Raw genomic sequence first — 144179 nt, forward strand, 5'->3', positions numbered from 1 at the left:
TAGATGACTAAAATGAGTGTAAAACCTCTAGGAATTTTTATGATTATCCACAAATTTACATATTTCTGAGTGTTAACCACATCTCCATTTGCCATTCCGTCCATACCATGGGAAAATCCAAGTTTATATTCCAAAGAATATTCGAAGAAAGAAGAAACAATTCCCCAGTCATACTGTTGGGAAATTCCTCGAAACTTGGCATTGCTAATCCAGATTTGGGAATTTAGGAATTCTGATCCTAAATACAGATTTATGCAGATGGTAGTTGTGAATTAGGGCCTATGTATGTGGAAAAACTCCTGGGAAATCCTGCTTCTCCACCATTAGGTATCAATAACTAGACTTATCTAGTGTGAATGTGTTCATATCAGTTCAATAGATGTCCAAAACGTGTCTCATCAGCAGCTGAATCAAGCAGAGATCATTTGTAACTGGTCAATTGGAACTTCCACTAAGGTATTACTTCAATGGATTACTGACATTGAGAGACAGCTTGAATGTTCAGTTTCCCAGATCACAGAAAATTGATGCCTCCTTCTTTATAATTGACAAAAATACCATGCTACTGGCCACAGAGCACTGCCAGTCCCCTATAATCGTATATGGACTCTGCCCACCGTATGGATTTCTTCAATTAACTATCTACTTGGAGATCTCTTGTTGCATGCATTTTGATAGTCCCTGCTGCAGCAACCTTAAGAAGCACCAGATCCATAGAGTGCCAAAGTGCTGCACAGGAAGCTTAAAGCGCCACGTCTCAACACAGATACATTCTTCTGCAGGTTCCAACTAGCTGTCGGGCTCAAGAGGAAACTTCAAGCATTTCATCACAGGGATCAGGAGAAACCGGCAAAGATAATCGGAGTGAGACCCGCCCTGGACAGTGTTGCACTCTTGCTAAAAGACCAAGATCCTACTCTCTCGTCCACATTGAGTGTGCTTTCCTCCAGATCGACAGATCTGCTAATAATTTCCCATAATACATATATAATAAAATATACAAAGATTGTGGGGTGAACTTACCGAGCAAGCTTCAACTTCCACGGGAGATTTGGGCAGAATCAATGGGTGTTTTTAATGTACGCGTCTACAGAGGTGTATAATATACCGAGTGAGTGAGTCAGAGGAATTTCTAGGCAGCTTTGGTGGAGGGAAGTTGGGTATTCTCTCCAAGGTGTAGTAAACAATTGTAGTGAACAGTACTTATTATTTTCTTACAATGTATATGTGAAAATTAAAACATACAGAGTAAGCTTGTGGTATTCCTGAGTTAAACATTTCTAGTGGGGCTAGTATGGGGGCAAAGTGATATTTTGGAGAAAAGCTTAACAAAAAGCTGTGATCTGTGATACAGTATAAAAAAACTAGGATCAGTAATACAATACCTTTACTTTAACGTTAAAATATTTGAAGTGTTGTAGAGTTGTGCCTTTAAAAGCAAAATTTGCAACGGTATCTTGCCATAGAGATATTGGTTATCAGCGATACTTGTAATCAGGTAGAGGATGGCCTTACTCAGCACCCAGAAAATGTTTCTTCAGTCTGGAGTGCTGCATTGGTGTTTACATGTCCTCACTTCCATTTTGTGACAGGGAATTACACCCACCAACAATTGCCTTTGTTACACCCAGGTATGCCCTCCCGGCATTTTGAAGGTCACTGCAATAAACCAATTGATAGCCACTCTGCTGGTGGGATTCCTAAACAACTGTGATGCACTTCCAAGATATTCAATCTATATGTGCTTCAGTAAAGTATAGAGAACTCTGTATATAATGGAGAATGTGGGTACAATATGTGTACTGATTAGTACACAGCTTAATTGTTTCTTTCTGCACCTCTGGTGACCACCTGCAGTGCACAAATCAGTTTGAATAATCTTCCTTTCTCTGTTAACAATATACTCCAGAATTTTTCAATTGGAAACAGCTTTCCTTCTAGCTCAGCATGGGTGGCACTGTGCTAATTCAGGGCTTAAAAATTTTGCTAGAAAAACAGGTATTTGAGGTGAGCAAATTCAGGTTGTCGCTGGTATTGTGGGTGTTCTATACAGGAGCTGTTCCCCACCTAAACTTGGAAACTACCAAGAGCTCTGTGCTTCTTATTTTGCATAATTTAAGCAGCATTCGAAGTCTGAAAGGGTATTATTTTGACTTATACTGGGTGCTCCCTTGTGTCTAGACAAAGCTGGACCTCTGTGAAGAGCTATAACGATAGCGATACATGTGTCAGGCATTGCTTTTATTAATTCCCAGGGGCGGCTCCTCCGCAATATTTTACTTTTCAGCTCCTGGCTCTGAGTCAGCGCTGTAGAGAGGGGCGGGGCCAAGGCCATGGGAGGGGGGGAGGAGGACTGGTTCCTGCACTGTCAGTGCGCATGTGTGGTTGGCCAACCGTCTCAGGCCGGCCAAACACACATACGCACTTCGGTTTCTCCAACCCAGCTGTATTGAACAGCCAGGCTGGAGAAACCACACAGACTCCCGGTCCTGAGCAGAGCGTCAAAGCAGCCCGCTCAGGCCAATCCCTGCGCTGCTTTCATAGCATGAGAGTAATGCAGGGATTGCACAGGGAGACTGATGCTGCCCCAGTGCCTGCTGAGACAAGGAAGTAGGAAGAAGAACACGGAGGCATGGCGCGGGAGGCGGCCGACAGCTTCAGGTCTTTTTAAAAATGTGTAATTATTATTAACCCCGCACTCTCCCTCCAGCAGTCCCCCCTTTTAGGTCGAGCCTAGGTAGCACTTGTAATTGCTTTGTGGAGTTCCAACTCCACCCATTGATTGCTTTTGTTTTTCATTTGTCTATGTCAGTGTCCTTTAAAAATCCTTGCTTGCCAGTGGTCAGTCCTGCCTCTAGTCCCTCCTTTTTCTTTTCCTTTCCTCCCATGCAGCAGAGACTAAGTACTGACTCATCATGCTACAGTTCTTTATCTGTTCTTTGGGGACTACTTTTTTTTCGTTTTCTGTTCTGTTTCTGTTTGCCTGTGTGTAATTTCAGCACCACAGCCGATTACATTTAAATATAGCTTTCCTCCCTCGAACCGCCCCTTATTTCCACAGCTGTATTGGGGGAACTTCTTGCACAATGCCTCCTGCTTCTTTGGTTATATTTTTTTGGCATTTAGCAATTATGATGTTGACCGTCCTTTGGGCTGTTTTTAGTAGGATGTTTGTTTGGTTTTGGGCTTTGTTTTAAGGAGGATTGGGCTTGTTGTGTTTTCTTTTTTATATCGGACAGAAGGTTTTGGAACTGTTTTACTGTAATGTGAAATTTTTACTTTTAATACTTTTTTTATTTAAAAGATGAGTGCTTATTCCTCCTGTGAAAGCTGCTGCTGCAGCACACTTTGTGTGCAGGCAGCATGCATTAAAAGCGCCGCACTGGGCACCTGGGGATGAGAGCGTGCCCCGCCCCTTCGCTTCTGTGCACAGCGGCCGCAGTGCTCGGGCACCAGGGCGGTTTAGTGCTGTAGCGGCCTCACCTGCTTTGCTGTAACGAGAGTAAAGGTGGTGTTGTTGCACCTCACAGTCGCTGTGTCAGCACTCACTCTACGGTCCCCCTGGGGCACAAGCGCGCCTTGTTTGGTAAAACCCGTCTTTTCCAGGGACTCGCGCTGCACGGATGGTGCGCGCTGAGTCCTCCAAGCTGACTCCTGACATCACCGCTGCATTGGGGAAAAAGTAATTATTTGCTCTATTGAATAAAAGCAAGCTTTTTTGTATTCTACGTCCTCTCCCCTTATCTCTCCGTCCTGCAACTTTGGAGCCGTAAATCCTTTACACATGGAGGAGATGGTGTCGACCGTCATTTTTTGTGTGTGCTCCTAACGATATGATGACGAGCAAAGCTCCTTTAAAACATCACATGTTGTACACTGAAAGCGTTTCCTTACTTCCCGATTCAGTCAACACACGCGCCCCACAGGCATGAGCGTCTGTGCATTTGTATTGTTATGGCAAATAAAGAAGCTAAATTCCCGATCTGCCTTAAGACATTTTGTGCACTTACCCTGGACTTCCTGCCAGATGGCCATAACAAGATCGCATATGCATTGCAGAGAGTATTGTGCATCGCAGAAAGCTAGCTGTAAAGGTCATTGCAATATCCCATTGGCAGTCCTGACCATATTGTAGACACGGCGGGTCCTGTGGGACATTAGCATTAAGGCCATTATTTCCAGGTCATGTGACATCGCTTTGAAGGACCTGTCCTAATTGGAGAGTGACACACTGCTCCCCAGTCGTATAGTCATCGGAAGCTGCGGGTCACATGCTTGCTCTAGAACAGTACCAGCTAGCAAGTTAAGGGACAAGAACAGGGGCCGTAAAGTAATCAGGTATGTTCTATGTGAATCTCTGTACCATAAAATATGCAACAACATGCAGATGCTGTGAGCTTTGAACTAATTCAGCTGGTATTTGTTAAAGAGGGACAAGGTGCTTAAGGAGGGAGAGCCTCAGCAGGCTACTGATTGTTGACCACACAACTCAGTTTAATTCAGGGATACCAATAATCCCTCGAACTAATAGTTCCAGTACTATTGAAGAGAGCCGTTTGAACCATGGCGAAGCGCCTTTATTTACTTAACATAGTCAGCGGTTTTAGACCCCCTCCCGCCTCCCAAATGAGTATGACTAGCTTTACTGAAAAGTTCAAAACATATTGCACAAAGGCACTAGGTCTCGCATTTGCGAGTTTTAGAGCTTTTGGCATTGTAAATGACAATGACTTTTATTTATGTGTTTTGAAAACCTGCAAGCGGTGCACATAAATAAAAGGCATTGTCATTTACAAAATGCGAGACCTATTGCATTGCAAATGCTTGTTTTGTATGTGGCGGCCGCCACTGTTCATTCCAGGTTGGCTTGGATGGTATTTTACCATCCAAAGCTGTAATACTGTGCTTGGAGTGGTAAGAGACTTTTGTCATTTTACAGCTCAGCATGGATGGCACTGTGCCAATCCTATGCTTGAAGACTTTTCTATAGAAATATCAAAATACTTTGTCCCTTTCTAGCTCAGTGTGGATGGCTCTGTGCTAATCCTCTGCTTACAACTTTTCTAGAAAAACAGGCATTTGAGGTGAGCAAATATAGGTCTGTGAGTTGGTGTGTGAGTGATGGTGCTTCCGTCTCCTTTCACATCCTCTGCTCTCTTTCCAATTCTATGGTCTGGTCCTTGTTAACTGATGCTTTCCCATCCTGTCCTCCTCTCATCCTATGCTCTCCCACTGGGGTCTCTCTCGTCTAGTCCCTGACCTTATACAGAAGCAATATGAGGCTACTCATCCTGTCTTTGGGCTTTTGTCGGGTATGTGCTCCTTCCCATCCTTTATTAAGCACTATTCCCTCCTTATTTCATGTTTTCTTACATCCTGTGCCCTCTTCCAGTACAGGTCTTCTGTACTCTCATATTCTGCTCTTTCAGTGTGGTAGTCCAATTGGTAGAAATTAAGTAAACAAAGAGTACACCCACCAGAATGCACCGATTTATTAAATGAGAAGGCACTACTAAATACATGTCTAGGGTGCATGATCCATCTGGCAATCTGAGCTGCACACCGACATTTGGCTGCACAAGATTCAGTCCTGTGCCAAACATACACTTATTGTTTACTGTGTGGCTATTTCACTTGTTTCACAGGAATGATCTAGTCATGACATTTTACAACAAAGTAGATCCTAGATCTTGATTTATATCACACCAATGAAAACAGTAAATGATACATCAAGAGGATCTTGCTGGAGTTAAGCTAAATTCTAGAAGCATGGCGTTTGAATATATGTCAATAATAAAGCCAATATTTAAAATGACAATGCATTGCTCCTATTTGGCTTTGGCATTTTGAACGACACAGTTTGAAACTGGATTTCTAGAGCCCAGCTCCTGCCCATGGTCAAAAGCTCGGTCTTCCGTGACCAGTCGACATATATGGGGATGAGGGGCACGCCCGCATTAAAAATGTTAATAAAAAAAAAAACTAACCTTACTCAACAGGACCTCCTTGCTCTGGACGTCCTAGTAGCCACTGCAGCCCGGCCACCAGGAAACTCACTTGACCAATCAGAGAGCTGCTCTCACCAGCATGATTGGAGGGAGTGGCCTCACGCAGTGCTCCACAGAGCTCTGGAGGCATGCACTTGCTCCAACTCAGCTGTCTTAACACAGCTGGGTTAGAGATGTTAAAAGTGCACATGTGTGGCTGGTCGTCCCAAGACGGGCGGCCAAAAAAGACATAGACACTTTAAATAGTGCATACACAACCAGCCTCCTCCCTGCTGTTGTCACTCAGCAGCGGCCCCGCCCCCGTCCTGATGCTCTGTTCGGGACAGGGGATGAAATATAAAATGTTAATGAATTACCATGGGGCATTTAAGTGGGATAACGCTTCTTCGCTTCAACGGAGGAGCCGTCCCGGAGGACGACTGTTTGGAGAGAACCTCCACCGCCCACTGCCATATGTGCCTGCTAGTCAAGCATTACCATTCAAGAACTGCCTTGAGCACTCTTATTAGGCTGTGATGTTGCGCAATCCTCCAGGTTTTGAGGACCATTCACCAATACTGCAATGTAAATCATGTAAAGAGCTGGGGCTTAAAAGGGATGAACTAACTCATCAGACATGCTTATAGGCGCACCCCCCATTTATTAAAGGTTTCTTTTTGTGGTGCGTACAATTGGCTGTCGGTTGGTAGAATTGAGTAATGTAATAGGAATATGGTTCAGTGAAGCAACTGCTTGTATATATAGCACTGAATTAACTGTGTGTTTGTCTGGTGAACAGGCAGATTCCTTACCCTTCTGTGAAACTAAATTTACAAGAAAAGATGCGGTCATGTTAATAGTGACCACACCTTGGTGGCAGATCTTTAGAGTCAATGCCACAACTCTGTAGATCTTGGTCCTATTACTAACACAGGGGACCTCATTCCACCCACCCAATCTGAGGAACAGACATAGGAAGTCACTTCCACCACCTAGAGAGAGAAACTTAGTCTTGCCACCAAATACTTGTTACCACTTACTAAAATGCTGAAAACCCATGTCACCGGCTACAAAACCTCTAGATTAATACGTAAAACTTTCCTACACTGACGCGGTTATGGTCTACTCAAGACTCCAATTCCCACTTCTCATTGGGTGGATGAGGTCCCATCGGAGGTCGCAATATCAGCCCTCATGATATACATGAAACTTCATCCTAGGATATGGCAATCACTAGCCACAGGATTTTCCACCTGAAGCACCAGTTCCCATCATCTTTACCCAACTAAGACTCCACCTGTGGCTACAACACACCATCCTCATGATGTTCACAACACTCCATCTGGACTACAACTCATAACCCTCATAATATAAATCATAATGACCAATGGAACACCAACCAACCTTCATGATGTAGATGAGATTCCATCTTGGGAAACAGTAGTCCGCTCGCAAGGATACAGGAGTGTCCATCTGAGGCTACAACCCTCAAACAGTCATGACGTACGTGAGATTCCTTCTGAGGGAATGACTCCTAATCCTCCAAAGATGTATTTTAGTCGACAGCTGAACGTATAGCTTTTTGGACCCTGCTGATGTACACAAGACGTCTAGGCAGTTACAAGACCACAGCCTAAATATATAGAGAAGCCTTCATTCGAGACTCGAACACCGAATTCTTATGAACTACACAAGATTACCCCTACCCTGTTTGGCCTGTATAGGACACCCCTGGAGCATCAGCTGCATGGAGCCGACTTCAAATATATGGGATGGAAGTTTCTGTCTTGCTTCTATGATTACCAGTCCTGTCGCTGCCAACTAAGTGACGAATTTTATAGTTGTACTTGACATCAATTTGATGTTGGCTAACCAGAGCCCTTCTGTCTCAGAGTTGTTTTGACTATTTCAAACCGATTCATAGAATTTTCTTTTCAGAGTGTTTCTAACAACATCCTGGTGGTGAATGCATGTTTGCAGTCACGAAAGATAACCTAGTGTAGAAAAGCTCAGCTAAAGGAACCATTTATGTCAAAAGGTGTAACCTCTGTATTTTCCCAAATTTTATCTACCCCATGATCTGGTCTAGTCTTGTGCATATGATCTTCTGAAGATGTTAAGAAAAGAACCTCAGACCTGAGCATCACTGGTTTCTGAGCATTAGCAATTCGGGCTCTTTCCACCACTGCAGTAGACAAGGAATCACCAACTTCTAGCACCTAAGTAGGTTTAACAGTCACCTAGTCTAATATAGGCCTGGGAGAAATTCCGCTCCGCTGGTAGAGTTTGCAGAGTTTTTCCCACTCCGAGTAGCAAGCGGAGTTCCGGAGTGATTTCCTTGCTTGCACTCACCAACGTTAAGTTGCCGATCAAGGAAAATATTACTCCAGAGCACCTCCCGGCGAGATTTCTCAATGCAGGCTCTCGCAGATGGCAGCTACTGCTTGCACTAAGAAACCTTCCATTTGTATTCTTGCCTTGGTTAGTTGGGTTAGGGGGCCCACAGTCAGGTTTGATATATCTGTGTTGTATTTTTCTCCTTTCATTTTTGAGATCGGAAAGTTAAATGTATGTGGTAAGTTGTTTACCCAAAAAAAAAAATGGGTAATTCTGCAACCACAGAAGTTCTCCTTGAATGTGTGAAAATGTGCTACTTTTTGGAATACAAAACATTGGCAGTAGTAGGGTTGGAAAGCTGTGCTAGTCTTTGGTTTCCAGGCATGCTACTGGCAATCAAACACCCAAAAGGTGATGGGATGAATGCTGCCAAATAATCTAACCACTGGCAATTTCTCAGCGTAGCATTCAAACTCATAGTTTTTTGCCCACTATACCCCTCATGACAGCGACCCACCTAAAGCAAATACGTATGTACCCTGTTCCTCATGGAAACAGTCCATGTCGAACCTTGGTCATCTCTTCCCTCCACCCTGCTGCCCACTGCTTTTTTAGCTGGGATATTTGAGAGTCACACTCCCGAATCACACTGTCTAAGCCAAGTCCCCGTGTGCATGTTCTATCTGGTTGATTTTAGAACTGGGTCTCTAAGACAAGTGTCCATCATGGGTTAGAAATGATTTCGTTTTCTGGCTGTTCTTTATAAGCATCTAACGCTACATTACACAAATTGAGGTTATAAAACTGGACTTTTTCCTCACCTAGTGGAGTCACAGTTGGAAATAATTTGGCACTTCCCCTCACAAATCAATTTTTGGCTGCAGTTCATCTTTTATGTCTGTGGTTTATAACTTTAGGATTGTAAACCAAAATCACAATTCATGCCGTAGACTTTCTCCACTGCCTTAGTACAGCACCAACAACTCTATGCAGTGTACATATGAGTTAAATGAGTGAGTATGAGCTGTCAGATTTCAAAACACTGTAGCGGAAGGTTCATAGAGTCAGGAATGGTGGCCATCCTTCAGAAGGTTCTGTGTTTCCTAGGCAGATGAGAAAGTGGCAACAAGTGAGGTCAGTCACTGGGATTTAGAACCAAAGTCTGTGGAATGTTAGTCTTTTTCTAAATGTTCCAAAGTCGTCGTCTTCTATAGGAGGCAAAAGGAGATGGACTCTGACCTTGTAGAGTATAGGGAAGGACCTTGATCATTAAGAGTTCTAACCCTGAAACACTGGAGTCTGCTCTGAGTAACCAAACCCAAGCACTTGACTTGTTATTAAAGTATGATTAATCTGGTGAAATAGAAGAGTACTCGATTACGGAAGGGCTACAGCTTGAACCAAAGTAACTTGAAGTCAACCCTTTGGTTCAGCAGAGACCAATGGAAGGGTTTCAGCACAGTGAAAAGGTGCAGTCAACATTTCAGACCAGGGAAGCAGTGGGTTGTTTGATTTTAACTCATTGGACCTTAGTTATCACATTGGTGGGGAGTTCTAGATTTATTCGAGTGCAGGCCCAAGTGGGAGAGGTCCACAATTAAGACAGCAAACCCAAATCGGCAGGTGTAGTAGATGCGAGATCCAGTGGAGGGCACACTGATGTTAAAACATGTTCCCTGTGACAGCGTTGATTTGAGGGATTCAAGAAAATGTTGTGTCCACGATGGTTCCAAAGTCCTAGAACCTTTGGGGACCATCTGGTGAAGCAAACTTGTAGGTGGTCATAGAAAGCCCTGGCTCCTTTCATAGGTGCATTCAACAAGAGTTAGCACAGCTGGAATTATCTTATAAAGTCTGTTATGCACTTCATAATCGACCCGTAATCTTCCGGCCCGTAAGAAACTGATCTATATCGGAGTGTCATCTGCATGCATGTGAAATCTCAGGTTATTGTTGATTAGAAATAATACATAGAATATGCGATAACATCCAACTCTGCATAACCTCACATCTTCTGTTGGCAGAGACAGTGGTGGGAATACATCTCATTTTGGTGATCCAGTTGGCCAGACAGGCGAACCACTAGTGGAGGACAATTTCTCTAGTGACACAATTGATATAAACTGGTTGAGGAGATTGGCGTGGTAACCTGGAGCAAATGCTAGCACAATGCAGTGGTAGTGTTGAAGGACATAGCGTTTGTTCTGGGAGGGTTTGTTAAGCTGGGGGTGAGAGCGCAGGGAGACCAATTTTCATAGAAATGGCATGTCTAATTTCACCGGATGAAGACCAGATGTAGAAAGTGCTTATAAATCGTGAATATTTCCACCTCCAGGCACGAGAACGAACTCAGTTTGTATAAGGACAGGATGACTCAGCTGTATTAGTTTCACACAGGGTTGTTTGTGCGATGAAATACTCTGGTGGTTGGGTGTTACATGATATGGAACCATGAATTAATTCCATTACTTCACCTGGCGCTGGACACATGAATCAACTTATAATTCAGAACATACTGCTTTCCATCTGCTAGAAAACAAGGTGCTCAGTCGCAGGATTTCAGTTTTGCTTTCACCAAGACATCACTTTTCTTCATTTTACAGACAAATGCTTCCAAATCAATTCTAGAATAAGATAACAGGCTCAGGTTTGCTGACAGCAGTTAGTAGTTAATGTACAAAGACAAGGACACAAAGTTTGAAAAAAAATGTTTATCATGTTTTGACCCAGTGGTTGGCTTTTAGCATGAAATTTTCCAATACAGTACATTTCACTCTGTTGGTGATCCGCAGAACAATCATTACACAGAAGGAGCGCAAATATGATCCCGTCTTTTACTTGAGCCCCAAAATTGAGTCCTTAACCAACCTTGAATTTTGAGTTAAAGGGGCCAGCCTTTCGCAACGTGACCAATTTAAACTCTTCTGCCAAAATATCAGAATACCAGTTAACCCAAACTCATCCCACCCTGTTACTACTCACATGAAAATACATCTTCGCTACTGTAAAGAAATATGCAATTACAAAAATCCTCGCTTCTTCTCTGCTCGTCAGGATACAAGAATGGCCTTGGCGGCCAACAACTTTCATGCGTTAGACAAAAAGAGGCTATACAAAAACCCAGTGAACAGCCAGACTCCCAGAAAATAACACACTGCTGCCATGGAAACCTTGACATTCACATCAAAAGATCTGTTTTGTGTGCAGGGTGGGAAGGAGTGCAGCAGCTATTAAAGCAATTTGTTTCTTTTAAGGCAAGTGTATTTCTCCCCCTTTGATCAGACTTGGAGAGGGAAGATAACAAAACATTTGCAGCAAGCTAGTACTACTTACAAATTACGTTATCTCTGCGATTGAATGAAGCACAGCTTAGAAAAAGTCATAATACATCGATCTATGGCCAGCGATGGTAGAATGGTCCACAAAGCACATCCCCACAAGTAGTGGAGATTTCAGATGCCAAGCGATGACGAGCGGCTGAAAGCTATTAGAATCCGCATCCGCGATTACATCAGGCGCCCAGGAAGCTCATGTTCGAATCTAGGCGCAGGATGAGCTCCTTTGGACAAGGCATCACCAGAGGAAGACTTGGAAGCTGTGCATATTATGGTGTGGATGGAATTAGCAATTGCATGCAAACAATGGGATGGGTTGCATGAGCGGCTCTTCACATACACTACGATTGATGGGATGAGGCATCTTGTAAGCATACTCTGGGACCGATGGGATAGATAGCCATTTGCAGATACTGGGCATTAGTGGCTTATATATAAACGCAAGGATCAACGTGAGTGGCTATGCGCGCTTATTATGGAATTCATGGAATGATCGATTCTTTGTGTGTGTGTGCTCGGAATGATGGAATTAGTGGTTCTGTGTATATACGCTAGAATCAATGAGACGAGTAGTCCTGTGCTCTTACAATAGATTGACTGAATGAGTTACTCTGCTCATGTATGCTCGGATTGATAGGACCAGTGATTGTGTATGTGCTAGAATCCATTAAATGAGTGAATCTGTACACTTCAAATGGGACTAATGGAATGAGTGTCTGTGTACAGGCATGCTGGGAATGATAGAATTAGTGACCACTGTGCATTTGCTAAAATCAACAGGACGAGTCACTCTGTGTGCTTATGGGAGGAAGAATGGATTCTTCATGTATATGAAGCTGTTAATGGGATTAGTGGCTCTGTATGTACATGCAAGAATCAATGAGCACAGTGAGAGGAGTAGCTCTGTGCACTATGAATGGGACTTATGGAATGAATGATTTTGTGTGTGCATGGCGGTATCCATGGGATTAGTGGCTCTGTGTGTATACGCTAGTTTCAATGAGATGAATGAGACGAGTAGCTCTGTGCATTATAGTGTGATTTAGCGAATGAGTGAATCGGTGTATGCCTAGTGGAATTGATGGGATTAGTGGCTGTGTGTATACAATAGAATCAATTAGATAAATGAGATGAATAACACTGCACACTAACAATGGGAATTGGGGAATGAGTGATTCTGTATGTGCACTCTCTTATTAACGGGATTAGTGGCCCTGTGTCAATATGTTAGAATCAATGAGAATAATAAGAGAAGTAGCTGTCAGCCGAAAATAGGACTATGGGCGAGTGATTCTATGTGTGTATGCTGGTACTGATGGGATTAGTGGCTCTGCGCGTATACACTCGAATCAATGGCTCATGCAATACCTGGGATGAATGGCTTTGGGAGGATCAAGTGGATAAACGACTTTGCAAATCAACTGAGTTGAATGAGATGAATAACTGTGCCTGTCCAATGAGATGAAAGGGATGGGAGTCCCTGTGCATTTACTGGTACTCACGGAATGAGTAGAGCTTTGTTTGTGCACCAGAATAGATGATATGGGCTGATCAGAATGTATATGCAGGGTTCAATAGCCATGTGGGTCACCTTGAGCCAGTTCAGTCTGTTTACTAACGCCCTTTCCATACAAATAATGGTGAAGTGAATATACAAGGCCTCCTAATGTGAAGCCCTGTTTTCTAAAAAGCCAGCTCGAGGAGTCTCATGTAACAGGGGGTCTCTTGGCAGCTAGGCGGGCGAGCAGTTCTGCACATTCGTAAAAGGGAAAGACGGTCATTACATGGGAAGGCAAAATGAGATGTCCTTTGGTGAGAGGAGGAAGATGGGGGATGATGTGGTAACGTGATATGCAAAACAGTTGGCTGCCTCTGCTTTCCTCTCGGTTTTCCTGCTTGTCCTCGGTTTCCCCAGGGCTGCCTTATCCACAGGAAGGAGCAGGGGCCACCACTTCCCTTACTCTGTCTGCGCATCGTAGTTGGCTCCGCCCGCCTTCTTCAACTCATTCCTGATGTACTCCTCCTCCAGATCCTTGTGGTCTGTGATCACCAGCTCTTTGGCAAAGCTCTGGAAGAGACAGAATGGAGAGGTGTGAGCATCTTTAACAGCTGGACCCAGAAAACCACCTTTGTCTTACACATTCTATAGGTGTGTTTAAAATAACCACAAAACAAAGATTCTATAGAGTCTATAGCTTAACAATCTGCTGTTGGGTATGAGGCTAATATAGAAAACAATTGGTTCTGTTGGGTGATACAATTGCTGAGATAAATGTATTCAATACAAGAGAAAGGGTGTTTCAATTGAGAATACACCAGGAAAATACAGGGAGAGTTGATTTACTCATATTTCAAGAAGTATTGAATATTAACTGGTTGTCACAAATACAAGTAAATTGTGAAAATACAAAGGTGACTATTGTGAGAAGGTGATGTGGTGGCTGGTGAAGTGGACAGTACACTATATACAAAACATACATGTGACATAAATTAAAAGAGTTGTTACATTTCTGTCCTATCTCGTTATTTAACACATGTAATGCAAGACCCAATACTGATTGACTATTGGTCAAGAGAACTGTGTGGACATGTGTGATGGGAAAGTGTTGACGTTGCGACCTTGGACACAGCGCGGAATGGTGAGCGTCACTGCAGGTCTTCCTCAGGACTATGAAGGGAGGGGTGGACAGCCAAAAAGTCCAGACGTAATAGGGATCCAATATTGGTCTCCAAAATGTGAATTCAAATAGTTTGGTTCAGTCGCAATGCATCAATAGTGAGAATTCTTCCTAATTGGAAAAGCTGAATTGCTCCACCATCAGGTTGAGGCGATACATAGGTCAATATTTACACCCTGTACTAACATTTAATGCAATGGGAAAAAGCCGGTGAAACCATCCGTGCTTCATTTACAGTATTACCTTGTTGATACCACACCACTTCTTGTATTGCTGAGTTAGAGGCACCCAAGGTCTCTATTAGCTGCCTCCTACACACAAGTGTAGGTGGGCCACTAAAATGTTGGCGTGGCCCAACCCCAATTTTGGAGCCCCCACTCGTTTTCATAACTTACAACTAACACTCCTAAATACATACTAGGAAGGGCCAACAGCTCCCCTAAAATGTTGCGAAACCCTCATATTGTGCCTGGTCAATCTTTTGTTCCTTTTACGTGCCTGCTAAACCGAAATGTGAATGATTACACATCTGCGAAATCGAGGATAAACACCGCGTAGTATGTAAAAACACAGACGATAAAAACATAGTTTGCAAAACTTAGCCTAGTAACATCTCAACCTTTCATCAAGGTCTACCAACACAAGTTCGAGTGGAGTACACAATAAATTATCCCAATCCTAAAATATGTACAACTGTATGTCAGAATTAAATATAAGCTTGCATTTTTCTAGGCAGGTATAAATGCCTATGGTCTATATATTAGCAGACTAATTTAGAATGTATATTTTTGCAAAACATTTATCTTCAGTCTAGGTTTGGAACAAGAAACCAAACTAGATGGAAGATCCCAGCCGTTTGTAAGGAGATGCATATGAATCACTTTGAAACGAGGGCGAGACGATACAGAAATAAGAGGTCAGAAGACAGTGAAAAGACCGGAGGGACCAGAACATCAACAACTTCACCAAGGTCATCTATCATTTCTGTCCAACCAAAACAAACTGATAGCTGATCAAACAAACACACGCAGAGTGAAAGCCATGCTTGAGCCAGCTGTTCAAGTTGATAGGCTGTATATTCATTTAATTTCTGCCAGCCAGGTCCCTCATTACGAGTTCCTTGTTAACTCTGCCTGGAAATACCATGGTGGAAATTAACGATTCGAGACGGTATTTCCTTGCAAGTGAACAGGGATTACGAGTTATTTCCCCCAGAATGCGTGATAACACATGGACCTGGGAATACTCCCAGGTGAAATAGCGTGCGCCAATACACACATATTGACTCCCTGCTGGATGCCGGTGGTAAAGGATGCTGGGACTTTTTTTCTTGGTCCTGGAGGAACAGAGGGAGGTGGACGTGGCAATAGGGCAGAGTTTCAATTACTTCTGCAAGGGTAGTTTTTTCTGCTTCCCCAGGCTGAAGTATACAGGTGGGTAGGAGCAGGGCACAGCAGCTGGTCGCAACCCCCATAGCTCCACAAGTCTCCGGGTCTGGTGTCTATAGGCCCAGAATTATCGAGTCTGGAGTTTGAGGGCCAGAGACACCAGAAAACGTTTAGTTGCCCAAAGGGGTATCTCCCTGGAGATAATGTACTGAGGGCCGTAGAGTGCACTGGTCCCTGCTTCATGTCTTTCTTTGGATTGCTCTGTATGCTCTTCCCCATTATATTCATCATCATAAAACTGACCCTTATTTTGGCCACGTTAGCAGAGAAGCAAAGGCTAGAATTTTCAAGGGATCCAAGATACCTTCAGCCCACCTCCACAGGTCTTGACGGACTGACAGATATTTATTAAGCGCACTTATGCCGAGGCGTCTTGGCGCTGTGAGATAAAAGGAGGTATTTGAGGATCGTATCTAAGATTTAGTAAATAGCCAGGTTTTTAAGGCTTTTCTGAACAGAGTCTTGTTTGTTCCTAATCGCAGTTCTGTTGATAGGGTATTCCATAATTTTGCCGCTTGGAATGGAAAAGCCTTACCACCCCACCGGGCCCTCTTGGTTTTAGATAGGCACACTAGGCCCAAACTCCCCGATCTTAATGTCCGAGTCGGTACATAGCGAGGGAAGAGCAATTTCATATCATCTGCACCTCCTCCATGTACAGCTTTATGTACAAGGCATAAAGCCTTAAACTGTATCCTCCTCCGCACAGGGAGCCAATGAAGAAACCTCATGCTAGATGTAGGATGGTGTTTCGGGAGATCTAGCAGTACTCTTACCGCCGCGTTCTGCAAGGACTGGAGTTTAGAAAGCGGTCTTTCCCCAATTCCAGCATATAACGCATTGCAGTAGTCTATACGAGATAGAACTAAAGCCCCTACTACTGTTTTCCTTAGGAAAAGAGGAATAAACTGCAGTATCTTCCGAAGAACCTTAATCATCAAAAAGCAGGCCGAAGCGACCTGGTTGACTTGAAAAGTCAGTGTTAAATCTTTGTCAACCAGGAAGCCCAGGCTCTTCACTTTATGCGCTGGGAGTGGGCACACACCTGCTTCTGGTGGCCACCAAAGATGGTTCCAGATAGAGGGTTTTTGGCCAAATTCAATCACCTCAGTTTTCTCTGTGTTGAGCTTGAGAAAATTCGTACTCATCCAGCTCATCACACTAGAGAGGCAATTTCTGAATCTCTCCGCAGTGACTTCCACACTTTGAGTCAGAGACACCACCAGCTGAGTGTCGTCAGCATACGATACTAATTTTAACACTTGATCTTTTATTAGGTTTGCCAGTGGTGTTACGTATAGATTAAACAATGTCGGGGATAGCGCAGATCCCTGAGTGTCTTAGGAATGCTGATTGGCCATGGTCGATAACAAGTCATGGAAACACCAAGGGTAGAAAGAAGTTAAATCACTCACCCTTTGACCTGCAATGGTATATTAGGGTTGACTGCTCACTCCATCATTACTCCCTCTACAGCCTCCTGTTTGCAGTTGAACGGCTTTTAGAAGTGCAAGGATTGCAATCCGCAGACAGACCTCGACGGCCTCGTGATCTGTGAGACCAGGAATCAAGTATTCTAAAGGGCAGGCCAGGGGTAGTTGTTGCCTCTGGTTGTCTCTAATTGACATCCATGATTTTGAAGTGTTCATTCAGCTATTGAGGACGTCAAGCGCACCTGTCATCAAGTTGATACCTCATCACCAGCACAAAATCCAAACCCTAAAATCTGTCAAGAAACCGGAGACCTTATGGTCTGCATTTCTAGCTACCAATATGAAATTAACTTTGTGGATGATATCTGGAGGAGAGGAGGTTACCTAAAACAATATTTGAATTAAGACCAGAACTCTGCAAAACCCACCTATTCCTAACAATATGAACAGCGGGGGAGTTGTGTTGACACTGTTTCTGGCTTGCACATTGCCAATTAAAAAAAATGTGTCACCTTAAGTTTTTAGTTCATAACTTTCTTGGACGAAATTGAAACAATTTCATGGATCAGGTTCAAATGAAATTTGCCAATTTACCACCAGCATCTTATTAGCATTTCACATTTAGAGAATGAAGAGAGACATTTGCACTAGAAAAGCTGATAAGCAAAGTCAAGCAGCCAGGGATGAATGAATGAAGTCTACATAAGAGGAGGTTGTTGAACACAACATCCAGCCACTCTCACTTCCAATGCATTTTAAGCTGGTGAGCAAATGTCAAATAAATTCAGTCCAGTTCACTTGGGGCTCCCCATAAAGGACACCCATTTGTTAGTTCCAGTGAGTGACTGCGCCCAATCGGCTGATGGAAAAGTTCAGCCTGTAATAGTGTTGCCCTTTTGCGTCTTCACCCTAAAGGTTGTCTTCTGCCACTGCACCAAGTCAGTAAGTGAATTGCCTCTTGCTCCTCTATAATAAAAAAGGAATTCATAATAGTTGTCAATTGCCAGAAGAAAGGTTACAGCCTAATATTTATATGGTGCCATGACCACTTAATGAAGCAGTGAGCCAGCTGACAGACCAGCAAATCGTACTCCCAGGCAGGGCAAAGCAAGCTCTTGTGCTATTATATACTCCTCAATCATTTCATAAACACCGCCTAGATGCATTGTCAAAAATCCCAGTTTTGGGGCGGTTTTTGCCATTGCGGGCAAACGCAGATACACATCACATTTTTTGAAAAGCAGGTCAAGGTAAAGCCGATAGAGGGGGTGAGTCCTAGACAGTTAACATGATCACACATGGAAAGAGAAAACAAGCAAAGGCAAAGCAATTGCCTTCTGACAATGCTTTACACAGCATAAGACTCCCCCCACCCATACTAGCTGCTTGGTTTTTTTTTATTGATTTTTTTTTTTTTTTTTAAGAATGAGGCAATGATGTGACCACTGCCTGAGGTTGCATCATTCCACTGCCATGGTGCCTTTTTTTTTTAGCACGAATCACACATTTTGAAAGAAATAGACCTCGGGGTGGAGCTGTAATGAAGGAATGAATCAGCAAATCGACCTAGGGTGAGAAGGGGAAAGCAGAGCATGAGGGAGAGAGCAATACAAGGGGTGGGTAAAGAAGCGCACATGCAGAGAACACCACACAGCATGGGCGGGGAAAGAAGAGCATGAAGGAGAAGCACACAAGAGAGCAAGAAGCACACAAAAGTGACTAACACAGGAAGCAGGGAATACATGAGGAGGAGAAGGATAAAAGCCAGCTAGTCAGAGAGCTGGTAAAGAGGTAATGCTCCAGGGGAGGGACAATCAAGATGGACAAGCTGGGATAAAGAAAGCCAATGAAGCAAGTAAATGAGTGACAATAAAGCCAACCAATGGTAAGCAACATGTGGACAGTTGTAAGTCCCTGTATGTTCTTGGTAAACTCACAAAAAGTCTTTTGCAAAGCCTGGAGGGCTCGACCAAAAAAAGAACCTATTGCTTGGCTTAGTTTCTCATTGGAGTGCCATTAAGAAATGCAAGCCAAATTTTAGCCAAAGAGAAGGGGTTTGTAATGTTTAGACATTTATGGCAGGGATGCCTGGCTTCCAATTATTGGAAAATGTTTGGCATTTGGGACTGTCACTTTGTCACCACCCTTTTTTTTCTCTGTAGTTGAAATCCTTTTCTAGCCTCCCTGTTCACATGTCACCCGTTCCTTCTCTCTGCAAACAAGGAATTTTGTAGGCACCTCCTGCTTTCGTCTCCCCTATGCACTCCTCCATAAAAGCCCCATATTAGCATGCCTGTAGGTACAGGCATGAATTGATAAAACAAAACCATGCATAGAGAAACATTACAATTTGTGACAGACAATGCAGTTAAAAAAGTGACATGTCCGATATGCATCGGTCCTAGCAGTGGCGGCTCCCCCATTGGGGCGTGGCCGCACTGCTTTCTCGCAGTGCGAGAAGGCAGAGACATAAATGGTAACAACTACCATTTTATGTTTCTGCTTCTCGCACTGCGAGAAAGGAGAAGTGCCTGGTTGGGGGTGGGCGGTCCTGCTCGAGGGCAGGGGTGGGGGGGGGGGGGGGGGGAGTGGCTTGCCCACTGTTGTGGTTACTGATTGTTTGGTCGGTCGGCCCTGGGGCCGACCAAACAGTCAATACCCTCAACAGTGGGCAAGCCGCTCCCCCATGCCCTCGAGCAGAACCGCCCACTCTCCCTTTTTAGGTCTCGCCAGAGCTAGCGCATGCGCTGCTTGGAGAGACATTTAGTATACGGGTTTCCAAAGCGCTACCAGACCTCGCTGGCCTAACGCTTGATTCACGCGAGCGTGCACGGGCGCAGCCGCCCTTCACTGCTGCGCACGAATCACTCACTTGCTTACCACACAGCGTGTCCAGTCCTCACGATCGCAATCACTTTCGCTTTGATCGCGATTACTTTCACTTTCACGGCCCGTTACTTTTACGGGAATGCAGTTGGTCACTTGGCATAGTGAGGCGTGTTCAGCATAGCCTGCAGCAAAGGCAGCCTAACCAGCCAGCATGATCACTATCCCACAGCCTACGAGCCAGAGGCTCATCTGCGACCTGAAAACCCAAACGGTTCTCTTTCAGCAGCAGGGGGTCAGTCCCAGATATAGCATCGGGTGGGAAAAGTGCAACTCAAAAGACATTTGGATCGGACTTATTTTGAGTATTTATAGTGCATTAAGAGTATTGCTTAGGCGTTTCTTGTTCATCAGTTCGCTTTAGCGCAAGATGTTGTAGGGATCATGTTAGAACCAAGCACATTTTTATGCAAGACTAGAAGGGCGCCATGTTTGATGCAACAGATCCTCTTACAGCTCGCTATGCATCCTGTCAAACTGCTCTTTAATGGAGTGTGTTTTCCCTTCACCGATTCTTGCAGATGCGTGTTTAAAAAATAAAGCAACCTGTAAGCGTAAGCTAAACCAGTTGTAGCATGTCTGCTGCAGAAGTCATTATACATCCTGCATAATTCTAGAATCACCGTTTTATCCTCCCGAGGTTGAAAATGCGATCTGTTGAATTGGGTAATGCTAACACCAATAATTCAGTGTCAATAGGCGCTTTCATTCGCCTGAGCATTGTGTAAATTACTAATCCATAGTTATCTTTTGCATTAGTTATTAATGGGACCTCAATGTCGTCTTCATGACGTCCGGCCACCCGCAGGCGCAATTTAGAAGGGTATTTTCTGCCCCAAACAATAAATAAATAGAAAGATGCACAGTTGTAAACCTGAGCATTTTAATATACCTATAAGATTTCATTTTAAAACAAAGAATTACTAAATGGCCACAGGATGCCAGCATTGGATAATTTATGTTTTAATGTCCAAGCGATGGTAGCGTTTTGATGATGCATGGCCGCGAATAATCCTCACTCATATTTACTGGAGGGCTTTGAGACCCAATAAATGCATGCGTAGACATTTTTGTCACTAGAAAAGAAGCTAAAAGAGAATTCAACATAGCTGAAAATAACCCCGTCTTTGGAAAGTTGTTGTTCTTACTTGTGAGATCCCTACTGCAGGAGATGATTTATAATCAAGAAAAGGGGGTGAGGTATAATTTGTTTTATAATATGGTAAAGGTTGTGAACGTGAACAAATCAATCCAGATTTCTGTTTTTTCCCCTTTCAATTGGACTACACTTTCTGTGAAAGCAACCTAAACCCTTTTCTGACCATGAACCCTGCCGGATGCTGTACAAATGCTCTGAATTGAATTCGGTCTTTTCTAGCCACTGGCCCCTGAAGCTAACACCACATCAAATAACCGGAAGTTTGCATTGTTAACTGGGGGAATTTAGACATCGCAAGAGCCATTTGTGGGGGTAAAATTCTAATAGTGTTAATCAGAATGGATATTTATCTTAGCAGGTGTTTTTTTTAGCGCACCAAGACGGACAGGTAAACGAAATATTTGAGAAATGAGTTCGAGTATTTATTTAATTTTTTTAATAGTATTACTGTTTTGCTAATAAGAGCCTTTCGGAAAATCTCACCAGTAGTAGCTCACAAACATTTAGAAAAAAACAGCAAAATGCAGGCGCCGAATGAGTCCGGTGTGGGAGTCACTATGAATGTCTCATCAATTTAAATTGAGGGAGGGGCTTATAATAGACGGAAATCTCAGTTAAGCAATGTTAATCCCACACGTCCAGATAATGTTCTTGCCCCCTTTATTCCTGCTCTCGTCTGTTACAATGTATAGAGCGCGCATGAAGCCGCAGTCCAAACTCCTCAAGAACCGGAAACAATTGTCGGATGGAGGGCAGCACCTGGACATCCTATACATATCCATTAACTTTCACTGGCTTTACCCTCCCTTAACATGGATGGCAGGAGTCCAGCTGCACTGTCTGTTGCCCAGAAAAGGTATTTATTCCTTGCCATCATATGTCCCCTTTCATGTCACAGGCAGAAGACCCGCACATAAGCCCTTTGTTAGAAATTTCTTTTATCACATCCAGCCCTTTCCCCTTTTTAGTGGTCTTGGGTGCAAAGTGAGGAAAAAAATCATAATCACCAGACAGTTTTGAAATAAAACATACACAATATAAAAACATAGCATGTAGCATGGCGCAAGGGGTCACAGACTTTTCCCCCCACTGACTCCATTCACTTAAAGTGACTCCACAAAACTGACATCCGCCTAGAAATAATTCCTTTCTTTTCAGTGACAAAGGCGGCTCAGAAAGTGCTTTTCGATTTAAATTATTTTAATTTTAACTTTAGATACTGTGTATGTATTTTGCCTGCACTTCGGATGCCCTGTTAGCTGGTGATTAATTTTCTGTCTCTTTTTTAAATTTGCTGTTAAAAAGTGTTTGTGACATTGTACCATTGTAGATGCTTGCGATTTCAGTGCTTTGTTACTGGTGATTTATTCTTGACTGCTTCGTAAATAATAACAATAAAGATCTGTTATTTAAAAAAAACACCACTAGTATAACAGCCACATCGGTGATTTTCTTTTTTTACATCTACAAATTTGATTGAAAGCATATGCCTGTCGCTTTTAGGTGCAACATGCTTTCTTTTTCTTTTTATGCTGTATGCTACCAATTAAAAACAAGCATAGGCATAGCCAATAGGTCTCACTTTTGGGACCTTATAAGTATTTAGTTATGCAGCACAATATCCTTGGTGCAACAACATCAACTGTTGCATGGCTAAACACTTATAAGGTCCCAAAAGCAAGACCTATTGGCTATGCCAATGCTTGTTCTCTATGTAGGCTGCTGCATGCAGCAGCCTACATAGAGAAAATAGCCCGGCTGGGGCGCTCTCTGCTGCGCCTCACCAATCACAACGCTGCCATTGCAGCGTTGTGATTGGCGGAGGGGAGGGAGGGAGGCTGCCTTTCCTGATGACGAGGAGAGCTGCAGCTGGCCGGAATTTGAAAACGCGGGAGTCAGGACCGGACGGCGGGAGTCGTCGGGACCCATCCAGAAGCTGGCGCAGGACCCCTCCTGCATCCCCCCTGCGACGACCCCATTTCCACCACCCCCCCACCCGCCCGCCCATCATGCCGGCCGTGACTGAATTTCTTTCCTCTGCCGCCAATGCCATTCATCTTGCTAATATCCCTCACTAAGTGGACGCTGCTGGGGGAATCGCCCCGGTGGGAGTTAATCACACCATTCTGAAAAGCCTTCTCCCTTGGCGGGTTTTTGATTTATGCTGTGTACTGTTAACCAATAGAAAACGGGGACGGCAGCTTTCAGGTGCGTGGACAGGTGGCCATTAAGTGGATAGCGCATAAAATATTCAGACAGTCAAGCGGCCTCCGCCACAGGGTTAGGCCGGGAATGGTGCAGCTGAGAAAGCATGAGTCGGGCATTGTGTGCCTGTCACGTTCTCGTTACTGGGGCAGTGTTTGTGAGGTGTCGATGTGGGTACCATGTTTCTGCCGTGCTTGCTCTACCCTGATTATTGGGACGGGGTGTGAAGTGCGATGTACAAGTCATTCTTGTTCGTGTGCCCGCTCTATCCTTAATACAGGCACCGCCTCTTTAAGGTTGTAATGCCCAGGGGCAGTATATATTCAGTGCCCATTCTGCCCTTGTTAATGGAGCGGTATTTGTGAGGTTGTGATGTCCTAGGTTTTTGTTCAAGTGCCCGCTCTGCCCTTGTTATTGGCGCAGTGTGCAGTTGTCAAACTGCGATTCCCAGGCCCTTGTTCCTCCAGTGCCCGCTGTGCCCTTGTTATTGTCGCAGTGTTTGTAAGGTTGTAATGCCCAGATCTCGTGGTCCTTAAGATCCGCCCATGTCCTGGTTATTGGGGCAGTGTGTGTGAGGCTACGATGTGCATTCTTCAGTGCCTGTAACACGTACAAGGGTTCCTCTCAATATTTAAATGTGTTTATTCTGTGGAGTTCAAGGCTCGCGTGTGGCAGGGAAACCCGAGGTATGAATTTAAGGACCTGCCTTGACGTGGTAGCAAAGCACAGATGCCAAGGGCCTTGGTGCAAACACAGAAATGCCACTGCCCCCCATCCGCTAATTGGTTAGTGGGTTCAGTGGGTCCCTAAAGCCCAGAGATCCCGGTTCGCACATGCTAAAGGCGCGTATTCCCTTCCATACAGTAGTACTAAAAGTCTCTGTTCGAATCGCTTATAACGTACGCCAGCGCTGCTCACCCATTGCTCGGTTTACTTAATATAGATCTATAATTGAGCCTGAGATTTGAGTGGAAATTATGGACAGCCGTGTAAATTTGCAACTCTAGTGCTCACATCTTCACAAATAGTAGCTAGAGTGACAGTGTAACATATTTGTTATGATTACTGCACCCTACCTGAAATATTAATGCATAGTTCGGTTGTGATTACTGGACCTAGTTACTGTATTGTCATTGCCATTGAATGTTCTCTATTTGGACACTCTGGAACTTTCATATCACCTGCATCCTGTTTGTCCTGACCCCCTCTGCCCATCACCAACATCCCCTGTATAAAGCATCTGTCTGCCTATCCTGACAACTTGACACGTGTTCTGTCCATCACTTACCCCATGCCTGTTCGGTGAGTCCCTCTATGTACAACCCACAGTCTACGTGCCTGATACACTGTCTATTCTGACAAACACTACCTCAATCACCCATCTGTCTCTTCCTGTTCTAATATATGACACGACATCTGTACATCACTTACCTACCTGCATGGTCACACTGTTGGTCCATCACCCCTGCACCTGCCTGTGTCCATCACACTGTTTCTTCAGTCCCTATTTGTAGATCTCGGACCTGACACATTACCTATCCATCGCTTACAGGCCTCACCCTGATCCCTTCTCTTTATCTAATTTTTTGTTCCCGTTATTTTCATCACCGTCTGTTCTTCTCATTATTGCTTGAAAATGCACCATTTGCTCACTCTTTTTTCAAAATTATTGTGGGGGGAGGACCCCCCCCAAACCCCCGTAGGTGGTTCATGCTCGCTCGCTACGCTCGCTCCCCACAGTGACCTACGACAATTGTTTTATGCCTCACCACTTTCAAATGTCACCAGCCACCACTGAGTCCTAGCAAACTCTCTTCCCTTACCGTTCCACTTATGGCCAGCTTGTCTCACAAGTGGCTACTTGTATAAATGTTTCTGGGGGCAGCTAGTTCAACAGGTGCAGTGGCACCCGGGCCTATATGTATGAAGGGCCCACTGCACCCGGTAGTGTCTTGGCTTGTCTGTCAATGCATGGGCTAAGTAGACATGCTGGGGGATGGGGGATGTGGAGTGTGGATGCTGTGGGATGTGGAGTGTGGATGCTGTGGGATGTTGAGTGTGGATGCAGTGGGATGTTGAGTGGGGAGGCAGTGGGATGTTGAGTGGGGAGGCAGTGGGATGTTGAGTGGGGAGGCAGTGGGATGTTGAGTGGGGAGGCAGTGGGATGTTGAGTGGGGAGGCAGTGGGATGTTGAGTGGGGATGCAGTGGGATGTTGAGTGGGGATGCAGTGGGATGTTGAGTGGGGATGCAGTGGGATGTTGAGTGGGGATGCAGTGGGATGTTGAGTGGGGATGCAGTGGGATGTTGAGTGGGGATGCTGTGGGATGTTGAGTGGGGATGCTGTGGGATGTTGAGTGTGGATGCTGTGATACTAATCGATGCATCTTCCTACACAAAAGAGGCGGGGGCAGGAAGTCCATTTCACTTGCTTGCATTAGAGGCCAAGGCACCCTTGCAACACAACTAACAAAGAATGCTGCATTGTGCTGAGGAGAGATGTGAAAACGAAACCAATACATACAATACAGTACAACAGAGCAATGCTTTAGTAATGTGTCCATGTGTGACATGTAGGCCCATGCAGCCCTTGGAGGCAACCAGCCAAGGGTTCATCTATGAGATGAGCAACTTAAGTTAAATGTTGGGTATCCCTTGCCAAAACCTCACAGGTGTGGCATCGTGCTACATCATACTACTGGGCATGACTAAATATACAAGCATTGCCAAAGCTTGATTTTACAAAATGGTCTGTTTAAATAATTACAAGGCATCATTTATACAGTGTGGAAGAGCTTAGGCCTGATATTGTGGGGTGGATGTCCTGGGTCAACGTGCTGTGGTGCGTGCCGCGTTATGTCCGCTTGTATGCGCCTGGGAATTTTGGCGTCTCTGACTTCCTTACAATGAATAACTCATGAAGAGCAAATTCCAGGCAAAGTTCCATGGAATGTGCAAGTACAAGGGACTCTGAGCTGTGCAGATTAAAGAAGTCTCGGGGTCACCAGCAATCAGAACAGGAGGTACTCAGTCCACAAAAAAGAAAGTGGGGCTCACTTAAGCATCCTTGGCTCTCTGGGTTGAAAGGGGTGAGCAGTCCAAAGGTTCACTGAAGAGACAGTGTGTGGAGTGAGTCTAGGTACAGTACAACACGGGCAACCATTCAACAAAACTTTATAAGGGCGCAACCAAGAGGGGTATGAACACAACTGTTTAAATACTACTGTCCATCTTAAATATATGTGTAGTATAAGCAGGATCATATCAGATGGAAAGTACACCAAAACCCAATACTACACATTGCAAAACAAGACCAAGTATCACCATGTTGGACAGTGAGTCTGTGAAACAGCTAGTAGAAAGGCTATCTATAGTGAGGCCACTAGACAAAATCTGAGATGTCTAACAAAAAGAGTGTTAGAAGTAGGGACACTGGCTGAAGGGTGTGTAATGTTTGTGAACAGGTCGAATGATCACAAAGCTATTGTTTGTGAAGGTCAGGCTGTACCAGAATTGCAGTGAACACCGAACTAATGGACACATTCTGTGTGCGGTATGACAAAGTGCATGCACAGCTAATGCTTGTGAAGCCCTAGGAATAAGGGCACGGTTATCCAACACGGAGGTTTGTGTGTTTGCCACCAAACAGGATACTTTGTGCCCCTTTGATTATATTAAACAGTGTGCACAAAGCTAGATGTTCACAAACTTGTAAATAAAACAGGCGAGGAAAAAAATAACAGCATCACAATGTCAAAGCTACATGCAAAGCAAGGAGACAGTGTCTCCATGGTTGTGTATGCACATGCGGGTACAGTGGAGGCATTCCGAGCTCGGAAGTGCCACCTGACACACAGGGGCGGTAGCCCAAGAGCAAACGAGGCACAGAGTGGGCCACAAACATGCATGAATTCAGCCAGCTGGCTAGTCAACTGGGTGTTGTACAATGGTGCCAGGCAACACCAAGGGAGCAAGAAGAAATTACTTAAAAATAAATGTTGGTACAAAGGGTGTACTTCCCAGTACAGTAGCTGATTTCGCACAAGTTTCTGAAAAGGGCCGGTCATACTACTGCCATTAACAGGCACATAAATGGGAAACTAGTGACATTTTGCAAGAAACTGCCAGAGGCAAATTTTGCCTTATTTTCACATTTCCTCCAAAGAACTTATCCACGAGGCCTACGTTTTTTCAATTCTTTACACATATCGCAGCCATAAGTCATGTGTTCACACAGTCCATTTTAAATTACAAACGAGTTAACTGAAATTGCAGCCTTCAGTGTCTCTTAGACACTTATTAATACAGCAAAGTTGAAGTAGGAAGATGCAGGACAACAATGGATTCTTTTTGGCTACTGAAGGAAAGAACCAATGATGGATCAGGTTTTGTGTAACATATCAGCTATTCCTAGACGCGTCCCGGTGCTGCAAGGACCAGAATAGTCGACACCAGAGCCCAAACAGCATGAAGAAAGCAGCTAAGTTTTAAGAAGTGGTTGGAAATGCAGCTCATTTCCCGTAGGACAATGTCCGCTGGAAGATTATCCAGGCCGAGCGGCCAAAAAGGAAAAGGAGCAGCTGCCTCTCCTGGAGCACCCGAACCTATGGCTAGAAACCAGAAGATCCTAGTGGAACGTAAACGTTTGGTTGCAGTAGAATGTATAAAATGGTCAGATAGGTACTTGGGCCAAAAGTATAGATGGCTCTATAGGCCAACATGATACTTTTAAAATAATCCTCTTCTGAACAAGCCACTGAAATCCTCATTGCAAGATCAATCTAGCTTCAAGACACTGCAATAAACTCTCATATCCCTTGTCCAAAATTCCTTAGGGAGGAGCCTGTCTCCTCATATCCATATCTCATGTTCTGATCATTGCTACTTGCCCACACTATTTTAACCTCTTCCGTGCTCATGACGTCTCCCGGCCGTCATGAGTCACGATGGGCGTGTGCGGACGACAGCCGGGAGACGTCATGACCACGCCCGCGATCGGAATGCCAGCACTGCGGGAGCGCTGCGGCGGAATTTGCGCCGCAGCGAATAGGTTAAAATTTACATTTGTCATTCATGCTTCAACAATCCTTCAGAAGAGAAGTCATACCCCCGTGTCAGCATCTTAAACAGCAAATCCTTTTTTTGGTTCTAGCCCACTTTCCACGTGAATTTTAATTCCCCACATTCTTTACCTCGAAGCCCTCTTAGATCCAGACTCCTGGAGTTGGGCCGAGTTTAAAGATACCATGCATGCAAATTTACAAATTACCTGTGATTTGGAAAAGTGTCTTGTCTTGCGCACATTAGCTACAGAATGTGAAGAATTCTGTGTGCAGGGCCAACTACAAACAATGAGATTTTCTGACAGAGAAAATCTACCAGTTAATGTTTACTTTTAGAGTAAAATGTACCTTAACTATTTTTCTCTAGCTCGAAAATATTTTTTAAAGATGGAAAAGCCCTTTCTCTGAATGCCCATGAAATATGGGAGAGTTCCATACCCATTCAAGCCTTGGAAACAGAATTTGAAATTTTGTATAAGTAGATGCACATTTGTGTCTTCGGTAGAGATAGCTAAAAGAATGCGTATAAAACATACAAAGTTACAATACAATTTGGTTGTTGTTCCAAGAATTTTGCATTTCTACGCCCTAACCTCCACTTTTGCCATCCCTACAAGTATGACTGCAGAAAATTCAGCATGCTTGCAAATTTTGACCAACTGTAAGCAGGAGTTGTGGTCTAAACATTTTGTGAATCTTTATGTAGGCAAGCATGATTTTAGAATTTCGATGACAAATTTAACTTTTTTGTCTACCGAAGTTAGTCTTGAATCGAGCCCTTTAACAATACAATCAAGTAGGAGAAAATGAATTTTGCATATTTAATTTTTACAATGTTAATCAAAATCAAGAACAAAAAGGTTATTTCACAGGCAAAAGCACAAAAGTAGGTTTGATTCAGTCTAAAAACTGAAGAAATGGCTGTCTCTTCGAAAGCAACTTCATGGGGATGGCTATCACCGTTAATGCTTACAGAACCGGCATCAAATTTTTTATTTTATAATTCTGAAAACTGTTTCGCTCCATTTTGGCTTTCTTATTTTCAGATATCGTCAAAGAAAACAGAATGGGGGAAACAGTCACTATTTGTGAAAAACACATGTTCGATTCTAGACAACTTCCTATACAAGGTTACAATTTTGGAGGAAAGAGTATGAAGCATTTGCTTAAAACTAGTGGGGACCACTGATAAAAAAAATATATCTCTATATCTATCTATATATACTATGTATCTATTTCCAATTTTCTCATCCGCACCTTCCCAACCCACTGAGACAACCACCCTAAGTGTTATGGGCCAATCAAAAGATATTTCCAGGAAAGGATTTGGCGGCTCGAGACTCTTCCATGTAAATATTATTGCTGAGCACTATTTTGTTTCAAGGCTGATGCGCTGGGATTATTGCTGATCGGCAGCATGGTAATTACAGGCACAATTATCTATTCTGAGGTGTGGTGTGAATGCGGCTTCAGCGTGGCATCCGTACCATTGCAAGAGTACCCTGGCACAAATCCGCACACTGAAAAGCACCACGCCCTGCACACCCACCAACCCAATCAAATTTTGAGGATCATTGAAGATCTGATGTTTCTCTGGAATACAATGACTAAATAAAATATCACTAGTGCAGGCCACTATCTTATTTGCAATCGAGATAGCCCGCAGGGTGAGGAGCAGGCTGTACGATTTGCGTGTGTATGTTTATGCAGAAATTAATGAAGTTTCTGAGCTGTAGCAATCTTTGTTTGTGAGGAGAGCAACATCTCCATATGAGGGACCACAGCGGGCACCAAATATGTGATATCAGCAACACCACTAAACCCTGACAGTGATGGCAAACACTTGCATAAGTCATTGCAAAGCCATCTAACCTCATGTGAATAATCACTAAGACGCAAAGACTGTGTGTGGATATGCATGTAGCTGCTCCCCTAAAGTATACACCTGAAAAGTAAAGCACTCGCAGATCCCAAAAATCACTAAAGCGCTAACACAAAGTGCAGTAAGCACTAAACAAATGCATATAACACAATACGTAGGTATGCAGCATTTTGATGAACAGTATCAGCCTCATAACTAGCCGTGATGCCTGGTTCGGATCGCAGTGTGGTTGGTTTCACAGATATAATTATGGAGGGGTTGACACGGTCTCTGAAGGATTCAGAGAGCATAGAGAGAATTTACCTCAGGATTCCCACATGAAAATAGAAGGCGTAATCCTGAAATCCCCACATGCATTGAAAGTTATGACCCTTGCACACTTTTTGGCTTTCTAGCCTGCTATGTTCTTTTCATCACTGAAGGTGCTCCATAGTTTGTTTTGATCCTCCAGCAGAGCTGAAGTCCCTGCTGTACAGCAGAGGGTACATTATACTTGTACCCGGATCCATGGTAGGCGATAACTAGTATCCCCCTCACTGGGCTATGGAACGACAGAGGGTTGGTGGAAGCTTGATCCGTAGAGTAGAGACCTATGTCATCTTCAGAAAAGGTCTTCGGAAAAGCCATTCAGGTCTCTGTAACTACAGTCCTTCCCTCTGCTCATAACTGGAAGTTTGTGGAACGTGTGTAGGGTGCTTTTGTTGTGTATTCATGGTGTGCGAGTCCATGTGCTGAGTGGATGGGGTCTTTTGCAAAAACAAAACAGAGGCTTTCGCTTCAGCTCGTCTTTTGAAGCTTGCATGTAGCTTCCTTCTTAAATCCATGTACCTAATCTAATCCAAAATAAAGTACTTCCTAACACTGGTTTTGGTCTCCTTGGCAGCATGTCTGCACAACAGCTTTCCTCTCCTGGTGACTGAGCTGGGTCTCCTAAAATACTCACCCCTGTAGCCTTTCACTTTGTGCTGGGTCTGGATTGGTCTGTCAATAGGACAGCAGTGGCTCAGAAATCCACACTGTCTCTCTACGACCAAGGAGTTCTTTGAGCATTTACTGCTGCACTCCAAAAAAACAGGCGTGATTCCTCAGAGTCCACTGTGTGCGCTATTCCATTTCCTGCATCTTTGACATTCCTCATCATCGACTTTGGGGTGCTCTGTAATAGCTGCTACTGGTCCCAATAACTGTGTCCTTCCCAACCAGATCCTTTCAATCCAGTGCTTTGGAAATCCTAATGTACTTTAGGAATCGAGGCTTTTGTGGTTTGGTATTTTGAAAACACCACTGCCACCTGGCCTCAAATGTCCCTTTTTCAACCCAAGGACAGTAGGGCAGTAAAATAGAAGAAATTAATATCATACCACACTGATGGAATTGTAACGTATGGTCAGAAACCTGCAACATTTGAGACACAGAGTCTGTAGTAAAAAAAATAAGAAGAAGAAGCAAGGATTTCCGGAGACTTAAGATGCCTACAATCATCTCCTGACCATAAGATAATTTTATCCACCATAGATTTCAGTATATTTTCAGATATAGGACCTTACTGCGTAATCAGTATGCAAAGCTTTGGGGTCATATCTGCCCAAGAGAGGACCAAAATCACATGGTTTTCTTTGTTAATCATTATTCTGACTATACTTTTCTTCTTTGTAAAAATAGGCACATTATCTTAAAAAAACCTCTAACTGGATACTGAGTTTCGGTTTATGATTTCTGCTTCATACTGTATCCAACATCCAAACTTTATTCTGTCTTTTGGAGTTAGTCTCGTCTGCTCGACTTAGATACCTCGGGAGAGTCAAGTGTACATGGAAATAACTGCACTACCCAACTGATGAGCAAATTCCTACCTTAAGTGGCTAGGCTCACTTGACTGGTTGACTTTGTTGCTATCACCAGGGTCACCTCCATTTGATATGGCTCCTCTCTACTGCATATGTTTACCCCCTTTTGTTGTTTGAATTCGTCAGTTTACTGTATTATTTTCCTTTTCCCAATTGATGTTGATACCTCATTCATGTCCTCTCTTTCATACTACTGTAAAGCGCTCTGATATCTTTTGGGATCTTGTTTGCGCTATAGAAAACTTTATAAATATAAACTGGAGTGCAACAGTAACTAAGGTCTTAGGAAACTACTGTAATTGGCGAGTATCCATCGTAGTTACTTCCCGGTAACCATAACCTGCACTAGGACACAGAAACATACTCCCAGCACAGTTTAGCAATAGCAGACATCAAACGAGGAAAGGAGTGGTCTCCACTGATTGACACTCATGTGTTCTCAATCAGAGTTCAAGGAAAGGGCAATCACTTACACTTTAGGGTCCGAGGATTAAAGTCCAAAATGCTTTTGCCTTCTATGAAGAGAATCTGTTTTACACCATCCAGCTTAAGATTGCTAGTCTTCATCAATCAGTTAGTTGCCCAGCATACAGGAAAGTACAGATGAAAAAGTTAAGACGGGCTAGATGGAAGATAATGTATTGATTCTCTGAACCGGTGCTTAATTATCGACAAACACTTTTGTAAGAATAATGATGAAACCATTTTGTGAACCTAACCTTATGACGACTGACCCCCTTTCCTAGCCCTTATCATCGATTGATGTGTACAACTGGAGACAAGAGGGCACATGTGGCATCAGCATCTATGACAATAGTTTTTCGCGTGATGCCTCACTGCAATGTAAATGTTGTGTTGGCTATCATGTGTCACACCGTTTCATCATCATTGCCAATAACTATTACTTTGAGATGGGCCTCCAATATGTTCCTTTAGTTTAGTCAACATGTTTTACTAACTATTGTCTTCCACCCCATTGCTCAACAGGACATGGAGGGGCAGAAGGAGGTGCCTGTAGCCACTGTGGAGATAAAAGTTACATATTCTATACGCTGGTGCCACCAACTAGGAATACATTTATCAAAATAAACCTGGAAACCAGAGCACACTGGAGTCTGTGATTGCTAGAGGATAAGGAGTCTTAAAACTTGCAAACACAAAAGATTTGTAGCCTACAGTGAGGCACCTTGAGCGCATACAAGCAGCGTCTTCTTGGGCTTGGGCACTTCAGACATCTGTGGGGATATATGATTTTCGCGACACAGACACTTTCACAATGCAGGCCTGAATGCTGAAAATACCTGTAAAAAGAAGTACTCCTGTTGTGCCAAAGTACGTTTCACATTTAATAGGAAGGCCCTGTATGAATCCTCACTAGGCCACAGTGCGTTAAACTATTCCCAGTGAACATAAGTTGGCAGCCAATAACATTGAATGGTCTCTTCCAGTTATTTGCATGTAGTATATAATACCTACATTTCAAATAGTGCCAAAACGAGAACACTGCATCTCGCCCAGTAAGCTATACATATTATGCAGCCCGATGTCCAATTTCCATTTCAGGAGCAGAATGGCTGGTCATATAACTGGCCTGTGCAAAACACATTGATGCCCTGCCCGAAAGATCTTCTTGTCAGCTGCCACTGGCGTTTCCACATGCCAGAACTCCTGAATACTAAAGCTCTCTTTTTACACTTCCTGCTCTTCGATCCTTGCAAGTTCTTTTTCGGATCTGATTTCTCCCTTCGCCACAGTTTTCCCTTCTTTCTCTTCCTCCTATTTTCACCATTTTCTGCCTTTTTCCTTATTACTCCGAGTCAAACCCTCATGATAAAAAATAAATCCTGATCTGCACCCACTGGTAGAAACGAAGCACTGGTAGCAAAATTAGGGGAGAACTTCCTAAACGTGGGTAGATTATCAATAATTTCTCTAGACTTTTAGAGGTCCTGGTCTAGCAGAAAATCTCCTGCTTTCCCCTGCAGACCAGAGTGATCCGTGTAAAAGACTGAGTGTGCCATTGCCACCTGGCAGTAATGCAGGAGTACAACCTTACTCCTTGAACAGAGAGCAAGCTTCCATTGTTTGCCCATGTGACATCTGATTAAGTCCTATTAGGCAGCAGGAGTGGTTCAACAATCTGCATCTGTTTAATCGCATACTTGAACAAATACAGCTCACCGGAGCCCTGCGCAGTTGGTACAAATGGTCTACACTGCTGCTGCACCCATCACAAACCAACACACAATGCAGCTAGTTAGCCATTAACGCAAGCTGCTTTAAGCAATAATAACCTCGAGGAAAACGTTCGTTCTGCACTCTTACTCCTTGGTTCACACCTTCAAAATCATTCAAACCAAGAACATAGGTGGTAACAAGAGTTCAAATGTTCCATGCTGCATGGTGGACCTAGCCCTCTACGCAGGGTCACCACCGATTTTTGCCTTTTATCTCTTTCTTTGCTAAACCAGTTTATGTTCGATTTTATGACTCTATGCACTGTGCCACCTGCTAATCAGAGGTAAAGTGCTTTGCTCTCTCTTGAAAACATGGCAAAATTGGCCTACACCCGATTGGTACATTTAATTTACTTATACATCCCTAGTAGATGGTACTAAATTTAATTCAGTGCCTGCAAATTAAATGCTACTAGGTGGGTGCAGCACTCATTGTGCCACCCATGAAAGTCGCCTTGTAAAACAGGTCACAGGCCTGCCACTGAAGCCTGTAGTGCAGGTGTGAACTGCCATCTCGATCTGGCAAAGTAAACCTTTTTCCAAGCTTAAACCTTCCTTTTTCATACTTATAAGTCACTCCTAAGGTAGGCTCTAGGGGCTTATAGGGCAGGGTGTTTAGCAATTAAAAAGTAGGACATATGTGTTTACGTTTTAAATGTCCCGACAGTGCAAAACTCCTACAGACATTTTTCACTTTTGTGAGGCTATTTCTCCCACAGATGAATACTGGGTTTCCTTACTACACTTAATAAGCGATAAATTCAGTTTGGAACCAGTCAGAGAAATGCGGTTTCTAATTACATTAAATGCAATTTAAAATCTTAATTAATGTTAAAGTATGATTTTAGGTAACCATTCAGAAAATGCCACTGTTAGAAAGTTGGCATTTTTCTGCCTTAACGCAAATATGCTTTTCTACCAGAGTCCAGGGTTGCAGGATTGTGAATGGCGCTCCTGTGGTGTTTTGTTTATTGCTACCAGTCAAAAGGGCCTTAGGTGTTGGGCAGTGTATTGCTCACCTGAGCAGGATGTCCTGGAGGTTATACTCAGCCCAGCTTGGGCTTCAAAGGGTAGTGTCAGGTCTTGCCCATCCTGTCCCTGACTTCTAAGGGCTGCCTGCCCCATCAGTGACCTATGCAGCTCACACATACGCCTGCTTGCCCTATGTTACCCTAGACAGTTTGGAGCCAAACACAGGAGGGGGAAGGATAGACATAGGGTGAATCCTCCTCCCAAAGGCTAGCACTGGGGATAAAAGTGTCAGCTTCAGAACCTCTCATCAGAACACTCATGGAACTGTGGAAGGAATGCTCTGCTGTCTGAAGAAGGAAGACTGGACCTGCTTGCCTTGAACCCAGGCTCCACAGAAGTGACACCAGGGATCATTTGTCTGACTTCCTGCTTGACTACAGGTACACAAGAGGTTCCCAGCGGCACCCCCGATTCTACCCAGCTGACCAGCACCAACTGGCCCTGCCTGGATCAGTCTGAGCCCTAATACTTGCATCTGCTGGAGTGTGCCCGATCCCCAAGAGTTGCCCTCAGGTCCTCAACCTTTGGCTGGTATCGGAGTGTGTTCCGCCTGAACTCAAGGTAAAGATACAGAGGTTTCAGGCTCCCTCCTGGTGTCCGTGAAGGGACTTCGCACCGAGAAACAACTGCCCGTGAAGGCTGCCAATGCCACGCTCCAGCAGGATCCGCAGTTCTCGCTAACAGCGACCATCTGTGACAGCCGCCAACGCAAGGCTTGAGGGTGACCTTCACTTTATACCTCGTTGCAACAACTAAACTAATGGGTGAGAGGTTCCCCAGTACCAACGACAAGTGACAATATAGATATCCTCAATACCCAGGTTGAGCTAAAAATCAGGATCCCTACAAGTCTCGAAGTACACCAACAGTGGCAGCCCGCGACAACCACCAACGCGATTTTACAGCAGTTGCTGGGTCTTCGTGTGACAACAGCAACCATCCGCGATGCCCCACAAGCTCCTCGTGCCAACAACAGCCTCCTTGCAGCCCCCATCTACGTGAACAACAACTCCTCATGCAAGCTTGACAAGGTAACAGTGCAGTGGGACAAACCTGGTCCCTGCATCCAACCGACGCTCCAATGCGCTCAGCCTGACCTTCCATCTTTACCCAGGTCCACAGGGGTGTAGCTTGGTCAGTAAGACTGGGGGTTGTGAGCTTCAGATTTTCCGACAATCATACTGGTATATCATGTTAATCATTACATGAGAAGCAGCACATTAGGGGGGGGCTTAAGGGACAGTGAACAGGGAAAGGAGTGTGGATTAGGAGTTAAAACAGAGAGAGAAGTAAGAGAGCGAGTGTGTGCGTGAGTGTGTGCATGCAAGTGTGTGTGTGCAAGTGAGTGTGTGTGTGTGTGCACACACACTCCATTACAGTCAATGGCTTGGCCCTTATACTCATACGTATAGGTATGTTACATTGCAGGGGGGTTGTCGGAGTGACTATTTAAAATTCCCAGGTGAAATCCAAAAGACACCTTACCATATCTGACTGAAAGCTCCTGTACCCAACTATTTATTAAAGCATACACTTATTAGGGAGGTGTAACACCCCAAACAGCCCCCATGAAGATACGTCCCTGCCAGTCCTGCATGAGAAGATAATCGCAAGTAGTTATTTGTGCTTTTAGGCTCCATTTTCACCTAAAAATTTAAAAATGTATAACTTGTTCTACTAATTGGATTTTTGTTATTTGTGTTTCATCTTATTCAGTAATATACATTTCACCTTTCTAAACTGGTTTTTCTTGGGTAGGGTTTTCACATTATCATTGTTTGAGTGCCGCAAAAATACTTTACATAACGCCTCTAGGTTAAGCCTAGAATGTAACATGTCATGTCTAGTGCGTTTGTGCCAAGCTACCAGAGGGTTAAGCAGAGGCTTATTTAGCGACTTGTGTGGTTCACCCTGAAAACGAATGTGTTTGATTTCCGAGTGTGGCTTTCACCCTACTCAACTAATAACCCAATTTCCTTCACTACAGCCATCTGCAACCAGCCAGGTATGGCCCCAAATATTAGGACATAAATGTCCTTTGAAATACTGTGCCCTAAGAATCGTTTGCTAAAATAGCCCCTCACAGGAGTTAATAAAAGACATTCTATATCCAACTGGACAATATTTGGGTAAACATTAATTGGGGCACAATACTTATGTGGATTAGATTTCTGTACATGGTATTCTGACATACAATCCCCAAGCTGTCTTGTAGGTTGCACTGGTGCATTATAATTTCTTGCCCTTGAAAGTGAACTGGGCTCCATCATTTTCAAAATTACTCAGCTTTGGAAGCAGCCAGAACGTTAAACGTTATATGCGGAATGTATCAGTAGAGCAGGGATGTTGTAGGCTTGTCGGGGAGGGCTGAATCCATGCCTGGTTTTAAAAATATCCACTTAGAATAAATTTATAAACAATTAATCCAGGGCCGTTTAGAGTTTGGAGGACGGGTTACTCGGTTACAAAGCGGCAGATATCCTACTGGTAATGGTGGATGGGATATTCATCAAATTTGTGAAGGGGTGACCTATTTCCCAAGCTCCAAATTCGGTCCAAAGTTCAGTATAGCGAGAACCAAGGCAGATTTCCAAGATAACCACCGACTATGTAAATAAATTACAATTAGATGTATTGTACTAAATGCATCTTTCATGTCTATTTTACACAACTGGCTTGGATCCAACATATCAGGACCTATTCTGGACGTCCCAGTAAGTGGTTATTCAGACATTTTGACATGGATGTATTCTTAGTGGACCAATGTTGGACAGTCCTCCTCTAGAGGAACCACCTCTCGAATATCAAGATGCTTTTGCTACCTCGTGTCCACATGCAACACAAATGAGTAGATGTTACTTCATGGAGCACACAATGCCCTAGACACCAACCACAATCTTTTCAGTGCAAACAATATAGGTCATAGATCTCATGATAAAACCCGTCAGCTTCCAGTTCAACATCTGTAAAGCTTTATCGGACATGTTACATGCATTGGTGTCCTGGATAACGATATATGTTTGCACTGTCTAGTGCATGTTTCGTAGATCTGCATTCTGGGTAACAAGATGTGCTTGCACCATCTAATGCAGATCACAAAGATCTGTGTCCTGGAAAATAAGATATGCTTGGCATTGTCTAGTGCATTTTACTTGGGTATGAGTTAGGATAAACAGGTGTGCTTGTCAACATCTAATGCAGGTTATGTAGAAGTGAGTAAGGATAACAAGATGTACCCGTTACTGTCTAGCGTAGAATACATAGATCTGTGCTCCGGATAACAAGATGTGCTTGGCATCATCTTGTGCAGGTTAGACAGAACGGAGTGCTGGATAAAAGATAAACTTTCCACCATTTAGTGCAGATTAATTAGATCTTTATCTTGTATAACAAGATGGGCTTGTTATCACCTAGTACTGGTCACATAGAGGTGTCTTCGATAACAAGAAGCGCTTTGTACGAGCTTTAGTAGGTTATGTATCTGTGCTTCCTGGATAACAAGAAGTGTTTTGTACCAGCTACGGTAGGGTATGTATCTGTGCTTTATGGATACCAAGAAGTGTTTTGCAATGCATAGGGCAGAATATATAGGCCTGTATCCGGAATAATAAGATGTGGTTTGTGCAGGTTAACGTCCAGTGCAGATTATGCAGATCCGTGTCCTGGATCCCAACACATTATGGGAAACAGCAGCAACCAATTTAGGACATGTGCAACTGCTCCCTGCACTCCATAATGCACTCAGGCAGGACTCGCCATACGTTATTCAAGGTAAGCAGAGAAGCAACTTTCTGAAGCCCAAGATACGACTGGCACAAATCCTAAACAATCCAGGATGCGCAGAACTCCTTCCTGGATCCCACAATACACTTGGCAGCATGAAAGTACAAACAAGGATGTGTGCCAAGGCTGATCGGCTTATGCACATGCTCGTCTTTGTAACAGATATAACTTACGTTCATGATTACTCGACCTTCAGTGTCAAACCCTGTCTTTGGAAATGTACTCCTCCTTTTCGGATGCATATTTACAAACATCTGGAAAAAGAGCCTGTCACTCAGTAGTGCACTAGATTAATGACATCTCCCCTAGAAAAATGCTAGCCATTGTTGTGACCAGCTAGAGCGAAACACTGTCCTGGCCTCTCCAAAGTCTCTTTTTGATCCCGTGTAAGAGGTATTAATGCCTTGATACAGGTGGGAATTTCTGCTGGAAAGGAATGAGCAGAAATAGGCTGAGAAGGTGGGGAGTCAACATACTGATTTTTTTAACATTTACCTGCACAAATATTAACTCCACAATACTGACTTGCAATATATTGAGTTAGAATAGCAAATATAAACTTGCCCAATACAAAGTTACCTTGACAGCATAGCAATAATTATTATTTGAAGAAGGGCTGCTCAGACATGTCTAAATGTTCAGGCTAGACAGAGAACGAGAGATAATTAACCCTACCGAATGTTTTAACATCAGCCCTATATGACACCGGTCCAACATAGTCCACAAGGCTGGCCGCCTCTATGGAGCAGAGGAAAGGCGGCTATCGGTGATTAGCTTTTTATGTGGGCTAAGCACAATTTTCGAAAGCTATTGTTTACAAACCACAGGTCTTGCAAATAATTCTAAAGAACCTTTCCAGAACTTCTGGGCCTGACAAGATGCACAGGGCCATTATGTCTCTGCAGCAGCAATCTATGTATGTGTTTGTAAGGAGGTGTTGTACTGCTACCACAGAACATATTTTGGGGCTATATGATCTTATGATTCATTTGCCCATCCAGCCCTCTAAGAAGTTCTCCAAACCCCAAACTAAGAGGGCTTTTCTATATATCCCATGTGGTTGTTCTATCCATGCAGGAAGCTCAAAATGTGGAAACAAACAGGCGAGCATCTCCAGTCATGCAACTACTTGAATGCCAATTAACTGCTCTGAGGGGGCAAAATAGGAAATTCAGTCACTGGGGAGTCCAGGCCAAGGTCAACTCCAAGAGAAACATTATGAAGATCCCCCTTTAATGATTGCACCCTTAAATGACCTAAACCAGTTGGAAGTTATTACCTGCGCTTTGAAGCAGATTCATTAAGGCTCTAAACAAATAACCAATAACTTAACACTCTCTGATGCATATTCAATTTTACTATGACATCTATAAATAGGTGGCAGATGTAAAAGTTTACAGAACAAAAAAAGCAGCATTGGTAGCTGAAAGCCTGTATATTATATTGCGAGCATGGAAACAATGGGTGAAATATGATTGGTTGTCAACAAGCCATAAAAGGCCGCTGCACTTTCGTATGTGCATAGCGTGGGATGAGATGTGTGTTCCAGCAGAGATCATTGCCTGAGGCCAGGTACAAAAATGAATTAACCATTGCACACAAGTTTAATATAATATAACAATACAGGAACTTCCAGCAGGTAGATTTAATTAGAACAGGGATGTTAACCCTTGTTAGATTTAATACACATCACCAGAAAACATGATTCTTGTTAATGCAAAGAAAATGCACTATTTATTGGCCTTGAATTACTTTAACTTGAAGACATAGTTTAAAAACTCAACAAGGAGGACTAAAAATATATTTTTGAAAGGTAAATAATAGAAATTAAAAGGTATTGGCAAAGTACAATATTGGCTCTCCAGCTCTGGCACTGAATTACACCTTAGACAGCGGTGGACATAAGCACAGGAAACAATTAAGTCACTCACTTTGTAAGAGAACAAATGACTGAAATAGGCTGACCGAGTTCCACGTGCTTTATGAACTGGCAGGTGGAAGCAAAGTGTGAATGACAGTAGAATAGACCAATGGACGAAGAAGGCTGGCCCAAACCCCATCTATGCATGTATTCATATTTTATTCATGAATGTTTTTGATTACATGACACTGGTAAATCCTAAAAAAGCTGTCCCTAGGTCAAAAAAAGCACTACTACTGTAACCAAGACGAGCAGTGATTGGAATATCTGTAAATGGAAATAAGATGGCTTTTCCCAAATCTCACACACTCCACAGAAGAAACACATATGCCTTGACGTACCTGAACAACTTCTTTTACCAAGGTTTTGTCTGTGCCAATTTTTGCTCTTTGCAGTCCACCAACATCTTCTCCAATCCAAGTGATGAGAACAAACTTCACTCGCTTGCTCATGGCATCCCCCGTCATGAACCGGATGTAGGCAAATAACCGGATATCATCTAAACAAACCAGAAAAAAAAAATGTTGATACCAACAGTTCACCTTGTTTCTTAGTTGCCAGTTACAACCTAGGAGACCCTTCCCACATAAAAATTAATTTGAAGTACTTTAATCATACTAAATTAAAAGTAATTTCTCAAACTAGTCCCGAGAATGATTTGTGAATGTTTAGATATTGTATCATGAACATCATATTTGAGCTACGTTTTACCACCATTCTGTACACAATCCATATATGGTTTTGTATTTGCACATAGAATTGTAGAAACCACCAGTAGAGAAAAGCTCTAAATCCTGTTGGCTTCGAGTCAAAAGGGGAGATGATGTGCACTTCAGGATAATTTGGTGCCCCAAGGTACAAGCAATTCAATCCCTTGTAGACAAAAGACAAGGGTAAACCAAAATTGCGCACGTGATAGAAAAAGACATCAAGCATAAAAAGTGCATGATAAATCAGACATCATCAAAGGAGTTATTGTGGCCGCCATGATGGTGGACAGAGCATACTTACCTTTGCTCTCACTGCTGAGAGATCATGGAGCATCAGGTCTGCATCACCCCATAGCTTCAGAATTCCCTGAAGATAGACTTTTGCACAAAAGCCTGACTGACCTGGAAGGTCTCCTTCCCCCTTTCTCATCGCCACACTGACACAAACCCCAGCACTGTACCTACACTATATGGAAGATCATTGCATGACGAACTATGGCATTAAGCACACTTGATCACACAACATGGTATAGTGTGAGGAACATTTCTTAAAGTGATGATAACACGTGGGCTAGTATGGCTGTAGAGGAGGATGCAGACAGTGGGTCTGTGGCATAATTACTATGGTCACTGGTGAGGTATAAATTATGTGACTGGCACTGAAGGCAGATACAGGACCAAGTGGTCCATGTAGGACAAGAGGTTTGTCTTTCTTTTACTTCATACCTGGCTGATGTAATTAATGGTAAGAGAAAGTAGCGTTTGCACTACTATTATGTGGAGAAGTGTGGCTCAATGATTAGAGCGGCAGACCCTGATGCAGAGGTCTAGCCCGGGACCAGGGTTCAATTCCCCGCCTCGGCGGGTCTTGGGCTCAAAAATTCCACGGACCTGATAATTCTCGCCTCGGTGCCATTCCAATCATGGAGTCCCACTCTGCAACTCTGGGCAATAGCTTGCTTAATCTCCACAACGCTAAGGATGCCTGGGGTAGGGGTGCCCAGGAGTGGACGCCTCACAGGGAAAGCCAGGATGGGTTCCACAGCGGTATTCGTACAAGCGCCTTGAGACCCTTGCGGGTGAGTAGTGCGCTATACAAGTATCAATTTACATTTACATTTACAGCAAATCTCCACCCCTACAACGGTGAACGATAATCTGACTTGTTACGCTATGTTAATTAAATTTCTAAAGCGCACATATACCCATGGGTGTCTTGGTGCGGATAGGGTATAGCAGTTTGGCAAGAAAAGAAGTAAAGACTAGGTGTTAAACAGCCAAGTTTTGAGCATTTTCCTAAAAGTCACTAGGGAGGAAGCTGCTCTGATGTTTATAGGCAGACTGTTCCCAAGTACAGGGGCTTCTGAGGGGAAGCAACTCCCCCACCCCTCTGGAAATCAAAAACAGACCTGGCAGAAAATGCTCAAACACTGCAGATTATGGTCACTAAAATGGTGCCAAGGGAGCATGGTTGGGCCAACCAAACAGCTTGCAACTCGCCAAGAAAAAGCCAGAATGGCACAATGGCCAGTCCAGCCTTGAATAAATTACAAAGAGAACAATCTGGAAAGCAGAGGGTCTCATTCACAGAGCCGCTGCAGCTGTGGTGGAGTCTCCACACTCGCACTTGTGGTGGAAATTCTGCTACGAGTGCGGAGTCTCCCCCACGACTGAGGAGGCTCTTTGTGAATCGGGCCCTGAATTCTTTCAACCATGGCATAGATCAAGAATTTGTGCTGTGGATAAGCATGACAATCATCGAATATCGCAGCCCTTCATTCAGCCTCCTTTGGATCTCTTTAATCAGATTTTTAAGGCCTCTACGGGATATTACAGTGCAACAGAGCCTTAAACATGGGTTCTACAAAATGATAATCCTTCATGAATACTGTTGAGATCTCCAAGCAAAGAGGTCTTACGATCGGTTTCCAATTATTCTAGGGAGAGCTCAGAATTAAGGGATTTACATCAGTTAGGATATTGCACCCAGAAGGAGCGAACATGTAAATACTAAGTCACCTTTACGGCCCCCGGGGGATCTTTTACCTGCTCAACAATCAATTTCTGGAACTTGCTTACAGTAGCTGTAGCCATCATTCATTTGGTAGCACATGTAGCAATAATAATTGAAGCTGCTTCTCCCAGCTCCTATTTACAACTATTACAAAAAGGCTCTTCAACTTCAGTCCCAGTCAAGTACTCTAGTCCCTCCATCACTTAGTACGGGGAGGAAGGTGAGAGGGTCTGTGGATCAATTCTTGCCAGTGAGAGGGCAGTAGAATACTCAAATGATGGTTTCCATACGGTAACATCCCAGGAACAAGCATACACGATTCTCCATCTGATGGGAAGCCGCTGTGGGAAGCTACCATAATCACGCCCACTTAGGCCCATTTTTATGGTACGTAGATTTCAAAAGGCAATGCGCATGTGGCATGGTACAGGTGCTGCATTGCCTCCTGATTGCCTCATTCAGCTACCAGAAAGAGAGTTTGTAGGGGGACAAGTGGCAGGAGTTTAATAGTTTACCTCACATATTCTACTTGATAGTTTTGCCCTTCATATACTTTTCTTTCTCTTTTTTGCTTTGCCTCTTTTTTATTAGTCCATTTATGTATTTGTTTTTACAAAAATAAAACATAAAAAACTGTTATCCGACTCTATAAGATAACTTAAAAAAAAACATACAGGAAAATTAAGTCCATCCTTTATATTTCCAAATTGATATTGCTCTTTAATTGTAGAAAGTTTCTTGTTGTCTCTCTTTAGAGGTCTCATAACGTTATACACTGCTGCAAACAAAAAATGTCATTTCCACCATAGATAATCACATCAACATATTTGCAAGGCTAAATTAGTTGCCAAAGAATATGTTGTTTAAGCCCTCCCACATTCCCCTGCCATTTATCCAGAGCTTCTGCTAAGTTGTCCTCAAGATGGCACCTCTCCAATCTATCCAGCAGTCTTCAGCCAATGCATTCAAGAAACCCTTCGCTTCTCACAAAATTGACCCGTAACTCACTCTGCCTGGCTACTGATTTCTACACACACACACACACACACACACACACACCACACACACACACACACACACACACACACACACACACACACCGATCTAGGTCACCTTACTAGTGCTTCCCACATCTATACAACCTCCCTAATTTCCTACTACAGTTCATCAACACTACCTCACATGTAGCTGCCCACTTGCTCTCCTCTTTCCATATCTGCCTGAAACCAGTCATTATCCTCCCCACCAACTTTGTCTCCCTACAGTGAATGCTCAAAGTAATTTTATTCTGCAAAACGTTTAGCTTCCAAGACATCCACATATTTACACCCACTCATCCCTCATACTTCCCAGTGCCCAACTCAATCCTACTACAGTCCACATTATTTACCTGGGTCTTCTCGATTTGCCTTATTTCATCATTCAAATAGAATCCCCCCAAAAAAGACCTTTGCAAAGAAGCGTACTTGTGCCTCTCTACAATCCTTTGCAGATGGGACCCAAATCAAGCCAATATTGATTCCGAGGGTCCTATCACTGTTTGGTGTCTGCAATGGCTGGACGCATAAGACTTTATGGTGCAAAAACCAAGATGCTTCTGTAAAGTCTCCTTAACTTGATTTGGTTTCCTCATACACTTAACGCTAAACCAACCAAGGTCAGTCCACTAACCCTCCATGAAGTAAAACTAAGCACCGCAGGATGTCACAAAGTACACCAAGCAAACAGACCTGCAGAACAACTCAAGCCTTGATGGAAGACAATATGCTGCACGCCTGCTCATTGCAGACTAAAAGGAAGAAAACAAATCTCACTCATGCTGCAGAAATTGTATTTACTTCTAGAATAGGACAGAATCTACCAAAACACGTTGACTTGCCAACACCTAATTGCAGCTTCCTTCTTATGTCTCTGAAGCAGTGCCTTGATGGACTTTCCTAAGCATACTCTGGTCACCTAACCACATACAACAGAAACATCCAGAATTGTTAGTGCACACCTTTATGGTTTTCTTGGGGGGAACAGTCACCTATGTAGGCAATATGATAGTTTATTGACTTTCAGATTGGATTCAAGTGATAAAGGGGTACTAATGAGGTGAAGATTTGCCCAGACAATATAATGCATATATTAAAGTGATAAAATTGTGAAATAACAGTGTAATATGGTGATGGATAGTGATGTTGTACAGCGTAGGCTGCCAGCCAGATGGCTTACTGAGCTAATCGCTTTCTGCTAACAAGTATGTGTGTCTTGCAGTTCAGTAATTCGAATTTTGGAAAAGGAAAGCCAAGCCTTTCATCCTCTGAAATCTATTACTTGATTATCATGAACTGAGTAGTAGTGAGAGAATATTGACGGTGATTAGAAATAGGAATCTCTGGCAATAAGTGCTATATAATACAATGGAGCATACAATATTAATATATAAGCCCTTATCTAATTTTCCTTATTAGCGACATCTCTAATCACAGGTAATAATGAAATGCCCTAGCTGCTCGGGGTATTATTGTTGAGTTGTGACATCATAATGCCTCCGGCCAGACCCAGCAGACAAGATGAAAGTCAAGTCACAGAACATCAAGAATTGGCTTTCATTATTCTGATCTGTTTTTCTACAATAATAGTGATTAGGAGAAATATGATATTTATGGTGATGTGTGCATTGTTTTCTATTCTATCAGTTATTATAGGAAAGATAGAATCTGTGTGTTTCTGCACATTCTGAGGTACTGAATTTTGTATCTGACTTGCATTAAATTGAATCTAATATCTATTTATTTATTTTTGTATTTTTAACTGTCTGTATATGTGTGCTTTTATGATGTTTTTTAATCATCGAATAAAGAAATACTGACTGACTGAATCTAATATCTTTTTGCAACAAATTACTGACCGATTTTGGGTGTGTTCAATTTTGCACAACAGATTCTACTTTTATTCTAAAAATATAGTATCTCTTTCTAATGAAAGAGCAGTACACCAAAGATTTAAACAGTTTGTCAAACAGTGATGAACTAGAAGGAATAAAAAAAAAAAACACTGCTAAACGTTAAAAGGGAAACCATCGATTAAGTTAGTACATTTATATAGCGCGGCTTATCACCCGTGAGTGTATCCAGGCGCCATCCATGGCCACAGGGAGATTAAGGAATTGTTCCCAAATCACAGGATGTTGCACCGACGCGGAGTCTTGAATCTAAATCCCCAGCTCCCAAGTCGACAGCTCTGACCACTGCGCCACTACCCGGGGCTGTACTACATACTGCGCCCGGTGATGCAACAGGCGTGTGTCCACTTTCTGCACACTCAGGGCACTCTAGTACTACATAAGTGGCTGAGGACGCATGTGAGCCCCCTGTGTTATATAGATAGCACCTATTTAGTGCTGGAGTTATCTCAAAGGGAACATTCCCTCATTTGCATAGGGGCATGACCCAATGTAAATGAGGTAAACACTTTGCTTCTGCGCCCACCCCATATTATTGACATGGGTAGAGAAGCATGGTGGGCAGCAGGATGCTCACAACTGTTCGCAATAAAGAGGTGGCACACAGTGAGTGCACCGCCGCAAGAGCATTCCTCGGGAGGGGGTACAGGAGGTCTCCTTGACCTTCACAGACATGCTCCTGCAGGCGGGTTTAATTACTCACTGCACTCACCTGCAAGGGGATCTCGGTTCCCATAGTAAATGCAGGCCGGGTGCCACGTGCACTGTAAAAGCCGGACCGGCTGCTTCAATCTGCTGTTCGGTCTTTTGCTAATGTGCAAATGAGCAAACCCCTGGGCAGAGGGAGTTTGCGCCTGCCCTGTGTCAGTGCATTATCAGTACTATGGCACAATGTCCCGGTCTGCGCATGGTACATCTAGTTAAAAGTGAGCTGTGAAGCAAACAGGGACAGTGCACCCTTACAGTAATACAACCCCTGGCGTCTGTTGTTCATTTCCACCCATCCTGTTCATGCAGTTCTTAATCCCTTGCCAGAATATTACTACTTCTGTGAGTGCCCCCAGGTCTCAGTGTCTGCGATCTAAGTGTCTGCTTTCTGTGCCTCATTTCTGTACTCTGATATGGGATCTGTGACCAGACTTTATGCTTGTTTTTCATATCATTTCCATGTCTCTCAAGCTCTCTAGTCCAGCATTACCATTGCTGGCCGCATGCTAATATGGTAGTGATCAGTCATTTAATTGCATTTGGCAAAATCGGTCTTCCTGGTGGAAGTTAAGCCCTCCTCGTCTACCTTGTGCTGTTTATGGGCTGGCTTGACAGCACAAAAGTTGTCAGACAATTATGTCAGCATCACTAGAGAGGGGATTTGACTCCGCCCACATGTTGGGAGCCAGGAGTACATGTTTGGATTGGGCAGAAGTTGTGGGATTCCATTAAAAAAAGCTTGCCCTCTACACAGCTGTGAAAAGGTTGTCTATTTATCCAGCTGCCTGGGCTTTCAGGGGCACACAGATGACATTGCAATCCTGCAAAAGTGTCTTAGATAACCAGGTCATTTAGGGTGTTTATTTTTCTCTGGCAGCAGCACCGATGGGAGGAGCGCAGCCACGAGGAATGTATACCATTCCATATGTTGTCAAATCTGTGTGGTTTTTTTCTTGCGATTGGGTCAGAGGGTGAGTGGAAGAATGAGTCCGTGGATGGAGGACTGGATGTATACGTTCAAAGATGAGTGACAGAGTTCATGTATGACGATCTACTGAGTGCTTAAGCCCATACCCGACACAAGAGGCCCTTCCATTCAGAAGCCAGCCCTATTGGCATTCCCAATACTTGCTTGTAACATTCACCTGACCAGAGTGCAGTGCATTCCCTTAGGTGCCACACCGTACACCATCTTTTAAACCTTTCCAAACTATGCTTTAGATCCACTCTTTGACGCGTCTCTGACGCTATGAAACTAAGATGCGTTTCACCATTTGTACACAGGCAAACCTCACATACCAGCTTATCTGCTGCATCGTGTGTGGATGGAGTAAAGGACACGTCCGAGACTCAAGCCACAGTATACCCGTTTCCACCTCCTTTGCTTCCATAAGAGCTCCACTTCCCAGCACCCTCTTACGCCCGTCACTCACATATTGCTCAAGAACCGCTGCTCGTTCGTCCCCACAAAGCTAAAACACCACATAAAGCCAATTTGGAGGGAATGTGGCAATCACTGCACTGAAAGCCTCAAACTGATCCCAGAACCGAACCACGGAGTATATAGGACTAGATGAGTCTTTGCAGGAACTGGTCTTCGGGTCCGAGTTAAAAAGCTGCAAACGAAATGTGCCCATAGTGCTCATGAAGGGTTCACGAATGAGTCCCCCTGGAAAGCATCTGGAAGTTCCCTCAGGTCAGAGCCTGCAACCCTCATGTAGAGGCAGGAAACTTTCAAGTGATCCAAGAGGTGTAAAAACAAGGTTACTTCTTATTAATAATAGCATAATGGTTATTATTCTTAGAAATGATAATGCTAATACAACTTATAATAGTAATGCTACTTCTAATGGGAATATTACTAACAATATTATAATAGGAACAGAAACAGTAATATCAAAAGGAACACCACCAATAATAAGCCCATTAATAATGATAATATTACTACTGGTGTTATTCGCATTAATATAATACGTAATAACAATAATAATGCCAGCACTACTACTGTTAATAATGGTAATACAAACAATAATGACATAATGTCCATAACACAAATAATACCAATAATACTAACACCAATACTAAATATTGACTATTATGATGCGGACAGTAATAACAATAACAAAAATAAAAAGGAGAATTCATAAGCCATACAGAGTGAAATCAAAGCCGGATTGGTTTTCGAACCGGTGACGCCCACGCTAACCACTACCTCTGTAGGAGATTAACAGCTCTGCTTCCTCCGAGGTGGAAAAGAGGTGCATTTCTCTCCCTCGTACACGCCCCACCTCCCCCTACAGCTCTGTGCCTCGGGTCTTGTGTCCAGAATCTAAGCGCGGGCGTTCTCATCACCTCCCTCCTGCCTGCGATTTGATTTTGAGGTTAAATCGGTAAATTATCGACAGACGGGCATCGGCGTGACCTGTATAGTAGCCAGTCTTTACTCACTGCATGCGACGAGATGGTTTGGCTTCCACAGTGTGATAGTACGCGCTCCTCGGCGTAGGTTGGTCGTCGGTGTCCCAAACAGTAATGGCGGCAGATTAGCATTAGCGAGTCTCGAAGCAGGGTCACGTCAGGCTCAGGCTCCGTCTCCGCGCGCCAGTCCGTGTGTTACATCACAGTATTACCCTAGGATCGGCCGTAATGTGTTTAGCAGGTGCAAAAGGTCAGGGCGGCGGAGACAGGCGAGGAAAGCGCGCGCCGCAGTTCCGACGAGCTCGCAACCCAAGAAGGAACGGACCTCCCTTACTAGGCTGGTTGTCATGGCCTGTTCGAGGCTCCGGCATCAAGAATCCTACTCAGGGGTTGACTCTTTGAACCTACAAGCATCATAAATTAGTAATGGAACAGGACAAAGCCTGCGTGGGTGATGTAGTGTCCTGAGAAATGAGGCACTAGGACCCCGAGGAGGGCAGAGGGCAGGAGAGGTCACCGGACACCAGTTCCGGTCAAGGGGTGAGGGGCAGGATATACACAGGAAGCGGGGGACGAGGCAGGACGTGCAGCATGCTGGCTGCAGATACATATGCATGCAATAAATAATAGAAACCGACCTGGCTGCGTGGTGGTGATTGCTGAGACGCGACGCGACAACTGGCGACGAGGCGGGATCGAAATCCACGCGTCGCGGCGACTGTCGGAGCCCACCCGGTCGCGGAACAAAATTCGGAGCCAGGAGCCCACCCTGGTCCGAAGCGCCAGCAGAAGAAAACATCGTTGCGGGAGCCCACCCCGGCGCTGCTAACAGAAGTAAGAGCAGCGCGATAGTGAAACTGAAGGAAAGATTAAGATCCCTCCCGTGCGTGAGCTTCAACGAACTCTCGCGAGAGGAGGCGGCCATCTTAAAGTCAGGCGAATTGAGCCAATCAGCGCCCAAGATAGACGGCGGCCATTTTAAAAGGTCAGGCAAAGTCCCGAACAGCGCGAAATCGCGCGAGAGTGCGGCGGCCATCTTGGAGTCAGGCAATTTGGGCCAATAGGAGCACAGGAAGGCCGGGAGGCCATTTTAGAGTCAGGCAAAAAAGGAAAATAGACGAAAAAGGTCCAAATAAGGAGAAAACGACAAGAAAAAGGTGCCAAAGAAAGGAAATAGCACCAGAGGAACAAGAAGGAAGGAGAAAGAAGGCAAGAAGTACATAAATAAAACAAAGAAAGGAAGAATATGGGTGACGAAGAAACAAGGAGCACACAAGCTGTGTTCCGCAGGCCGCTGCCATTCAACATGTCGGAACCGCAAGCAGGCATCAGATGGGAGAGATGGCTACGACAATTTGAACGATACATGCGCGCGACGGACGTCGCAGAGAGCAAACAATTAGATCTGCTGGTCAACCTTGCCGGAGACGAAATAGAAGACTTAATGATGACACTACCAAGTGAAAAGACGGCGGATTACAAAGGCGCGAAAGCGTGCCTCACAGAGAAGTTCGACCCCCAACGCAACATCGATTTTGAAAGGTACACGTTCCACACAGCATGCCAGCAACCAGAAGAAAGCATGGATGACTTCGCGACAAGGTTGCGGAAGTTGGTGACATACTGCGAATTTGATAAATTTGACAACGAAGAAGCAATACGAACGCGCCTCATCGTAGGGTGTTTATCAGTAGAGTTCAGAGCACGCATCCTAAAAGAACCAACAACACTTGAGAAAATACTGACGATGGCCCGCACAGAAGCACGGGCCACGCAGCATGCCAAACAAATACAAATTGGAAAAGAAAAGGGAGAAGCGATGGCACATCGGATGACGGAACATTTCAAAAAGAACGACAACAGGGAGCAACAACATCACAGGAAACAAGCGGTCCCATGCTACAGATGCGGCTTTGACTTCCCACACGTTGGCACCTGCCCAGCAATGGGCCAGAAATGCAGAAAATGCAATAGGGACAATCACTTCGCAAGCACCTGCATGAGCAGGCAATTTAGGAACGAGAGGGGACGAACAGCAAGACAAGGGACAACAGGCACCAGACACGCCAGACATATGGAGACAGCAGAGAGAGGCTCGTCGGAAGAGTCGGATGAACAGACGACGGCTGGGAGAGAAGCACGGCTATACCTCATGTCCGACACACCCAAAGAAGGAAGACAGCAGGAACACATCCAGCTGGTGGAGAAACAGCAAATAAAAAAGACGGCCACAGTAGACATAGACGTCGGGCGCCACAGAACAACGTTTGTGCTAGACAGTGGTGCCACATGCAACATAATGTGCATGTCCGAGTACATGAAAATGAGAACAAGGCCAACGCTATCGCCATCAACAGTAGATGTGTTCACGTGGGGATCAAAGACACCAGTAGAAAACATGGGCAAGTTCACTGAGACGCTAACATATCAGGACGTGACGCGTCAGGAAGAAATACATGTGCTGAAAGGGGACATCCCAGCGCCCTGCCTGCTGAGTAACGTCACGGCACAAGTCATGGGGCTGTTGGCGATGACGTACCACATGACAGAAAAAGAAAACATACTGCAAGAATATCAAGAAATACTGCAGGGACTGGGGAAGCTAAAAGACAAACAGGTCACCCTACACATAAATGAAGCGGTGAGACCAGTGGCACAGCATCACAGGAGAGTGCCGATCCACCTACAACCGCAAGTGGAGGAAGAAATAAATAACTTACTGCAGCAAGACATAATTGAGCCTGCAGACGGGCCAACACCGTGGGTATCACCGATTGTGGCAGTCCCGAAGAAAAATACGTCCAAAATAAGGATCTGTGTGGACATGAGACTACCGAACACTGCAATATCGAGGGAACGTCATCCAGGACCTCATCTGAACGACATGATCAGCAGGCTGACAGGGGCGTGCCGATTCTCAAAGCTAGATCTATACAAAGGGTATCACCAACTAGAGCTGGACCCACAGTCGAGGTACATAACAACATTTTCCACACACCTAGGACTATTCAGATACAAACGGCTCAGTTTTGGTATCTCGTCAGCGGCCGAAATATTTCAGGAGACAATAAGACAGGTGATACGACCAGTACACAACAGTTTCAATTACAGTGACGACATCCTAGTGTTTGGGAAATCAGACGGAGAACATGACAGCGCCTTAAGGCAAGTGTGCAAACATCTAAAGCAGGCTGGACTAACACTAAATGGAGAGAAGTGCGAGCTAGGGAGAACAGAACTGATTTTCTTCGGACACATATTCTCGGAAAAAGGGATGAGGCCTGATCCCAGCAAAGTGGAAACGCTAAAGAAGACAAAGCCACCGTCAGATGTGGCAGAAATAAGGTCATTCCTAGGCCTGGCAAGCTACTGTGCCCGATACATACAAGACTTTGCCACAGTGAGCACGCCGCTGAGAGAGCTAACAAAACAGGGCCAGAAATTTGTCTGGTCTCAAGAGTGCAATGAGTCGTTCGAAGAGATCAGGAAGGCTGTGATGACGGCGGAGCACCTCGCATACTTCGACCCTCGGCTCTGCACCGAGCTGACGGTTGACGCCAGCCCAGTGGGGTTAGGTGCAATATTAGCACAACACCTGCCGGGAAAGGAGTCACCAAGGAAGATTGTCTCATATGCCAGCAAAAGCTTGACAGACATTGAGAAGGCGTACTCCCAGCCGGAGAAAGAAAGCTTGGCGGTGGTATGGGCATGCGAGCATTACCACATGTTTGTGTACGGAAAGCCGTTCACCATCATCACGGACCACCAAGCACTAGTAACAATTTACGGCAACCCAGCAGCAAAGATGCCGCCCCGCATTGAGCGCTGGGGCATCAGACTAATGGACTACGACTTCAAAATTGTCCACAAACCTGGGAAAGAGCATAATCCAGCCGACTACATGTCACGGCATCCGCTGCCACATGCAGAAAAAAAGGCCTCAATGGCCGAAGAATACTTAAACTTCGTGCTAAAGCAAAGCACGCCGGCACCAGTAACTCTAACAGAGATAGAGAGAGAAACGGAAAAAGATGACACACTGCGAGCGGCCCGAGAAACGACGAGACAGCAAAGATGGAGACATATAAACAACAACTGCACATGGAAGGGAGGAGTACAAAAGGAGGAGATGCTGGCTCTACAGAAAATAAGTGGGGAACTCTCGGAGACAAACAGCGGAATAGTAATGAGGGGCACCAGGATAGTCATTCCACGTTCGCTACGACGCCAAGTGGTCAGCATTGCACACGAGTCACACAGGGGCATTGTGGCGACAAAAAAACTGCTGAGAGAAAAGGTTTGGTTCCCGGGGTTAGATCGTCTAGTCGAAGATACGATAGCGGCCTGTCACCTCTGTCAAACGACGGGTCCGCCTGCAAGACAAGAACCACTGCAAATGTCGGAACTACCAAGAGCAGTATGGACAACAATGGCCGCTGATTTCTTTGGACCTCTAGACGCGGGAACTTACCTACTGGTCATAATAGATGAATACTCCAGATTCCCGATTGTGCGATCAGTCTCCTCAACGTCAGCAGCCGCAACGCTACCTGTTCTGGACGACATATTCGCAGCATGGGGCTCCCCGGAGACGTTGAAAACGGATAATGGCCCTCCGTTCTCAGGAGAGGAGTTCCGAAGGTTCATGGCTTACCTCGGAATACAGCACAGAAAGGTAACACCACTATGGCCGCAAGCAAACGGCATGGTCGAAAGATTTATGGGAAACATCAAGAAGGCAGTTCAGAGGGCGAAACTGTCGCAGATTTCCCTAGGACAAGCACTATGCCAAATGCTGAGGGATTACAGAAACACGCCTCATGGATCTACAGGGAAATGCCCGGCGGAGCTAGTACTAGGGAGGACAAGCAGAACAAGGCTGCCGCAGATAGAAGGACTGGCCGCGCCGGGGCACGAAGGCGTGGCAGCAAAAGATGAGGCAGCCAAGAAGAGAATGAAGGAATATGCTGATGGAAGACGACATGCCACCAAATCACACCTCCATGAAGGAGACACTGTCATTGTACGACAGAGACAACAACGGAAGTCGGACAGTGCATTCGCCCACGACCCATTGACGATAACACAAGTGAAAGGAACAATGATAACAGCAGAATCAGACAGCAGGCGAATCACAAGGAACAGCTCACACTTCAAAGGCTTAAAAGAAGAAAAAGAGGAAGAACACGCAACAACGAAGGAATGCAATGGAGCAGGTGTCGCAGAAGCAACAAGGCCAAAGGAGGGCCAAGGACAGGTGGAGAGGCCAAGAAGAGACATTGTGAGACCGAAGAGACTAATAGAGGAAATGTGAAATGCCGCTCTAGGCAGCATCTCACGGGTCACATCAGTCGACAGTTCACATCCTGCAACTGACTACAAAAGAGACTGTCCCATTTTACTACCAACGAATGCTACTGTCGTAATGCCTTTGTGACAAAGGGGGGAGATGTAGTGTCCTGAGAAATGAGGCACTAGGACCCCGAGGAGGGCAGAGGGCAGGAGAGGTCACCGGACACCAGTTCCGGTCAAGGGGTGAGGGGCAGGATATACACAGGAAGCGGGGGACGAGGCAGGACGTGCAGCATGCTGGCTGCAGATACATATGCATGCAATAAATAATAGAAACCGACCTGGCTGCGTGGTGGTGATTGCTGAGACGCGACGCGACAGGTTTTACAAGGGGGACCTGCAGGTGTTCCTGTCCGAGCGCCTTTTCTAAACGCTTTATACAGCTTTCTACTGGCTTTGGATTATACAGAAACCGCCCTTAAAACTCCGGTGTTTTAATGTTCACTTTTTGTTGAAGTTTTACAGTTTGCATAGTTCATTGTGGTCTTCGCTACCCATAAACCTGCTTGATTTCACATCGCACTCGGTTTGTAACCTCACCTGTCCGGAGTTGTAGTATTCCAGGCACAATACACACATGTTCTGCACTGCGACAGGATCAGGCCCCCCCCCCCCACCACCACCACCCCCCTGTGCTTTACAGAGACCCGGCTGCAGTTCAAACTCCCCAGCTCATCCATTTAGAGCAGAGACCTACTATTGGCTTTTTCAATGCTTGGTTAGAAGTGTAAGGAGTTCAAAAGATCCAGGTAATGAGCACTTTAAGGTCTACCCAATGTGCGCCCAAAGATCCATATGGTTAACACCCAAATGTTCACACAATGCACACTCAAAGATCTATATGATAATTCTCCAGGGCCTAATCAATACATACAAAGCTCTACATGAAAAGTAGCCAATGTTCTAAATGATAAGAACCCTGCTGTTGACTTCATAAATTCTCGCGTAATGAGCCCCGAAAGGTCTCCAGAAGCTGTGGAATGTGAGAGGAGTACTCCAAGGGCAACAATGCTAAGCTTCGCTTTATGCATTTCAATATACTACATTATTGTCACCTGTCCACACTGACTTTAGTCAAGACAAGTCTACGACTAAAAGCAAATATCAGAAGTTCACCCGGGGATCCACCCATTATAAAGAAACGTCTGATACTAGTGGAAATTCATAGAGGTGTATTTCTCACTCACCACCCACAACCAAACATCAACTAAAAACACCTGCTATTAAATATGAATCAAATTTATGCCCTTTACCAGAGCTTCAAAAAAAAACAAACAAAAAAAAAAAAAGATACCCAGACAGAGAATACACTAGGTATAAATCCAAATAACCTAATATAACCTCTGCCAAACCAAAACCAAATTGTCCTAGCATGAAAATAACTATGGTCATGTCATGTCAATATGCACACGGTCCACAAGATCAGCAGTATTGACATGCCCGCTGTGCTATATAAATCGTTAATTTGGAATCAATTTTAGAGCAGTATATGCCCAAATAACCAACCAGGTGTTTTATTATGATACTCTAATGACAAAACACAATAAAAATAATTAACATAGCTACATTCTTTGTTACCTTATAGACTGAAGGACCAAGAAAATACACCTATCAATGTATTTATTAATATAATGCAGAATTTGAATTAAGGATAGGACAACATGGAGGATATTTAAGGAACAGGGTGGATACTATGATGTAACTTTTGTACAAGACAGTGCACTCAAGGAGTGGTAGGGGTATGGCAACAGTTCACATGGATGGTTTCATTTAATTGCGAGAGATAGGTTTTGTGCCTCTTAGGCAAAAACGTTTGTATCTTTGAGACCGAATGACAACTGATGTGAATCCATCCGCAGAAAAACAATTTCCTGAGGTGTGGAAAGAGGATGAAACGAATGAACAAGATATTTCAAACAAAAGAACTTATGGTTCACTAAAGTTGTAATTCAGAAACACGATGCAATATTTAAAATTCTAAATAGAATTTAAAAAAGAAAGTCACTAAACAAATGCCCCTGTCAAGAAGTCTGGTTTTCTGTTAGGAGGAGTGTTTGGTGATAGCTGGGAGACTGTGCATGTTGCTCCTTGCTTTCCTAGAAATAAATACCACAGTGAAGCAACCTATTGGACTACAACAATAAAAAGCTGGTAGCAGGGTCCCTTTTTATGTCTCGACCTTGCTATCGCGTAAGCGATCGCAAAGCTAGACTATAGAGAGCGGGTTTGAAAAGTGCTCCCAAAAAGCGGATTGCATGGCTAGCACGCGCACAATCGCGCGCATCGTGCCGCCATGCAATCCGCCTTTTGGGAGCACTTCAAAGGGTCCGCTCCCCCGCCCCCAAGCGCGCGCGCGCGCGCCACGCTCCACCGGGCTGGTCTTTTTTTTTGTTTGTTTTTTTAACTTTAAGCGCGAGGCGCGCGTGCGGCCAATGCTTGTTCACCTCGTTAAGATGGCTGCTGTATTCCTGCGGTCGCCGTGAACGTTCATGTGACTTCCCTTCAGGTCTTTAGTGGAGCCCGCCAGTGTTAAGGGTTCCAAGAAGTTCCGTTACCTCCATATCTACTAGGAAAGCGTGTCCTCAAACCTTCGGTGTACCGCCAGGTTAGTGAGTTCTTAGAACTCGGGTTATTGTCCGTGGTTTCCATTATTTTTTCACGATGGTACTCAGCATACCGCTTTTGTTATTGCAGGTGGTCCGACATATTTTCACAGTACACCTTCATATTTTCTTTGTCACAGGTATGAGCATTTTCTTTTCGCTAGTGTTCACTTTCGGTTTTTTACACATACTCGCCGAGTGTGTATTTCTAACTCAGTGTATTCTGGGTTTCAGAAACTCAGGACTAGTTGCTACTCCGCAGGATATAAATATCCTTGTGTCTTTTTAAGTAAGTCCCTTGCTGGCTTGAGATCCTCTTCACTCGTTTCCAGCACCAAGATTATTGCTTGTGGGTGTTCTTCCTGCTGGGTGTCGCTCTACACATACTCACATACAATTTTCCGCCACCATTTGAACTTCAGGAGTGTTTAGATGTGTGTTCATATTCAACCACTTTGTTTGCTTCTCAGTTCGTAGTTGGCATATTTCTTCCATCCGTTGTCCATGCTCATTTGCGTACAGGGTGTATACTGCTTGTTGTCATGTATTCCACGTGGAATAGGTCTCACGTTATTAAAGTTTGAGCTATTGGTGTTGCATTATTTAGCAATGAAAATAGCTCAAACTTTAATAATGCGAGACTTATTGCATTGCAAATGCTTGTTAACAGATTGTATTAGAAGATTTAAGCTGAACCCTCAAGGAAGAGTGTTATAAAAAGGAGTCAGTAGGTGAAGTTCGCAATACAAGGGGTATATAGAAGTCATAAAACACAAAATATTACATAGCAGATATAATTGAAAATATGCCAGTATTTTGGTGCATCTGTAAAAAAAGGATATGGCCGCAAACATATTTGTTTTGTGAACAAAACAAAACAAAGAAAAAAAAATGTGTAAATCCAACAATATGTTGTCATGACAGTAAGGTAAAACAAAGGAATGCACAAGGGCAATTGGTAAGCTGACTTATCCAGTTGTAAAAGGAGACATTCAGAACTTCCTAAGAATAAAAGGCATTAACCAACAATTAGAATGTCATCATGTCAATAAAGTTAAATATCAGTGACCAAACCCGGACTCTAAATCACAAGTGTTGCTTCTATAGCCCAACAAAAAGGACTACTTGAGCCCATCACCAAGCCAATAGTAACGCACATCAAACAATGTTTACTCCAAGGAAATGCCTTGATGGCTAGAATATCTAAGCAATTTGGAAACCCTGAAAACATATGAACGCCAAGGTATGAAGTGGACAGACCCAAAGCCCACTCGCTCTGTAATACTTTACTCATTTATAAAGTTTTGTATAGCGCGAACAAGACCCAAGCAGGTATCAGAGCTAGTCACATTTAGGGTAGGTATGTTACAGTAGTAGGAGAAGAACATGTGCTACATACATGTTCATAGCATGCTAAAAATGGGATTCCCAGGCTTTCAGCAATGTAGTAGTCGAGGGTTCCTAGATAGCTAAAAAGGTCTGTAGCAAGAAATAAAAACAAGGAGGGAATACAAGGAGGACAGGGTGTGAATGAACAGAGAAAGAGGAAGGTAAGTAATGGGAAAGATTGTGGGAGGCTGAGCTTGGAAAGAGGGGAGTAAAAGAATGGGATTGTCGATGGAGGGGTCATGCTGGATATGCGCCTATGGAAAAGGACACCACTTAAAGTTCAATAGAAACAAAATTCACTTCACTGCCAACAAAAGGTTTTGATATATAAAAAGTGTGAAAACAAAACAAACCAGAACCAACTAAATACAAACAAAATAAAAGATGTGAAATGAATGTAAATGGAAAACATTAAAATGCAAGTCACACATAAAACTAAGGAAGCTCACACTTCAATGGAGACAATCCCTTTGGGTAGAGTACTGTAGAAGCTTCCTCTTTCATTACATGCACGAAAAACAGCCCTTCTGACATTTAACATTTGATACCCTCTGTGTCTCTCTTGGGCACATTAGCCTTTGTATGAAAATAAATTAATGGCCTTAACATTTCTAATGCTGCTGTCTCTACAGAAACCAACTGGAGCCATGCCATGTGTACTCAAGAATAGAGCTGTGTGTGACCGGCAGAGTGCACGACACCCAGGAGTAAAGCAGAGCGCTGGGCAGGAAGATCAAAAGACTCTACTGAGCACCAGGGTTGGGAGTGTGTGGCCTGGAGAGGAAGTGAATGAACTTCAAGTGTCCCTAGATGATCCACTCTGAGCTGTGACCTCTGCTTTCATCAGGTTCCAATGCTATTCCTCTAGACCAGGGCTGTCCTACATAGTTCTTGATATTAAGGCTAGCCATATAAACATAAATACAATGAATCTAATTGAAACTTATTTATTTAGTCAGTGGTTATTCTTAAAATATGGCATTGGTCTGGCCATCCCGCACCTACATTGGATACACAAACTATAGGCAGTATATAGTTTTGGAATAGGCTTGCAGACTTGCAATGATTACCACCCTACCTCCAAATAGTAGATACAATGTATAGATGGCATGGGAGAGAGGCAGCGGCGTTGCACGAGACTCAGCTGAATATACTGTCTCGAGTACCTATATGGGGCTGTGGACATCATTGCTAGAGAAGGGGCTGCTGTTGTTTTGCGGTCCTGGGGATTCATGCCACCAGTTGTGGGATCACGTTTCCACAGAAGCCGACAGTCCACGTACAGAGGAAGGTGGATTCTGGGAAAGCCCGTCGACTGGGTATTGTAGTCCTGGGACAATTCTCATGAACTACAATGGATCATTGCCAAAAAGGCCGAATGAATGTCAGTTCTTTACTATGCAAGATGCATTAACTGCTCACTCTCAGGGAGGGAGAATACATGGAGTATACAGTGAACATCTCCGGGCAGCATTCAGTACATATTGCAAAATCATATGATCTCTTTGCCTGGGTAAAGTTTCAGTTATGACAGACTGATCTCATGCAATTTCCAGCATTTCACATTACAATTCTTATGTGAAATGCCTGGGATTACACCATGTCATGAATTTGAGACTTCATTCGGGTAAAAAATTATATCGCGAGCACATGGGAAGAATATGAACAATCCGAATGCGGGCAGTTATCCGCATCACATGTAATTGTGTGCTTTTTTTGTGTGAAAATGTATGCTTGTGCCAAAAATGGACGCAAGGGCACATTTTACAATAAAATAAATACTGCAAATGGCAATGCTGGTATTTGGTGTAATAACGTGCAAGTGCACTTGATTTTGTTGGCCAATTCACACAATTTCCACAAAGAAAATAATGCAAATTTCGCCCAGGCCTGATAATCTCACTTGGGTGCATAAAAGCATGGGGCCAATGATGTCGATTAGCACTATTTACATACAAGAGGGCATAGTCTTTTACTACTAGTTGCAGAAGGCGTGTCATTACACTTTTCAGATACATCAGTGGTGACCTAGGAAGCTCTATGCAACTCGTAAGCAACAACTAACAGGTTTTTTTCATAGAAAGTAATTTTTGTGAAAAGGGAATATATTCATTTTATTGATTTGCAGTTTTATAAAGTGCAGTGTGTCGTGTTTTGGTGATCGCAGAGCACTGGAAGTTTCGACGTCTGCTTCAAGCATGGATAATATCCGCCGTTCTTCATATATGAACCCTGAACAGCAAGAAATTACGCTGAAAACAAGTTGGAAAAGTCCATTTTTTATGTGTCTCCTTAACCGCGTCTAGTTTGACTCGGCTCTCTAGTTTGTGTTGAAGGAATTTTACAGCTTGGGCTCAAGACTCAAAGGATCTGCCTCCGTGTTTCAGTTACTTGAAGCAGCATTGGTTGATTGACTGTGGAGTCGCTGTAAGAACATTTTTGATTGGTGTGTAGTATGGAGCCAATTCCTGCAGCTATGTTAGTGTTTTGCCTGAGTTGGCTTTCTGAACAGTACAAAGGACTTTGAACCAATTACTCACTTTGGACTGAAGTGCTTTTAGGGCTGACTGGATACTGTGGCTGTCACGCTTGAAAAGATGCAAGCATATCCTGTTTGCCAGGGTGTGTAACCTTTGCAACTTGCCAATGATTTTCTGAGGAAGAACTGTGTAGCTAGCCTAAGTATTCAACCTTTGGATGGTCAGGGTACCCTAAAAACACACTTGACCCACCTCATACGTTACTATAGGTATTAGAATACCACACTCACTCTCGGGTGGCAAAACCTTGCAAGAACACAACCCGCGATGGATCAGGACGAGTGTGCCCATGGGGGCATTGGCCGATTACAGGCTTAAGAGCAACAAGAACAAAAGCAAGGGGTTTGTTATCCTCAAATTATAGGATATGGAGCGGTGAGATGTTGCTCTCGGGGGGAGGGGGGGAAAGAGGTTGGAGGGGGGTAGAAACCATTCTGCGTACAAGCCTCGAGGGAAAACTACCATGCCTTTGCTTTGGACTGGTTTACCGGGTATTCAAGATTTATTGGGTTTGCAATCAGTCATCAGATTTATTTTATTGAGTCTTTGCACGGCTTGATCTGAAAGCCTATCAGTTCGCAGAGTGATGCCAGTTCCCTTTAAATCCGAGAACAATGATATTGGATGGGTTTGAGATTTATTGAGACAATATTCAGATCAAGGACAGCTTGCAGGTTTTACTGTTTCTTTCAGCAGGATATGTATTGATGTCTGCTGTCCTTTGCAATTATTTTCCACCATAGAGAAGTACTCCGTAGCAGAGCTGTGCTTGTGATCACTACTTTGCGTCTTCACTTTTGTTGAGTTGCCCTGACTGACGAACTCTAGGATTGATGCGGTTTTAAGTACTTAAAATATGTTTGTATTATGTTCATATACACCTATGAAGAACAAAGCGAACAATCATATATGTACGAAATATCAATGTTGCCTTCTGTGTGTTCCAGCTTCCCATAGCTTTGTATTAATCGCAAACTTTTCATGGTCTTAGAAGGCCCAAAAGACATAATGTTCGATGTTGTACAATGCACGTTTTACTGTAGCGTAACCCCATTTTCAAATCTGGTAAAGGACTTTGTAAGAATTAGAGCCAGTGTTGTGTATATGAATGATATTTCTTCCTTAAGGGGAAGATCCTGACAACTGCACACCAGACAGGTTTTCACTAAGAATGTAAAGTTTCTGTCACGTGGTCATGTTACATTTATTTGCAGTGAGAGAAACTGTGTAAATATACTAAGTGGATTTTACATGAATTTAGCTCTTAGCTTTTACTGCTCATTTTCTAACGAGAGGCCTGGTCAGCTGAAATAACAATTGTCTTTCCGTCTTTCTCTTTGATGTATGTTATTTTGTATTAAACAATAGTTGAAGGTGCTGTGTAATTTTTTAACAGCCTACAGGCTAAGGTTTCTGCAACAGACGGCTTGCTGACTGGTAGATCATGCAGTGAAGTCAGACCTTGCAATGACACACAGAAATTGGTCACTGCTCCAGCTGCTGTACTTTGGATCAGCCTGCACAGCTTGATTGAGTACAGCAATCTGATGCAAGATGAAATAAATAAGTGACACATGTCTGAGTCACAGGTCTGAGGTCATCCTTTTTAAACTATGAACTGGCCATGGGAATACTGCAAATACCCTCATGGACTGCGGGAATCTGTTGCAAGGCCTGCTAAGGAAGAAAGAAATAGCTGGATGCAATACGGGGCTGCTATAAAAATATTTTTCGGGCCTGGGCTACATTTACCTCCAAATAAAACCCTGCCTGGTCTTTGATTAATTTGACCGGGAAGTTGGATTTCTAATTGCATCTAGTCACATAGATAGCTGCAGATCTTTAGTCTCTGGTTGGCTCTTTTAAATAATTGGTAGAAGCCAAGGCCTGATAAGTTATAAAAGATTTTCAGAAGCCAATTGGATCTCTGTCTGTAAGGGTCAGATGCAGCTCACTGGAAGCCTTCAAGCACACAATGGTCTCCAAGTAGTCCTAAAGTTCTTGCAGGGCGCCTTCACGCCTATTTTTAGGATCCATGTACCAGTGACATATTACGCGTAGCAGTAATGCATATTATTGTGCTTCTGCATCGTCTGAACCAGTGATCTGGCACTGTTGAGCAGTACCAAGGAAAATACCCGACTGCAAAAGAAGCCCTGTATCTTAGTACTAACATATTTCTGATGCCTAGGGCAAAGAAGTTAAGCATCTCCAATAAGCACCATAGTTCCAAACGTGTTTCCCACCCCATAGCTGCGGAGTGCCAAAAATGACATTTTTACTCTTTCGTTAAAAAAACAAAAAACATCTGAACCCATTTTTGTTTGTGAGAGCTCAGCATTACAGAAGGGATCAAATGCATTCCATCTCTTTTTCATTGAAGGCCTACTCCACCACCAAACCACCCACACATGATGATTCTCACTGATAGCGATGCAAATGCATTTTTTACAAGCTTAACCATGCATTCAGGGGAATAAGGAACAAATTTAACTACATAAGAAATGCTCCTCCGCAGTCTATGGAAAAAAATATGCAGTGAAACAGTGTTCGGGCAGAACCATGTTCCTCTGGGCTCTTCAGAGTTTCTACATTGTATTTACTAAAACAAGTTCTAAAAATACCCTTTGTTGTCAACATAATTGTGCTTTCTCGATAGGAGGCTAGTTCTATAGAAGATGAAAAGTACTCAATAAACATGCACTCTTGTCCATCACCACTTATAAGCCAGCATCATCAGTAACTTGGCTGCAGTTGAAGGCGTTGGGGACCCGTCTGCGAAGCAATATTCACATATAATTGGAGGGAGAGGCAGTGCAGTGGAGCCCGGAGTGGAGCGTTGGCAGAGAAGTCTGAGACAGTGACTGAAAATATAGCACGTGACACTTGTCCAGGAATTCACAACATCGGATCAATGGAGTAAAATGAAAACCTTTAGGTCTTGGCTGCAATGACCATCTTCCCAGGATGCAAGGTGTTTCACTCCAAAGTGAGTGTCAAGCGACTTGGTCACACATTCCTCAAAAGGAGGAGCATCTCAGCTGACTCACTGAGGCCATCGTGCAACACCCATCTCATGAGGTCAGATCTTGCTTAGTGTCCAGAACGAAACCCAAAAACTGAGGCATGCGAGAAGAAAACCACCGACATACGGTTCAAATGTAGTCCAAACAGGCCAGAACTAAAAGTGGTAATTCATTCCTCGTCTGTGGCCTTAGCAAGTTTGGCTCGATGGCACAGAAAGAGACCATTGTCCTTCAATGCTTTCATTGATTAACAGAAATTATGGAAAAACATTGGGATTATCTCCATATTAATAATTCATGGAACAAATACTTGGTATCATCTTCATAGACACAATATATGGGAAAACCCCATATATACATAATGTATGGGAAAATTCTTGGAATCGTCTCCGTACACCGATATTATTGAAAAATCTCCTAGGATCACCTCCATAGGCCCTTTACAGGTAAACCCATGAGAACATTTCTTTATACACAGTTATTGGAAAAATCCGAAGGATCCCCGCCACATATGCGAAATTTACAGATAAACCCTTGCACTTATCTCAATCGAGAGAGTTTATGGAAAAATTCCTGATACCCGTTAAGCCCCTGTTATGGTCTTCAGTAGCATTAAGATAGGAATGTTAGATGAAAACCAAGTAACAGTCCTGTCCATGGAGACTGCTTACGGTATTAACAAACATGCGCATTTTATTGAGAATTTTCCCTTATAGGCCTACAACATTTGAAGATATTTTTTACATTCCAAAGACCCAAAAAAATTACAATCTGCAGCGCAAAGACAGCTAATCTACAGTAGTCAAATACAATACTTGCATTGATATTTCTCAGTTACTAGAAAATGAAATAACAAAACATTAAATTACACTCACTCACTCAAATTCCAAAGCGACTAGTTTAAAAGATTTAAGGACTCATTCCTCCACACATTCATTTTTTCCCTCCCCGATTGTCTATCCTGACACCTGGATCGATGTCGGCCTTGCATGTATCTTCCGTTCCGCTACCTTTGTGTCCCCAGATGCCAGGGTCTCTATCCCCTGACACTCATCTCTCATTAACACTCATCCCCCCCATGTGTGCCCATGATGTCATGGTGTCTGTCCTACTCAAAAATCTCTCTCCCTAGCCCCCGTTTGTGGGGCTGTAAAACTTGAAGCACAGAACTTCCTCCTATGCACAATTCAACCCATGTCAAGAAGGCACACGTAGTCTTTCACTCTAGGGGTAATGAAAGCGAATCTTCTTGAGCACCAGGCCTGGGAAGCTTCTCTCCACGGATTCACCATGCAGGAGCCCAAATTCCAACGCAATCACAACTCATGCGAACTCTGTCGCATAAATGGGTACTTCAGTCACTACCTGAAGACATGCCCACCTATGTTGAGATTTGTTGTAGAAGCCCTACCTACCACCTGGGTTGCGTGAACCCCCTAAATCCATCCCCCCTTTATCATGCTTCATGCTCCCTTCTTCCACAAAATTAATCTGCCTGATCTAGAAGTTGGAACAGATAAAGCAAATATCTACCCAATGGTGAAGAATGTGTGGGTCATTTACCAAAACCATTGCTCATTTAGAAATCTGTGATCCTTACAAAAAAAAAAAAAAAAATATATATATATATATATATATATATATATATATATATATATATATATATATATATATATATATATATATATATATATATATAAACAATGGTCAGAGGGATTAATTGTCTGCAGTAGACAGTAAAAATGTGCGAAATTTCCACACCCAAGTAGAGGACAAAAACTCCAAACCGACAGATATCGGACTACAAGGGAAGAAAGGTACTTGTGAAGACAGGGGACTGTGCTGTGAGAAACAGGTCACAGGGAACATTAAAGGTGGAATTTCGCTCCTCTCAAATACTTTGAATTTTAAATAAATTCAATTGAAGGGTAAAAACATCAGAGCAATCAAGAGAGAAGAAACACATCGAAACCGGCCAATGAAGCTGGTAGTGGCATAAGAGCTCTTGCATACACCACTAAGAAGCGAATAGTACGGTGTGTGTCCTTTTATTGCGGCCTGTCCCGGCTGCTGCAGCCCTCCCAGCTATACACCTCTTCCCCTTTAGAATCATTCTGGTCACAGATTCCAGGACCCCCAGGTATGGTGGCCTAACAGGAACCCTAACACAATACATATAGCAAGATGCAATGCAGCAGCAACCCCCCAGGAATATGCGGTGTTAAAATAACCCTGGCTGTGTTGTATTACAATACTTGAAGGTCACCAAAGCCAACCCACAATCTCATGATCCGCCTCCAGGCTCTGGAGATGGAGGGCACCCACAGAAACAACCCTACAAATCCATAACTGAACCATCTTCGAAGACTTTGGGAAGACATTGGGACATGACCAATCTCTCACCATCACTCCTAGACTTTAGTAGAGGGCCAGAGACCCTCCAACATCAGCAACACATGCCAGCATCGAGGCTGCTTACAGGGATACACACCATTTCGTGGAAATGAACTGTTCTATATATTGCCTGCTTTTTTATTTTTGTGGGTTTTTTTCTAATTCGATTATTTCGAAATATTTTCAACCCTACAGACAAAGGAAAAATTGTGTTCGATATACAACTGAATGTCCTAAAAAGCAGTCCAATTCTTACTACATTAAAAAGGAACCACATTCTAATTGGGAAAAAAAGAATTCTTCACATATGTGCAGGCACTTTCTTTTTGAATTTTAACACATTCTTTTCACACTTAAACAGGAGGAAACATGCTGTATGCAGCCAACTGACACCACCATCTCCTTCCCCACGGCTACTACAAGCAAAAACATCACGGCATCAGAGCTAATGAAAATGTTAGGCTTAAACCACACAGGCCCTGTGCGGGGGGGGGGGGGGGGGGCGCCCAGTGATAGGCTCACACCGCAGGATTCAGTCTTCTCAGGTGCAAACAGAACGTCCTCCGTCCGAGTTTGGCAGCTTGGAATGGGACATCCGGTATCGCATTGCATGTTTTACCCTTTCAAGTTGCGAAAATGTCGAATATTTGGGTATTTCCCGGCAGAGATGGTGTCAGGCTTTACCTGGTGATATTTGTGAGGTGAAAGGCCTCTGGATCTATGCGAAACTTGTACACAAACAACTGTTTGCACCAAGCCTGGTTGTATTGGCCCGAAGCACTATAAAAAATAATGGCGTCCAGTCACCCAGAAGGCGCTTTAGGCCTCGCAAGAGGAATGGAAAGCACTATATATAGCTGCACCGATACAATATAATACACACATAAGATCAGAATACTAACGTTCGAACAGTAAAGGGGATAGCGATCACAAACACAACAATCCCAAAGCACAGCAGTTGCCAGCTGATGCCGCGCTGTGTGATCTTGACCTTTGAATCGGGTCACCCTCGTGATGCCTCTGGAAGGTGCACATATGGGATTCATTTCCTGTCGCTTCCTCCCTCTCAGAAGAAGAGAACTCCAGCGCGACGCTGCTCCTCGAGCCAGCGCTCTGCTCTGCAATAGCCCGAGTTAGAAAGATTTGATAATAATGGATTACAAACTCTCCACAAAAAGGGTGATAGTTGGGTTATTACAGTCCATTTTAGACATCCCTTATGGGCCGTGAAGCCTTATTGGGACTCCCCTTTCAACAAGATGAGGGGTCAATGACTCAATTTGCATCAGATCAAACCTAGGGCCCCAACGTGAACATGAGCAGGCAGGTTTTGAAGAAGGGGGAGGGGCCAGGCATATTTTTGTTGGTCCTTTCTGACTCCCAATAAACAGGGCGGGACTGGGAACCAAAACCGGCCCTGGCAAAGTGCTCGGCCAGCCCCCCAGGGCTTGGGGAGCGGCCGAGCTCTTTGCCAGGGCCGGTTTTCGGCCGATTTTGTTACAGGGCCGATTTTGCAGCTATGCTGCAAAAACGGCCCTGTAACAAAAACGGCCCCCAGGGGCCCAAACCGTCCCCCACCCGTGCGGCGCACCGGGGGATTGCCCAGTGCCCGCTACGGCCAGTCCGGCCCTGCCAATAAACATAGAAATCTACCTCGGAGTTTCATCCCCATCAATGTCGGGTTCTGGTGCAGGGACCCCTTAGTCACAGGTTGGAATCACGGCCATTGTAGGTCATCCTTCTAAGGTCAAACATATAAGTCCCGTAGACTTGATAAACAACTGTTTTTATTGAGTAAAAAAACACCACATCCGTTTGTGTTTTGCACTGTGTGTGTTGTAGATCAAGCTAACTATATATCAAGAAAAAAAATCGGGGGTCACCCAAATCACCCTCCTTTACCCGGGCGAAATACTAAGCACAACATAGAAGCAAGTTGGCATAGAGAATAAAATATATCTATCTTTTAGCATCTAAGGAACTCTATATTTCCTTATGAACAGTGCACTGTCCTGTTGTCAATTCTTAAATAGGAATTAAACAGAGTCACATACCACAAGCACATCTTTTATAAAAGAATTTTTAGTTATCTTCATTTGTTTTCATTATTAGTTATACTGATTCTAGTATACCCTATACATTTGGCATCGAAAAGACTGGATTTATGGTCGCCTATTACGCTGTATTTAAGTGCTAGTGCTCTTTGTTCATTTAGGCTCCTTCCAGCCCAACAAGAAGTTTTAAAACCCCCCTAAAATACCCCTACTTGTTCCTATATTATTTGATATTTTAGTATATGTATCAATCTTTAAATTATTCTTTGAGCTTTTATTTTTTAACCCAATTCATTAAGTGTACTGTATCTTCTTTTTTGTGCGACTTGTATTTCACTTGCTGTACAATGATGTGATGCCTTATATTTCTTATTAATAAAAAATAATTTTGAAACTGAGTTATACTGATTCTTAGTCATCAATATTTTAACAATCCATTTTCTTCTTTCAAACAGCTAAACATCAATACAAATAGATACACAACACAAAAATATATTCTTACATTCCTACACCCCCTACAAAAATAGAAAACAATGGTCGCCTCTTAAATAAAGGAGATCCACTCATGAGGTAGTCAATTCAGCACACGAGAAGCTAACAGCACTCTCTGTGGTCACAGGACTCCTCAGTGACTTGCAATATCGCAATTACGGGGTACTTTAACGCACATTACTGCACACAGATATGCAAAATCCAGGGTTTTGTGGGTCTCTGCACCGGCTGTGATAACAGATTGATAAAGATGTAGGTTAGCAGTGGCCAGGCCCTTGGAAATTAAGGAGCACTTTGTCACTCAGACAGGGACTGCCACGTCATCACATGTTATTCTTTGGCTCGCGGGGTCACACACACTGAAAGGTTCAGGAAGGACAGAACTCACTGCTGGAACACAGGCCTGAAGAGGAGGCAGAGAGAATGTCCACACTGGGTGTCGGCAGGAAATAGAAAAGGGAAGGAAATTCTCTTTCCAACTATTGTTGTGTTACAAGGTTAGTAATCAGTTACTTCCTACAGGGGGCGGGCACACTGTCGGCAGCTAGCCTGCGCCTCAGTCCAGCCTGCACATATTTATTTATTTAGCAGTTTTGTATAGTGGTTACTTGAGAGCGCGGATGAGGGTCACAGAATTTAAACATAAAAAAGGTAAAAAAAGTGGTTTACGTTATGGGATGACTGGTAACTGTGTCAAGACTTCTTTGGCCCCCACCCCTGAGAGAGGCCAGCGACAGGAAGGTCTCAAAAGTTGCGTTTTCAGATGTTTCCTTATCCGCCTGTGGTTGGGTTCAGATCTTAGACTGACGTTGCTCCACATTCTGCACTCTAAAACTTTTGCCCCATGTTTTAGCCTCTTGAAGGAGTGTTATTTGATCAGAATGGCAGGTTTCTAATATATCCATTATTCTCGCCCCGGGGACCCAAGCCACCGGCCCTCAGTTTAATATAGGTGGGTGCTCTGCTGCCCATCCACCATGCATTTCGTTGGGAGCCCCAATAGGAGCCCCAGAGCACCCTTGGCTTCAGCCAGCTTTCAGCAAGCTGCGGGAGCCGGCATTGCTCCCCGTATGGAGGGAGCAGCTATTTATGCTGCTCCCTCTGGGGGAGCAATATCTTGATCTGTTTCCCTGCCCACATCAGTGCGAGCGCGAAAACAGATCATAAGTCTGCTCCCAGCTGGCGGGAGCATTTTTAAAGCTCCCGGCTGCCGAGAGCAGACTTTTCGTTTGAACCCATTTGGCAGGAGTTTTAAAAATGCTCATGCCACGCAGCAGCCAATGCAAGTTTCCCTGCCACCGCTGGTACGGGCAGGGAACCTGCAGTGTCCCAGGGACAAAGCATGTGAGCCACTCCCCAGGCCATTAATAGCGTGGGGGAGGGTGGGCGTTGTCCCTCCTCCTTTAAGGTGTAGTAGCAAGTCTCAAAAGTTCAGTTTTCAGAGGTTTCCTAATCCGCCAGTGGTTGGATTCAGATCTTAGATTGAGGTTGCTCCAAATTTTGGACTCTTGCCCCAAATTTTAGGCTCTTGAAGGAGCGTTGCTTGATCAAAATGGCAGACACTGAATGAAATGATATATGTGTGTGTGTGTGTGTGTGTGTGTGTATGCTGGTCCTCTGCCCCGGTACATGTTGTGGAACATGGAAAGGCCGTTTAATAGGATCCAGATCCTATTATCTCCTTACAACCAGTAAGGTGCCTTCAGGGCGGGCTTGACATGGTCACTCATACAGAGGTTAAGGCACATTCAGGCTGCCTGGTTCTGAAGTCTTTAGAGCCTGGCAATCAGTTTCTTAAGAAGGCCACGATAAATTGTGTTATAGTAATTCAAGTGTGGCATGGCACCAGAGGTCTCCTCTGCCTTCCAAGTTAAGGAAACAACTCAACACAACCAAAGTTTATAATAGGAGTCACCAGATGAAGATAGGTTACTGAGTGACCACCTGCCTCGAACGCCTTTTCAGGTGGGGTACAGCATGGAAGCAAGTACCCGACTGCTTTACTTTTGTCCGACTGAGTATAATGATGATTGCATTGCATATTTTTGGGGCTTTAGAGGGGTCATCCAGTGCAGAAAAAATAACAGGGCTGGACTAGCCAAACCGTGCATCGGGCGGTTCCCCAGGAGGCTGGAAGGGTGGCGGCCGGATTTGCAATGGGGAGGGCGGTCTTGTTACTAGGGACCCGTTTTGCAGCAGAGCTGCAGTATCGGCCCCCAGTAACAAAAGCAGCAAGCAAGCATTTCCAGCCTCCCGGGGATAGGCAGGGGCTGGTCCGAGAAAATGTCCAGGGCTTCCCAGTCTGGCCCTGAGAACACATTTCTCTTTAGCCAGTCCTGCATTTCTACTAATCAGCAACAATATGCACTTCAAAGTGTTCCTTTGTTGGAGGCTGTCTGCTTGAGTTTTGACAGGTTTTGCGACAGAATTTGCTGGATGACCCCTTTAAGGAGCACAGAGTCATGCTGACATTTGTATTGAGACATGAAGATGTGTTTACAAGAATACCGAGAATTAATAATCTTGCGGTAAGCGCGGGGGCATGCTAAAGTTTGCTGTTCCTCACTGTTGCACAATTATTTCTTAGAATAGGTACATTTACAGGACTACCACCACACCAAGGCGAACAAGAGGGCAGTGTACTTATGAAGAACAGGTGGTTGTACCAGCACAGGTAGCAAGAACATTGAAGGATCTCCATGACAGCAGTGCAGGGTCACACACGTCTCCAGTACAAGTAGTAATAGGAACTGAGCGCTCCCAAATCCACTATGGGATGTACGCTGGTACAGGAGCGGACTCGATGACGAAGCCTACCACATACTATGGATGAGGGATTGTCCTCCTTTTACCATATTGGAGTAAAAAATGTGGTTCTGTGTGCCGATGATAGTGCGGGTTGGCACGCGACCCAATATTGCCTGCACCAGGTCCACACTATCTTTGGGACTTGACTAACTCAACTGATGGCAATGGTTTGTAAAAGGAAAAGTGCAGCACTGACAACATGGGCCTGTGCGACCTCTAACCTATAGCTCGCCTTGGAAGTTACAGGCATACCTTTACCTCTGTTGCCTCCGACACAGTGTCCTGATGTGGAGGGGCATAGCTTGTTCAGCAAGTCTGGGGGGGGGGGGGGGGTGAGCTTTAGATTTTCTGAAAATCACACTGGTATATCACCTTTCTCATTATACGGGAAGCAGTGCATGTCTTAAGGACTAGCGGAGAGGTAAAGGAGTGCAGATAGTGAGGGACTCAACACAGTATTTTGAAAAATAACCATGTTTTAAGACCCTCAAAACAGAGATCAGAGTATGTGTGTTTTTTGTCGGAGTATTCAAAACCCCATATGAGATCCGACAGACAACTTAACATAGCTGACTGAAAGCTCCTGTACCCAACTACCTATTAAATAAAACATTTATTAGGGGAGTGTAACAGCCTAAACATCCCCTCCCCCCAAAGATATGCCCCTACTAAAGTGTAGCAGCCAGCAGACCCATTTTGCATGCATGTGCGATGCCAAAGCCATTTCTAGCCCATAGCAAGTCCATCACCTGCACAGGGAACCAGGTGCTCGTGCAACATCTGAAGAACTGGTTGGTGGAACAATCATGTCTGTAGACATTTCCTGAAAGGGGGTGTGTTCTTGATCTTTCTCATTCATTCTCATTTGAAAGGGTATTTCAAAATCTTGCATCTTCCCCTTGCAGCATCTACCTACCAGTAGTGGTCCTGTAAATCTCATCCTGAAATGTACCTTTTCATGATCTGGCCCCATAAATAACCCTACAGAAAGAAGCTAGGAGCCTAAACTGAATGTTTCCATACATATGAGCCACTGCAGTTCATGCAGCTCAGGAGAATGCAGTGGAAATACCCCATGTAAGCCTCCATGCTTTGGACCCTCCTGCAGCAGTCCTAGCATTACCCTTACAGCCCCCACAAACATACAATAGCAATAGTCCAACCGCAAGTAAATAATAGGTAGTGCTATCACTACCCTGTCCATCTCTTCTAGGAATGTCTGAGGGTTACCTAGACTGCGAGTAGAGTAAATGTAATCAGGTGAACTGGGTCACAAGTGCCTCAAAGGTCATTCACTCACAGAGCACAAAGCCAAGTGACCTCACTTTTTGAGATAACCTGACCATATATTTGAAACCTGCACCACTATAGTAGTATATCATGCAGTGGCTTCTTGGAATACGTATTAAGTATTCATGTGATTTTATCTAGTGTTTCATACTGCACTTCTGCCATTTCTAAGTGCTGTAGAGAGCAGATATTACTATTACTCACTCACAGTACTAATTTTATCAACGTTCGGAAGCATGGATGTCTGAGTTGGCCTTGCAAGGAGCTTTGCCGGATTATTACGAGAGGGATGTACAGATCATTGAGCTATCCCTCCAACACCGTCCAAAGTAGATATTCTCAAGGAACTACACGCGTATAATCCACAGGTGAGGCTGTCACTACATTACTGATCACTCAAGTACATGTGCGCCCTGAACAAAGTCAGGTCTGAACAAGGTCTAAACTAGTTAGGGCATCATAATAAGCGCCCTTCCAATTCCAAGAGGCACAGTGATGATTGGGTCTGGTCCTTCCTCCTCAAATTCCTTTCTCTTGCGACCCCTAGTGGTGACTCGGTCTCTCTTCCAGGATGAAAGCCTGGTCGGATATCTTACTATAAGCTATGAGATTCCAAGTGTGGTGACATCAGCACAATAACTATTTTTTCCAAGGTTTAGGTTAGGAATGGGATTCCAACAACTGGCTGATAATTAGACGCATCAGGTGCAAATTGTTGATGTTTTACATAGTTAGGTTACTGCCTTCTACAAAGGAGGCACTCTCAACCCGTGCAATAATGCCTTGTAATACACGGGCAGTCCAGGCACAGCGATGCGGCGAGCGCGAGGTAAGTGGTTTTATTTATAAACTTATTTCATTTTCCCTATCCCATCTAATTATATATATGACTCCCCCGCCCCACTGCTCTACCCTGTACCGGCCGCACCCGACGGGCACTGTTGTCTTCTAACAATCCCGAAACATTGGAAGCAGGTTGCATTCTGGAACTGGTGGTTTCAAATTCATCAATAAGGAAGGACTGAAAAAAGTCCAGCATGCAAAGTTCTGTTGCTCACAAACTAGGACTGGGTCAAGGTGCTACGTGACACGAGGTGCTATTTGACAGCCATGCATTACTGCACAAAACGAGGGTCCGATGGCTCGGGATAGTAAACTATTTGCTGCAGAGGTCTATGTGTGACACTACGTTTACAACCCGCTCATGCTTTCATCCTCCTGAGGTCAATCAAAGAAGTATCATTGAGTTGTACGACAATAAACATCCATCATTCAGCACCATGAGCCATTGTGTGCTTTACAAATAAACATTTTATTTTAGCACCTGTGTCACTCTCCACCATAGAAGCCTCCAGATACGCAGTAACCTAAAGTCTTAATGCCCTTTTATAATTTCTGACTCCAGATCTTCCCACTGCTCCCATCCAGTGGCGCAGCTTCGGGTGGGGGGGTGGCTGGTAGGGGTGTTACGGTCCCGAATAAATGTTGTTTCTGATGGATAGTTGTGTACAGGTGCTTTGAGTCGGGTATGGTGATGTGTGTTGAATTTCACCAGGAAATTTTACATGCACAGACAGAAACTCAGTTTTGAAAGTCCTCAAAAATTTTTATTTTACAAAATATTGTGTTTTCTCACTTAGTACTCCTACCAATCCGAATTCCTCTCCCTTTCCACTGCTCCTCTGGCCCATCTCATGCACCCCGCTTGTCGTATAATGCATTTAAACATTATATGCCAGCCTGATTGGAAAATCTGAAGATCACACCCTCCTGCTCCCATCTTGCCATCTGCATCTTCACCCAGTCATGGCTTTTTAGCTCCAGCACTTTGCAAGCTGGGACTTGAAACTTTGCTGCTCCTATATCTCTATGAGCATACAAGTCCCAGCATGCAACTTGCCGTTCGCTTACATTAAAAAGACAGCATTGGGCGAGTGTGCTCCTGGGGACCCAGGAGCGGTGCGTGGATTTTCAGAAGCCTCTAGCACAGGGCCCCAACACTCACTGGAGGGCTTGTCTGAGCACGGACAGACACGCCTTACACAGACTGGAATTCTGCAATTCTGCGTCTGTGGCGTTTTCCTCACAATTATGGATTTGCTGTGACTGTCACATAATCCATTGTCTGCTGTACAATTTGCAGATTTTGACCCCCCCAAAAAATTATTTCAATATCAAACAGATTAAAAGTTACTACATACGCGGCAACACGTGTTGCAGCACAGTGGAAGGTCCTTGGCAAAGGTTGACTGATCACCTTTCCGTTGCTTGTTGCTGTATTTAGGAGTCAGACAGGAGTCATGAGGATGGTGAAACTTTTGCCCAGACAGTGTTAACAGATGTAAAAAAAAAGTCAAAATAATGAGTATGACCACAAAATCTGCTGCATTATGCTCCACAACTGGACTTTTATTGCCACATAATTTACTCAACCCTACCGCATAGTTTGGTCTTCACATGTCTCATAATTCCAGTGGCCCTGGCCTTAGCCAACCAATAACACCTCACCCAATCACTACTCAAATGGACCTGATCGCCTGAGCTCCCTCCATTGCAATAGCTGGGGTTTGAATAGAAAGACCAGGAACTTGCAAGATTGTGACCTGGAAATGGGCGTGGCCCTCACCTCTCGGTCATCGCTAGTGGCTTGGCCTGTTGGTTATTTCTTACATCTTCTCCTAGATTACCCAAGCCCCAAACACTTCTCACTATATTGGCTGTCTCAGCTGATAGGCCACGGACTTGCCTAAGTGGCTTTAAGGTGCAAAGGCTGGTAAGTAAGGAGAGCTCGAAAGACTAGTAAAGTAGAACTCCCAAATTCGGACATTTCAACCTGAAAACCACTATATGTAAAAAAAAAAAAAAAAAAACAAGCCCTAAATTCTCCCAAGCGCCTTGAGGAGATTCCGATCACACGGTGCGCTGTACACGAAAACTCACACTCAGCTGGTTGAGGGGACAAGTTTCTCACTCCTTGCACTAAAGTTTGGCACAGTTCACTTTGTGTGCACACGCAAGTTCCCTGCTCTGTCCTTTACAATAAGTCGACAAATTTCACTGTCACAAGCAAACACTGTGATCTGCCTTGCACTAATAAGTGTGTCATGATATGCAACTTGAGTGCCACTGGGTGTATAAGCTTCGGTGGCAAGCGATATGTAAATGCAGGCATTATTAACTTTAGTTATGCACACACAGTACATAGGCTGTACAGCTCACCAATCTAGCAGTGGTCAGTATATGATGTGGTCTGTTACTTATTGAGCGCTAACAATGCCATCGAAAAGAGCCTCGAGGCGCTTAGTTTTCCAGTCAATCACAGTGTGCTCCAGCAAATCGGCTATGGGACACTCTGGAAACTTAATGGAATTAAAACATGAAGGCGTAATTTCATAAAAAGCTATTTTAAACGCAAGAAAGTGAAGGGGAAAAAAAACAGCACATGTATGTTTAGGGGACACCTTTCCAGTTATCGTGCTACTGGAAGATACCCCGAGTGCAGGTGGTGTCAGCAAAATGTAAAAGAAAATTCTAGTGAATTTACTGAACGGGCCGCCACCTTCCATGTATGTTTTGAAGAACAAATGATAACAAATATTTGTGCAACTTGTCAGAGTGGGTAAATCGATTTTTTTTCCCCCTTTATGAAAAACAGAGAACACTCTTGGGTGCATTACAGCCTCAAGGACCCAGCAGCCTCTACTCTGCTGGGGCCCCACCTCGAGGGCCCTTGCCCCTTACTGGGCCTTTGTTAGTCTGCGCGGCAGCAGGCACAGGAAGACATGTAGGGGCCAGTCCAATTTTTGTAAGTGGTGGATAATACCCCTATATCCAGGCCCAGTTAAAAGCATCCTGGATGAAATATTGGGTGTCCGGCTGTAGTGGACAAAGGGCGGCTGGGCCTATGACACACCCTTGAGCACCAGCCCAAGAGGGCATTGTGCCACACTGGCCTCGGGCCAAACCCTCTTTCATGATGATGGACTGTTTCTTTAAGGTAGGGGTGTCCAACATAGTGTAAGGAGAGCCGGGAAGTGTGTGCAGATTTTTTTAGGATATCAACATAAAATACATCTTAAGAAAAATTACTCTACATGGGAAAATTTTTACATTATCTGTGTTACCTGAAATTCTTCATGGATCTGCCCTGTTGGCCCTATGTTGAACACCCCCCGATTTAAGATCTAGTAAACGGACCCCGGATCACTCACAAGGCTTCCAGACAGATGAAACATGGAGACAGGGCCCTGGGGATGCTTGGGTCTGGGCCCTGGGGATGCTTGGGTCTGGGCCCTGGGGATGCTTGGGTCTAGGCCGAGGGGTGCTCTGGGTCCAGCTCTAAGGGCAGGAACAAGTGATTCGGGGAGAAACAGGAAACTGGCCTGTCTAGCTCGCACAGAATGACATGTTTGCCTATGGGGGTGCATGTGAAGAATATCGGGGGGTGGGGGCAGGACACCAGCTTGAATCCAACATCCCCACCCACGCAAAACACATATTCAGACGGTTAGAGCGTTTTGAAGTTACAGAGAAGTGTAGCGCTTTATACAACTATCGGAAAGCACCTTAGGCCTCGCAGGGGATGTGAAAAGTGCTATATTAGTAGCCATACAATACAATACTTAATAATAAGACAGAGAACACTCACATCCGTGTAAATCGCTCCTGAAATATATTCCAATGAACCAGTTACAATATTAACCATCCGTCCAGCCTCCTCAGCGTGGACCCCTCAAACTAATAAATCGCACCCCTCCCCCCATTCTGAGCCTCGCAATTCATTACCCGCTACATCACCTACAAGGACCGCCAGGTTCAATGCCACATACACACGTCCACATGTTTTAGGCTAAGACAGCTTGGAGAGAGCTGAGACAGCATGTATGAAGGCGCAATATGATGCATAATGTCTCAAGGCCACAACGTGGCCTTCTTCATTAGCTTTCGCACGGGCAGAAGTATAGGGTGTTTGCAAATAATGCAATTTCAAGGCCACAATGTCCTTTAGACCTCCAGTGAAATAAGGATAAAGTTTACAACATGCGCAATCTTTTGAGCATTACGGCAATAAAATAAGCGAACAGTGTGTCTGATTGATATTTTATTTCCTGGCGGGTGAAGTCCGAGCCACTAAAACGATCCTATCACCTTTTTAGTGAGACTCTGAGGGCGAACCTGCGCAATGCGTGCCATTGACTGGAAAGCGCCCACAGAACCTAAGTGTATAGCGCTAGAGTTACAAATACAAAAACTCGCCACTCAAGACGGAGGTTAGCTTAATGAGAAAAGCGTGAGGTTAATACGACAAGAATATACACACACACACACACACACACACACACACACACACACACAGAGAGCACGTCCCGCAATAACCGGACACAAAACCACGCCATGATTTCACCTTATAGTGAGTTAATCAAAAGGTGACCTCACCTGTGCAGCTGCTGACAAACTCTTCGTACTGCGAGCCCTGCTCCCCCGGCACGATCGTAGAGCCGTCGTATTTGAAAGTGACCCTTGGGAGAGAAAGAACATGTGTCCACACAAGTGCCAGTTTGGAGGGGGGTGAGAATTGTACATGGAGGGGGTTACAGCTGATGTACTTGCACATGGGGGTCACAAAGATAGGGAAAGCTACGCTATATAACACATTATATAAATATGATGGTATGTGATATAGCGCACATAGCTCCAAGAAGCAGAGACCTCTATTGTAGCAAAAGCAGGAAGCGCTGTACTTAGATTGGTGGGTGGTATAAAGCCTAAATGAGAACATATTATAGACATGCCAGTTGGAATCTGCTAAATGGTATTTAAGGCAGAGGGGGAGATACCGTAATTCGGCGATTCAAGGGGTGTGTTTTCTCAAGTTTCAATGCGGGCCTTAGGACGCGAGACAAAACCCTCGGTCCGCTCCGCTCCGCCACGCGCCCTGCCCTCAGGCGCCGTTAACCAGCTCAGTTTAGAAGGGCGCGGCTGTGCGAGGTGGTAACATCAGCGTGTACCTAAACTGTGATACTTTGTAGCGCTCGCCGTGCACAACAAGCAGTTGAGCGTGAGGTCAGGGCCTTGGGTCCCTGGTTACGATGTATTTGATCAACAAACTTCTGTAAACTCATTTGTTGCTCTTTTGTGGGTGTTCCGCAGATGAAATATTTTGTATCACCTTTGTGTCTGTGGCAGTCAAAGCAGTCAAATTGGCAATTTTGCCAGTAGGGGGGAAATCCAAGCTCCAATCCCAGCTACTCATCTGACCAGTGCGTGTGATCTGGTACAAAGAGCTTCATCAGCTTGTGCCAAATTCCCCTCTCTGCAAAAAACGTCCAGCGCTTAGAAAAACACTAGATTTCAATACCAGGCACTATATAAAAATGGAGGATGCCAGTTATAGGAAGGCACTTTTTCAGAGTCTAGTTGTTAATTCATAACCCGAGGGTGTGGCTGCGCTAAGAAGGCGACGGAAAGACCCCGAGCCAACAAGAGATCAATAAAGACGGAATCTCCGAGTTCCAGGTACTTACCAGCTCACTCCATTGGCGTCGTCTCTCACCAGGTTGTACGCCTCCCTACACGCCTCTTTGTCGATCTTCGTAGCCATTGTAGCACCGCTAGAGTCCGACAGAAGAGGTATCAGCAGGGGTTGTTATCTAACCTCGGCGAATGAATGGATAAATGAATGGTTGGATTGAACCCGCGGTGAGAGAGGATCCTACCCAGACGGGTGATGCTGAGGATCAGCAGAGGATGGTCGGGGGTCTGAGGATGGATGGGGCCGGTGGTCAGAGAGGACAGGAGCCGGTGGCTGCAGCGGGCAGTGCTGTGGATGCGGTCCGCTGTGCTGAGAGCAGCGCTAGCAGCGGGTCCCTCCCTGGCCTGGCAGAGTCTGTAACCCCTTCCCTGCCGCTCTGCTGCTGCCTGCCCGGGCCCTGCCTCTCCGCTCTTCTGCTGCAGGGGAATCACTGTGCTCGGCCGGTGACGAGCTGCGCAGAGCCAGTTGGAAACTCCCCTTTGCTGTCAAATGGCTCCTCCCAGAGTGCTTCCTGCCGCTGCCCCCGCCCCGGCAGCAAGGCATCACTGGGATCCCGTGGCTGGGGCTGCGCCCCTCGGCGGAGGGTGGCACTGGCAGGTGAGCGGCTAGGTTGAACGCAGAACGCACCAACATGGACTGGAGCGGGGGGAGGACGGGCAGGTGAGAGGCTGCCGACCCCTGGCGGGACCGCACGCCTGCCCCGTAGGGTTTGCTGGGCGAGGGGCTTCAACTTCACACACAGATTTAGGGTTACATCTTTGACCACTGCCCGCCACGGGAAGGGGCTGAAGGTAACACAATGCTGCAGGGCACAACCGTATGCAGTCAGGGGGTACCTGGGGCCGGAAAGGAGGAGACTCTGGGTGACACAGGGACGAGAGAGTTCAGGCGCACCCAGGTCCTTCCCAGGGACATGATTGGAGCAGCCTCTGATTGACCGAGGCGAGGGGGGAGCAGAGCCCACAGACAGCGGGGGCAGGAGAGCACGAGTCCCTATGTGACACAGGGGCAGGAGAGCAGGGGTACCCTGGTCTCTGTTGGTGCCAGGGGTGTAGGAGTCAGTAAGTGACACAGTGGTCAGGAGAGCAGGGGCCCCTAGGACACTCCTGAGCCCTTGGAGCAGGAGTGGAGGAGCCAGGGTGGAGGGGGGCAGGAGGGTAGGTGTCTACTGAGATACATAGACTGGGCTACATGGGAATATCAGCCTGTGTGTAACACATGGGGGCCAGATGGCAATAGAACACCTCAAGAAATTGAAACCTTTTCTTCCCCATGATGACCTCAAGACAGTAGTCCAATCCCTAGTTCTCTCTAAAATCGACTACGGGAACGCCATCCTAACAGGGACTCCAAAAGCTCACCTAGCCCCTCTAAAGGCAGTGTTGAACATGGCCGCTCGACTCGTATCTGGAGAAAAAAGATTTGATCACATCACTCCAGCTCTCAACTCCCTCAACTGGCTTTCCATGGAAGGGAGGTGTATTTACAAACTGGCCTGCATCACACACTGAACCCTTCACTCTCCGGCCCCTAACTACCTGAACAACAAACTGGTAAGAGCAGGTCAATCCAGATCGCTGAGAAGCTCCAACTCACTCCTTCTTATTCATCCGAAACTGAAAAAGAAAACCACACAATACTGATCGTTCTCTGGCAACGCTCCCAGGATGTGGAACGCTCTCCCTAGAGTCATCAGATGCAACCCCTCCTTCTCTTGTTTCAAAAGGGACCTGAAAACCCATCTCCTTAACAAATACTTTCCTGACCAACGTCAACTAACCTAGACTTTAATATCCGAGTTTACTCCTCTCTTGACATTCAAGGATAGCTGGCTACCGGACTGTGTTAACCACCTTATCTTCCATGCTGTATTTTTTTTATCCCCGGTTTTGCTTCCTTACTGCCTACTATGTAATGCAATTTCCGTCTGTTTTTCTTTACAGTATGTATGTAAAGCGCTCTGATACCTACGGGTCAAGCTAGCGCTATATAAAACTTTAAAAATAAAATAAATAAGACAGGGGGGAGAGCACGGGTGTGTACAGGGACACACAGGGGAACTTCAGAGGAGGAGCCTTTAGATGACACAGGGTGGTTGGGGTGGGAGTGGGGCATAAGAATAGAAGCCTCCAGGTGTATTTAGGGGTCAGGAGAGGAGGAGTCTCCTGGGTCGTGGTCGAAGTGGGCGGGATCTGAGCGGCATGACGTACCCCATCTTTTAAAGAACCTTTAAGCAAAACAGTTCCCCTACTTTTGGAGAAAAGAGAACCATCCCAGGACTGAAATGCTTCAGCTGAAGTGCAAGGCAGGGAGACTCCTGCGCTGTGAAGCCGAAGGAGGCGCAGACAGATAAACAAGCCTTTTCCCAGGGTTCCTGCTTGCCTGAAAGAAATGGAAATGTGTGCCACTGGTCAACCTGCACATGTAGAGGGCGCTTGGAAGCCGGTGTTTGCTTTACTTGATGGCATTACTTCAAGCTTCCTGATGAAACATATATTTTTTTTTTGAGTGGTAGTGAAAGGGAAGTTCCAGCTGAGCTGGGAAGTATGTGCTTTTAGAAGACTGTTATGAAACAACATTTCACTATTTACAGTCTGGGTATTACTAAAAGATCTATATTTTGGAAGCACTTTTTTTATCTTAAAATCTTTTTGCACATTTCGTAGAAGCCTATCTTATACTGTGAGTAATGCACGTTTCAAACAATGATTTACATATTCACAGTGCTTTCTGTTACAGACTGGGACTTCGTAGCACTAAACCTACACAAGTCACTATTCTACACTGTACCAACCAGAATTCATTTCCCACTGATAAACTGATTTGAATTTATTTTTCATTTAAGCAGTGTATTATTGTGTATGTCCGAAAAGTTTACAGAATATTTTGGTTGTTTGGGCCACGCCCATGATTCCGCCCCCACACTCAACCCGCCCCCCATTGCGCTCAGCATCACAGTTCCCAAACTTTTTTTAATGCACTTCGACAGCTGCTCCTGGGGATATACAAGGGGCCAGGGGAGGAGCGTTTATGGGCTCACAGGGTGCCATGAGTGCTTGCCCTCCGAGGTACACATGGGGGTACGAGAGCAGGAGCCTTCAGGGACAGAGACGGCATCAGGAGAGAAGGCCCCTCAGAGGTACACAGGCAGCCAGGAGTGGAGGACCGTTTAGGCGCCTTTGGAGCCAGGAGATCAATAGCTTCCTGGGGCACCTGGGGAGTCATGACAGCAGGATCCTCCGGGTGGCACTCACACACTCCAGGCAGCTGGAGCCTCAAGATAGATGCAGGGCCGGTTGGGGGGGGGCATGGGCTTGAGACGAGGAGCTTTCAGGAGAAGTCACAAGGTTACACCAGCCTAAAGGGAAATTTCCAGGCTTTCATGGAGATCCCTGTGCTGTAGACACTAGGTCCAGGCGGTGGCAAACACACATGTTGGCCTGAGCCCTGTTTATTGTATATGAATTTTACACTTTGACCTGTCTCCAGCCCCTTGGAAGCAAATAGTGTTGTGGGACCAAGGATGAGACAATGGCTCATCCCTTGTTGCCCTGGCACTTCTGTGAATCAATATTCATGATGAGGAGACCGAGTCTCCTTACACGCCTGGTGCTATAGAAACAACAATTTACATCTGGAGGGCTGATTTTGCACAATCCCTGGGGAGAGAGGTGGAGTACGGCACAGGAGAGAGTTGAGGGTGGCAGTAGTGGAAGGGGAGATGGCCTGCCACATTTTTATGCCTGCACCACCCACAAAAAGTATGACAACCTTGGAACCCCCTGGAGTGTGCCCTAGAGGAGAAGCTTGAGGTGGGGGGGGGGGGGAGGGGGTAGGAGGTCCTGGAGCAGATACGAATTCAAAAGAGCTGCATGGATCCAACTTAAGAGAGGACACACCTGTACAAGGACAGCAGAGACGCCAACAAGGAGGGTTGTATTTAGTTTTCTTACTTTTTTTTTACATTGAACCCTGGCTTCTACCCAGTGGTCAAAGTGGGCGGGATCGGAGGGGCACGGCCTGCCCATATTTTTTTAATTTAACAGTTCCCCTACATTCTGAGAAAAGATAACCATCCTCGGATGGTTAATTCCAAGAGCTGAACTGCTTCAGCTGCAGTCTAAGGCAGGGAGTCTCCTGTGCTGTGAAACTGAAGGCAGGCAGACAGCTAAACAAGCCTTCTTGCCAGGATGCCTGTTGCCTGCTGCCTGAAAGAAATGTAAATGTGCACAACGGGTCAGTCTGAAAATGTACAGGGAGCTCGGAAGCAGGTATTGATTTTAATTATTTGAATCACTTGACACTTCTCGATGACACAGATTTATTACTTTTGAATGGTATTGGAAAGGAGTTACCAGTTGAGCAGGGGCCTTTGTTACACCCCTAACTATTCTCCACTGCTCCAACCAGGATTAATTAGAGATCGCCCTCACGTCCATTAATGGACGTTGTATAAACATTAAAGAGCTTTCAGGTTGTTTTGAGAAAGAGCAGTGCAGTTCACTCACACGTGTGTTTATCCTACATCGCACTCTGATTCTTGTAGTTTTGATTTGCCCTTTACAAACCTAGGACTTCTAGCGCCAAAGGTAAAACCTAGACTGTCTAAGAGCTACTTTCCTATTGAGTGCTTTGTGTTTTCTTACATTTGCCACTAGCAACTGGCGCTTAAAGTGCTTTGTGTAAATGGTGACCCTTTATCTGCGCATGTGCCTGTTGGTTGGAGAATCAGACCTCCGAGGGGCTTTGTTTTAATACCAATGGCTGTAGGATGTATTGTGATTGGATGCTGGTGTATCTGGTTCACCACAGTGTTGCATGTCCTTCATGGCGTGCACACGATTTGTTTCGTTAAATAAACGGCCTCGTCTCTCTATCATAAGGCGAGGTTCCCATCTGCTGGCCAATCGGATAATTACAGGCGAAACCGTAATGTACCAAATCCATTCATCGCAATTATGCTTAACAGTGACAGACCAGAGCCAACTACAGCGTGAGGACTGGCCCGGTTCTGTTTCTAGTCATTCTCACGCCAGAACCAGGTTCTGGACCGTCCCTGCTGCCTGCGCACAATCAGAGTGCTTTTCAGAGAAGCTGCATGTGGGGGAAAATAGGGCAACAGTAATCTATTTTTCCTACCAGCACCCTGCTCCAAATGACTAATTTCACAGACATTCAGTTGTTTCTTTTGTCTGAGTTGTGACCGACTGCGAAAAGATGGTGTCCTACTAAGATCTTGACGGTAGTCTCAGTTTTCATCTTGCTCCTCCTTGTTTTCCCACATGCTCTGAAGTATCTCTGGCCAGAGGATGCCAATGTTAAGCGAAGACAGGTGCACACAATAACTATTGGCCTGAGTTGCAGAAAGTACCCTGTGCCCTGGTTGCTGCTTCATTGGCCCTTGCATGACATGCTCCAGATAAGAATTAACCATCTGAAGGCCAGTGCACCCCTTTCCTCCTCTTTATCACTCTGTTCACCCACCCTGGTCACAGCAGGACCTGCCCTGACTTATCCAGTCCATCTATAGGCCACCATTCTGGACCACCAGGAAGAAACTCTGACCGTATTCCGATAGTTTTCATGGCAATGCTTTGGTGCTGCCCATCATGCCTGGAATTGTTTGACCGTGCCAGCCTACGGGCCTTGTTATAGAAGTCAAAGATTTAAAGAAGCCCCCTGAAATTGGTCTCTGGGCTCCTCCAGGAACCCCACCCCAGGAAGCACCTGCAGGTCTTGGTTACTGTTCACCTTTGGCATGGAAGCAAATTGTTCAAAGTCCTTAATATCGTCGAGCCACCGTTAGATGAAAGTCGAGGTCACCTCCAAGCAGCTCTGTGATGAAGCTCTCCGAATGCATCTTCGCTGCATGGAGTTCATTTGCCGCCTTACCATCTTTACAGCTGGGCTTAATGTGTCCGTAGATGCGGATGCTGTAGGGACTTGCAGATGGAATCCATTGTGAGCCCTGGCTGGGAATGAAGTATGCCCTGGTTGGCGATGCAGCTTTGAAGTAGTCCTTGCTTGGACCCTGCTGTGGTCCTTTTGAGACCTGGCTATTGATGCTGTGATCCCTGTCAGTCGGTGCTTTAGTCTCTGGTTGGGTATGTTTTTAGCTCTTTCTGGGGGTGATTTGGGCTCTCAATCAAGCAGTATTGTACAGCGCGCCTCGTCAGCCTGGGGTGTATCCAGCTGCTGGGGTCCCTTGTGCCTTAGTCGAAGTCTTGAGTCCCTTTCTGAAGTCGACAAGTGAAGTTGAGGGTCTAAGGTGGAGTGGGAGGTGATTCCAGGACTTGGCGGTGAGGTAGGAGAAAGAACGACCTCCACTGACACTCCGACGGATGCAGGGGACATGTGCGAGGGAGTCAGAACGGAGTTGTTTGGCAGGTTGGTGGATCCCACAGGGTACTTAAAGGGCCTTTTTGCAAACATTCCTTGTGTACCTCTTCCCTTCTTTCGCTCATGGTGGATATTCCTCTTTGTCTCTAGGGATAGAATCCCTGGTTGTAATACCCACTGGAGGGTCTAAAGCCTCGCGAGAATGACGTTCTCGTGATCCCATATCCTCGGCTGGGAAGCCAAACTCGCGCCCTCCCAAAAGCCTTGTTCATATCTCTCTGCAATTTTCGTATAGAATTAAATGCATCAACATATTTGACCCTGTCCTTCACAAATTCATATCCATATAAAAAACCTTGGCCTGCACATCAGCCTCTTTATTTACCATCTCTGCAGGTTTACGATCAATCTTCATGAAGATTATCTTCCTTCTCTAAATAGACAACGCTGCATTTGCGTTGCCCAGAAGATAGAATACCCTTTGCACCCATTGCCTCAGTTCTTCTACATTCAACTTTACCCCATTAACATAAGAATCTTCATATAAGTCTAAATGTTTTGTAATGGGTCCAAAAACACAAAGGAGCCTATCCTGGCACCCTTTTAATCTCTGTCTAACCCGCTTCTTGGATCTCCACCGGACCTATTCAAGAAAGCCAACCTTCTTGCATCCAACTCAGGGGTATATGAAATTGTGTCTTCCAAAGAAGGAGTTGAACACTCTGAATGCAATCTATTGCATACATCTTTAGGTATTTCACGCCTTAACCAATATTGTGCACCATGCTCCTTGGGTGTCCCTTGAGGTGACAGGGAGTGCTGGATTAAACATGCTTTCTCCCAATGGATCAAGCAATCCCTCTTCTTTTTTAATCAGATCCATCTTTTTTTTTTTTTTTTTTTTTTTTTTTTAACATTCAGCTCCTCTACCTCCAAATCCTCAAACTCTGAGGAACAACTTATCACAACATATTCACTTGATTATGTCTCATCACAAACAACCGCTTTGTGATTCCCTTTTTTGGCTTTTAGAGCCACTCTTTTATTCAACTCCAAATGAGTTGCCCTTTTCCTCTTCACCTGAGGTGATTTACAATCCTTACACTTTTTAGCCATATCGCTACTTTCCACATGCTTCCTTTTTTGTGTGACCTTACACTGTGTATTAGAATCTGACGCTTTCAACTCTACCTCCACCACAGTCCAAAAATATTCCTCCTCTGTACAAGGCTCTCTACCCCAGATCTTAGGAAGCATCCTTTCCACACACTCCTCAATCTTTTTCCCTAACTGAGAGGATACTGCTGCAACAGCTTTGTCTGCGCACGCCTGCACTTTCTCATCTAAACTCATCTCCTCAACAGTATTCATCTCCATACTAGTAAAACTTTAATATTTTCCTAAACAATTATATCCACCTATGAAACCACAGTACCCAAAATACACCTCTACACACAGCTGACCCTCGACTCTGACTGTTAACAGGGAGCCTGACTGGGGGGAAAAAATGATAGTTATTTTCCCCAAAATATATCCGCCCTTATTCACTGCAATGTTTAGTTACAGTAGCCCATTTCAAAATGGCCGCCAAAACTCCTAACACTGCTACGGCAAGCCCAACCTGTCAAAAAACTGACAAACCTTTCCTCTGAAACGATGAGGTAAGGCTAAATATCTTCTGCTCTACTTTAAACTATTTCCCTTGCTGAATTCCTTACTTTTCCTCACTCATTTGTTTGGAGGCATGCGCCTTCCTTACTGTAACGGTATGCCCTAACCGTACGCTGACTTCTGGGCGTCATCTGAACTCTATTTGAGTTCATACGGCTCACACGGACCCAAGCGCTGTCGTTACTCATTGAAAGCTCTCTGTATGTGGCTCACACTGCTGCTCGTGCTTCAGAGAGATGAGACGTGAGGTCTTTGCTTGTGAACGCGTCGCTCACGCGGCTGGTTTTTAAAACTCAGCTCACGTCTGCTCAGCCGTTCACACCACAGCGCTACTCCGCATCGCCAAACTCACACAAATTGAAAATACGTTTTCCTTTCCTTGAAAACAAACATTACAAATACTCAGGGCTTTAAGTGGGCCGGGTTTCACCGGGTGTGAGCACCGGCAATTTTTTTAAGGGTGCCTCGAAATGGGTCTCTATCGGGCTATGTTTTGTGCGCTGGCACAGACGGTTCGGTTTTTTTCGGGACTGCAGTACAGCAGACCGGAAAAAAAGTGTTAGGGCACAAAACAGAGCCGGATAGAGACCCGTTTCGAGACAGCAGGCACATCGATGTACCCTGCTCACACTACTCACAAGTGGAGAAGTTACGGCATGACTGTCATGCCAGGTGAAGGGAAATCCTTTAAAGAGTCATTTTATCTCTGGATTTCCCTTCTCTTTTTGAAACGCAAGAGCAGCAACATTGTCGTGGTGTCACCAGGGCTTTAAGTGTAAGCTTTTTCAATATTCTATACTAGCCATAGTTGCTGCTTATTTATTTTATGCAACTAACAACCATTGATAAAGCCAATAGTCCTGACTTGTAGGTATGATGTTACTTGTTGAATCATATCTGGGTGCAATGCAGGCGGGCAACTAGAGCCAAATTGTGGGTGGGGGCTGAAAAAGATTTCGGGGGGGGGGGGGCTAAATCTTCCAGCCATAGGCAGAGTGGCTGTAAGAAGGGGTGAAAACACAACAAAAGCCTCATTAACGAGTAAATGGTCTTTTAAAGACCTGTGAAGTACTCCGGTCCGGCTGCAATTAGACGGACGCAAGACCACGAGGCTGTCTCAGCCGGGCTGACACACATGACGGGGGGCTGAAGCCCGGTGAGCCCAATGGGTGTTGCGCGCCTGGTGCAATGACAGAAACAGCAAAATACAAGTCGGGCGGCACACTATGCTAAACACAGATTTTTAACTACCGTTATAAGCCACGCCCTTAATTACATTGACCACGCCCCTTTGAGAGACCCCCCAGTTTTTTAATCCCACTTAAAGCCCTGTAAATACTACTCACAGTAAAGCCCTGTAAATTCTACTCACAGTAGCCCTGCAATTGCCCTAAATACCGCCACCCATCAATCAGTAACAGTTAAGAAATTGTGTTTCCCAACAATAAAGACATCCCACGTCCTACATGGTAACTGTAAAGCAGTAACTGGTAGGACATCACATTTTCTTAAACAATAACTGTAAAGATATCATGTTTCAATATAAACCTTTGGACACATTTGTCTCAAATAAACAATTATATTTTAAATCTTAAAGCCATAAAACGTTTCAATTCTCTACTTTCTTGCACACTATCACTCATTCATGACTTATAATTTCAAACCCATCAATTCAATCTATTGGCTTTGCCCTTGATAATCTAATAATTGTTAAAACCATCCACCATTTCACATGCGTCAAAGCTTAAGTAAACACTCGGGGCATAATTATGTTGTTGTCTAGGTGCTGGGACCGACCAACCTCTGGTCGGCAGTCCCGACCGGCTGATTAGGATGCGACCAAACACTGTTTGGTCGCCTTCCTACATTTCCCTATGGAAGCATGCATTTTGCTCCCATGTGAAATGGGTGGTGCTGTTTATCCCTGCAGCATGTGGCAGGCACCTAAAGGTGCCTACCACAGGTTGCAGGGGGGACCCATAGGGGTGCCCCCTTAGCCCCCAAACAGAGGCCGCACAAACAAAGGGGCCCTGTTGGGAATCCCCCAAACACGCTTTCCGACATGGTTTTCATGTTGGACAGACTGGAATGGAAACCATGACGGAAGCCGTGCATCGTAATCCCACGGGCGGAAACACCCGCCCTTTGGGATTAAGAGCCAGTTCCGGCTCGCCAACAGTCTCCTTGAGCTGGTTAGAAGCCAGCCGGAATGACCGGCGGGCTTACTTTCCGACTGCCAGCATTGTAATGCAGCAGTCGGAAAGTAAACAGAGGGTCCGATTAAGATGCGGCCTTTTCTGGGCCGTATCATAATCGTCCCCTTAGTGTACTTAACAGATGCATGAGTAGCAACAAAGAAGGAAGATACCTGCTTGTTTGTGACTTATAAATCTATAAGGATATTGGTTAAGTTTTAATTCTTAAAGTTATTTTTCTAGTTGTTGCTGCTGTGTGTGGGTGACAATAAAGAGGTAAATGCATAATATTGGCCCCCTTGCCTTGCCATAAAATTGGTTATAACTATGGTGGAATTGATCCTATTGCCACTCATTACTGTTGCATTACATATGGCGAGTTATGATTCCATATGTATGCTTGCGTCACCAGTTACAGCAAGGTAAAGAAGTCCAGGTTTAACCAAGGAGGTGGTAAAGGTCTGGAACTCAGAGACCCTATGACACAGTAATCATATACAATCATGGCTAATGTCCAGTCAAAGGTGCCTTTTGACTATTTCCTATTCTAGCATGGTGGGTCACAACAAAAGCCCGGTGGGTTTGAGACACTACTGCGGTATTCTCGAACACCAATAACCCCAAAACATTTCTAGGATTAGTGATGGCCCAAAAAAAGGTGCTCATGTGGATGCACAAAGATTCACAAGGCGCTTGCCATACAGTCCAGAGTCTGTTGACTTCTGGTTGCCGTTGGATGCCAAAGCTCATCTGGGGAGTCAGCTGTGAGTCCATAATTGGTCACACTCAAAGCTGTAACCATCAATGATATTGGGAGACGGTACGGCTGAAATCCAAGGCCATCTGTGAAACTTCATGGCCCAGTTTCTTAAAAATGGCTGGTCATTGTTAAAATTTTCTGGTGTCTGAATGAACCAGCGATCCCAGGCACCCCACTGACCAAATGGCACTCACTGAGAGTAGGATCACCAAGTGTTACCACTAGGGTGATCTGCATTGGAAGGGGTTCAAAATGGGCAAGGATCAGCACAAACTGGCCCTTTTGATGGAAAACACCCTCTGGGTCATGGATGCATATAGCTGAACTCTCATGTACCACTCGGACCCAGAAGTGGGCAATTCACTTGTACCAGGAATACAAGGTAGGTTGAGGCAACCTTCTCAGGCCACATTCCTGTCCACCACTGGGTCACAAGCACAGGTGTACACTACCAAGTTATTGTGCAGATGTACAGTGGGGTAAGTTGAGGGAAGCAGTGCCTGGAAGTATATGCATGTTCTGGGGAGCCTCTGCAGTCCTTAGTCCTCGTAGTGTTGATGGTCCTTTGCTCAGTTCATGTTAACTGGGCTGCAAATCGTGGCCTGCACCAGGCCTCTCCTTGAGACGTCCGTCCTAAAGGTGTCCATCAGCTGGCCCTTGGCTCCGTATCCTCTGGGTAAGGGCATTGCCTCAGGTCAGGTTTGCTCCTTGCCTTCCAATCTGGGTCATGCAGTCTTGGTGCTATCCTCCAGATGAAGGCTTTGAAGGAAACCACACAGAGACACTGTTCGAGCTGCACAGCTTCCTCTGAATTCCAAACACAACACAATCCTGGTGTCAGAAGGCCGGTAGATATCTGAAATGGAGGACCACGGCAAAGACAGGTACCCTGTCAGAAGGGGAGACCGTTTCAAAATGTAGCGAACCAGAGCAAGAAACATGGACGTTGTCCTGGACTATGTGCAGGAGGGCAACAGATAGACAGCGGAATGTGCATTAGGAGGCCAAATTTAGACAGCCCAACAATAGGTCAGCTGTTACCAGGTGCAACAAGACCTGTTCTGCACCTGGCAAGAAAACATGTCTTTCCAGATGGTGCTGCTGGATGTATCCAAGGCTGGGCGTATATTCATGGCCAGAAATCCGAGAAGAGTGAAACTGCTCAAGTGTCTCTGAGGTGCAGGCCAGGGACTGCTGGCAGGATGAGGCAGGCAGGAGTGGCCTTTACCCTCATATAGGCAACTACCATCCTGTGCCACAGTGTCCTCCCAGAAAACACCATTCTTGCAACTTTTTTACCCTTCAATATGCTATTTCTAACATGCACAATGAAGGGAATTTAAAAGACCCTTGTGGTAGGGGACTGAGACAATTTACCATGGAGAAATGGTAAATACCTCACCCAGGAGAGCAGGCAAAAGGGCTTGTACCCCTAAACTGTGAAATGGGGCAGCCAACGAACATTCTCCCCAATGCCTGGAATTGAAGTTGTAGCCACTCTCTGTTCGTGGGGACACACCTTGATTGTACCCCTATCCAGCAGAGTCTAATGAACTGCTTGGGGACCACTGAAACATCACCGAACGCCTTCTGTAGATGCTACATGATCTATATCGACTACCTATATATTCAGGTAAGTATATATTTATTATTTTTAACTCCTGCTTGATGATATAGTGGAATTTGATATAGTGGGCACAATGTTTTTTGAAGGATGGTGCATACCTTGAAGGGGGTGGAGCTGAATGTTTGCATTGTTTGGATGGGGGCTATTCATGTTGGGGAAGGTTTATGGGTGTGGGAATTGGTTGTTCAAATGTACTAGTGAGGCGAGTTTGCTGTATATTGCAGGTAATTGTGAATTTCTGCTGCATACCTGTCCTGATAAAGCGGACTTTAAGCTCGTGTCTGTTTCGTTGTGCCATTTCGCTGAGGGGCTTGGCCTGAGTGAGTGCCTGTGGTGGGGTGGGTCCCACAATGCCGCGGGTAGACACAGTTCACCCGGTTTGCCAGGAGCTATGCGAATGTGCTTGCTCGCCCGACTACCTTCTTGGCCCCAAAGCTAATTGCTTTAACTTCGGTGCTACCAGCTGTCCAGACTGAGGCACTCAGAAGACAGTCGAGCTCCGGAGGCCTTGTGTCTTTCTAATGGTGCTAAACTATGCGCGCTATGCAGCTCCCTCCTGGCGCAGGAAGAACGCGCATGGCGCAGTCCCTGCCCTCACGAGGGCCGCCGCCAGGGGCTACCGTGAAAGCAGCCCGACCCCGGTAATGTGTTAAACAGAAGCAGGTTTGGTTCTTAAAAGTGCGAGCGTAGAGGACTGGCGCGGGAGGTAAATAAAAGTACTTATTCAGCAGCAGGCGGGCACCGCTGCCGCCGCTTTTTTTCCCCCCATAAAACTCAAATTCCTGTAAAACGGCAGCTGCAAAGTCGCTCCACAAACAGTCCCAGGAGTCTGGAGGTAGGGTCAGACCGACTGGAGGGCCAGAACGCATCTCAACAAGGCACCTGCACTAAAAGGTAGCCTCTACCTTTAGTCGCACGCTTGGGCACGCACGCACCCACCCAAACAGCTTTACGCATTACTGTACCTAGGTAACTTCACGCAGATTCCAAGCACACCACTGCCTTTCTCCGAGGCGAAGCAGAAATGCCTCGGAGAAACGCAGTGGCGGTTTCGAATTCGGGAGCGTGTTTTCCTTTTCTCTCCTCTTGCCATTGGCTGGAGGAGATAATTAGAAAAGTTGGAAAAAACACGCCCCCGAATCCGAAAAGGACGGGGCCTGTTCGGAGTGACGGACCTCTTCTCCAATGGCTGGCCAGCATTCAAAAGGCCAGCCAATGGAGAACAGGGGAGAAGAGGGGCGGGTTCAAGCCCCTCTTCTCCAAGTCATTAAATCTCGGACCGAGACTGCGCAAGCGCAGCCTTCGAGCCGAGACCTAAAAAGGTGAAGTTTGTCTGTTTCAATTTCCAGTGAAAAGATCTTCCTACTCTACATTAACAGAAACTAATTCCATGTAATGCTTTTGATCTACAAGGTTAAAACTGTTTAAAAACAACAATGTTCATTTCTAAAGTTCTTGGGTATTCCTTAACTATGGCTTTTCATTACAACTTCACAGTCTGATTATCCTGTGAAATGTCTGTCTGACATATCCTGTGACTTGCTGAGCCAAGCGCATGGAATCCTATTGGCTTCCTCTATCTTCGAAATATAATGCCACCGCCTTCTAATAAAGCCAAGTAGTGCAGGTAAAGATCTTCATCTGTAATGTTTAATCAGTGTACTGAAATGAAAGATATTTGGGGAATTGTCAGCGTCTGCACTGTATTATACCTTTGCAATTATATTCTTTCTCAGAGTGACTGTCCAGTCTGTTGAACTATATAATGCAAGCGACAAAATCAACAGCCAATGATTTGTGAATTGTATTGGATAATTTTCTTTTGATTTATGATGTTAGGGATGATTAGTGTGTAAATAAGACTTCTTCAACGAGTAGCCCGTGAGCTACTGGTAGCTCTCCAGCTACCTTTAGGAGCCCTCCTGTGTGCACCCCAACCTACTAAATTAGAAGCTTTTGCTTGGCTGAATAAATATAGGTATGCCAACATTGCAAGTCGTGTTTACAAGATGAAAATGTTAGTATTTTCACAACCCATAAGCTGATGTTTGGAGAAAAATGATTGCATTTGCAAAATATATTTAAATCCGATATTTGAGCGATAAATCATGTGGCATTGGGGTGACATATTACTAATATTATTTCTTTGGTGCCAAAGGCATTGCAGCTATGGTGTTAGGTATTGTCCTTATAGAGTCATTCCACATTGACCAATCCAAGTTTACATTACTGTTGGCATCGGTGCCTGATGTACTGAGGAGACCACTGCTGGTAACCTTGCATATGGTGACAAACAAATGTAATTAAGCTGGTGTGTGCACAGTCACAACACTGATAATGTTAATAGCTTGGGATGATTTTCATTGAATGTAAGTAGCTCTTGATACAGTAAAGGTTGGAGACCCCTGGTGTAAATCATCCCTCAGATTTATGACAGCACCACCACATTTCCGAAATATGTTTGTCTAAGCTCCTTCGTGGTTTCCCTATAGGTCTCCCTGCAGGGTCCAGTGCGTCACACATGCATGTCTACTGCAGGATAGGAGCCCCGTGCTTCACCTCGGTTTCCTGCCATTTTGCTTCCACTTTGCAGACTCCTATGTTGACACTTTTGGTGTTCAAGACATAAGAAAAGGGAACTAGGGGGGCACGGCTCACCAGAACTAGAGAGGCAGCTGGATCTTAAAACTAGGGGTGTGTGAACTTTCTTATACCCTAAGAAGAGTGCAGATATTACAGTTAAAACTAAATTAAACTGAAAAGGTTTCTGGACTTTGATTGAATTATTATACTATCAGGAAGGCGCATTTCACATGCTGCCACTTTAACAGGATAAATCTCTCATCTGTGAACCTTATGATCAAAATGTATCACGAAAATGGATGTGTGTAAATGCAGAAGAAAATACCCGTCTGTGTGTAATCCTGAAAGTACCGTGCATTTAGAAGAACCCAGCAAAACATACATATGCAGAAACTTAAAAAAAAACATGAATCACATTACCATGCACATACATAATGTTTGGCAGAAGTGAATACACACAACACAAACACTACCTTTGGTTGCGCTTGCCAGGTTCTTTCTGACGCTGTTGGTACTTGTTGCACTGGGTAGTAGCAGTCCCGGATGCCTGTGTGTTGACTTTTAAGATTGTGAGTGTCTGTGTGTTGACTTTTAAGATTGTGTTTGCTACTGACTCCCCAGATCCTTCTTTTTATTAATGAGTACTTGGCCTTGTGCTTTTATGATTTGCTTGCTAAGTCGAATAAAGCTTCTTTACTCTCCAGGTCTTTTCTGCTTCTTACAGCCTTTGAGATATATATATATTTATTTATCTATATCTCCTGTGAGGGTTAGCAGTTTCTCGGAAGATGAGGATGTCCTCTTCATCCAATTATGTGTTCATATACATGCCGGGAGGGCCAGAATGGAGACGAAGCACATCCTATCTGTGATAGACCTTGGGACTATAGCAGTGAGGAAAATGGGGAGGAAGAACTGGAGCGAAATGCTCAAACTACAGGCCCTTCATCTCTATGACTATACCTTCTTCATAGAGCCAAACCTGTTGATAAGCCTCAGGTGAGGTGTGGGGCAAAACCGTTGTCCCAAAAGAACATCCCAACACAAGATGGTTGCAGTCACTAAATTGTCTTCATCCTACAAGAAAAGAGAAATGAGAATATGTAGTTCTTTTGGTGTGTTTATTTTAATTTGCTAGCTGCACTTATGTAGGAGAGACCATAATGAGTAGGTTTGATTGAAGACCTGACACATACTTCAGACAACGACACGTGTACCATTGTTGAACCAGATATGATCCCAGAAGATAATTCATTTATTTTATTTTCCTTGTGCCGAGGACTGATGTTTTTATGGATTCAAAAAATGCACATGGCATGGTGGGTATGGGCATAGCAATCACCTTTTAGTTGGTTAAGTGGATTCTTTAGGTGCTCAGAGAAGTGGACAATAGAGGTATCATGAGGGGAAAACAGTTAACAGCTTTACTTCACCTCTATATCAATATTGTTTACTCTTGTAGCACAAATGCATATGCATATTGTGATGCATAGGGTTCAGAACCACATATAGTCTTGTTTAAGACGTGACGTCAGAGTCAAAAATGTTAAAAATTAAGTTTCAAGTTCACACAACCATAAAAAGAAATGCAATGGGGCAAATGAGAAGCTGCATTCACCCTTACCTTATGGCAAGCCTTGGATCTTTGCTCCTTACTAAAAGGGGACAGTGAGAGAGCACAGAACATTATAGGCTCCAGGGTCATCTCAGGTGGTGCTGGAGCCTGAAGATCAGCATGAGTAATGGTGATTGAGAAGGAAAGAGACCATCTTCATTTAGCAATGTACATGTCAGAAGATTCTTGTCATTATCCCATGTAGGGTGATAACACAATGGCACATCAATAAAAAAAGAGGACTCCTCATGATTCTGTTGTAATCATAGTCTGAAGGCCATAGATTAGATTATAGGTAGGTTTATTGGATAATAGTTCCAAGTAAGTAAGGTGATGGGTAAGCTCCACCAGAAGCAGCATCCTGCTGCACAGCCCATAACCCACTGACACTCTGTCCCACCAGCGCTCTACATCCCAGATCACCTCACACTCTGGCTGAGCAGCAGGGGAATGGAACTCGGGTTTAAATAGGTGATCTGCAAGTGTTGAGCATAGGAGGACTTCCTTTAGAAAAGAAAAGAGAAAAACAAACAAAGAAAAGAGAAAAACAAACAAAAAAAACAAAACACATTGTTCCATTAGAAATGATGGCATGGAGTAGTTCCTATGTGCCAAACTTGAATGCATTAAACAATCTAAATGACAATACGGGAAGAACAGATTGTTTTGCACTGGTGTGGTTACAAAAAATAAATATTGGCAGTTTATACGAATTAATCTTAACCTATCTTTGGCAAGTATTATAGGCATTTAGGTTACATGGAAAACAAAGTTTTTACTACCCCTTTGATAATAATCTATCCCATCCTCGTCGCCAGTGTTGTAATCAAAGCCTGGAAGCCATAGAGTATATTATAGGTAGGTTTATTGGATAATAGTTACAAGTAAGTAATATGATTGTTGTGTTGTGTTTTGTTATAATTTGATTCTACATGTTTACAACTGTTACACCTTTAAGGCTCGTGATGTGCGAGCTTTGGAATGCGTATTCTGTCATATGGATTCTAGCTGGGCTCTGCAGTTGGAAGCTGAGCAGGAAACTGTGAGCTGTGCTGTTTGGCGCTCGTCTGTTTCTTTTCCTGTATACTTGTTATAAAATGATTAAAAGAATCCAAGTGATCCAGCGTATTGGCATCATTACAATGATGGTTATGCCCCGCCAGGAGCAGCATCCTGCTGCTCAGCCCATAACCAACTGACACTCTGTCCCACCAGCACTCTACGTTCCAGATCACCCCTCATTCTGGCTGAGCAGCAGGAGCATGGAACTCTGGGGAGGATGCATAGCAACCAAAGCATGTCACAATAGATTCTTACTGAAAATACTGTACAGAAGAACATTTCCAGTACTTAAAATACAAAAGGATAGCTGCACAAGCACTCACCACTTCACAACTACACATTTACGCATTCCCGAAAGCACCTTGATTCACTGTTTCAGTGGTTCTCTGTCTACTATTGCCCAGGTTTTCTTCTTCCTTATTCCGTCCAACAGTCTTTCTTCAGTTGCATGCTCTGAGCTTCTTCCATTTCTATAGTCCATCTTCTCTCCAACCAGCTCTATTAGTGGTTCATCAGCCAATATCAGTGGTTCTTTAGTCCGCATTACCTCAACCATCTCCTGTGTCAGCGCGTTGCCTCATACAACTGCCTCTTCTCTTTCATTTCAGTGCTGTATTCCACGTCGCACAAACAGCTGTGCCTCATTTTCTACCTTAATATGACTATGTGCCGCTCTTGCCCTAAGGTCATAGCTCCTCTCCACCCCTCTGTTACCTTTGCAGAGGGGTAGGGAGTACAACCTTCCATTCACACCGATTGGACTAGACCCTGAGATACCAACAACAGATGTAATCAGCATAAAAGTGTCCCTTTAGCTATAAGATCTGATAACATTGAAAAGTAATTATTTTCATTGCTCAATAAACCTCTTAATAAGAGGATACCCAATACTAGTCCCTTTGTGCAACTAATACAGATTTATGCAAAAAAACATTTGTTGTAACTATATGTTGTCGTTTTGACATGCTAGTTTTCCTGTTCAAAATTTGGAAAGTAAAGGAAAAGGCTGCCTTATACTATGACAGTCTTATATCAGAGTGATTTTATCAGTCTGCATATTATTTTGGCAATACTAGATTTAACAAGGCTTCACTGGGTTGTGCCTTTGAGACATCCCAAAACGTGTCTTGTGCACTCTTCGCACCTATCTTAAGACCAGCCTGTTTTCCTCTTTCTATTGTGAAACAGCATTCCACCTGCTTCCTCCCAATGCAAATTCAGCATCATGCCCCTTAGTAAGGGACTGTACATTCAACCAATTCAAGAATAACTAATCTTTGTTTTCTTTTCATAGAAAACGCTACAATGGAAGGACCTCGACACTTGCGAGTGGTGCGTCCACACAAGATCAGCGAATCATCGAAGGTGTGTGAATTACCATTGATGCTCCAGATAAGTATGCTAGATGTAGGCTGCTCCAGGGCTCGGACGTCAGAAAAATAATCACTTGGTGGTAGGGTTGAAAACTAATAACATGATACGAGCAGCAATTCAACCTATTTACTGGCTTCACATGCCACTGTTAAAATTACTTCTGGCATCAGTAGTAGGCACATCCCCCAAAACAATTCTGGTTTCTGCAAGCCAGATAACTAGAAAGGCATGGTCTTGTTCAAATGTAATATCGGAATCTGGCATGTCTCCTAAGTTTATCAGGGCCAGATGAGTGAATTAAGTCAGGGAATGCCACCTTTATGAAGGCAGACTAGCTGTTTACAAACAGCAACATGCCCCTGCAAAAGTAAAAGCTCTTTGCCACCATTATTGTTGGTCATGAATTCACCTTGGTGAGACTGTAGCGCAAGTACCCAAAATGAGCAACAATTACCTTGAGCAAAGTGGAACCCTACAAAGAGTTAAATTATGTATAGCCCTTAAGGAGTAGCGATTGAGGAAACCTTCTTTGTAGATACAGGGATCTCACCCTTACGTGCGTCAAATTGGGTCGAAACTCATATAGTAAGCAAAACAAACTCAGTAATTTGGGATTTCACAAAACCACTGTCCTAATGCAACATTCTTGAGTCGCAAAAGACCGCCATGCATTTGAACCACAGGTAGTGTTGTCATCAGATCTGCAAACTCCACAGGTTACACTCCTTATTTTCCCTCTAGTTGTCATTTCTTTTTTTATTGTTGTAGTTTGAGTCTGTCCAGAGCCAGAGGTACTAGTAAAGTATCTGGCTCCTGACTCCTCTTCAATACTAATTCATGAAGACTTTCTACTTCTCCTCACCATTTTGTTGGTCAAAGAAGTTAAATTGAAAGAGAATAGACCCTTAGAGTGACCTTGCTGACCTGGAAGCTAGGGCTTTGGTATGCATGCACCCAGTGAAACAAGTGCAGGCAATAGCAACTATTAGCAATTGGGCCAAAGAACCAGTGTTTCACTTAAATGTAAACTTTTTTTTCAGGCTTATAAGTGGATTGAACATTCTGACCTGGTTCTCCGCGGCCTAAACGAACAACGTCTGATGGGTCTGTTCTGCGACGTTGTGTTGGTAGCAGAAGATGAGAGATTTCCAGCACACCGGAACATCTTGGCAATATGCAGCGATTATTTCCACTCCATGTTCACCATTGGCATGAGGGAAACCTACCAGAAAGAAGTGGAACTGGTTGGCACGTCCTCCATCGGACTGAAAGCGGTGTTGGACTTTTTGTACAGCAACGAGCTCCTGCTGGATGGCGGCAACATTGACTACATTCTGGAGACTGCTCACCTTCTACAGATTTGGAAAGTGGTCGACTTGTGCTGTGAGTACCTGGAGAAAGAGCTCAATGAAGAGAACTACCTGTACCTGCAAGAGCTGGCCTCAATTTACAGTCTGGAGCGCCTGGATTCTTATATCGACTCCTTTATCTTGAAAAACTTTGGGACATTGTCCTTAACTCCAAACTTCCTGCATAACGTTCATGTAGCAAAGCTTTGCCTGTACCTTGACAGTGACCACGTCCAGCAGGAGTTGGAGCACGATCTCTTACAAGCTGCCTTACAGTGGCTGACCCATTGTCCAGAGCGAGCCAAAGAAGCCTGCAGTGTTTTACAAAACATTCGCTTCGCCTTGATACCCAAGAGTGATCTGCTTAATCGGGTCAAGCCTGCAGTGTGTTCCCTCCTCCCCCAACAAGAAGAGTGCCAGATGTTCATTGACGAGGCTATCCACTATCACAACAGCATCAGTGCCCAGCCTGTGCTCCAAAACAGGCGAAGCGCCCTCCGTGCACATGGAAATAGGCTGCTCTTTGTAGGAGGAGAGGTTTCAGAACGGTGTCTTGAGCTGAGCGATGCTGCCTGCTTCCTGGACCCCAGGAGGGGAACATGGGTGTCGGAAACCCAGCTGCCAGCCAGGAGGAGTCATCACTGTGTCACTGTGTTGGGCGACTTCATCTTTGTTGCAGGTGGAAGTTTTTCACGTGACAATGGTGGAGATGCTGCTTCAAATATGCTGTACCGGTATGATCCACGCTGGAACCAATGGACAAAGGTGAGATGTCCTAAAGCTCTCTGCTGTGGCGAAAGTTTAGATATCATAACAATGCCACTTAATTGTCCTATCATTGTGTGGTGGTAACAGGTGCATTTAGTAACCAACTCATGCAGTATGTTTTTAGTAAAAATAAAATACTTGTGAGAAGGGATAGCTGTGAAAGGGTAGCTGCTTTTGCATGAGTACCCCATAAAAGAAGGTCAAATGTAGGCGGGCAAATAAGGCACTGGCAGATGTGCTATGAGTGCCTAGAGGCCATAATTATTGTAGAGTCACCAAATGCATGTAATTCACCAACTCTTCTCAAAACATGATTCCACTGCATAAATTAGGGGGTAAAATTTCAGAGGGGAGGCCTTTCAACAAATAATCCATATTTGGGTTTGCCACTTTTTTTTTGTTCAACAGAACCCAGAACTGTGGGTTTGTATGTGGTTTTTTGTTCAAATGAAAAGAAAAACATGAATTCTAGAAATATGCGGTATGATATATAATATGGTACAGTCAACTTGTAGGTGTTGTAATGAAGAGGAGGTACAACTGATCATTATTTAAAGGAAGGCTTAGGATGATTGGCTACTGATGAGCTGACACCGCCCCACATCAGTTTCAAAGAATCGTGATTCCAAGACGCAATAATTTTTAATTGGGCTTGTGTATTTAGTTGGTTTAATATTCGATCCATTAGCCAAGTATAGCTGTAGTGCTACAATTCACAAATCCAACACAAGAGTCCCATACTGAAAATCATAAAAAAATAAAAATAATAATTTCAGGAGAGCGGCTCATCCCACCTAAAGGTTTGGGGTGCAGGTTACGCTCACTCGGATATTATCCCCTTTTTGTTTTTATTTCTCCAGCCAAGATGCTCTTCAAGCCCACTAAAAAACATAACAGACAACAAACCACACATTTCTTAAAACTTCGTAATGGATTTAAAGCAAACAAAGAAAAGCCACTTTCTTTAGTATAGTTCTACTTTTATGCCAAGTTTGATGTTATTCTGTTACCTCTTTTTTTTCTGTATCAAAGAGCAAAGAATGCTAACGGAGTTAAAATGGGAACTGTAACTTTTTGACACCCTCTCCTTTTTTGGATCCACTTGGTTAATCTGTACGAAACTTGCCATGCCGAACCGAACAGGCATGCTACGCCTTACCTATAGTAGTGTCAGAGAAATCAGTATGAAATTGAAGCAATGGAACAACCTGCGACTTCTAAAAGACATAGCATACATGTACTTGATGGTTGATAAGCCTGGGTTCCCATACCTCTAAACATTACCCAAAATACACAAGAAAGCACCCTTTCCACCAGGAAGGCCTATTTTGGAAATGCATGCACCAACAGAAAATCTTTCTGAATTAGTGCACATCTTTTTAAGACAATTTGTTGTAAGCTTGCCATCCTACATTTATAATACACAGCATATACTTAGCATGATTTGGGATTTGACATGGGAGGAAGGAATTACATTAGTCGCATTTGAAGTAGTAGTGCTATATACACACATTACACACCAATAGAGAGTTGGGAGATGCTTTCTTAACAAACAATCAGCAAATGTTAGCAAAGGTGCCAATATGCTTTTTAACAATCAGCAAATGTTAGCAGAGATGCCAATATGCTTTCTTAACAATCAGCAAATGTTAGCAAACATACCAACATGTTGCTAGAGATTGCCAGGGTCATCCCATAAAAAAACACATTTTTATTTAACAGAGAGTGTTTTCATCTACTTCTTGGGACTGCAGTAGGTTCCAGATTTGCCGTCTCATATGCCAACCTCTTTATGGGCGGATTCGAGGGTTAGTATATTCTTGATATTTCTCTTTAGATCTACTTAAGTTCTTTCATTGTTTCCTTGATATGATGGATCAGGTAAGACTTTACAGCCTTCCTGTTCATACTTTACACTATTGTTCTATTAGGCACAAAGGACTGTTTTCTGAAATGTCCTTTTTGTATGCTTCATGCGTAATTAAATTGATCAAAACCCCCCATGGCGGATAAGAACACCAACCTGTGACTCACTTAGCAACCTAGATATGACCTGTCCAGTCTTGAGCATTACACTTTTACTCTTGCTACCTTGCTCATTTGTACAATAATGTTATAATTAATTTACAGTGCTTCATTTACCATACCTTTTCCTTTCATTAAATCCTCTCTCACACATCATCTTGGAGTTACAGATTTACCTACTATACTCCATTACAAATGAGTGCCTCCATTCCATTGATACGAACACATCACATATTTAGTCCTCTTTTTGCTTCACTGATATTTGATTTATTAACAGCCAACATGGCGCCCATGCTCCATGCTGACACACATGATACCTCCTCACTTAGACGCAAGACTGGATACCATTCCCACTATAATTACTTGTCCCTTAGCTGTACCCCAATGTTGGCTGCAAGTTATATTCCCCTCACTTTTTTCTATTCTTAAAGTTTCCATCTTTTATTTTATATTTTGGAGCTTATGCCTTGCATACCATTGCACAGGATGACTTGTTTTACAGCCAGTTTTTAATAAGTGCTTTTTGCTGAGCAACAATCGATTTGCTGTGATAAAATGAAGCCTGAATTTCCACACAATAGTTCCCTTCATTAGAAGGTTTAGCATGATATATTACCTTAGTTAATAAGTTTCATGGTCACTGTGTGTATATTGCGTTCACCACTTGTACTGGACCAAACCATTTTGGAGTAAGTCTAGTTTAGCAATTTGCACTCTCACCACAACATTAACGTTTCTTAGACTCTCCAAATGTTTGGGTGCTTTTTATATACCTATTATTCATGGGTACCGTATCCTCTACTGATCTCATGACCCTGATAAGGGCAGATTGGCCATAAAAATGGGATGAGACTGCTGTCATTATCTTTGTTGTACGTGCTTTTTTCCAGGCTATTATCACTTTATGGCGGTCCTATGGAGTTCAGTAGATCTGGTCGGTCAGTCTCCCAGTATTATTAAAGTATCACTTGTTTCGGGCTCCTCTGCACAGTATAGACTGTTCGTATTGCTTCAAATGTTACTTTGCTTCTCTAGTGCCTATGCTACTTTGTTTGAAACAATACTGTAATTAGTTTTACATATGGGAGTCTTGCTTATTTAAAACAATCTCTGTATAAGCCTACGCTCACTACAGTTTATCACGTACACTGTCACTGTGTTTTTTAAATTTTACAAAACACTATGGATGACTCCTCCTTGGTCATATTCACTTCACGCCTTAAGATGAAGGTTCACTTATACCCATAGGATTGCTCGATCCATATGGACTTATTGCATATTTGTATACAATGTGTCTAGCCCTGGCAAAGTCATTGGGTCACTGCCCAGTGACGAGAGGTGCATTGGCTGGGTAGAACATTCTTCATGAGAGAACTTGGGAATTAAAGAAGATTTGTCTGTACGGACAATGAAGACTCTCTGGTGTTATGGTTGGGCGTGCATTCTACTGTAGTAGAAGCTTTGAAGTATTCTTTGCCCCCCCTTTACTGAGCACCCGTTTAAAGACTACTAAAGATTTTTGGGACACTTCTTTGTAATTTTTTTCAGAAGTGTGCTGACATTACTCTGGCAATCAAATTGTTCATCATGGATCAGATGAACTTTTTGTGGACTGTTTTGTGCAGGTTCATTTAACTGCATCAACATTATCATGAAAAGAAAAAGAAATGGCCTTTTCAGTGGCAAGTCAGAACCAATATAACTGCAGAGTGAATGTATATATGTGCGTGTGGATAGATAGATAGATAGATAGATAGATAGCTAGAACCATCATTAGATTTGAACTGATCTGGAGTTTTGTCAGTCTGGATTTGCAAGGCTGTGTTTCTCCAACTTGATTTTTAATCAAGTAGGTAACAACCAGGGATGTGTAATGTGGTTCACTAGGGTTCGCTCCCTGCCTCATTTTCAGGACAACCACTGACTAACTAAATGATTTTCAAATAAAGTGGTTGTATGTAGATTTATCATATGTGGATTTTCTTAATATCATAGAAGAACAACAAAGTGATGGGTGGAAGGTTTCAACTAATCTCAACTATTTAGTAATTACTCGGTCTGCTGCCAAGTCCAAGTTTTGACTGGGATTAATGCAAACATTCGACCCATTCTCACCACCTCTCCCATCTTGGACATTACCAATTCCTCAAGCAATGTTAGTCCTCATTCCTGTTCCAGGTAAAGACCATGTTTTGGGGGAAATGTACACCAAATCTGGATCCCAGAAAAGAAATCAGGGTAACTGTAAATTGCTACCTTGTGCCATTAAGTAAATAAAGGCTATCCCCTTGTACACAATTCCTCTAAAATGATTCTGAAATATCACATTAATTTTAGTGTGGGATAAAGAAAGCCTCTCCCTGCAGTTCAGGACCTTGGTAAAGTCAAACAACATACCTTACTCACCTTAAACCTATGAACCTTGATTTCATGGGGTCAAATATCAAGGGTAAACAATAAAACCAGAAACGCACATTTTTATGTTTGGAATCTTTTATTTTCGTGACACCCACCTCTTTGCTAGACAGGTAAAGTATATCTCAAAATCTCATTGTGCATTCAGAGACCCCAAGAATATGCATTACAGGTGTTTCGGACAAAGTCCATCTTTAGATGCAGGTCCATGGCAGATTATGCATCCTTGAATGTAGTGGGAGTCAATTGGGTAAACTCAGAAGGCACAAGTGGGTGTCGTTGCTGGTGGGGAGGGTGGACGTTGATGGGAGGTACTGGTGGGGAAGGGTGGAAACTGGAAAAATCCTCACAGTAGTAATTGTTCCCCTCTTGTATATTAGGAGGCTGTCAGTGATGTACTTGCAGGCAAAGCGTGCCTTTTAGTACTCTGAAACAGAGATGTAATCTGTGTTGGTGAGAATCTGGCAGTAATAACACCAAATTCATGAGTTCTATTTTCGGTGGTATTAATCGAGATTTCTTGGCAGGCAGCAAGAAAGTTGAAGGTATAAACCATTTTGAGCATTCATTTGTTAGTGTCCCAATACCATGCACCACCCCCTACTGGTGTTTAAAGAACTGTATCACAATTGTTGTTGCAGGTGGCTTCAATGAATCAGCGTCGTGTGGATTTCTATCTTGCATCCCTGGCAGATAAACTGGTTGCTGTTGGTGGAAGGAATGAAAACGGAGCACTCTCGTCAGTTGAGATCTACTGCCCTCGTGAGGACACTTGGTCCTATGTAGCAGGATTGCCAAGGTAATGTACTGATGGAAATTAGGTTTTCTGAGAGAAACGGGCAAGCCAGAGAATTTATGGAAAGAGCCAAGTCAAGGCTCCTGCTGGGCTCTAAAATCCCCACAATAAGCTAAGACATCAAACAGCAAAGACTTTCCAGGATGCATGACTGCAATTACTAGTCATGCTCTAATACTGCTCCACTTCTTCCTTTTACTTAACATCCCCACACATATGCCTATATCCTCTCTCACGCACTCGCTCTCTGTTTCATCTACACTTCTTTGACATACTCCATCTCTTATCATTTTTTTCCTTATCCCCATGTCACCTCTTTCTGATCTGCCACTCATGATCCCTATCTTGTTTTAGGTTGTGGCCTACCAGACAGCACAGCTGTGTGGTATGCTAAAGACATCTTGGGGAGTTTAAGAAGTTGACCTGGGAATGCATTCTGCCCGTTACTTGCCATTGCCTTTGTCGATTGTCACTCACTTTTTTTGCTTTTTCGTTTGCTGGCTTAGGCTCTCCAGGTTCACTTCATCCCTCCCTATCTCTAAACAGGCATGTAAATCTTGTTGTTAATTCATCACATTTACCAGGAATTCAAACACTGAGGTCAAATGTCAGGCTGTGTCTTCCGAGGGAGCCTGGTTAATATGCTTTTGGCTGACTTCATGTGAGAGCGTTTACAGGTTGGAATGCAGATTGCTCTCCCCTTGGAGTAGGGGTGTCAAGGGGTCACGGACACTGCATGCAAAAGAGCTTCAGAGACTGCTGTGCCAGGGTGCATCCGCTTTGACATTACCCTGTGCCCAACCATCCAGCCTGGACACACTAGGAACTCTTGTGGCATTGTACAGCCTGTCTGCCTGAAAGCCGCACGAGCTGCTGTGGTTTGATGGCATTTCCTGGATAGAGCAGGAACTGCTGTGGCATCATGAGCCCTAACCTCAACTCTACATGAACATTCTATACCCCACTGCTGTAGGAACGTCTTCAGCATCCTGTGCCTGATTTATTTGGCTATTGCGTGTCACGATGCTGCAGGAACCATTGTAGTAATCGTGCATTCAGCAGGAATGGAGCTGATATTTTGAATTTCATGTTCGTGTCCCAATCTGCGCATCTAAAGCGTTGCGTTACATTTATTTACAAAGTCACTCAAGGTGGTGCAAATCGCTCCTTGCAGGCTTAATAAATTATACTTGAGGACTAGTGTTGCCTTGCATTGACTTGTGTCTCTCTCCTGGCAGACTGAGCACCAGTTGACCCTTGAACATTACACTCAATCTGTGCAGTCCAACTGCTCATTGTAGAAATTTATCGCTGCACCCACCTGTGAATGGGCGAAGTACGTGGTCAAAACTCACCCTATCATCCTTAGGGAAAACACCCCTTTAATAATCCATGTCATGTGCACACTGCCAATGTTATGCACAATATTACACTTATGTGATTCACATACCTATACCACAAAGCACTTAGGGCCAGATGCACAAAGCATTTTTCCTGTTGCGTTGCGAATTAAAAAATGCTTTTTCAAATGTACACAATGCGCAAAGCATTTGCAATTCAGTAATAAGAAGGGGTATGTTTAGGGCATCCCTTCCAATACTTAATCAGTATGGTATGTATTCATGTTTTACGACTAAATTCTGGTCGCAAAACAGTAATACTTTACCACCAATTTAAAACTGATGGTAACCCATTTGCGAAGGCATCTAGAAGCGACCCCTTCCCCTTTGAGAATGTAAATTATACTTTTTTAAGAGCAGGCTGTGGTCCCACGGTCCTGCTCTTAAAAAACTTAAACTTCAAGGTTTTCATTTTTGTCTTTTGAAACGCATCGCGTTTTCCTTCAAGGTAAAAAGGTCGCTTTATTAAAAAGCTGGCTGTGATTCCTAATGGGTCACAAACTGCGACCTACCTCTTTAATATTCATGAAGTAGGTCAGTTTGCACCCCACAAGGAATCCCTAAATAAAACCCAATGAGTTTCATACATTAGGAATACCGATTTCCTAATTACGAGATAGGGCTAGATGTACAAACATTAGGAATACCTATCTCTTTATTCACTGCAGGCATTTCATTCTTGCAACTAATTTTGGTAACATTAATTTATCTCACCACAGGTCTATTTAAGTGTTATTGCCCTCTAGCCAGAACAATTGCTACAGTCTCATCAGAAGGTATTAAACTATGTTAATTGTTCGCACCACAGTTATATTTCAGTCCCCTAAATGTAAGCATTCTGATCAACAAAAAGTCAAGCTGGCTTCAAATAACACCACTTTATTAACATGTCCCATTTCTTTTTTTCCTAGGTTCACTTATGGTCATGCTGGGTCAACCTACAATGAGTGTATCTATATATCCGGCGGCCATGATTACCAAATTGGCCCTTACCGAAAAAATCTTCTTTGCTACGATTGCCGAACAGACATATGGGAAGAGAAAAGGCCCATGATCACAGCACGTGGCTGGCACAGCATGTGCACGCTTGAGGACAGCATCTATGCAATCGGCGGCAGTGATGACAGTGTTGAATCCATGGAACGCTTCGACATCCTGGCTGTGGAGTCTTACAGCCCTCACTGCGACCAATGGACAAGGGTGGCTCCCCTGTTTAACCCAAACAGCGAATCAGGAGTGGCAGTATGGGATGGGAAGATTTATGTTCTTGGAGGCTACAGCTGGGAGACGACTGTCTTTTCCAAAATTGTACAGGTGTACGACAGTGAGAAGAAAAAATGGTTAAAAGGGACAGACCTCCCTAAAACTATTGCTGGGGTGTCTGCATGTGTTTGTGTGCTGAAACCAGAAATGGATAGCAAAAACAAAAAATCCAAAATCAAAAGGCATTCAGATCATGACAGATGAGTACACGTGTGTCCTTAAAGACGCCAGCAATGTTGGCCCTGCAACCCAGGAACTGTTGGAGCGTGGATATTGAAGTCTACTGCCATGCCATTGTGGTACCTCCTAAAGGGTTTGGTGACAAGACCTTGGAGGAGCTTTGCTTGGGTGGGAGAGTGTGCTCACAGCTGTATCCCATGATGAACTAACGGAACCCTACGGTTCACAGAACTCACCGCCCTCTCCCTCCTCCCACGAAGTCAGTGAGGAACGCAAATACATTTTATTGACACAAAGTTACATTTTAACAGTGTTTTATTGTCAACCATTATCTGTGACCCAATACTGTTTTGCATGCTTGATTGGAAGCAACGCAATTTTTAATGCATGTGTGATTGTAGAGGCCTGCCAAGATGAAAGGTGCATGATGAGAAAGAGGCAGGAGGGGAGGCTTCATTGGATGTTGCTATATGACGTGTACAACTCTTTTATTGTAAATAAACCTTACTGTGAACACTGAATTTTTTAAACGTTTGTAGTACAACACCAAAGGAAATGCATTTTGTGTCCCCATTTTAGGTCTTGGACACAAACTTGTCTGTCAGAGACCCCATGTTACCAACACAGTACAACATAAATGAATATAGACAGTGGGCCTTTGATCATCCCCCTTCAGGGGGTTGGGAAGGCTGTTCCTTAAAGCAATGGCTTTTTGTGGACAGTTACATTGGATTTAAATAGGCCCCTGGATTATGCTCTCAACTGTTGTGCCCCTACCTCCTTGTTAGCTCCCCATCACTGTCACTATGCCACCCATTCCCCCTAAGATGCCAGAAGTGGATCTTGCCGTAGCGCTCCACCACCCAGTGCTGTGTGCAGTCACTGCTCATGGTTTTGGCTTTGCAAGTGCTTGTTGAATTGCACAGAAGCAGTGGCAAAGCCAAATCCTTCCAAAATCACGAGTGTGCAAGAGCACACATTCCCGGTGGCCATTTTGTAATGGGGTTTCAAATAAACACGAACTCCATTACAAGATGACCACCATATATGTGTGTCTACACATTTAGGAATGCTTTTGTGTTGCCAGTGATTGTGATGCAGTTCAATAAGGACTGGGAAAACTAAAACCATAAGTGGTGTGGGTGTGCAGCGCCCTAGAAAATCTGCAGGACAGTGGCCGCCCAGATATTGGGTGGATCAAAGATGGATTATGGACGGTGTTAACCTCAAATCTAAGAGTCAATGTGTCCCTAGAGACAAGATCCAAAATCGCTTTCCAAAATACAGTCAATAAAACAACAGACTCAGAAAGGGAGTTCGAGATTAGTAATTTGAAAACTGTGAAGGTTTATTACACATTTAAAAGGTACCATACAGAAATGATATAATGCAGATGCAGCAGTCATTGAATCACATAGAAATAATTTGCCATGAAAGCTTTCAATTACAGAATAATGGGTAAAAACCTGAGAAATGCTAAGTCTCAAGTGTGCAGCAAAATCAGTAAGAAATTGGACAACATCCCTAGTAAAGGCCAAAAGAATCTGCCTCAGACCCACATTCAAAGGCTTATATAGTGTTCTTGCTTAGAAATGATGAAGACTGCAGAGTCAGCATGGTATGATCATTTCTCCAACATATCACATTTTCACATTTAGGATGTCACATAACCATATCATCTTAGCACTAACCCACTGCATGAATATTGATTCTACCCTTCTGGCTTAATATCGTCCAGAGGTATTAAACCAGACTAGTTACGAAAACAAGAGAGAACCATTGTCAATAAATTGCAATACTGTGTGAAAGCAGGAAGAACCTTGGAGAATGTAGCAAAAGGGTTTCTTCTATCAAGCTCTTGGAGAGCAATGTCAAACAGAAATAAACAATCAACATCCTGTTGTATGTAGTGTCAGGCTAGAAATATAAATACAGAATGAACATCATGATATAGCATCCATTTTGAACAAGAGGGTGCTGAGGCCTAACTGAAGCCTGGTCAGATCTAAGCCAGAAAAACACACTTTAACACAATGCAATGGTTTTGTTTAATTGGGCTATGTCTGTATTCATGTGTGAGTTAAGGTGTAGAACGTCTGAATAATGCACATTTTAGTTTGAAGATGCAAAAGCTCTTAGAGCGGAATTAGGCAAATAAAGAAAACCTTTGTAAAGCCAATATGCCAGTCCCCTGCAGTAAAAGTAAGACCTTTTGGTTTTGCCAGTGCTTGTTATTAGAGTGCAAAACTGGGGCTTGAAAAGAGACCCATTTCAGTACAGTGGCATACCAAAGTACAAACTGGCAAGACTAGGTTTAATGCAAGGAAACTAGGGTTAGAACAAAGGAAGTGCAAAGAATACCAGTTTGTAGTTTATTAGTTCATTTGTAGAATTCAGTCCTCATCCACCTGATAAGACCGCCAAAGGATTGGGAGTTTGAGTGTAGGCAAATTATTCTCTGTGGTAATCTACACTGTGATTAATTGTTGCTTTGCTCCAAAAGAGTATGAGTATGTAAACTTTAATTCTGTTATAATTGTTGATAGATGATAGATGTTTCATGAATAAAGACACTAGGCAAAACTGTATTGATATCTTATGTGGTCTTTTTACAATATCCAAGGTTTTGCAAACACATACTAGTGTTTTTAAGGTACTCTTGTGAAACATACAGTAACCTAGCCCTAGCTTGTTAGTCTTACATTATGCCACACATGGCAGTTTAGAGGTTGGAAATGTAAGGCAAGTCCCCAAAGTATTCAGAGCATATCAATGTTTTAGCAAAGACAGTATAAGATATGTTGTCTAGTACATATCTTAAGATGCCAAGACCGAATTCTCCATCCTTCAGAAAAAGAGATTCTAACTAACACCTGTTACTGTGGAGGAATTTCTATGATCAGGGCAAACAGACTATAGATACACTCTCTCTCTCTAGTAATGCCTCTTGGATAAAGAGTGGCTTGAAGGCCGCAAATTTAATTTAAAATGGTTTGGAAGCTGCAATCTTAACGTTTGATGTTATGGACCGGCCCCCGGCTTTTACACAATATTGTTAAACATTTTTGATTGGAGCAGCTCTATATGTGTTGCTGGCAAAGACTTACACTCCAGTGAAGTATACTATACTGGTAAGTGGGCCTATTTCACACTAATGAATTTCCATTGGATTTCAGCACTACCGGCAATAGTGTAAACTGGAACAAAAAGGTATTGATTTTTGTACACTCGTACTCGAGCCCATAGAGCCTGGCAAAGCATTGATTCTAAATTAATGTTGGCCATGCTAGAGGGCTCTCGAGAGAATACCCTGTGGTCTGTGAGAACTCATGTAGCAAAAATCCAAGTTGTTACTGAAGTAAAACGGCTTTTAATAGCAAACTCTTGTTTATATAAGCTCTGACATTTGTAGACGGTTGATACATACCTAGTTTCTTTGCCTGTTGGTCGCCAGGTGGTCCAAGAGGGTGCACTAATAATAGTTGAATCCCAATAGGTAGTCTAGAGAAGTGTAATAACAGTTCATTGAATGTTGCACCCTTAGATAGTAGCAATGTATTAAGGCACGGGACAATAACACATAGGGACCCAGTTGAGGCTGCCCCATCGTTCTTATTTCATCTAAAGAGGTTACGGGTACTTCTTTGGCTAAATATGAAACTCAAACCCAGAAATTAGAAAGCTAATTTAGTGAACACTTAAACATGCATGTGTGAGTGCAGGGGAGGGGGGTTTGGGAGTTATACCCCCCAAAAAAGCTCAAAAGATAGGTAAGGAAAATTACTGTCTGTTCATGCAATCTATTCATTCAGGAAGATGTTGGGAGAACCCATATATGACTACTTGAAGGAACAAAGTCCAGCCAATCCGGATAGTCCAGAAACCAAAGTATCTAATTCTTCCTATATCCTATATTCACATTGGGGAAGGGCATTGTAGATTGAAAAAAAAGTTCCTAAGAAGAACTGTATAATAAAAGAAAACGGTTAAGGCATGTTTCAAAGTAACACCATCGAAAATTAAAAGTTCTATCCACGGAAGGAACTACTACGGCATCAGCTACTACAATAAACGCAGAGTGTCATACCGACCTCATTATTGATAAGATTGATCATGGCCCCTTGCAACTCCGCTGAAATCAAAGAACATTGAGGCAAGAGAAAATGGATATTGCTAGATCAGCTTTTAAACTGAATAACCATTCATGCAAAGTCCCACAATTGAAGTTTGTAGATGTTTTCCCAGGTGCTTTAATCCATTCCCCACTGAAAAGGGCACATATTTTTCACTATTCCCTTTTTTGCGGTTAGCGAATGCCAACAGTATTATACCTTATCCCTTATGGGAGGCTTTTAGTTGCCCCAAAGTACTGCAAATGAGACAAATCGAGTTTTGTGAACTTGAACATAAGAAGGATTATGGATTGGTCAGAGATCACAAGTAGAGTGGAATGTAAGCGGCAGCCAAAAGAAGAGTCCTCGACGTGGTTACCAGCTACCCTAAATTATACAAAAAAAAGCAATGACAATGTGAGGAACATTTATTCTTCAGCCAAAGCATAACTCTGTTAGTGTTAATTCTCTGCAGAGTGAAAATAGGAATAGTTGAACTTCAAGTTATTTACATGGCTTCTGTTAAAATGCTGTCGGATTGGGCTCTTAAATGGAGGAACATGAACATGTTTGCGGTTTTCAGGACACATGGGCGAATACAAAAATCACCTTGAAGGATTTGTAACTTACCCTGTTCAATCAATGAAACCCAAGAAGTGAAGTCCACCTGGTGGGTTTATTTGGATCGCCCCAACTCTGAGAGTAGCTGTCCAACATTTGCCAGCAGAGAACCCATCATTTTACATGACATGACAAACCGGGGATACTGTCACTGAAGAAGTGATTGGCATTTACTATCTGTATAATATGCCCTTACATAACAAAGAGTAAGTCAGTTTATTTTTTTGCATAGTTCGTTAAAACCATTGCAATACAAAAATACTTCATTTAAAATCAAAATATGCATATAAAACTCCGTACTTCATATATCTTGTGTTTATAATTCTTTCTAAAAACTGTACTATAATTAAACAAGTGAGGGGGCAAAATACTTAACCATATTATTTTCGACTTTGCACATATTGTTTAAAGTACATAAATTCCAGTCCATGCTTTTCTTCGTTGATTGTATCAGAGTTCTATACGTGCAGATAAAGTGCTTTCGACTTGAATAAAGTACATTAATGTTGAACATGAAGCATTCTCTTGTGGGCTTCATATTTAGGGTTGCCACTGTTTATAACCCACCGTAATCATTAAAACTCTTATACTGGTAGTTCTTTTTAACATAATTGCAGCAACTATACAGACCGACAGCTCGCTTATAGTTAATTAGAAGCAAACAAAACTCAATTCCAGTCCTTTATTCCTTTCCTTAGTTATACCCATACATATTCAAAGTACTTTAAATTTCAAACAGTGTTTTGATGCCAGAAAGAGAATGTATACAAAAAGGACCTCTTCTAGCCTCCTCATGATCTTGCGTTTATTCCATACAAATAGATTATTTTAGTAGCTACTTTGCTGGCATTTTCTTTTCGCATAACCTCAGGAACATTACCAAGGAGCAATTCAGTTGTGGGTCATTGGATGCAAAACATGACAGAACTGCTTGCCTCCTAGTGCGTACCCCTCGCGGATTACATTTACGTTTTAACAGTTGTTTCCGTTCTTGTAAAAGTTTTTTGCAGGAACATAGTAAATGCAGCAGATCTTGTGGTGGTGAACTGCATAAGCGGCATGTAAAACCCGCTTTCTCCTTTTGCCAGGGTGGAACGGGGTAACAAACCAAGTCTATACTTCAAGAAACTAATTTTTATATTTTTGGCATATCCCAGGTTAAAGTAGTTTTGAACTGCTTGCTCCGTGTAGGTATTCAAAGTCATCCATCCAGGAGGCCTTTCCGAAAGAGATGCCTTGTCCTCCAACCATGAGAGATGTTTGACTGTCTTCCAAACCAGTTTTTTTTAACATGGTGGTGGCTGTAGGTGTTTCCCAAAGCTGATTCAGCCCCATATTATGTAAGCTGATAATTTGCAGCGGGTGAAGCAATATGTTGTTGTAGCTCCTTCCATAGCTGTTCATTTAGGGTTCCCTGAGGGGCTTTCCGCACTTTGTCCCAGGTGATAATATATGCCCCTTGTCTTGCAAGAAATTGTTTCTGTACACCAAACTCGAGTCTAATTTGCGCAGGCGAGGTATATTTTGGCAGCCCGAATATGACCATGTATGTAGTTGTTACTGTAGTGTCAAGTATTTTAGCATCTCTACCTTTCTGCACCTCTCTGCCATAGGTAATTGTTGGCAGTAGTTTTGCACGAACCACCCATACCAAGGGCAAAATCGATGGCCCATTTAATTTGGAGTTTAGTGTTTTTAATGAGGTGGCCAGGGCAAGGCCTTTTTGCCTGATGCTGTTTTTCTGTGCCAAAAATCGGCCACCTTTATCAAGCTTCACGCCAAGATAATTGTATTCCTGTGCTTCCTCAATTCGGGTCTCCCCCCAGAACCAAACTGCTGATTTTATTTCCTTTTTTTACTAACCGTCCTGGTTCTTGTTTTGTCCACAGGTAAAGTCCTGCGTAACATTTAAAAGATGTTGTAAGCCTACTTGCGTTTGGCTAATCGGGACTATGTCGTCCGCATATAGGAGACAAGGCAATAAAATGTCGCCTAATTTTGGGGCGTGTGAGTTACAAGTAACTAATGGCGGGACCAGGTCAGCTATAAACAAGTTAAAAAGTGTAGGTGCTAAAACACATCTTTGTTTAAGCCCTTTTTCCGTTGGTATGCGTCTTGACAAATTTGATCCATCGCCCAACTTTATCTGAACCCATGGGTCAGTGTGCATATTTATTAGCAGTTTTAATAGGGGCTGTGGCAGCCCCCAACACTGCAATTTGGACCATAGTCTGTTGCAATTGACGTGGTCGAAGGCTGCCTTATAATCAATAAAACATAGATAGAGGGGCATCCTTGCAGATTCAGCCTTGTCCTTAATTATAGCCATAGTTAGTATGTTAGTGATTGTCCCAACTGATTTTGCAAATCCAGTCTGGTTTAGTGGAATTGCTGATTTCTCTTTAGCCTATGCCTGAAGCTCCTCTAGTAAAGTTCCAGCAAAGCATTTTGCTTCATTGTCTATTATGACCACTAGTCGATAATGTTGTGGTGTTGATTTTTCTCCTGACTTATAAATTGGTGAGATAATTGATCCTCTCCAAGAGCCCGGTAGAGTGTTCGACGTCCTTATTTTTCCATAGAGTGATTCCAGCTCTTCTGTCCAAAAATGTGTCTGTTGTTTATAAAGTACCGGTTGTATTCTATTTGGGCCGGGTGCCCCTTCTCTCCTTCCCTTACTTATTTGCGATTTGATGGTGCTAATTTGGCAAGTGGAAAGGTCCTCTATTAATAAGTCTCCCTCCAGTTTCCCAGGTACGATATGGTTACTGGCAGCCCAGGCCTGGGTGGTTTTTTGCCCTACTGTTGCATTTTGAGATTTCTTGTCCCCATGCCCTGAGTTCCGTATCGTGGTGGAAATGGGACCCAAGGTAATTTACCCACACTTCCTCTGAAATATTTGACAAAATCTCATCGTGGTCAGGGCTAATGAATTGGTTTATGGTGCTCCAGAAACTGGCACTGTTGTTTTGTTTAGTATCGGCATGTAATTTTGCCCAGAGGTCGTTCTCCACCTCTCTATTTGCATCCCTTTTTTATTTTTCAATAGTGCCTTTTGCTTTTGTATTAACTGTAGCTGTGTTTTATCATTTGACTTGCGCCGAAGTTGTCTCCTTAAATGATAAATTGAATTTTGGGTGAGCTTAATTTCTTGTCTAGCGGTTTGTGATATGAGCTTCATGTCACCAAATTTCTGCTGCTTTTGTGGTTTAATTTTGGTTGCATATACTGCCTTATTTGAAGTAAAGTTTTTCCCATTTCCCAACTTCACCTTGTCCCACCCTCGATTTGAAGTGTTGTTTTGTATTTTCCAGCGATCTGCTGTCTGTAGCTATCCTGAACTTGATTCTTTTAAGGTTAACGGTGTTTTCTGATCCTTGGGGAGCCTTGCACCGCTCAAACATAGGGACGATTGTTCTAAGCTCAAATTCTTGAGGTCGATGATCACGATCCCCTTTGTCACCCAGCTGGAATGAAGTAATTTGATGGAACAAATCTAGAGAGACAAAGGTGTAGTCCAGTAATGTATTTGTTTGTGTTGTTACAGGAGGGTTATCCCCAGCTGATCTGCCGTTTATTGCACTTAAACTAAGATGTTCCAATTCCTCCAGGACCAGCTGTCCTGCCCTAGTTTGTTTGCATAATTGTAATTTCCCTTGCAGTGGGATATTTCAAATTGTATTTTGTAGTAGCATTTTTTCATTCAAAGAGGAACTCATTAGATTGAAATTTAGGTCCCCAGTGAGAATGAGGTCAGTTGTGGGTCCTTCTCTTATACATGCTTCTACGAAGTTGCACATTTTCTTTGCTACCTTGGTTTTACATTTCGGTTGGATTTGATGTTAGTATCCCTTGCGTGTGTTGATGGTGAAGGGGAAACTAAGTTTACTGCTAGGGTTGCAGGTGATGTAGGACCAAATTTGCGGGCAGTAAAAGAGATTGTGCTTGCAACGTACATAACCAATCCTCCTTGCAGGTGTCCATACTTTAAGTGCTCTAGTGAAGAAACACAGAAAACCCTGCAAATGAGGAGGGTCAATTAGCCAAGTCTCTTGTAACGCCACAATGTCGAATGCCTGATATAGGTGACAAAATCTAACTCTAATAGTTTATTTGCAAGACCATTCACATTCCATGAACATATCCGCACAAGCCCTTTTATTCTGGTCCTTTGCAGTGGACATAGATGTTGTCAATCTTTTTTATTATTTAAAGTTCTGCAGTGTATTGGGATTTTGACTGATTCCAGATTCCGACAATAGCGACTCCCTATTCATTTGACGGTGGCCCACAGCTCCTTACCGCATTTTTCCCTAGTGTGCAATGACTTTAACAAATCAGGATATCCTGGCTTGATGTATGGGAGGATAGTTATTCTCCAGGTATTGAATAAGTTACTTTCTAAGAGTATTTTTTGTGCAATTGTTGATGAAATCCATGTTGCGCTTGTTCGTTCTCCAACCATGGAGTCCTTGCAATTGATGAATTCAATCGAGTCTAAATCCGTCGTTATTATCTCTGTTAAAGATGGTATGTAGGAAAGCAGACGCAGTATATTACCTCGATTCATAATATCATGCCTTCCTGTGGAGGTGTATTCTGGTATGAACCATAGGACACTTGTTTCCATCCCACTTATGCCTTGAGAGTTAGTATTTTGATTTCTTGTAGATGAAAAGGCGGCCTCATTGCGTAGTCGTCTTTTATCCAACCGGTTCCCTTCTACACTTTCCGATTGTGCATTTTGTTCTACTTCTGGCAATCGTCCTGCACTTCCTTGCCAATTAGATCCCAGGATGATCTGGTTGTGTTCTGGGGACGCCTCAAGATACTGCCCCGATGATACTCTATATTGTAGAGGAGGATGTTTGCGTGTCAATCATGCCCTTATGGAGAAATTGCCTGAACCTTGTGTTCTCCACTTCCCTATTATCCGTGTGGTTGATTTTTTGATTTTCCAATTTTCCCATGTCTATCTTACTTCCCTCGGTTGTTTGATCGCTTCTAGTCGATGTCCGAGGATTTCCAATAAGCATATGGACCTGGTTTAGAACCGGCAATTGGTTTCTCTTTATTGTTTCTACTGCAATATCATTATATCGATTTGCAGTACTGTTTCCTTTTGAAAGGGGCTGTGCTGACTCTGTGTCCGCTGCCTCCCCAATTTCCCCAATCATACTTGCTTCTTGTGTTCCAATTGGGGAAGTTTGGCTTAATCCCTTAGTTTCTGTGCTCTTTAAGTTTGTTTCTAGTTGAGATGTGTTTTGTTGATTTATTTCTTTTTGGGCTGGTGTTGCTCCAAAAAGGCGCAAAAAAACGTTCTTGTTGTAACTGAATTTTTGGTTCCGTCCTTTCCGTTTTTGTGCACGTCTTGTTATGCATTCATAGTGTTTTCCCCTTTGTCTTCTTCTAAAGGATTCGACACTTGGCTTGGTGTAAGTATTTTTTTTTGCTGTTCTCTTTTTTTGTTATTTTGTATTGGGTTGGTCACAATAGATGGGTACTCTTCCTTAGCTGTAGCAATCAATTGAGTTGCTGTAACGTTTTGGTTGCCGTTTAAGGGTTGATCCGCTCTGAGCTGAGTGGAAGCATGATTTGAAGCCTTTTTGATTTGTGAGCATAGGTCACTCAACATTGTTGGGAGAGTAACTAGTTTATCAACAATCTGGCTGCATCCACAAATTTGGTTGTTAGCTAGAGCATAGTCCTGTATGCTTTGCAGAGAGGTGTTCAGCGTGCCTAACTTGCCATCGATTGCAACCACAAAGACTGTCAAGGTATTCAATAAACTGAGTTGTGTGTCCATTTTGTTAGATTGATATGGCAGGGCCTGTACCAGGAGTTGCCCTGTTTTTAGCAGGCTTGCCCAGGCATTCCCACTGTCTGTTTGCTGCATAACTCCATGTCGATCTCCAGATGCACCACTTCTGCATCCGGATAAGTTTTGTTTCTCTTGCGTCCCCTCGGCTGCCCGATAATCCTTATTTTCCTGTCGCCCCTCTATTTTTGAGTCTGCAGGGATGTCATTCCTGCACTTATCCTGTGAGTAGGCTTCAAGGAGTCCCTCCCACTCCTCCATATCAAGATATGAGAATTGATCCAGGTCTTCACTGTCTTCCGTCTCAAAAAAATGGGGTGTCACGGGCTTAGTTTGTATTGGTGATTGTTGCGAGTGGTGTTTTGTACTCTGAGCCCTGATTTTCCTTTAAAATTGCAGATGATACCGCTATTTATTTAATTATTTGTTTTAAAAGTTTTATATAGCGCTAGCTTGACCCGTAGGTATCAGAGCGCTTTACATACATACTGTAAAGAAAAACAGACGGAAATTGCATTACATAGTAAGCAGGCAGTAAGGAAGCAAAACCAGGGATAAAAAAAAAAGACAGCATGGAAGATAAGGTGGTTAACACAGTCCGGTCACCAACTATCCTTGAATGTCAAGAGAGAGGAGTAAACTCAGATCTTGAAGTCTAGGTTAGTTGACGTTGGTCAGGAAAGTATTTGTTCAGGAGATGGATTTTCAGGTCCCTTTTGAAACAGAAGGAGGGGTTGCATCTGAGGACTCTAGGGAGAGCATTCCACATCCTGGGAGCGTTGCCAGAGAACGATCGGTATTGTGTGGTTTTCTTTTTCAGTTTCGGAGGAATAAGAAGGAGTGAGTTGGAGCTTCTCAGTGATCTGGATTGACCTGCTCTTATCAGTTTGTTGTTCAGGTAGTTAGGGGCCAGAGAGTGAAGGGTTTTGTGTGTGATGCAGGCCAGTTTGTAAATACACCTCCCTTCCATGGGAAGCCAGTTGAGGGAGTTGAGAGCTGGAGTGATGTGATCAAATCTTTTTACTCCAGATACGAGTCGAGCGGCCATGTTCAACACTGCCCTTAGAGGGGCTAGGTGAGCTTTTGGAGTCCCTGTTAGGATGGCGTTCCCGTAGTCGATTTTAGAGAAGAAAAGGGAAGTCACCATGGGGAAGAAAAGGTTTCAATTTCTTGAGGTGTTTTAGAGAGAAAAGAACACTTTTTGCAGAGTTTTTGATGTGGGCCTCCAAAGATAAGTTCTTGTCAAGGGTGATGCCTAGGGACTTAACTGAGTCAGATAGGACGATGGGGCAGTTTAGGGCGACCAGATTCTTGAGCCACTCTTGGATTGGACGATGGTTGCTTTTTGGAGAGAAAAGGATTAGTTCTGTTTTATCTGGATTGAGTTATAAGTGGTTAGCGTTGAACCAAGTTTGGATCGCGGTTAGAGTGGCATTGAGGTGTTGGATGTCGCTGGGAGACTTGATTTTGAAATAGATTTGGGTGTCATCAGCGTAAAGGTGGTAATTCACTCCAGCTTTTTTCAAAATGATTGTGAGGGGCTCCATGAAAAGATTGAAGAGGGCCGGGGAGTGGATCGAGCCTTGCCGGACCCCAAGTGTGACTTTTGTTGGCTTCGAGAGACAGGAGTTGATTTTAATTTGTTGCGAGCGGTGTTGAAGTATGGAGGTGAACCATTTTAGTACGGTGCCATTGATGCCGGAGCGCTTCGACATGGTCTCCAGAAGCGCTGGATGATTTACTGTGTCGAATGCTGCAGATAGGTCAATAAGGATGAGTAGGCAGGCATCACCTTCATCTAAAGGCTTATGAATATCGTCAGAGACGTTGAGCATAGCTGTTTCCGTGCTACAGTTTTTCCCTGAATCCTGATTGAAAGGTGTCGAGGAGGCTGAACTCATCAATGTGTTTGTTGAGTTGGTGGAGAACGCATTTCTCCAATGTTTTTGCAAGGAATGGGGGGTTGGAGATAGGTCTGAGGTTGTTGAGATCAGTAGGGTCGGCCCCTGGTTTTTTGAGAATGGGTGTGATTTGCCCAAGTTGAAGGGAGTCTGGGACACAGCCTGAGGTGAGAGAGGCGTTGATGATTTTTGTCCAGAAAGGGGAAATGGTGTGGTTAAGTTCTTTTATGATTGTGGATGGGATGGGGTCCATAGTGTGGGAGGAAGGTTTTAGGTTAGAAATTATACTGAAAACCTAATTTTCCGACATTAGCTCAAAGTCGGACCAATGCGCATTGTTTTTTAGCTGGAGGCAGACCTGATTGTCCTTGGTAAGAACTCTTTCTGAATGAAATGATCAGGGGTGGTTAGAGTGGGGCAGGTTAAGAGGGAAGGAGGGTTAGAGGTTTGGATGAAGGATTGATCAATTTTCGAGACTTTATTAGTGAAGAAGGTGGCAATTTCTTCACAACGCTCATTGGTGGCTTTGATTTCTTGAGAGGGAGTGCAGTTAGTTTGGCTTTTGACAATGTTGAAGAGTTCTCTCGGTCTGTTTTTTGCCAGATCTAGTTGGCTGCGGAAGAAAGACGCCTTTTCACTGAATGTGTTTTTTGTATACTTGCCGAGCAGATCTAAGTTGCGCTCGGTGTAAGGTCGAGGGGTTTAGTCTCCAAGACCTTTCCGTTTGTCTGAGTTGACGCCTTTCCTCATTCAGATCCACGTTAAACCAGGGTTTAGATTTGGTTCGCCTCAATTGTTTGAGTTTGAGAGGAGCTACTTGGTCTAGAACCTCTGTCATTTTTTAGTTAAAGTGTGTAGTGAGGTCATCGGCCGTCGATGATGAGGGTTGGAGTTGAAGATGGGCATGAATCCTGGATTCGAGTTCGGATAAAGGGATTGCTTTGAAATTTCTGGTCCAGTGTTTAAGTTTGTCATCACAAATAGGTTGGTGGAAGACAAGTGCATCAATCTTGAACAGAATGAGGTGGTGGTCGGACCAGTCAATGGGAGAAATCGCTCTCAGAGAGACCAGATCATTGTTGGTAATGATCGCATCTAGTGTTGCACCTTTGATGTGAGTTGGCTTATTGCAGAGTTGTTTGAGGTTATATATTTCAAGTAGGTTGGATAGGTTCTGGGCAGTGGAGTCTTCTGGGTCGTTCCAGTGGATATTGAGGTCACCCAGGAACACATCTTTAGTGTCTGTCAAGGAGAACCGTGATATTAGGTCTGTTAGTTCTTCGGGGAAAAGGGTACGCTCTCCAGGAGGATGGTAGATGGTGTGGAATTTGATGGGTGAGGTGCCCTTGGCATTGAGTTCGACACCCAGGTATTCAAACGATAGGTATTCTGCAGGTTTAAGTTTGGTAATCTGTATTCCTGCCTTGTGGATGATGGCTAGTCCTCCCCCCGTTTTGATCGGTCTGTCATGTCTGATGATGGTGTACCCTGGAGGGGTGAGAATTTCATGAATGGGTGTGGAGTGGACATTGAGCCAGGATTCAGTGAGGAAAGCGATGTCAATTTCTTCAGCGAGTAGAGCTTCAGCAATGTCTGTGGCGTGTTGTACTGCTGATCTGCAGTTGATGAGCGTGCAAGAGAGAGGACGGGGAGCCTCGATGATGGGGGGAGTAAGGTGGATAGAGGAGTATTGAGAAGGAGCTCTTGGCGAGTGGACATTTTTAGGGTTGGGTTTTATTTCTTCCATCTCATCCGCAGGTATTTCTGTTCTAGTTCTCGACTGCGAGTTTTCTTTGGGGCTATCTAGCTCACAAATAGTTAGTCCCTCTGTTAGAACACAGTTTCCTCCATTGTTTTTATTTCGGGGTATAAGCCCGGTCGTTGGAGCGTTTGGACATCTAATACATCAAAATTGCAAACACCTAGTGCTTCTATGGAGGTTTACCGTGCTTCCTTAGTCCCATTCTTTTTGTTCGTCTCTTGAGTTATCTCAGTATCTACTCCATTAGGGTTTTTTTTTCAGGGTCTCGAGAGGCCTCTTGAACTGGGCTAAATTGAAAAGGGATCCCCATGTAGAAGTGCACATCAACAGAGGGAACCAGTAGGAGCCGGTGGTTAAATCATGTTAAAAGTACCTTGGATGTAATAGGGTGTGGGGTTTTGTAAGCAAGTCCCTCTTTAATAAAATCTAGTATTGTGGGGGAAATAAAGGAAATCTATGGGTTTACAAAGCATGGGAAAATGTTCCAATTTACCAATAAAGGCATGTTAACAGCTAGCCATTAGGATAGCCATGCTAACGTCAATTAGAATGATTTGTTCAAACTGGTATTCTTTTATATGCTGTAATATGCATGGTATTGTTACAGCTTTTTAAAATATTAGGAGTATATGGAAATTGGAGACAGCTTGCCTGTCAAGAACAAGACATATAGGCTGTGAGATAAGGTGAGGGCCACCATTAAGCATGATTTGTGAAAGATGCTGCACATGGGGTTACAGAATCCTCCAAAGGTCTTGGACCTCAGAGTAGAATTCACTGACCGTGGCGTGTTCCTTTGGCTTTGCATTGTGTGAGGTGTAGAGAGGGTGCTTTTGGTACAGGTGCTCATGTGTCGTTTCTATTCACTCTGCATTGCGGTGTCAATCTCTCTGCTGTCCCTGCCGCTTCGTGATCCATGCGAAATGCAGAAGACAGGCAAGGTGTGAAGACAAGAGGAATGTCAAACATGATTTTCTTCTTTCTACACAATTCATTATTCGGTAACACCATTTATCTAGATGAGTAGGCAGACCTAACCTTATATCTAATCAAATTCATTTCACCAATGTTTGCTATATCAGAATCCAAAACCATGCATCTTCTTCTGTGATTTTATTTCCTGGCTTACCTACATTGTCTATTGCTATTCTTTTTTGTCTCAGACTTTTTTCTTTTTCAGTTAGGAATTCTGGTGGAATTGGCCTTCAGAAAACGTATGCTGTTTTAATTGTAAACCCACATTTAGGGACTTTTTGATGCCAAGACTGTCGGGAAGGTTTTTTTTGTCCTTGTGGCTTTTTCCTTCTCATTGGCATCTTCTTAAGGAGATATTTGATGACTTTCACATATTTAAAGTCCAGGGAGGCACAGTGGCTACCCTTCCTTGGGAAATCAAGACCAAAACTAAAAACACATTCTTTATGTCCAGTCCTTGACATAGTCCTTGGTCAAGCCCAGTGGTATTGGTTTCAAAGGATACTCTTTAATGGGGTACCATAAAATGTATGATTTTCGTGGGAGCCTTATATCGTCAAGACGGATCCCTTTACCTTATCTGCTTGCTAAGGGCTAGAATGTTTTTAAGTACCTTTGACTTGGTCACAGGGAACTAACAGACTGACTTGACTGATGGTGCCCTTTTAACTCTGATGGGCAAGCATTACAGCTCAGTATAGAATACTAGAATCCCTGTTTTGGCCGGTGTTTGGATTGGATCGCCTTTCAGCTTTACATTTGTTAAGTTGTAAAATTGTTCCATCTTGGAACAATAAGTGATATGTTTTTTTTCTTTGAACTTATTTGCCTTATATTTCTGTATGTGACGACTGGTGACTGGCACTTCTGAATATTTTGGTTGGTTTGGGAAGGGAAATCCGCCTCAGCTGAGTAGGTATACTTTATGTATTAACTGTAGGTTATTGAAGCTTGTAGGGAAAAAAACAAATTCTCCCACATTTTGCTAACCCTATGTCCATAAATTAATTTACTAAATTTCCTTTATCTTCACACAATGTCCGTAAATGGAGAAGTGGGTAAAGAACAAGTAGTTCTAAATATTACAGAAAATTGTGAACATGCATTTACAATGAAACTACTACAATATGGTCTCCCGGCCACAAGTGGAGACTTTACCTTCGTGGTTGAGTCACACGAAGCATTCAGAACAGAGGTATTCTACTCGTGGGTTACATTACTGGCTGTGGATGCTCGCATAACATTGTTTCACACATACCTTGAAGAGGAAACACCAGAGGAATACTTTCCATGTGTGAACATAGAAGTTCCATTAAATTACCAAGAACACATAAATTGGTTTAAAGTCACCCTCCCACACACCATAGAAAACGTGAGACTCTGTTCGCTCGGTAAAGGAGGAGTGACTTGGCTGGTCTTAACTGCTTATACACTGCATCCTGATATTGCTCATTTAGATGCAGCAGAAATTACAACACTATACAAAGATCTAGTAAAGATTTACAGAAATATCACACAGTATATTATGTGAACACTAACAGTTAACTCTGTGCGCACTGCTCAAGCTGTACAAACACAATTGGCTACTAAGGGTATCAGCTCCCAAGCGCTGATCACTGTAATAGGAAAAATTCCCACCAGTCGGGAGCAAGTTCCATTATGGATAGCCCAGAAAACAAGCCAGCTTGAAGCAATTTTTCCCCATACGCGTCCACAGGACAAACACAGAATATTAAAATGTTGCTTGCCAATGTGGGTGGCTCCCCCCCTGGAAGATTGGCCACATGGGGAACAGTCTTCACTGCAGCCACACCTAAACTCGTGGTACACCTTCAATAGCAGTTTTACCTAAGGTATTGAAACAAGTGCAGAATGAGTATGGGGCAGCACCTGCCCTGGTCAATTTTGCTGCAGTATCAGACATTATGTTAAGTAACATAAAAGGGGAAGCATCAGCATTGGCTATTCACCAACACCTGAGGGAGTTCATTCCGGCACAGCAGGAGCGGGGATTGCCTAAATTTATCGACGAAACCTATGTTACACTAGGTAGAGATAATTTGGGAGCCAGACCTGGGAAACCACAGGTTGAGTAACTCTGAAAAGGATAACTCCAAGCAAGCACCTAATTCTTCCAAGACAAAATGGGACAATAAACAAAATAAGACACAATCATGGGCTTGGTCTCCTCAACAGGAACAACTGACAAGAAATATAATTTAAGAAACATTGATAACATTAGAAAGCCTGACAGGTATCAGAATACTGATACACATTCCTCTCGTTCCTTTCAGGATTCATCCGATACACTTTCGGAGACAGGTAGACAGAGCACAGATCAACTGAGCATGTGAAGAGAAAAAGGGAAACGCATCACACTTCAGACTACATCCTCATAAAAAGGGACACACAAAAGACTCCTAAACCTCCGTTAAAAAAGAAGAAGGTAGTTGGATTTAAAATAAGACATGCCCAGGCTACTGAGGACTCTGCTTCTGAACGGGGATTGGGCAGTGATGATGCTGGACAGTGCGGTAGAAGTAACGATGGCTCACCGGAACCTGATGGATCATTTGGTGGTAGTAGCGCTGAATAAGCATATCACGGTGGAAACACCCGATACAAGGGTATGTGTCCCAAATCGTTTATACGAAATAATGCTCCAAATGGAGGGGGACATACGCAGGAACACTGCCAAAAGGTAGTTCAAAAATATTTTTCATGAAAGGAGAGAAGAAACAAAGAGAACAAACTCTGCAATACAATTGTTTGTTTTTTCTGGTTTAATGTATTTATGGTTTTGGAGTAGTTTGGCCATTAGAGGGTGAGTGCAGACCACTGTTACCTTATGGAATTAGCAGCTGTGTTTAGCCAGAACTACCCTTGCTTTGGGATTATTTGATTTTTTAATCAAAAATGATTAAAACAATTTTAAACAATAACATTTCTGCTGTGACCTTTCGCACATATTTGCGTGTGCGACAATGTTGGATTAGTTTCTCTGAAACTACTTTATTTACACAGCTAGGTTTACATAACATTATCTCAATGCCTCGAACGCCATGTACAAGGCCAAACTCCTGACCATCTCTGCTGGCATTGAGCCCTGAGGAATAAACAGATGTTACTGCTTGAAAAGAAAAATTCACTGGCCATAAATGAATCCTTCACTGTGGCGGCAACAAGTCTCTGGAACCAACTGCTTTCGGCACTAACTCAAACAAACCTACTTTCCTTAAGGAAAATCCTAAAAAATAATCTTTCTCCTCCACCTGGACTAATCATGAGCAACATAATGCAATCATCTACCTTTCCAACCTGTCCTACTCTTGCCCACAGCCCATGAAATGGCCTATATTTTACAATGTATTTTTGATTTCCTGGTAAAGGGAAGTAAGATGTTGTAGTGTATCAGCCCTCTAGAAACAGGTTACATCAATAAAGAAGGTAGAGGGTTTCACTCTGGTGTTGGGTGTCAATGGTCCCTTGGCCAATCAGTCTTTGGGTTGTCTTATCGCGTCATGCCAGGAGGGCACATGTGTCCCCTCTGAGCTTTCGTTCATAGCAATGAGATTTGTCAGCCCAGATTATTTAGATGTAAATAATAAGGATCTCAAGCCCCAGAAGGGCCTCGATATTTTGGATGTGCCTCCTCCTCTTGTCTGCCCTCTTTCTAGCTTTAAGAATAGCTCCTTTTTCCTCCGAGCACCTGTGTCACAGGGGTGCTCTTGCAGTGAAGGCCACCTAAAGATGATTGACAGGAGCACCTTACCAGGCTGCCATGAGCCCTCCCTAGGTTTGAAATTGGCTACACGGTGTCTGCCAACTCCCGGGGAAGACAGACCGCACCCACAGCACACTTGGCAGGAATCACACAACATAATAGTTAGGGCCGGAAGCAAATCAACAGGTGAAGTTAGCAAAAATGTGAGGCAAACCAGTTTAGCTAGAAATCCTAGAAGCTGACTATGCCCAACATAGGCCCACGGGCCAGAGTCTGGTCGCCCAATTGCTTTTAAGTGGCCCCCAGAGTGGAGAAGGTGTGTGTCTGCGTGGCTTTAAATGACATTAGACCTCGCTTGTGCCACTACCCCAGGAAAGAGGACAGCTCCATGCTGCAAGCAGCGCCTGCTGCAGCCTCGCTCTGTGCTATGAACAAACCCACACTCGGTCATGCCATGAGGGAGACACACGTTCAATTAGGGGAAATGCAGCTTCACACCTGCCAGAGATGACCTAGTTTCCCCACGTGCTCTTCTCTCTGCTGCCTGCATGTTTTCCTTTCCCATCCTCCTTGCTGGTGTATTCAATTCAGGATGCTATGTTGATTGGCATTTTATAATAGTACTGCACAACCCAAGGACATTTATTTTACAACCCTTGCAAGGATTCAACCTTATGTCACCCAGCATGCAGGTATTTGCAGCAGGTGCATGACTCGCTGAACTATTTCTCAGGATCGGAACTTCTCACGTGCAGGTTTGACAAGGATCTCTGCAGTAGCTGCGTGAGCCCACCGAGCTACCTCACTATGATGTGAAACTACACTGTACAGGTTGCAGCAGTTGCTGTACAGAATAATCATTAACATTGCTACTAAGCTGCACGGCTGTGATTAGCTGATGTAAACCAACACCAGTGCAGCAGCATTCAGTGAAGAGTGAACACAGGTGCCTGACAGCTCAGTGGGATGAGGCACTGACGGCAGCCTGGTAGGGGGCAACATGCCCTGGGGCGCGCAGGGGGCTGGAAATATATACATACCATACTGGTATCCCAAATCTTATTAATAACTTAGCTCATAAATCGCTTCTATTCTCAGTTGCAGGGAATAATTCCTAAATACCACCCATGACTTTATGATTGTTTCCTGACAAATCCAACTGAACAATCCACCCCCTTATCATGGGCGAGCTTGCTTGCTCATTTGGCCCATTGGCTAGCAAAAAGTGGCCACTCCACCTATGTTGCACACGTCCAGCATATGCCCTAAACTTTGGACTTTACTTAATCCAATCTCCACGACATGAATTAGTGGCAGCGTTTAATCTGAAACAAAAACAAACTTTACCACATACAGACCTCGTCCCCATTACAAAAACACATACTTGCACATTATTCTCCAAGTTTGACTAGTCCAATCTGCTGAACATCAGAATTACCCTGAGTAGCCAATACGAAGAAGCTTAGAGCCAATTACGTTTGGCAGCTTTAAACCAGATCACAGGCTTTCATTTGTTGGGGCTTATCGCTTTAGCAAGACCGACCAGCAGCTGTTTGATCGTTGGCATCCTTACTACACTGGTGCATGCAGGGGAATGTCAACCAGCCCCTTCTGTTCCTGGCCTCTGATTGGCCCGTGCCCCTGGTTCAATATGAGTTTGTTTACCCTGCTGTCCTCCTGGGTAAAGTCTTTGAATTGTTGGGTTTTGTTTTGAGCAATTCTGAGCTGCTGCATGCTTGGATAAATCTCCAATGAGCTCTTAAATGTACCGCAAGTGCTCTTCACAATTCTTGGATCTTGCCACAATTCAAATGTTGTGTACAGACCCTTGGGTGTGGTGCTTATAAGTTTGTCAAAATGTTCAGCTGAATTTCAGTTACTGTCCTGCCTCTTCCTGGGCTGTGAATTTGTACCTCCATCATCATTTGGTATTTTTTGCTAGTAATTTACAAGTCTGGCATAATTTTTCTAAAAATTGATCATCAGTTACATCTTCATTTATGAACAAACCATCGGTGTTTAATTTGAGCCGGTGGGGGCATCGGCACTTTTTATTCTTCATCAGACATTCCCTGAGAGCAAGAGAGGGAAAAACACACGAAGGGTCTAGAAGGTGGAAGAGAAAGATAAAAAATCCCTAGCCTAGGGAGAAAGCAGAAACCTGAAAAAGTGAGATAAAGGGGAGAGAGAGAGTGCCTGCTAGTGGACTAAAGAGGTATGGGGTGGATGGTGGATTCAGGACTACACAACCTTGGTATTCGGGCTCTGACATTTAACAGCACCGGGCGCGGGATTCTGAGCAGCATTTTGGGAGCCAGAGTTTTTTTATTTTTTACAAAATAAGTACTGGAATGATTTTAATCTTCAATTTGGTGGGCCGGGCCCAACAGTGAAAACTGGTGCTCAGGCATAAAACTGCAAGTCTGTGAGTGTTCACAAGCATTTGAAGGCAGTCCACACCATAGATTTGCTCATTCATTTACTCCTGTCAAGGCCACATACAATACATATTCAAGGTGGGAGTGGGTAGTGAAAACCCTCAAATTGTATGTGAGTGTGTGGGAAGATCTTTTCCCTATGGGGAAAATAATATTTCCCTCATAGGAAACAAAAAGTTGTAAAGGCCATGGGTGGTTTTCTGTGTGTTTCCATGTGTGTTACAACTACTGGGAATCTGACAGCTGCAGCTTCCCAAGAGAACTCCTAGAATTCTTTCTGAATCCCATGAAAGTTTGGAATGCATTCCAAGCACAGAAGTCCGTTGTTTACTTTTTTTGTAGGATGTGCATGACTTTGTTGCTGTATGAGCAAAATGATGCCCAAACTCTCTTTATGTTTCCCAGGTTTTGGGAAGTCCAAATCAGAAAATATGTTTTTTATTACAGAAAAGAACGGCCTTGAGAACGACAATGGTTCTTTTGCCAGGAATACCTCTTGATGCCATCAGTCTAGAAGGCGGGCTTGCGGAAACAAATTGTTGATCATTTAGGGGTTTCTGACACTGAAGTTGGCTAAGATTCACAATTAAGCCTCAGAGCCCTATCAGGAGCAACCAGGGCTGGACAATGCGTTTATGCAGAAAGTTGTATTTCTCGAGATGCTCCTTTGGAACACAGAGAGATCAGAATTAGTCTCAATCCATTATCTCCCGGGAGTGTTTGAAGGCTTGTGAAAGAAAAATCAATGTCTTCACGCCTACTTGAAGGATAAACATCTTTATTAAATTGAAAACATGCATAAGTAAGCTCTCAGCGAGACAGCACTTTACCTCCCGGGACATTGAGCAATAAGATGCTAACTCCTCCCACAGTGTAACTATATTTGTATATTTTCAGCACAATGGAAGAGACACACATGACGGAAACCGAGCTTCCAGGCAGTGTAGTTTCAGCCGGTGTCGGCTTTTCTCATGAGAAGGCTGGAGAAGACTTTGAAAAGATAAAAATAAAAAACATTTCTCAGATGCTAAGTTAGCCATTTGTCAGTCCTCGCTTCTGAGTGCCAGTATGAAAAGGAGGTACAAGTACCATGGATCCTATTATTACACAGGCATGCAAAATGGCAACCGAAAAGCTACATAGCACTTTCATCAAATGCAATATGAATCCGCACAAGCCTATAAAACAAAAATCAATTCACCTTCTAGGTGCAAAATAAAGGATCTTTTTGGCCATCCTTCAATTTATTTCAATAGCGCATTCTCCTTCGTGGTGTCTCCCAAAATCACATTCGCAAGATCTTACATCACTAGGGGCATTTTCAGCAATGTCTAATGGGTACACAGGGAAATGCCTTTATGTGCAGCAATATGATAATATTGTCTCACAAGATATTCCACTAACAGAGTAAGCAAAGTGAACAGGCAGGGCTATCAGGTATTCGTGTAGATTTCAGAAACCAGGATGTTTAACAGGTGGATGACATGCCTTTTATGCAGTGCCAGGGAAGAACAGGTGTAAACAGGTTTCCTTTTTACGGTGGGCCACAGGAAGCATCCGCATGCCCCAGCATGTCTGTGAGCCGGTGAGTGCAAATCCTGTCAAATAAAAGGTTCAAACCACGTAGGTATCCTTCTAACAGGTGTAGGTAGGTGTTTTCCTGGTGTAGTAGGTAACTTTCTAACAGGGAGGTAGGTGTTCTCCTTGTGTAGTAGGTAACCTTCCAACAGATGTAGGTAGGTGTTCTCTTGGTGTAGTAGGTAACCTTCGAACAGGTGTAGGTAGGTGTTCTCTTGGTGTAGTAGGTAATCTTCTAATAGGTGTAGGTAGGTGTTCTCCCCGTGTAGTAGGTAACCTTCTAACAGGTGTAGGTAGGTTTTTTCCTGGTGTAGTAGGTAACTTTCTAACAGGTGTAGGTAGGTGTTCTTTTGGTGTAGTAGGTAACTTTCTAACAGGTGTAGGTAGGTGTTCTCTTGGTGTAGTAGGTAACCTTCTAACAGGTGTAGGTAGGTGTTCTCCTGGTATAGTAGGTAACCTTCTAACAGGTGTAGGTAGGTGTTCTCCTGGTGTAGTAGGTAACTTTCTAACAGGTAGGTAGGTGTTCTCCTGATGTAGTAGGTAACCTTCTAACAGGTGTAGGTAGGTGTTTCCTGGTGTAGTAGGTAACCTTCTAACATGTGTAGGTAGGTGTTCTCCTGGTGTAGTAGATAACCTTCTGTCAGGTGTAGGTAGGTGTTCTTTTGGTGTAGTAGGTAACTTTCTAACAGGTGTAGGTAGGTTTTCTTTTGGTGTAGTAGGTAACCTTCTAACAGGTGTAGGTAGGTGTTCTTCTGGTGTAGTAGGTAACCTTCTAACAGGTGTAGGTAGGTTTTTTCTTGGTGTAGTAGGTCACTTTCTAACAGGTGTAGGTAGGTGTTCTCCTGGTGTAGTAGGTAACCTTCCAACAGGTGTAGGTAGGTGTTTTCCTGGTGTAGTAGGTAACCTTCTATCGGGTGTAGGTAGGTGTTCTCTTGGTGTAGTAGGTAACCTACTAACAGGTGTAGGTAGGTGTTCTCTTGGTGTAGTAGGTAACCTTCTAACAGGTGTAGGTTGGTGTTCTCCTTGTGTAGTAGGTAACCTTCTAACAGATATAGCTAGGTGTTTTTCTGGTGTAGTAGGTAACCTTCCAACATGTGTAGGTAGATGGTCTCCTGATGTAGTAGGTAACCTTCCAACAGGTGTAGGTAGGTGTTTTCCCGGTGTAGTAGCTAACCTTCTATCAGGTGTAGGTAGGTGTTCTCCTGGTGTAGTAGCTAACCTTCTAACAGGTGTAGGTAGGTGTTTTCCAGGTGTAATAGGTGACCTTCTAACAGGTGTAGGTAGGTGTTCTCCTAGTGTAGTAGGTAACCTAACAGGTGTAGGTAGGTGTTCTCCTGGTGTAGTAGGTAACCTAACTGGTGTAGGTAGGTGTTCTCCTGGTGTAGTAGGTAACCTAATAGGTGTAGGTAGGTGTTCTGGTGTATGAAACAACAGATCTGGGGTGGGCAACAGGCCCTGTGCAGACCTCTCCCACACAGAAGCCCCTGTCAGCATTTGTGGAGTTTCCACTCAGAGATCAGCAGCGTGAGGCTCACAGAAAAGATGAATGGCCAGGCTCACGAAGGGGCCCGGTAGGAGGTTGCCAGTCGACCACCTCGGATAAATGTGGTAGTGATGAGAAGAGGTGACTCCATCTTGTGGTTGAACCCGTGTAGAGGTGGAATTCTTCACTATTTCCTTCTTTATATCAACATTTGACCTCTTCATGGCTATTTGTATCTGGATTAGGGTTAACAAAAAAGCAGAGATACTGTTTACCTAGGTGGATCTCTTTCTTCTTGATCACTGCTTTCAAAACATTGCACCTTTGTTTCCCTTAAGTTAATGCAGCCTTAACAGTGCATCTTACTGCAGCTTCACTCCCTATTTCCCTGGGAGAGAGTCAATAGAATGTACCAGCTGCTGAACTGAATCTCCACATAGGTCTAGTAGATCTACCAACGCTTTGAATACCTCCTCCAGCCGTGCCTTAAAGAAGAGGACCCCCATTTCAGTCTTCACGCCCAAGCTTCATGATTCCTTCACACACGCTGCTCTTCGAAGCCTGCGTATCCTGTACTTCAGCATCCATTACTACTGTTTGGCTCTTCAGTACCGACGGTGTTTGCACACTGCCTTCTACTCCACCTTGAAGCTCTGTACCCTGTACGACAGGCCCTCTAGCTTTGCCGACACTGCGGTGTTTATGACCTCTGTCTTCTCAGAAAAGTTGGAGAGTTGTGATTTGATCAAGCACAACTGGGCTTTCTTTTTGTACGTAAATCCTGGCAATTCAGCGGGTTCCACAGATGGATTCTGTGTTCAGACTTTTTGTTCTCTGGAAATGATGGGTGGAAGGATGATTTAAAGTATTCAAAAGGATCTAGAAGCCTGTAAACAATCAATCTGGGATTTCAGACACAATATAAGCCAGCGCAGTTGCTCCATCAGGTCCCATGTACGTGAGTGAGTCATGCGCCAGCCAGTAGTTCTACTCCTGGCGGCACCTAAAAGTAGTGGCACATCTTTGCCAGCTAGGGTGATGCTGTTTCTACTCCTGCAGTGAATCTTCTCACAAGATTGTGTCTCTCTGTGCTGTTTTAAAAGTGATGTTCCCCTATTAATCAACGGCTTACCAATCAGAAAATGCCCCCCCCCTGAAACTCACTCTTATTGATATTATGCCTCTTTCTTACCCCCCCCAGACGAACCTTGGGTTTGCAACCGCTGCACTACTACTACTACTGCGCATGGTCTGTATGCCTCTGTTAAACAGGTGAGCCATATTTTATATTTGATATTATTCTTGATTGTGTATTTTGCATGATTTATATTTATAGTGAAATAAAATGTTACCATAAATATATAAGCAATGTCAGCAGGCGTGTCTTGTGTTCCAACTTCTCATTAGCTTTTGAACTCATTGCACAAAAACCTAACAGGAATTTCACCAATTATTTTTTATGGCTAGTCAACCATATTTAAATCATATCTTGAAGATTTAATGTTTTTTCCAGAAAATAGCAAATTGATATTTAGAGCAATCTATACTATTTTGACAGAATGGGACACCCTCTGTCTTCATAATATAAGGGTTGATTAACCAAAGTGCATAGATTTGAATATAGTTCAAAGGTCAATTCTGAGTTTGAGAAAAGGCGAGTAAAGTAGTTGGGAGTTCATGTTATAAAGTAGAGATTTGCAAAGTTTAAATAAATTATTTAAGGTTGTAAGAGAAACCTTTTTCATATATCACTTAAATTGTTTGCTCAATTCCTTCCCACTTAATATATGGAAACTCCTGATTGCAAATATTCACTCTTTTGTTATTAATGTGATTTGGGCTTCTAAAACTTTGAAGATGCCTTGGAAAAAATGAAGACCACCACTAAGAACAAGCATTGACAAGGCTACTAGGTTACTAGGTCTGGCTTTAATGTGCAAATGCATGCATAATGTGTTTGTGCATTCCTATGTTTCCCACTGGTACCACATCAAAGCCAGACCTAGTGACTTTAGCTATGCATGTTTTAATTTAACTGGAATATGTTCCCTTCTGTGCGTGTACAAACATATATGTGTAATTGTGTGTGTGTGTGGCATGCACACAATTCTCAAATACAATGGAGCTGATTCCGATCCGGGTCGGAAGGGCACCGAACGCGATCCGGCCGGAAAAACTACGAACCGTATGCGTGTTTTCCGCCCGACTCATACAGCTGTACGAGCGAGCCAGTACGATGCGAGCTACATGAAATTCACCGACCGAGTCCTTTCTGGGTCCGAACCGCTCCGTACGTCTCGGTCGTAAGCTAACCGTGGCGTGCAATGGATGCGATTCACGACCGAGCCAGTATGATGCACGCGTCGGACAGCCTGTGCGAGCCGGAGTGTCCGGCTCGCAAAAGCTCCCGGAGTCGGACTTTGGGGGTCCGTGTCGGACCCCCCGACACCCGCAGCCGTACGACTCGAACACGACGCGTACCCACTGTAGGGGACGCACTTTTTCGAGGCATACCCATTCAGTCAATGGGAGCGCATGTACGCGTCGTACAAATGGCTCCCATTGACTTCTATGGGAGTCCGACCAAACTGAGTCCGACAGCATACGTGCGCATCGTACTCGCTCGGTCAGACTGTAGGGGTCCGGCTCGGTCGGAAAACACTCCGGATCCGACTCGGTCAGAGTGCTTTCCGACCCGGATCGGAATCGGCCCCAATATGTTTAAAAATCTGATGCAGTAAAAAAAAGACAACAAAAAGGTCTGTTTTCTGTATATAATGTATGTTTGTAATAAATAATGTAATGATGAAATGAAAGCCCACTCTATGTATATGTTCAAGATTTGATAAAAAATAGGTAATGCACACAGCTGCGCTGTGAGGCCAGAACTGTTGCTGGGCATTTTCTGATTTTCAAATACATTACAGAGGACGTAGTTGAAGAGTATGATGCTCCTAGCATTAGAAAGTGAAGACAGAGAACCTGTTCACAGACCTTTGCTATTTCAATAAGATTACATTACAATTTTTTGAGGAAGTTGAAGCTACATACACTATCTAAACTGAGCCCACTGTGTGACCGATAGAACCTCAATAACTCATCCCTGTCCCCAGGAGCTATGGTCAAGATTATTAAAGGGGATCTTGGGACATTAAAAACTTTATAAATAAAAAAAGTCCAGAAAACAGCTCAAAGAAATCAACTCAAGAATACAAAAACTACATTTCAGATAGACCAAATAGAGGAAAGACAGCCAGACAGTGTGATTCCGCATACTACACAGATCTGCTGTAAAAAAGTAGAATTTATAAAGACAAACAGTAGGAAGCAAAATTATGTGGGAGAGAAACGTGGTCTGGCCAAGCAGTACCAGCTTAGTACTATATAAGGTTATAAGACTTTTAGAACATGCCACACACTGTGAGTAGAGTGTTCTGAATTAAAAACGGAGAACAGAATGGCAAACATCGTAATGTTAGAGCACAGGGCCTGTACAAGCCATTACTGGCCCTGGGCCACTTCATTTTCTTCAATCGGCTCTCAAAAATCCAGTGTTCTAATATATAGTATTATAGTTGTCTATGATGTCAATCAGAATCCTGAGCCCATGCTGTTCCCTTTTTTACCCATCTGTAATTTTTTGTTATACATGGCATCCAACATTACCTGCTCCTGCTTTCACCTGCTATAAAGGGGCAGAGGACTTATGAGGGAGCCATCTATAACAAGGTATTTCCTCCTTGTCCCAAATATTTAAAAAAAATAACTGCCCATCTTCCACCCACCCATACCACCCTATGTGCCACACCCTTCTGAACCTATGCTGTCTGCTCCCAATTGGAGCAAAAAAACAGTTCTGTACTGTCAGGCTTTCTGATAGTCGTCAAAAATTAGAGAGAGGGGTCCTACTCATCAAAGGGACAGAACACCAGAAAAAGACACTTCTGTCAAAACCAAGATCCCTTTGGGCACCTTTAAAGCATACAGGTTGAAAACGCACCCAAGTAATACGGGGTTCGATCAGGAGAAAAGAACGTTATTAAATATCGAACTCGGGTTATCAATTTTATTGTTTATGCATTTGTGGTGCTCACTGGATTGATCAGGTTGTTGATGTCTTTGTGGCTTGACACATTCACCCAAATGTTTATGTATGACATGTTTTTAACCTGTGTGCATATGTTTTTTAAACTTTTTTATAGATCTTGAATTTATTTGGATACAAATAATAAAAATATAATATGGAATTTATATTATTTTTTTGCTTTCTATTCGGTGTTGGTGATCGGGCTGTGAGTGGATGTTATAAGTGTGTTCCTGTATGCTTTAAAGGTGCCCAAAGGGATCTTGGTTTTGATAGAAGTGTCTTTTTCTGATAGTCGTGCCAGAACAGTAGAGAATATATTTATGATGTAGCAACAGTGGGAAACAAATGTTGTTACCCACTGCTGCAGGATCATAGCAGTGAACAACCAGATTTAGAATCTGGTATACATGCTACTGGTTCTCAGTGAGAGCCATAAATAACAAAACAATTAAGGTAAGGCTGTTCTATAATATTATGGAACTAAGAGAAGAGACAAGATAAGAAATATTTTATTTTATTCAACAGTCTCTGCAAGAATGCAAACTATGTGTCTCTTGATGAAAAAGGAATCCTCCTTAGCTCAAACATGAAGTACGGAACTTAAAAACAGTTTTGATGTATAAACATGATGTTGCAAAGTGACCGCTTTGTTGACGGTCACTCCCAGTTCTCTTTCTATTTGGGACTCACCTGCTGGTAACCTTGAACTTTAACACTGGGGCACTTATCCATGCCCGGTGAATGTGTTCTGACCCCTAAAACATGCAGAAATTGGCTTAAAACCTGGCAAATGTAATCTTTCTGTAAGCCCAGGGTGTATGGTGCAGAAATACAGCCCTGGCATGCAAAGCTAAATGAAAATGTAGACTGCAGGGCCTATTGTACCATCCACTTTAAAAGCAGTGAAAACATGGCTTCAGGCAGATTCTGTGTAGCCTGGCAATAGTAGCTGCTGCAAAAACCTGTCAAAATAACCCTTTTGACAGGCAGGAGAGCCTGATTTTAAATATTAAATAAATTACACCAAAGCGTGCCTTGCTGCCCACAAGGTAGGGTACAAAATATTTAAGAGTGGAATATGTGTGACATTAGAAATGGTATGCTCCTTTAATCTAGGCCCAACACAGCTTCGTCAGTGGCCAGGCTGTAACTGGTACAGAGGAAAAGTCAAAGTATAGATTATATTCTTTAATCTATACCTTTTGACCTGCACCTGCCACAGACTTCATACAAAGACTTATTTTTATATTTAATATACATCCAATCTAATGGTAAAGTGAAATGTTTATTAAACATATGGAAAATGTAACTTTTAGAAAGTTTCCTTTATCTTCCTGAAGCTGCTTGAGGCTAATTTGCATTAGCTCTCCAGCAACTGCCTAGCTGGTGCTTGGCCTGAACTGGGTGTGAGAGAGATGTGAAAACCGTCCAGAGAGCAGAGACAATGGCCAGGGAGTGGGGACGTTTTTTCCGCCGCTGGCAGGAAGACCATTTGGGTTGGACCCAGATATTTAATTAACTTCAAAGTGGCTCTCCCTATCTCAAGAAATGTTATGTAACACCTGGAAAGGCCTTACATTTTGTCCCACTAGTCAGGCTGGCATTAAACCCAGTGGGAGGAAAGGTATCCTTAGAACATGTTTTCAGTTACTACAGTGGAAAGGACACAGGCTTTGCAAATGGGAAGAAAGGTTTCCCCATCTTGGATTTTGAGAGTGAGGGCCACTGTGTAGTAGTGAAAACAGAAACTGCTGGCAAACTGTGTAGGGTTGCTCCCAGGATCTTATACCCTATTGCTTAGTAAGTACCCTTCAGATACCTCTACCTACGAACTGGTGCCAGGCATATATGTGTCACCCAAAGCACCTCATAAGAACAGTTTTTGGACCTGTAGAGGCTCAAAGGGGTCGGGGCCTGCTATCTGGGGAACTCTGAAGGACAGGTACTCATCCCTCTTGCTTCCAGGACAAAACAATGTCCTCCAAGGATCAGTTGTCTGACCTCCTATGTGGCTACAAGCACACAACAAGCTAAAATAGGCCTTTTCCTGCAGTACCCTGCTGACTATTGGCAACTGTACCTGGACTGGACTTTGTTGTTGGCCTCTGACTGACACCCTGATAGTCACTACGTGCCTTCCACTGGGGGCTTCAGAAGGGTACTCCTGTGGTTGTTTGGGCACCAGAAGATAGTTTGGGGGCTTCAGAAGGGTACTCCTGTGGTTGTTTGGGCACCAGAAGATAGTTTGGAAACTTTGAAAAAAAACGTTTTACAGAGCTTCAGGGGAATCTGCAGGAAAAAGTATCCAACTGACAGTTTCACATTGTCGGACTGAATTTCAGCTTTGTCCTGGTCAAAGCTTTCAGCACATCCAAAAAACAACAGAGTACCATTCTGGTGGTGCTCAGCAGCTGAACAGGGGAAAATGTGATTCCACGCACACCTGTGATTTACCTTGATTTCTCCAGATGGCTTCTCGTTTTTTGACCCGTGGTCTTCATTGTGGTGTTCCACACAGCCTAACAGTTGGGTTTTTCCTTACATTATGGCACTATTGCAGTGGCCATAGACATGGAAATAGAAAAGGGGCTGTGCTAGTAGTAATTTTAATCCTGCTGTCTGAGATAGAAAGAGGACTGTGCGTTTGGTACTGGCTACCTTGTTTTTAAGCGATTTTCACACTTGTTCTTCAAAGTATTTGTTCAAATTGTTTCAGTGATCTGCACGCTAGAAATGAAAAGTATTGATGCAAATTAAAAGAGAAAACATTTAAGTACAGTTACATATCAGCGATCTTCACGGTATTACATTGGTGCAAATTGTTTATCAGCAATTTACACGCAAAAAAAAGAGAAAAAATGTAAGCATAGTTACATTTCAGCAATATGCACGCTATTACATCAGTGCAAGTTGTTTTTCAGCAATTTGCACACTAAAATACAAAAAGAAGAAAAAGTAAAATGTCAACGATTTTCCCGCTATATTTAAAAAAAAAAAGAGAAGGAAGAGAACAGCTCTACAAAGGTACTTATGCAAATTGTTATTCATAAATTTGCAGGTTGTATATAAAAATAGAACAGAAGAGGGAACTTCAATGTGCATAAGGATTTATGTGTATTTTTGCCATTTATTTATTTATGCTGGAAATTTACGTTTTTGTTTTTTAACAAGTGAAATATTTAAAATAGTGATTTTTATTTTGTTAATGGTACAAGAAAATGCAGAATGTACCCGCTCCTGCTCCATTTTTGCAGGAACCAGATGATTTGCTGTTAGAGTGGAACTCATGGTTAAGATCTTTCAAAGCATATTTAGGGGAAATTGATGCTGAGAAGTTTAAACGAGAAAGAAAGAAAAGCCTAATGTTTTACTATTTAGGGGTTGAAAGCCAGAATGTGTACACCTACCTGAGTATGAGCCCACGGCTGATGAGGGTCCTGATGAATTTGACACGGCTATGGCCCAATTGAATAAATACTTTTCAAATACAAAAAATTAGCAGTGCACAGGTATACGTTTTTACGAGAGTGCAAAAATCAAATGAGAGTATTGATGACTATGCTATAGCACTAAAGGTTCTTGCAGCTAAATATTAGTTCAATGTCTTTACTTCACAGTTAATTAGGGACAAATTAGTGGTAAGATGCAGCTCAAAGAAGATACAGGAGCAATTGTTAGCATGTAAAAATCCATCATTGGACAAAGCTATAGATAAAAGCGTAGAGGGGTCTTGTGAAGATGCAAACATTTTAGAAGAATCATTTACCAAAGCCACAATTTCAGGAGCTGTACTTGACAAACCAGTTCCTACTTTAGAGAACAGAAAAGTTGGATGGTCAAGCAAACCAGGTGTGTCAAAGTATCAATCACGTAAAGTGAGCTGTTATAGGTGTGGTCCTCCAAATCATGTATCTTCCTTTAAAAACTATCTAGATCATGATCAACAATGTAAGAAATGTGGAAAAATTGGTAATTTTTTCACAGTATATAGAGGTGGTCAAAGTCATAGTTTGCTCTGTACTAGGTGAAGAGTATGAGGACAGTGAGGACGACAGTCGTCAGGAATGTAAGGAGTTAGTATTAGGAGTGAGGTAGGAGAATTCTGATGGAGGTAATAATATTGCTGACCCTGACATTGATGATATGATAGAAGGGAAGATGGTCGAATTGCTAGTTGATACTGGGGACCGCATTACCATTGTGGCACAAGAGAAATTTGATCAAGGAAGATTTTGTTGCCGACATTCTGACTGTGCCACTATTGAGAGGGTAGGGGAATCAACCAGAGGGAAAGTGTACACGGCACCAACGTGCTAGGATGGGTGCATCAGGTTGAATTTAAAATGAAAAAAAGACCTGGATCAGCTAAACCTGTTATTATTGAGAAAAATGACAATAGCTCTGTTATTTATATGGAGAATGTTTGGGAAAGGAGGTTTAGTAAGGTATTTCAGGAACAATTAGGGAAAATAACAGATTTCACATACGCTATTAGAGTCAAACAAGAGTTACCACCTGTAAAGCACAAATTGCATAACGTTCCTTTAAATGTAAGAAAATATTTGCCTGAAATTTTACAGGATATGTGTGAGCAGGATATTATTGAGAAAGTGGAGGCAACTCTGTGGTCATACCCAAATGTTTTAGCTAAGAAGAAGTCAGGGAACTTACGGACTTAAAACGTGTAAATGGTGCCATCTGGGTAGATAATTTTCCTCTGCCAAGAATTGAAGATTTAATTACAAAAATAGGTCACTCTAGCTGGCTCACCTAGCTAGATTTAAGAGTGGTGTATCATCAAGTGGAATTGGACAAGGATTCACAACATCTAACCACTTTCATTACTCCAGAAGACATTTTCCAATTCTGCAGGATGCCGTTTGGTATAGCCTCTACTGCCCATATATCAAAAAGAGACCTACCCCGGGAAAGAAGTTTATATTATTATATTTATTTATACTATGAGCACCCAATTATCAATGCCCCTGTCTCACTCGAACCTCTTGTGTTTCTGCCACCTAAGTGGAAATCTACTACCATACACAAACCGTATCTATTATTACAGTCTGTGTAAATGAAAGCTCCTATGTATCAATGTGTTTCCATAAACTAGTGTGCTGTGAAGAGCTACTAGTGGTAAAGCAAAAAGAACAGGAAAAAAGTGAAAGGCCGGCAGTGCCTCACGGAAGTAGCCCCAACGAGGTTGTGTAGAAAGGTACTCGCCTACTACCTCACGTTATCATCATAGGCTACTGCCGCCAAAACAGAAAAGAAGGAGTGCTGGAAACCTCATGCTAATCCTAATAATTAGTGTCTAAAAAGAAATTCATATGGTGACGTGTATCTAAATTTGTAGAAAAAAAGGGGAGTGTCGACCCGACAGCAGGAAGACTGAGTCTGATCAGGACTCAAGTCACTCCGATTAAAACCGAGCAGTGCTACACTGGCTATGTGATACTTTATTCTGTGCTGTGTAGCTGCTCATTAAAACCAACATGTTTCGTTGCCCAATTAAATTTAGCGGCAACTTCTTCAGGGCTAGGGTCGACTGGCCTCTCTGCGTCGCTAGTTCAGACCAGCGATTTGTCTATCAGCACCTGGGGGAAACACAATTAAAAACACACACTCAGTTTAACACCCATATAATCAATATGGGTCCTTCACAAGTACATGAGAGCGCTTGCTCATACACTACGGTGCCTGCACCACAACTGACGTTCATATTTACCATCAAAGATGATGTCTGT

General features: G+C 43.7%; 2 protein-coding genes across 3 annotated transcripts; one reads left to right on the forward strand and one right to left on the reverse strand.

Moving 5' to 3' along the window:
• Positions 1–11020: 11020 nt before the first annotated feature.
• COTL1 (coactosin like F-actin binding protein 1) lies at positions 11021–81334 on the reverse strand. The gene is made up of 4 exons (XM_085639650.1): positions 80504–81334; positions 79416–79498; positions 41573–41730; positions 11021–13727 (listed from the first exon to the last, which is right to left on the reverse strand). Exons 1-4 carry the CDS (start codon positions 80578–80580, stop codon positions 13617–13619), a joined length of 429 nt encoding a protein of 142 aa, XP_085495776.1. The 5' UTR covers positions 80581–81334; the 3' UTR covers positions 11021–13616.
• KLHL36 (kelch like family member 36) lies at positions 80655–112521 on the forward strand. Of its 2 annotated transcripts, XM_085639649.1 has the most exons (6): positions 80984–81108; positions 94601–94730; positions 99658–99728; positions 100778–101851; positions 106936–107093; positions 109402–112521. In XM_085639649.1, exons 3-6 carry the CDS (start codon positions 99669–99671, stop codon positions 109955–109957), a joined length of 1848 nt encoding a protein of 615 aa, XP_085495775.1. In that variant the 5' UTR covers positions 80984–81108; positions 94601–94730; positions 99658–99668; the 3' UTR covers positions 109958–112521. The 2 variants fall into 2 exon arrangements, with proteins under 2 accessions (XP_085495774.1, XP_085495775.1); XM_085639648.1 differs by lacking the exon at positions 94601–94730 and having other exon boundaries at positions 80655–81108.
• The last annotated feature ends 31658 nt before the right edge of the window (positions 112522–144179 follow it).

The sequence above is a fragment of the Triturus cristatus genome, chromosome 12 (assembly GCF_964204655.1).
Source record: "Triturus cristatus chromosome 12, aTriCri1.1, whole genome shotgun sequence".
NCBI classification, from domain to species: domain Eukaryota; kingdom Metazoa; phylum Chordata; class Amphibia; order Caudata; family Salamandridae; genus Triturus; species Triturus cristatus.

Excerpts from the sequence above, each read along its gene's own strand:
- COTL1 (XM_085639650.1), bottom strand. The coding sequence starts at position 80,580 with ATGGCTACGAAGATCGACAAAGAGGCGTGTAGGGAGGCGTACAACCTG. Across the intron at positions 79,499-80,503 it reads GACGCCAATGGAGTGAGCTG|GGTCACTTTCAAATACGACG; the intron begins GTAAGTACCTGG and ends TTCTCTCCCAAG. Across the intron at positions 41,731-79,415 it reads GTTTGTCAGCAGCTGCACAG|ATGATATCCGGTTATTTGCC; the intron begins GTGAGGTCACCT and ends TGGTTTGTTTAG.
- KLHL36 (XM_085639648.1), top strand. The coding sequence starts at position 80,655 with ATGAATGGTTGGATTGAACCCGCGGTGAGAGAGGATCCTACCCAGACG. Across the intron at positions 99,729-100,777 it reads AGATCAGCGAATCATCGAAG|GCTTATAAGTGGATTGAACA; the intron begins GTGTGTGAATTA and ends CTTTTTTTTCAG. Across the intron at positions 107,094-109,401 it reads TATGTAGCAGGATTGCCAAG|GTTCACTTATGGTCATGCTG; the intron begins GTAATGTACTGA and ends TTTTTTTCCTAG.